General features: G+C 31.3%; 4 protein-coding genes across 17 annotated transcripts in view; 2 read left to right on the forward strand and 2 right to left on the reverse strand.

Annotated features, from left to right (window-relative positions):
- The first annotated feature begins 26438 nt into the window (after positions 1-26438).
- Positions 26439-100705, forward strand: LOC139486303 (leucine-rich repeat-containing protein 7-like). Of its 9 annotated transcripts, none has more exons than XM_071271140.1 (22): positions 26452-26600; positions 48156-48337; positions 49195-49312; positions 50674-50752; positions 64813-64902; positions 65625-65745; positions 66639-66713; positions 70303-70447; positions 76328-76400; positions 77521-77650; positions 80048-80233; positions 81552-81651; positions 83238-83347; positions 84406-84555; positions 86845-86958; positions 87744-87906; positions 88446-89578; positions 90405-91128; positions 92854-93023; positions 93940-94032; positions 97797-97871; positions 99997-100705. In XM_071271140.1, the coding sequence occupies exons 2-22, from the start codon at positions 48164-48166 to the stop codon at positions 100096-100098; spliced, it is 4125 nt and encodes a 1374-aa protein (XP_071127241.1). In that variant the 5' UTR covers positions 26452-26600; positions 48156-48163; the 3' UTR covers positions 100099-100705. The 9 variants fall into 9 exon arrangements, 8 of the variants coding, with proteins under 8 accessions (XP_071127260.1, XP_071127241.1, XP_071127277.1 ...); XM_071271129.1 differs by lacking the exon at positions 26452-26600 and adding an exon at positions 39470-39952; XM_071271159.1 differs by lacking the exon at positions 93940-94032 and having other exon boundaries at positions 26439-26600.
- A 15415-nt stretch (positions 100706-116120) lies between these two features.
- LOC139486333 (large ribosomal subunit protein mL64-like) lies at positions 116121-120906 on the reverse strand. The gene is made up of 2 exons (XM_071271205.1): positions 120383-120906; positions 116121-116447 (listed from the first exon to the last, which is right to left on the reverse strand). Exons 1-2 carry the CDS (start codon positions 120871-120873, stop codon positions 116156-116158), a joined length of 783 nt encoding a protein of 260 aa, XP_071127306.1. The 5' UTR covers positions 120874-120906; the 3' UTR covers positions 116121-116155.
- Positions 120907-122699: 1793 nt separating this feature from the next.
- LOC139486345 (nucleolar protein 58-like) lies at positions 122700-126606 on the forward strand. The gene is made up of 5 exons (XM_071271217.1): positions 122700-122919; positions 123202-123564; positions 123898-123950; positions 124730-125000; positions 126196-126606. Exons 1-5 carry the CDS (start codon positions 122751-122753, stop codon positions 126522-126524), a joined length of 1185 nt encoding a protein of 394 aa, XP_071127318.1. The 5' UTR covers positions 122700-122750; the 3' UTR covers positions 126525-126606.
- A 5365-nt stretch (positions 126607-131971) lies between these two features.
- The window catches only part of LOC139486354 (surface protein P113-like), a 20867-nt gene continuing 8659 nt past the window's right edge, over positions 131972-144179 (reverse strand). For all 6 annotated transcript variants that reach the window (XM_071271263.1, XM_071271231.1, XM_071271247.1 and 3 more), the window contains exons 3-4: positions 141378-141435; positions 131972-132920 (exon numbers count right to left, since the gene is read on the reverse strand). In XM_071271263.1, coding sequence (XP_071127364.1) covers positions 132279-132920; positions 141378-141435 — 700 coding nt within the window. In that variant the 3' untranslated portion in view covers positions 131972-132278. The remainder of the gene's footprint in view (positions 132921-141377; positions 141436-144179) is intronic.

Genomic DNA, 144179 nt, shown 5'->3' on the forward strand with positions numbered 1-144179 from the left:
AATCAGCCTAAATTTTTGTCTCTGATGAAAGTAGAACGTTCTCAAATCCGACAGAAAGTGTCTTTCTTATACAACACAGGGTACATATAACGTTATCGTTCTCATATGCATATGATATTTGTCACTGGACGTTAAACTCGTCAGCATCATCCAATTGGTTCTTTTCTTATATTACTAATCAAATGTTGTTTTTACAAATCATTCTAAAGAAGTAAACGGAAAATGAGCGAATGCAGCTACATTTGGTTATCTTAAGTTTTAATTCATTTTATTCCTTTTAGTTCCTTTCTACATAAATGCATGAGGAGAACTGCAGTTGTCCGCATGTAAACTTCTAGCATTTGTCACCAATATGAGTACATCGCAATCCGTTACTGTTTCAACACCCAGGGGTGTTTCATGTCTGTATTCTTAAACAGTTATTATTTTTTCTCTTTTTTTATTAATGCATCACTCACTACTGTCCTTATCTATTATTCTATTATCTGCGTCTCCATCCAGATTCTCGTGTATACCATGAGGGTCCGGATTGGGGGTGTTTTTTGTTTCTGTATTCTTTAAATTGTTGTGTCACTTTTCTCTACATTTTATTTATCTTACTCATTATTCTTTATCTATTCTTTATATTTTAGCATCCTAATATATTTTACTTAATGATGTTTAGTTACATGACGACGACGTTTCAATCTCTGATTTATATACATGTTACCAATGTGGATGACAAATTGGTATCATTCATGACAATTAAACAGAATCCACATGATATGTGTGGCCATTCTTGGGTGAAATTAACATCACTTAACTATTACACTTTGAAACCATTTTTATCAATTTTCAATTTACATTGTCTAAATTGTTCATTGTTCATGTGTTGTTTCTGTATATTTTATGTTTCATTGCTCGTGTGTTGTTTCCGTATATTTTAGCCGATCGTCTTGAGCCTACCCATTTGAAACGATAACACCCCATATAGCAATAAAATTATACTTTTATTGCCATTCATAACCCTTAACAGACCAATTAACAGACCGGGTTTTATACATCCGACCCATTAACAGACCAGGTTTTAAATAAAGATTGATTTATGTCACAAAAATACATATTTTCGTGCAGATTTTTCACACAATGATATCAATATGGTTAACAAACATAATGCCTGTCTTTTGTCGATGTTCAAAATATTGCATGCAAGTAAATTCAACCAACGTGTCATTTTGTGTAAATTTTGTGTGTAAAATGTGTATACATTTATTGATGAGTAACCCGGCTTTTCATTTTATAGATCGTACATCAAAGCAAGAAAAATAATAATTACACCACTTAATTCAGTACATTGAATTGTTTTGTTAGACATGAATAATTTTTCTGATAAAAATACATTTAAAAAGTTATACAATGAAACATGCTGAAATTTCAATGATTCTCTCGATAACACTTGATTAACAGACCCGATTAACAGACCAACCGCCGATATAGCCGCATACTCAATATAGATTAACCGACCAATCTCTCGCTTAGCCGAGTGTCGGCCGTGGTAGTGTAATCTGAATCTTCAACCTGCATCAATGACTCGTCTTCATTGGTTTGATTTTTCAGCATTTGTTGACCATTATCTTGTCTTATTACCGTAGTTACAATTTCTTTTTCGTTCATTTTCTGAAAATATTAATACTTTGAAATGCTTATATTTATTGAGGATCTTCGCTTTATAAATATAACTGTGCTTAAAAATTAGAAATAAAAATTATTAATACAAGATCACACATATTAAGGACAAGGGAAAAATCTGGGGAATGTATTGGAAGTTATCACATAGGGCCCTGCTAGTTTAGTTTAGTTTTAGTTTAAACATATTTATTTATAGTGGATTGGGAAACAAGTTTTGCAACTTATATTAATCACTTTCCACTTTGCGGGTGCTGCTTTGTAGCGGCATTAGCTTGCTGTTTTTCAAAATCTACAAGCCAGGTGTTTTTAACGTACAAGAGATATGGCTCTCTCTTAACACGGGTCAGCCATTTATCGTCCATGTATAAAAACAAGTAATTTGTGATTAAAAAGTCCAAAATCTGTCATAAAATGATGGATTCAAAATAACGGTAGATGAATGGTGATCAACTACACACAATGACAAACAATTATTCTCTAAGTACGAGTGTTTTCTTTCACACATTCTAGTATATGAGTTGTCAGTCTCACAAGGTGACGGCGGGACGACCAGCAAGCTGATTACTAAAGGCATTCTGCTCTTTTGTTCAATACTTTCAGTGTATCGCTCAGTATATTGCTAAAATTTCATTCAATGTAAAGGCATATTGCCAAAAAAAAATCCAGGCGTTATACAAAATGCATGAAAATAAACTGATAGTCAACGTACTCGTATGCATCTCATACAAAATGTCTGGATTTTAGGCATTTTAGAAAGTGTCTGAATATATCACAATGCATGTAAACTATATAAGGTTTGTTGTTCAATTTATGTGACATAGCGCTTTACATACTTTGTTATTACAATCTATTTTGTATACGTCCTTAGTATCTATAAAAGTTACCAATTTGATGGAGAAAAGGGGGATTTTTGTTTTATTATTTAGTTCAAAGGCGTCGGATTAGAATTTAATACTTTTCTTTGTAATAGTGATATTTACATTATTTTATTTTCCTTATTAAGAGCCCGAGTAAATTTACAAAGGGTTGTTGTTTTATCTAAGTAATTATGGGTTCATTCTCATTTATCCAACTTTTTAAAATTATATGTAGTTCAGGGGGAAAACAGCGGGATTTATGAGATGAAAGGTAAATAAGAACAAAGGTTTTTTTCAATTGGAGTTTGAGTTGAATGAAAGGTGAAAAATAAGAGACTGAAAATTATACCCGGATTAAATTTTCTGTAGTATTATTAAGCATAGCATGTTAAAATGTGCAGCTGACATTCATTTGTAATTATTTTTAAGTTTTTTAACCGTTTATTAAAATGTGAATTGGATAGAAAAATAGCTGCACTTTTATTCATGAAAAGATCTGTCAATGAGATGGAGCTTTTTTTGTGTAATAGATCATCTTCGTTCATTTTTTGTTTACTTCTGACCAAATAATCCAAATGTTGAATACGTTTAACTACACAAATACTGAACAGAATAAAATTAACACAACATATATAATATATATGGGCGTTTTTCAATGAAAACGTGATTTTCTGTCCCGTCCACTTTTAAAAAAATCCGATTGATCGTTACAAGTAATTTTTTGTGCAGTCAGTATGTTGAATTATATTTAACATTTTTAAGCAAAAAACATTCTATTTCTAGAGGGATTAATAAGATATTGATTCCTGGATAGTCCCAGAACACCAAAATGGCATGTCCCTAACCCAACTGTTCAACATTCATACTCTAAAATATGTCAAAAAGGTAGAAATAAATGTTTATTTTTACTAATACAACATATTTAAATAAACAGATTTTTACAAAAGAAGTGATGCTTTTATAACGGCAGTTAAATTGTTAGCCAAAAAATTGAGCACATCAAATGGACTAGAGTGATAAAGTATTATTGTTTATGTCCACTATGAAACGGGTCAAATCTCCTTCAGTGTCTGGTTTTAAAATTATGAAAATAATATCAGTGTACAGTTTAGTACGTGCTTTAACGAATAGAATCCTTCTTGTTACTATTGCAATATAGGAAATGGGGGGATAAAACATGTGAATATGTCCACAGTTAAACTGTGAGTACAACACTGTCACCTACAAAAGAGGGGCGAAAGATACCAAAGGGACAGTCAAACTCATAAATCTAAAACAAACTGACAACGTCATGGCTTAAAATGAAAAAAGACAAACAAACAACAGCACACACGACACAACATAGAAAACAAAAGAATAAACAACCCGAACCCCGCCAAAAAATTAGGGGTGATCTCAGGTGCTCCGGAAGGGTAAGCAGATCCTGCTCCACATGCGGCACCCGTCGTGTTGCTTATGTGATAACAAATCCGGTAAATAGTCTAATTCGGTAGGTCATATTCATGAAAGGGAAGGGGATTGTAGTTACGACGTAAGGAACATATCCGATATCATTTGTGAAACGGTTATTCCATAACGGTCAACCAACTCGTGATAGCGTCCGTAAAATTTACAAGGGGATGATTTCAACTTCACCATTTGGAACTCTTGGTTTAATAGCTTTCTTGTGAGCAGCAACCCTCTTTCAAGAAAATCATGATAGGAAATGCAAGCACGGGAATATCGTATCAATTGGGAGATATATACCCCGTATGCAGGTGGTGCTGGAATGTTGCTACTTACAAATGGAAAGTTTACAATTGGAAAGCTGAAATCATCTCTTTTGTCGTAAAGTTTTGTTATCAACCGACCCTCATTGTCAATTTCTAGATGTAACTCAAGATATGAGGCCGAGTATAGGAGAAAAACGTTTCGTATTGGACTCTACCACTAACATTCAGTTGTTATTTACCTCGTTTTTTTTCAATTTTATATAAAGTAAAACAAACTGGAATGTCTATAGGGGACATTAAAATACAATACGATGTGCGTTTAGAAAGAGTTTCGTAGAGGACAAACTATTAGATTACACAAATTTCAGAAGATATTTGAACACATTGACTTTTTAATCAAATGCAGGACACGCACGACAAATTAAGAGCACAGACACGAAACACGGAAAAATAAATAATGGGAAACACGAAGCACGCATATCAAGCCAAACACGAGAAAACGAGAAATAAAATTTCAAAACACGAAAATACGGGAAATTAAAAGGCCGAAACGTTTGATGTTCCCTCTATAATGGCACTAAAGAAATGTTAGAAGATACGCACATCATAAATTTTGTGTTAAATAGTAATGCATTATTTATTATTTAAATTCTACTAAATTTTATTTAAAAATGAATTGTAACAAGTTTACTATCGTCTATTATAGACGATAAATATTTTCTATGGAACGCCATCACTGCCTTATAATAAGAAAATACTATGACATGATGCAAATGTTGCTTACATGATGTGAATTCTTCTTTACATGATGTGAATTCTTCATTACATGATGTGAAAACTTCATTACATGATGTGAAAACTTCATTACATGATGTGAAAGTTTCATTACATGATGCGACACATTCTTTACGTTATGTTAAAAAATCATTATGTCGTAATTCTATTACATTGGGCGAAAAGATATACATCGTAATGTCAAATGGGTATTACGAGGTAAGAAACACATATGACGTTATGTGAAGACTTCATTATGTTAAAACATCGTTGTACGAACACGGGACCTCTCGGATGTTATTACGCATGACGTTTATAAAAAGTATAGGCATAAGGGCATCCGAAAGAAAAAGTAGGCATGGCGGATGTCGTTCAAATTTTAGAAAGAATAGGGAAGACCACCTTGGTTAGTTTGTTCAAACAACAGCGTATTGATTCGTTAGATACGTACAAACTGCTTTCAGATGAACGTTTGGTATATCAGCAACTGGGGAGAGAACTGCATTTCGAGGTTCCGTAAACAACTTTATTGATGAAACTCCACCTGCAGAGCCGATGGATATTGCTTCACGAAGGAGTATGGGTCCGTGTAACACTTATCAATTCAAAGTCTTAAAAAGTTTTGAAATTTTAGATTTTTGGAATTTTAATCAAAGTTTTATAACTATAATCATCATCTTCTGACGGAATATCTAATTCATTGTGTTCTCTGTCACCCATACTGATAGATATTTCTGAAAGCACATCTTGATCTCTGTTTCTAGAAACATGTGTAGACCCCCAACTTTTGATCCAAGTTTGGTTCCAGACTGACAAGTGGTGGTCTACGCTCCCCAAATGGGATGTTATCCACATTGTAACCATCATCAAAGCAGAACTTTCCCTACTCTGATCATTGTCAATAGAATAAGCAAATAACTGCAAAAGTCTATCCAACTTCATATTAAAGTTATTTTCAATTTTTGCTTGATTTACGTTTTTTTTACTTACTTTCTCCAAACTAGAAGTTCTAGCACTTCTAGACTTCTTCCAGAGTTTGTCACCGGCAGAATCGGCGGTCAAAATAGAAAACTCTGGTGCCTCTCTGCTGTCAGAATCATGACTGTCGTCATCGCCATCCATATTTACGAGTATGCTATAATTATCTGCTCTATTGTCTGGTTGTTGCCGCTTTGACACATTACCCATTTCCATTCTCAATTTTATAATGTTAATATATCAGGAAAGTATATTTAACTTATTAACATAAAATAGGGGTACAGCAGTCACAATTGTGTTTTTATCTTCATCACTATACAAATAAACCGATATGTAAACAAACATTTCCCATAGAACAAGAACACTTTTATAAGATGTATAAGTACAGAGCCACGTCATATGTAACAAAGTTACATAAACAGACATATAGCTTGATAAAGCATATTTGCAAGCATTTGACACGAATAACACAATGACGGGATCTATGAGAACAGAGCCACGTCAAATAGATACCACAAAAAACAGACTAAACAGTAAAGTAATATTCATAAGGACTAATAAAAGAATACTATAACACGTTATTAAGTTGATAAACAACGTTAGTATACCCAGTCAGATTCTATACTTCAAGATCCTCGTTTATTATTTGTAAAGTTGATTTGGAATATTTGTCAACAAGGTACGATGAACTTTTTGTTTAAAAGGACGAGACTTACTTTCCCATGCCCCTGGTTCAGCAACTTTCTGCTTAAACACTGGTACCGTTTTACGAAAGTGTATCTGAAATTACAGCCTTTGCCCTGTATATACCGGTATATTTTTTTATCACACCAATAACGTAGGAGTAGTGTTTGCCAGTTTCTTTCTGATCTTTCTGTATAAACTTATCGAGTGCAGTTTGTTTGTTTATAAGTTGGCACATTCTTTGAACGGATATCGCATTAATATTATTGTGGGAGAGCTCCAAAACCTCAAACTGTCATAAAACAATCATAAGCAAATATTTGTATAAAGTCTATATCATTTGCTATTAAATTTTAAAACATCAAAAGATACTGAAGGAATCCAAACCTAGCTATTTCTTTTGTTACTATGGAAAATAACTTCATTAAATCATTCTTTACATGGTCATCACAGTATTCGTTTATTGTTTCTGTAGTCACGGCCGACACTCGGCTAACCGGGAGATTGGTCGGTTAATCTATATTGAGTATGCGGCTATATGGGCGATTGGTCAGTTAATCGGGTTTGTAATACGTCTGTTAAGAGTAAAACGTATTAAATATACAGATTTTTGGCATATTATAAGAACCAAATAAAAAAAAAAAAAGTGTCTGACAAAATTATATCTATCATAGAACATTTTCCACCTGTAAAAATATTTCATAGTCTGCGCAGTTTTCAGTAAAGCCAAAAGGCAAGCAAGTAGTATTTATGCTTTTACGCATAGCATTTTTTCTAATAAAAGGCGAAGCAAAAAAATTTAGATATCATTTAAAGGACACAAAATAGTACTTTGGTTCTAAAAATGAATTGACATTAGTACATATTTCATAATTGTTAAATAACGTGAATAATACCATGTTTTAGTGAGAATTATGGGAATAAGTCTGTTAATGGGTTGGACAATTGAAATTGTGTCAGTTAAGAGTTATTTAGCCACGACAATAGTTTTGCTACCTTTATATTTTCCCATTGAAAAAGTTAAGAATGAGATGTTCTTGAGTAAAAAAAAATGACAATACGGTGCAACAGTATCCTTCTAGTAAAAGCATTTTTATTTTGACTTTCTTTGCATTTTATTGAAGGGTGTGTCGCTTCAATATAGCGTGATATAGCACAATATGGATTGGCCGCTGGAATATGCGTGAATTTATTATTAACGTTTTCAATCAGCCTAAATTTTTGTGTCTGATCAAAGTAGAACGTTCTCAAATCCGACAGAAAGTGTCTTTCTTATACAACACAGGGTACATATAACGTTATCGTTTTCATATGCATATGATATTTGTCACTGGACGTTAAACCCTAATTCGTCAGCATCATCCAATTGGTTCTTTTCTTCTATTACTTAATCAAATGTTGTTTACAAATCATTCTAAAGAAGTAAACGGAAAATGAGCGAATGTAGCTACATTTGGTTATCTTAACTTTTAATACATTTTATTCCTTTAAGTTCCTTTCTACATAAATGCATGAGGAGAACTGCAGTTGTCCGCATGTAAACTTCTAGCATTGGTCACCAATATGAGTACATCGCAATCCGTTACTGTTTCAACACTCAGGGGTGTTTCATGTCTGTATTCTTAAACGGTTATTATTTTTTCTCTTTTTTATTAATGCATCACTCGCTACTGTCCTTGTCTATTATTCTATATTCAGCGTCTCCATCCAGATTCCCGTGTATACCATGAGGGTCCGGATTGGGGGTGATTTTTGTTTCTGTATTCTTTAAATTGTTATGTCACTTTTCTCTACATTTTATTTATCTTACTCATTATTTTTTACCTATTCTTTATATTTTAGCATCCTAATGTATTTTACTTACTGATGTTTAGTAACATGACGATTTTTATACTGGTTGCCAATGTAGATGACAAATTGGTGTCATTCATGACAATTAAACAGAATCCACATGATATGTGTGGCCATTCTAGGGTGAAATTAACATCACTTAACTATATCAATTTTTGAAACCATTTTATCAATTTTCAATTTCCATTGTCTAAATTGTTCATTGTTCATGTGTTGTGCTGTATATTTTATGTTTCATTGCTCGTGTGTTGTTTCCGTATGTTTTAGCTGCTCGTCTTGAGTCTACCCATTTGAAACGATAACAACCCATATAGCAATAAAATTATACTTTTATTGCCATTCATAACTCTTAACAGACCAATTAAGAGACCGGGTCTATACATCCGAGCCATTAAAAGACCAGGTTTTAAATAAAGATTGATTCACGTCATCAAAATACAGATTTTCGTGTAGATTTTTCACACAATGATATCAATATGGTTAACAAATATGCTGCCTGTCTTTTGTCGATGGTCAAAATATTGCATGCAAGTAAATTCAACCAACGTGTCATTTTGTGTAAATTTTGTGTGTAAAATGTGTATACATTTATTGATGAGTAACCCGCCTTTTCATTTTATAGATCGTACATCGAAGCTAGAAAAATAATAATTACACCACTGTATTCAGTACATTGAATTGCTTTGTTAGACATGAATATTTTTATGATAAAAATACATTTAAAAAGTTATACAATGAAACATGCTGAACTTTCAATGATTTTCTCGATAACACCTGATTAACAGACTTTAGCCAACCCGATTAACAGACCAACCGCCGATATAGCCGCATACTCAATATAGATTAACCGACCAATATCTGGGTTAGCCGAGTGTCGGCCGTGGTAGTGTTATCTGCATCTTCAACCTGTAGCAATGACTCCTCTTCATTGGTTTGATTTTTCGGCGTTTTGTTGACCATTATCTTGTCTTATAACCGTAGTTACAATTTCTTTTTCGTTCACTTTTTGAAAATATTAATACTTTGAAATGCTTATATTTATTGAGAATCTTCGCTTTATAAATATAACTGTGCTTAAAAATTAGAAATAAAAATTGCTTCTGATGGTCTTTGCTGTATAAATATAAACCGTGCATAAAAAATTAGAAATGAAAATTATTAATACAAGATAAAACATATTAAGGACAAGAGAACTCTGAGGAATGTATTGGAAGTTATCACATAGGGTCCTGCTAGTTTAGTTTAGTTTTAGTTTAAACATATTTATTTATAGTGGATTGGGAAACAAGTTTTGCAACTTATATTAATCACTTTCCACCTTGCGGGTGCGAGTGCTGCCTTGTAGCGGCATTTAGATGCATGGTGATCAACTACACACAATGACAAGCAATTATTCCCTAAGTAAGAGTGTTTTCTTTCAAACATTCTAATATATGAGTTGTCATCCTCGCAAGGTGACGGCGGGACGACCAGCAAGCTGATTACTAAATTTAGGCATTCTGCTCTTTTGTCAATACTTTCAGTGTATCGCTCAGTTTTTTACTAAAATTTCATTCAATGTAAAGGCATATTGCCAAAAAAATCCAGGCGTTATACAAAAAGCATGAAAATAAACTGATAGTCAACGTACTAGCATGCATCTCATACAAAATGTCTAGATTTTAGGCATATTAGAAAGTGTCTGAATATATCACAATGCATGTAAACTAAATAAGGGTTTTTTTTCAATTTAGTAACATAGCGCTTTACATACTGTGTTATTACAATCTATTTTGTATACGTCCTTAGTATCTATAAAAGTTACCAATTTGATGGAGAAAAAAGGGATTTTTGTTTTATTAATTAGTTCAAAGGCGTCGGATTAGAACTTAATGCTTTTCTTTGTAATAGTGATATTTACATTATTGGATTTTCCTTATTAAGAGCCCGAGTAAATTTACAAAGGGTTGTTGTTTTATCTAAGTAATTATGGGTTCATTTTCATTTATCCAACTTTTTAAAATTATAGGTAGTTCAGGTAAAAAAAAAGTTGGATTAATGATATCAAAGGTAATTAAGAACAAAGTTTTTTTTCGATTGGAGTTTGGGTTGAATGAAAGGTGAAAAATAAAAATGAAAAATATACCCGGATTGAATTTTCTGTAGTATTATTTAGCATAGCATGTTAAAATGTGCAACTGCCATTCATTTGTAAGTATTTTAAAGTTTTTTAACCGTTTATTAAAATGTGAATTGGATAGAAAAATAGCTGCACTTTTATTCATCAATGAGATGGAGCTTTTTTGTGTAATAGATCATCTTCGTTCATTTATTGTTTAATTCTGACCAAATAATCCAAATGGGACAAAATATAAGTTGAATACGTTTAACTACACACAGACTGAACAAAATAAAATTAACACAACATATAATATATATGGGCGTTTTTCAATAAAAACGTGATTTTCTGTCCCGCCCACTTTTTAAAAAATAATGCGATTGATCGTTACAAGTCATTTTTTGTGCAGTCAGTACGTTGAATTATATTTAACATTTTTAAGCAAAAAACATTCTATTTCTAGAGGGATTAATAAGATATTGATTCCTGGATGGTTCCAGAACACCAAAATGGCATGTCCCTAACACAACTGTCCAACATTCATACTCTAAAATATGTCAAAAAGGTAGAAATAAATGTTATTTTTACTTAATACAACATATTTTAATAAACAGCTTTTTACAAAAGAAGTGATGCTTTTATAACGGCAGTTAAATTGTTGGCCAAAAATTTGAGCACGTCAAATGGACTAGAGTGATAAAGTATTATTGTTGATGTCCACTATGAAACGGGTCAAATCTCCTTCAGTATCTGGTTTCGTAGAGGACAAACTATTAGATTACACAAATTTCAGAAGGTATTTTAACACATTGACTCTTTAATCAAATGCAGGACATGCACGAGAAATTAGGAGCACAGACACGAAACACGGAAAAATAAATAATGGGAAACACGAAGCATGAATATCAAGCCAAACACGAGAAAACGAGAAATAAAATTTCAAAACATGAAAATACGGGAAATTAAAAGGCCGAGAACGTCTCACGAAAATAACCCTTTACCATCTTCAAAAATGGCACCAAAGAAATGTTAGTAGACACACATATCATAAATTTTGTTTTAAATAGTAATGCATTATTTTTTTTAATGAATTTTAACAAGTTTACTATCGTCTATTATATACGATAAATATTTTTCTATGGAACGCCATCACTGCCTTATAATAAGAAAATACTATGACATGATGCAAATGTTGCTTATATGATGTGAATTCTTCTTAACGTGATGTGAATTCTTTTTTACATGATGTGAATTCTTCATTACTTGATGTGAATTCTTCATTACTTGATGTGAATTCTTCTTTATATGATGTGAATTTTTCATTTCATGTGAATTCTTCATTACTTGATGTGAATTCTTCTTTATATGATGTGAATTCTTCATTTCATGATGTGAATTCTTCTTTACATGATGTGAATTCTTCTTGACATGATGTAAATTCTTCTTTACATGATGTGAAAACTTCATTACACGATGTGAAAACTTCATTACATGATGTGAAAACTTCATTACATTATGAGAAATTTTGAGAATATGAGGAATAGTATGCCACTGTCATACCAGTGAGAGGTTTAGCTAGCTTTAAAACCAGGTTTAATCCACCATTCTTATCTCCTTGATGGCAGACGGAATAAGTCTATTACGGTCTATCAATATAAAATTTGGGTTTCCCTCTATTACTTCTGCTATATTTTCAATGTCCATAGTGCTATCATGGTATTTTCTCATATTCGCCCTTTTCCTAAAATTGAAAACGTTAAAGAAGAAATATAAATGGACATTGCGACCGTTTATTTCACATATTGGTGTTGGTGGAGTCATTTGCAGTAATTTCTCTCATTCAAAACATAATGGTGACAGGATAAACCAGTTTTTTTATGTGCCAGTGGTGCAAGGTTTAAAACATGTCAACAGAAAGTCTGTATTTTTGCATTTATCTCGAATTTTATACGGTTTTAGTTGTAGGTCTGCATGATAAGCCCTGCCCATGGTAAAATTAGAGTACAGGTTGTCAAACTTAAAAGATGTTGTTTACCACGAGAGTGTATGGAACGCCATCACTGCCTTATAAGAAGAAACTACTATGACATGATGCAAATGTTGCTTACATGATGTGAATTCTCCTTTATATGATGTGAATTCTTCTTTACATGATGTGAATTCTTCTTTACATGATGTGAATCTACTCTACATGATGTGTATTCTTCATTACATGATGTGAATTCTTCTTTACATGATGTAAAATCTTCTTTACATGATGTGAAAACTTCATTACATGATGTGAAAACTTCATTACATGATGTGGTTTCCTCTTTACATGATGTGAAAACTTCATTACATGATGTGGTTTCCTCTTTACATGATGTGAAAACTTCATTACATGATGTGGTTTCCTCTTTACATGATGTGAAAACTTCATTACGTGACGTGGTAGTTTCGTTACCTAATCTGAAAGTGTTATTACATGATGCGAAAATTTCTTTACGTTATGTTAAAAAATCTTTATGTCGTTTTTCTATTACTTTATGCCAAAATACATATATCGTAATGTCAAATGGGTATTACGAGGTAAGAAACACACATGACGTTATGTGAACACGTTCATTATGTCAAAACATCTTTATAAGAACACGGGACCTCTCGGACGTTATTATTATTATTCAGACTCCTTAGATTTTTCCAAAGCTATAGGGTAAAATATTTTGCCCCATAACACCAATTTTTATTTTCATAAACATATTCAATAGCTAATTTTGAGATCCAATTAATTCCAATACAAATGCAAGGTAAAAGTCCAAGTCAGCCTTTTCCCGCATTTTTTTAAAACTGAAATATCTCAAACAGGAGCTCCATGACCTATCAATATTTTTTAGCTTATTTTGTTCCTAAGCTGATGCTCTTTCGACTAATAGTATCAATTTTAATTTCTTGATTTTTTAAATTTCAACTAAGTACATCCTTAAATGCATTTAAAGGGAACTGAATGTAAAATTTCTGTAAATTATGAGTGATGCATCATGCTATACATTTAGAGCTTATAAAAGCATGGCCGTGTCATATTTAAAATTTTCTTTTTTTAAGTATAAGTCTTTTTTTTATATATTTATATAAATTTAGGAACCTAATTCAAATGAATTTTATATGAAAATAGTACTTTTTAGAGGCAATGTTGGCAACCCCCTTCCAAAAAATATTCGAAAATACTTCTCCTATATCATGTATATCCAGAAGCTATACGGTACATGTACAATTGTCTCACTTACGTTACTTTGTTACATATCTCACTTTCAAATTAATTAATCAATTACTTTATCTAAACTTAAAAAAATAAATCCATAACAAATGTCTAAGAAGTGATACACAAACATAAAAAGTGTGGACAAAGACAAGTATGGGTAGTATCCAGCATTCTGAAAGCATTGCATGGCAATACATAGTCCCCTACCTGTTAAAATTCATTATTCTCAAACAGAAAATTTGAAATTGATGTGTAAATTGTAATATTAAAAGTAGATACTAAATATCAAATCAATATAACGGAAGTTAGACAAGCATGACTAAAACATGTGCAGAACATTGTGTGATTTTTCTAGGTCTAAGGATCATATGAATTTGCAAAATATCATCAAATCAAAACTAAATTTAAACTTGATTTGTAACTTGTAATGGTAAAACTATAAACCAAATTTCAAATCTAAATCTGTAAGTTAATGACAAAAAAATATTGGAAAATTTATTTTTTGCATTATTTTTCTAAGTACGAGGACCATAACTTTGCAAACACAATTCGCACTTGATCTGTAACTTGTCATGGTGTTACTAATAATTTTTATGTCAAATTTTAAGTCAAAATCTTTAAAAGTCAAAATGTGGAAACCAATAATCTGAGTGACTTTTCTAAGTCCAAGGGCCATAACTCTGCAAAAATCCTTAAACCGTAACAAAATTAGAACTTGATCTGTAACTTGTCATGGTTATATTATATACTAAATATCAAATCAATATCTCCAAGCATGGCCAACAACAGTGCCATATCTCTTGTACGTAAAATACATCCTTGTAGATTTCGAAAACTAGTAGGCTAATGCCGCTACAAGGCAGCACTCGCATTCGCAAAGTGGAAAGGGATTTATATAAGTTGCAAAACGTGTTGCCGAATTCACTATAAATAAATATGTTTAAAACTAAAAAATGCGAAAAGCTAATTTTCCGGACGAACGTTCTGACAGACGGACAAAGTGCAAACCTTAAGTCCCCTTCAACTTCGTTGGTAAGGGACTCATAAACGTTTAGTATATAATACTGAGGTTTCCTAAAATATAAACCTTATAATAGTGTAATAAATGTGCCTAGTTAATTCCCCTCACTTGATTAAATGTTTATTGTAAGTTTAATTTGATTTAAACTCCATAGTGAGATAAAAGTAAGGATTGGTAATTTAACTGTTTTAGTATTTAAATTTTGATGTTTCTGTAATATTTTATGAATATTAGTTTATTCAATTTGTCTTCAGTACCTTTAATGTAAAAGTTATCCGGTTTAATGACAATATAAGGATTTTAATTGTTTTTCCGTCGGAGTCGGCCTTGTACAGGCCTCCAAATACTCGCCGGACGGTATCAGTCCACTTGAGTTTAGAGTTAGTCACTACTTCGATGCAGTTCGCCAGAGTCTGACACATCTTCTTGGTGCAATTTTACTACTTAAAACACAACGCGAAGCCAATTTAAATTACTAAAGACTAACTCTGGGAACACTTTATTTTTTATTTTACATTTGAAATTACTCTATTTTTGAACTTCATTTAAGAAAGTTTTTTGACTCTCGTTTGTCCGCAATTATTGTACATTTGTGACTAAACATAGTTTCATTTGATTAATTGTCTGTTGTTCAGCCATAATCTGACATCAGGTGTCCCGATGGTCAAATAGGGACACAATTCTGGCAACTACACATCCCGGGAGTATCGTCACCGACCCACTCTGTTACAACAACACTACCATAAAAATACACCACCAAGAACGTTTCTATAAAGTTTTGACCCCTTGAATATATATCCTTAACAAGCCTATGGACTGTGCAACAAAACGTTTATAGTGAATATAGGGCACAGATTTGTATGGAACGCCATCACTGCCTTGTAAGAAGAAACTACTATGACATGATGCAAATGTGGCTTACATGATGTGAATTCTTCTTTATATGATGTGAATTATTCATTACATGATGTGAATTCTTCTTTACATGATGTGAACTCTTCTTTACATGATGTGAATTCTTCATTACATGATGTGACTTCTACTTTACATGATGTGACTTCTTCATTACATGATGTGACTTCTTCATTACATGATGTGAATTCTTCTTTACATGATGTGAACTCTTCATTACATGATGTGAATTCTTCATTACATGATGTGAACTCTTCATTACATGATGTGAAAACTTCATTACATTACATGATGTGAAAACTTTTTACATTATGTAACAAATTCATTACATGATGTGAAAACGTCTTTACGTGATGTGGTTGTTTCATTACATGATGCGAAACTTTCCTTGTGTGCTGTTAAAATAAAAACCCTTGTAAATGATGCGAATACTTTAGTGTATGATGTGAATATTGCAGTACGTGATGCTAGAACTGCATTACCTGATGTGAACGTCACCTTATAAGTATGCGTCATGTAAAATGTTTAATGAGACCATTTAAGGGTTCAAAACTTGATAGAAGCGTGCTTTGTGGTTTTTTTTATTATTAGGTTTGGCCGTTTTCGGTATTCTATGCTCCATAACTCCTTAACCCAAATCTGTGACTATATTCACTATAAACGTGTTGTTGGACAATCCATAGGCTTGTTCAGGATATATAGGATTTAATTGTAATTAGGCCATGCAAGGGTTCAAAACTTTATAGAATCGTTCTTGGTGGTGTATTTCTATGGTAGTGCTATTGTAACGGAGGGGGTCGGTGACGACACCTCTAGGGAAGTGTAGTTGCCAGTATTGTGTCCCTATTCGACCATCGGGACACCTGATATCAGATTATGGCTGAACAACAGACAATTAATCAAATGAAACTATGTTTAGTCACAAATGTACAATAATTGCGGACAAACGAGAGTCAAAAAACTTTCTTAAATGAAGTTCAAAAATAGAGTTATTTCAAATGTAAAATGAAAAATAAAGTGTTCCAAGAGTTAGTCTTTAGTAAAGTAAATTGGCTTCACGTTGTGTTTTAAGTAGTAAACTTGCACCAAGAAGAGGTGACTAACTCTACCGAAGTGGTGAATAACTCTGAACTCAAGTGGACAGTCCGGCGAGTATTTGGAGGCCTGTAAAAGGCCGACTCCGACTGAAAAAAACAATTAACATACTTATATTGTCATTAAACCGGATAACTTGAACAGAAAAGGTACTGATGACAAATTGAATAAATTAATATTTATAAAACATTACAGAAACATCAAAAGTTAAATACTAAAACAGCTAAATTAACAATCCTTACTTTTATCTCACTTTGGAGTTTAAATCAAATTAAACTTAAAATAAACATTTAATCAACAAATAATTAATCTATCCAAAAGTAAGGGGAATTAACTAGGGCCTAGTTATTATACTATTACAAGGTTTATATTTTAGGAAACCTCAGTAGTATATACTAAACTGTTATGAGTCCCTTACCAACGAAGTTGAAGGGGACTTTAGGTTTGCACTTTGTCCGTCTGTCAGAATGTCCTTCCGAAAAATTAGCTTTCCGTATTTTTTAGTTTTAAAAATATTTATTTATAGTGGATTGGAAAACACATTTTGCAACATGTATAAATCCCTTTCCACTTTGCGAATGCGAGTGCTGCCTTGTAGCGGCATTAGCCTACTCGTTTTCAAAATCTACAAGGATGTCTTTTACGTGCAAGAGATACGGCACTGTTGTTGGCCATGCTTGAAGATATTGATTTGAGATATTTAGTATATATATAATATAACCATGACAAGTTACAGATCATGTTCTTATTTTGTCCCGGTTGAGGATTTTTTATGGCCCTTGGACATAGAAAATTCACTCAGATAATTGGTTTCCACATTTTGTTTTTTAAAGATATTGTCTTAAAATTTGGCATAAAAATTATGAGTAAAACCATGACAAGTTACATATCAAGTGCGAATTGTGTTCCGGTCTGATGATTTTTTTGCAAAGTTATGGTCCTCGAACTTAAAAAAATCATACAAGAAATAAATTTTCCACTATTTTTTTGTCATTAACTTTTAGATTTAGATTTGAAATTTGGTTTATAGTTTTACCATTACAAGTTACAGATCAAGTTTAAATCTAGTTTTGATTTGATGATATTTTGCAAATTAATATGATCCTTAGACCTAGAAAAATCACACAATTAATCAATGTTCTGCACATGTTTTAGTCATGCATGTCTAACTACCGTTATATTGATTTGATATTTGGTATCTACTTTTAACATTACAAATTACACATCAATTTCAAAGTTTCTGTTTGAGAATAATGAATTTTAACTGGCAGGGGACTATGTATTGCCATGCAATACTACCCATGCTGGTCTTTGTCCACACTTTTTATGTTTGTGTATCACTTCTTAGTCATTTTTTATGGATTTATTTTTTTAAGTTTAGATAAATTAATAGATTAATTAATTTGAAAGTGAGATATGTAATAAAGCAATTGTACATGTACCGTACTTCTGGATATACATGATATAGAATTATTTTCGATTTTTTTTTTTTGAAAAGGGTTTGCCAACATTGCCTCTAAAAAGTACTATTTTCATATAAAATTCATTTGAATTAGGTTCCTAAACTTATATAAATATATATAAAAAAAAAATCATCGACTTATACTTAAAAAGAAAATTTTAAATATGACACGGCCTTGCTTATATAAGCTCTAAATGTATAGCATCACTCATTATTTACAGCAATTTTATATACAGCTCTCTTTAAATGCATTTAATGATGTACTTAGTTGAAATTTTAAAAAATCCAGAAATTAAAATTGATACTATTAGTCGAAAGAGCATCATCTAAGGAATAAAATAACCTAAAAAAAATATTGATAGGTCATGGAGCTTCTTTTTGAGATATTTCAGTTTTAAAAAATGGCGGGAAAAGGCTGACTTGAACTTTTACCTTACATTTGCATTGGTATTAATTGGATCTCAAAATTAGCCATTGAAGATTTTTATGAAAATGAAAATCGGTGTTATGGGGCAAAATATTTTACCCTATAGCTTTGGAAAAAATCTAAGGAGTCTGAAAATCTGACACATATTTCCAAAACCTCACTTAAGTACTTCTTTAAATACCACAGTAAGCCATTAATCATATTAATATATGATTTCCAATAGCATATTTAATAAAATATGTAGAACATACCATTACCCTAAATCAATATTCAGTTATCAAGCCACAATGAATTTTAATATAGAATTTCATAAAAAAAAAAGGAGGGTCATTTGATTTCTATATAAAATCTAGCAAAATTATGACCTATATTATTAGCTCATCCCATTTATCGTATACCCTTTTAAAGGAATTTAAGTTATAAACGCCATGCGTAATAACGTCCGAGAGGTCCCGTGTTCTTATAAAGATGTTTTGACATAATGAAGTGTTCACATAACGTCATATGTGTTTCTGACCTCGTAATACCCATTTGACATTACGATGTATATATTTTGGCATAATGTAATAGAAATACGACATAAAGATTTTTTAACATAACGTTAAGAAATTTTCGCATCTGACATGTAATAAAACTTTCAGATTAGGTAATGAAACAACCACATCACGTAATGAAGTTTTCACATCATGTAAACAGGAAACCACATCATGTAAACAGGAAACCACATCATGTAATGAAGTTTTCACATCATGTAATGAAGTTTTCACATCATGTAAAGATGAAACGACATCATGTAATGAAGTTTTCACATCATGTAAAGAAGAATTCACGTCATGTAATGAAGAATTCACATCATGTAAAGTAGAAACCCTTAAGTGGTCTCATTAAACAATTTACATGACGTATAATAATAAGGTGACGTTCACATCTGGCCTTGCGGTCATAAAACTTTGGAGCACGATTTTTGTATTCAGACTCAAGAATCAACCAATCAAAACGCTGGATTTTGTGTTTCGAGCATGATTTTTGTGCTCCGAGCACTGAGCAAAGTTTTATGACTTTAACCCCAGGTAATGCAGTTCTAGCATCACGTACTGCAATATTCACATCAGACACTAAAGTATTCGCATCATGTACAAGGGTTTTTATTTTAACAGCACATAAGGAAAGTTTCGCATCATGTAACGAAACAACAACATCACGTAAAGACGTTTTCACATCATGTAATGCAGATTTCACATAATGTAATGAAGTTTTCATATCATGTAATGTAATGAAGTTTTCACATCATTTAATGAAGAGTTTACATCATGTAATGAATAATTCACATCATGTAATGAAGAGTTCACATCATGTAAAGAAGAATTCACATCATGTAATGAAGAATTCACATCATGTAATGAAGAATTCACATCATGTAATGAAGAGTTCACATCATGTAAAGAAGAGTTCACACCATGTAAAGAAGAATTCACATCATGTAATGAAGAATTCACATCATATAAAGAAGAATTCACATCATGTAAGCAACATTTGCATCATGTCATAGTAGTTTCTTCTTATGAGGCAGTGATGGCGTTCCATATTGCACGTATCCAAAGAATCAATACGCTGTTGTTTGAACAAATCAACCAAGGCGGTCTTCCCTATTCTTTCCAAAATTTGAACGACATCTTCCATGCCTACTTTTTCTTTCAGATGCCCTTATGCCTTTACTTTTTATAAACGCCATGCGTAATAACGTCCGAGAGGTCCCGTTTTTTTGTAACGATGTTTTGACATAATGAAGTCTTCACATAACGTCATATGTGTTTCTTACCTCGTAATACCAATTTGACATTATGATGTATATCTTTTGGGCCAATGTAATAGAATTACGACATAATGATTTTTTAACAAAACGTAAAGAAAGTTTCGCCTCATGTAATGAAACTTTCACATCATGTAATGAAGTTTTCACATCATGTAATGAAGTTTTCACATCATGTAATGAAGTTTTCACATCATGTAAAGAAGAATTTACATCATGTAAAGAAGAATTCACATCATGTAAAGAAGAATTCACATCATGTAAAGAAGAATTCACATCATGTATTAAAAGAAGAATTCACATCATGTAATGAAGAATTGACATTATGATGTATATCTTTTGGGCCAATGTAATAGAATTACGACATAATGATTTTTTAACAAAACGTAAAGAAAGTTTCGCCTCATGTCATGAAACTTTCACATCATGTAATGAAGTTTTCACATAATGTAATGAAGTTTTCACATCATGTAATGAAGTTTTCACACCACGTAAAGAAGAATTTACATCATGTAAAGAAGAATTTACATCATGTAAAGAAGAATTCACATCATGTAAAGAAGAATTCACATCATGTATTAAAAGAAGAATTCACATCATGTAATGAAGAATTCACATCATGTAAAGAAGAATTCACATCATGTAATGAAGAATTCACATCATGTTAAGAAAAATTCACATCATGTAAAGAAGAATTCACATCATGTAAGCAACATTTGCATCATGTCATAGTATTTTCTTATTAAAAGGCAGTGATGGCGTTCCATAGTGCAAGCTGCTTTCAGATGACGATCTGAAAGAGCTTGGTATATCAACAATTGGGGAGAGAACTGCATTTCGAGATGCTGTAAACAACTTTATTGATGAAACTCCACCTGCAGAGCCGATGGATATTGCTTCACGAAGGAGTATGGGTTTGTTATAAACAATTACACATTTAAATAATGATTGTATTCAGACCCGTAGCCAGTAATTTCCAAAAGGGGGGAGAGAGGTTCTTTAGTCATAGTTCAAGCAGATACTCAACTTTAACAGTTACAATTCAAAAATCAAAAAGAACATCGACTTTAACAGTGCTTATTGTCCTTATTTGTTTTCAAAGGAGGGGAGGTTTGGTTATACGAACCCCTCCAGCCTGGCGTAGTGCCCTGGCTACGTGTATGGAATTTCACACATTTTAAAACATATTACAGTCATTTTCATTTCTTAAGTTTACTACTGGGCTGAAGTACGTTCACTATTCACTTTTCACTATTCACTTTTTATTAATCACTATACAATGTTCAAAATTCATGAAAAGTGAATATTGTTTTTTTCACTTTTCACAATTCAAGTTCACCAAATTGAATAACTTGGATATCTATTTATTCCGCTTTGTGTATTAACTATCAAATTCTATCAGCATACAAATAGCGTATATAGATATAGGAAGATGAGGTATGAGTGCCAATGAGACAACTCTCCAACCAAATACATTCTATTTTACCTAAAATTGCATATATTTGAATAACTATCAATTGAGAGTCCAACACAGATCTACACAATACATATTATGTATATGTTGGTGGTGGTTGCTGACTTAAATTCCTTTAAATGGGTATACATGTACGATAAATGGGATGTGCCAAAAATATAGGTCATAATTTTGCTAGATTTAATATAGAAATCAAATTACCTTTCTTTTTTTTTTTTATGAAATTCTATATTAATAAAATTAACGATACCATTTTTTTTTGCACCAGATGCGCATTTCGACAATACATGTCTCTTCAGTGATGCTCGTGGCCAAAATATTTGAAATCCAAAGCTTATATAAAAGATGAAGAGCTATAATCCAAAAGGTCCAAAAAGTATAGCCAAATCCGTGAAAGGAATCAGAGCTTTGCATGAGGGAGATACATTCCTTAATTTATAATAATTTCTATCATTCAAGTTGTAACAGCAAATTTTTATAACACAAAAAATCCGTATTTTTATGACAGTACCGAAGTACTGGCTACTGGGCTGGTGATACCCTCGGGGACTAATAGTCCACCAGCAGAGGCATTGACCCAGTGGTAGTAATAAAATTAACGGTACTAATTTTTTTGCACCAGATGCGCATTTCGACAATTCATGTCTCTTCAGTGATGCATTGTGGTTTGAGATAACTATATTGATTTAGGGTAATGATATGTTCTACATACTTTTTTTTTTATAAATATGCTATTGGAAATTATATGGTAATGGCTTATTGTGGTATTTAAATGCATTTAAAGGGGAGTTGTATATTAAATTTTGTAAACTATGAGTGATGCTATACATTTAGAGCTTATATAAGCATGGCCGTGTCATATTTAGACTGGTCATCCGTCGGACTTATCTACTACTAAAGTAGGATAGTTTACCTAACCCTAACAATATATTTACACGGTCATTCACCCAGTTATAAAACTCAAGCTATTAAACATTGGGCTGGGTACAAATTTTTATAATATAATTAAGAGTACAATGAGGGCCCTCATGGGATTTTTGATTATGTGATTACTTGGTCGTTTTTTTAATGATTATTTGATTATTAAGCCAAATATTTCATGATTATTTGATTACCTAGGACTGTATTTTTAGTTTATGATTATTTGATTACTAAAGATAAGCAAATATTTAATGATTATGTGATTATATTGGCAAAAAAATAGTGATTATGTGATTACTAGGACCCCCCCCCCCCCCATGAGGGGCCTCTACAATGTATGTATGCCCAGAGTAAATCGTGTATTCGATTAAAGAATAGAGTAACAGACCTTTTTCCAACTAAGGTGGGAGTGAAACAGGGAGATAAGTTTAGTCCAAATTTGTTTAAAGTTTTCACAAATGATCTCCCTGATTATCTAGAAAAGTCACCCGATCCAGTCTTTGTTAACTCCAAGCCAGTTCATTGTTTATTATATGCTGACGATATTGTCATTTTTTCTTCCTCGGAAAAGGGGCTTCAGTGTAAACTTGATCAATTAAATAAGTATTGTAAAGATTGGTGTATGAAAATTAATCTAAAAAAAACTAAGGTGATGATATTCAACAAAGCAGGCAGGCATATAAAACATATTTTTTATTTTGATGACATGTTGATAGATTGTGTTCAACATTGTAAATATTTAGGTATAACATTTAGTGCATCAGGATCTTTTTCCCTTGCTCAGAAGGAATTGTACAATAAGGCATTAAAAGCATACTACAACCTACGAAAGGACTTTTTGTCACTGAATCCAAACATTAACCAGGTGCTCCGCAGGGCGCAGCTTTATACGACCCCAATAGTTGAACCCTGAACAGTTGGGGCAAATTTGGTCACAATATTCAAGCTTGATTCTGTCTGAATTTGAATTGTGATCAAATTTTTGACATAATACAGGTTTTTGTCACAAAATTAATGTGGTCAAAGATCTAACAAATCTATTGCACAATACTGTGCAATTGAAGATTTTCAAAATTCGAAATTTGAAAAATTTTGGAAAAAAAGGAAGCCCTTCAAAAAATGGTAAACAAAAAATCCCCCCTCCAACTTTTTGAAACCCCATTGGAGCAATAACCCTTAAACTCAATCCCATGCTTTCCATTGCAGGATTGACAGTCTAGCCTTTGCAAGCAACTTTAGATTCAAAATTTTAATTAAAAAGTTTTTGTATCAGCACTATGAAATACAGTGGAGAAACCAAATGCACAATTGTGCTGATTGGAGCTTTGTAGCTAAAGCACTTTTAAGACTCATTTTGGTCTTGAAAGATATCTTACTATAGTGTTGTTTAAACAAATCAACCAATGCGGTCTTTCCTATTCTTTCCAAAATTTGAACGACATCTTCCATGCCTACTTTTTCTTTCAGATGCCCTTATGCCTTTACTTTTTATAAACGCCATGCTAATGACGTCCGAGAGGTCCCGTTTTCTTGTAACGATGTTTTGACATAATGAAGTCTTCACATAACGTCATATGTGTTTCTTACCTCGTAATACCAATTTGACATTATGATGTATATCTTTTGGGCCAATGTAATAGAATAACGACGTAATGATTTTTTAACAAAACGTAAAGAAAGTTTCGCCTCATGTAATGAAACTTTCACATCATGTAATGAAGTTTTCACATCATGTAATGAAGTTTTCAAATCATGTAATGAAGTTTTCACATCATGTAAAGAAGAATTTACATCATGTAAAGAAGAGTTCACATCACGTAAAGAAGAATTCACATCATGTAAAGAAGAATTCACATCATGTAATGAGGAATTCACATCATGTATAGAAGAATTCACATCATGTAATGAAGAATTCACATCATGTAAAGAAAAATTCACATCATGTAATGAAGAATTCACACCATGTAAGCAACATTTGCATTATGTCATAGTATTTTCTTATTAAAAGGCAGTGATGGCGTTCAATACCGGATCTTAAAAATATATTTTTATCTTTTATCTTTACAGTCACAAGTTTATTTAACGGCTTAACTCCATAATAATATCCCTTTTATAACGGATTAACTATTATTTCTCAATTAACTAGATAGAGCATCAATTTGGATAAAGATAAGCTAAAGATATTGATAGGTCATGGACCTCCTTTTCGAGATATTTGAGATTTAAAATATGGCGGGAAAAGGCTGACTCGGACTTTTACCTTATATTTGCATTGGTATTATTTAAGTCTCAAAACAAAAGAAAGAAAATCAAGAATCTTGTAAAATTTTGGTAAATGGCCTGTCATGAGTACATGAAAAGATAAATGGGTGCTATGGGGCAAAATATTTTACATTGTATTGTATGGAAAAATACCAAGGAGTACGAACATTTGACACAAATTCCATTAAACAATCCTCTAAAACTGAAAAACCTTGAGTATATATGTTTTTGCTCAAGAATCAACTTGAGATAGTTTTCAAAACATCAGACAACCCCAAGGGTGACTGGGGTATAGAAATATGGTCACTAGGTCTTCTCCCGACCGGCAGTAAAACGCTTGCTGAAGTGGGGCGTCCGTTTGGCTGTGCGGGATGTATCAAACTCGCAGTCACGTCCATCAGAAGGGGACGTTAAATCCGATGCCTCGTGTAAAGAGAGTGCCACGCTCTTTGCACGTTAAGAACCCTTACAACAACTCTTTTAGGGGTCCGTAGGTGGCCTGTTGCAAGGCAAAATTTCTGTCCCTATCCAATATGATACCTCATTTTCCAGTGGCAGTCCAAATTTCCCCGACCATCATCCTAGATGGCCTCTATTACAACAACCTACCTATTGTATTTATTGTGAACTTGTTCACGTCCTGAATATGCATGAAATATTTGCCACTGGACGTTAAGCAACCAACAATCAATCAATCAATCAAAACATCAGACACATACAGGTTTACAAGAGGAATTTTTTTTATCTTTCACGACCAATCAACCTGTTTGAAAAGGTCCCCTCTCTTGAGCTGCTCCTCTCCAGGAACATATATATATTAACAGTTAGATCTAGGCGGATCCAGGGGCCTGGGGGGCCCGGCCCCCCCTTTCGTGGGAAAAATTTGGTTGATTATATAGGGAATCACTGAAGCATGACTGGAGCGGCCCCTCCCCCCCTTTAAGGTCAGTCAGCGGTCCCCCCTTAGGAAAAGTTCTGGGTCCGCCACTGTCCCCCACTAAGAAAATAATAAAGGACATATAAATTTCTCTAAAAATTATAGAAAAATTCGTCATTTGTAAACTGAGACTAAATTCTAAGCTGTCCGGTTGCAGTTTATGAAACTAAGAGAAAAAAATCTAAATTAATAACCAGTCGAATTTTGACGAATGTGTATTCCAACATTTACGGTAAGAAGTTTCCTTTGATACTGGCCTCGTTATCAGTTAGCGTAATCACGTGATATGCTAAAATGGCGATACACATGGTTTACAATGTAGACAAAAACAAAGTAACTGAAAACTAATTTAGTGTTAAATATATAGGATTTTAACAACAAACATTTTCTTTTTGGAGTTTAAACGAAATGATACTGAGGTAAGTACAGTCATCACTTGGTCACAGTACTTTTTACCTGTTCATTACCTGTATCCGTGTTACAACGGTAAATATGCAATAAGCGGTAAATGCAATATTCACGTAATCCGTAATTTTAGACATGAAGTCTTTGAACATTCAATTTAACGTTAAAATGGATATTTATTAAAATGTCCAATTATTATCAATTCTGATAGCTAATCATAGTCAAAATGTGTATTTATGAAATTATGGTGTTTTTACAGGAGAAAATATTTTAAATATAAAAGATTTTTAAAATCTAATTTTTATTTTTATTGTTTGCCAATAATAATAAAAAAAATGAAGTGTTAAAAACACATAACCTGATCAGTAAATTTTGGCCAGCATGAACCATTTCTTTTCCAAGTTTGGCACATAAATTGAAAGGCTACATTTTACATGTTTATAGTGTACATTTATTAAAGATATATAATAGAAATAATTTAGTGTCATTTACATGAAAAGAAATGATGAAGATTTGTCTTACAGTAAACTTTAAAAAAAAAATACATAGTCAGGGATTAGAGTTTAAGTACCTTTAAAAGTACATTGTGTGTATCAATTTAGTAGCTGTTTTCCAAGTTTTAAGTCAGGTTCTTTTGTGAGTCTTCAAAAGCCTTTGACACACATGATTATAAAATTTATCAAATAAAATTTATCAATACTGGTTTCTTTTCTATGAGCTGATGTGTGTAAATGTTTGATACCAGTTTATTGGGCTAGTGTCTCCCTACATGATGTATTATATCTTTTATATAAGTTGTAATGGATTTTACCTGAATATTTTAATCCTGGCAGATATTAAATCGTAATATAAAATGCAGAACCATGCAAGGATATAGAAGTTTGTGACGAAATTTATGATTTTGTTATCAATGAGTCTTTTCAAGGGAAATTGATTTTCCTCAATTCTGACAATGTCATACATTTCATATAAAAAGCAATAAAAAAAGTTGTACATGTCTAAAGATGAAAATTATTTTATAAAAAGGAAATAATTACTATTGAATTTTCCATTTACCACTATAACTCCATGTAGTTTTCACAACATCATAAATATTGTTAAATGCTAAACACCTATATATCTTTATTCTGTCAAACCTTTGCAGTTACAATGGTATACAGGCACTACATGACATCAATAATACAGACATAAATACATGAATACACAAAGCAAAATATGTACACTATTTACAATTATACTGATAGTATTTAGCCAGGAGGGCACACATGTGAATTTATAAATCTAATGAAAGTACACAGCTTTCTCAATTTAGATTTTATATTTAAATTCATAATTTTTTTAAACATAATTATATTTGGACGATTTAAATATTTTTTATCAATACATTCTTTTCTTTTTATTGACATCTCTGTGCACATCATAATATAATGATACTCATCTCCAAGATCTTTAGAGTTACATAAGTTACAATTTCGTCTATCTCTCTGAATATTTGTCCATCTCCCTATCTCAATGGGTAATTTATGGTTGATGGTTCTAAATTTGCATAAAGTATAAATATCACGAAATTCTAAAATATCAAAATAGTTCTCAAACCCAAAAGTATCCTTAAAAATTCGATAATTTAATGTCTTCGAACATGCTTGCACATTTGAAAACCATGTTTGTTGAAACTGATCTTGGAGTGATGTTCTGATTGTATTCTTTAGCCAAATGTCACTAATACATGTTTGAGATAACCACACAAAAGATAATCCTGTTTCATTAAAAATAGATTCAACATGGTTTAACCATTTAAACTTTACATCATTTTCATTTGATAGTTTAAACAGTAGTTTATAAATGGTCGCTGATAATTTAGTCGGTTTACCACATACTAATTTCAGCCAAAATGATACCATACGGACTTTAATATCTAAATTAATGGGATATCGTCCAAGTTCACCATATATTACGCAATTTGGGGTAGAAGACTTTAGGTGCAGAAGAAGCTTACAGAATTTTAATTGAACTCTCTCCAAAATGTCGTTATTACCAAACCCCCAAATTTCACAACCGTACAGTAAGACCGGTTTTACTAATTTGTCAAATAAATCTAATTGACAACTAATAGATAACCCATGTTTTCTCCCCTTTTTGATTACCTCATACATTGCCTTTGTAGCTTTTTCTGCTAAATGTTTTCTACAGTGTTTAAATGTCCCATTTCGTGAAAAATATATCCCAAGATAGTTAAATTCTTGAACGATATCTATAACAGAGTTATCATATGTAAAACTGAGATTTTTGGGTTGTCTCCCATTACTAAAAATTACAATTTTTGTTTTTTCTACATTAACTTTCATTTTCCAGACATCACAATATGAGTGGAATTTATCTAGCAATAATTGAAGATTTTTGGCCGATTCCGCCATTAACACAGTATCATCTGCATAGAGGATTGCGAACAGTTTAACATAAATATCTAATTTTTCCTCAAGTGCATCTTCAATAGTATTCAAACCAATCAGGTTCTCGTTGATAAAAAAGTTTTCCAAATCATTTAAGAAAAGTGAGAACAGAAAAGGAGATAAGTTTTCCCCTTGTCGTAGGCCAATATTGCATGAAAAATAATCTGATATATTGCCATTATAAGATAAACATGACTTAATATTATCATACATCTTATGAATTATGTTATACATATGACCATTTATGTTATTCAATAACATCTTATACCATAAAGCGTCTCTTCTGACTGTGTCAAACGCTTTTTCAAAATCTACAAATGCACAAAACATTTTTTTCTTTTTTAATTTCAAAATTTCAAAGAAAGAGTGCAGTATAAATATGCAATCGACTGTTGAATAGCCACTTCTAAATCCAAACTGGTTTTCATTTATTAATAAAAATTCATCGGAAAAATTTGATAATCTATAACATAAAATCGAAGTGAATAATTTCCCAACACAACTGACAATTGTGATTGGTCTATAGTTTTTTGGATCAAATTTGTTTCCCTTATTCTTATAAAATGGTTTGATCGTGCCAATTACCCAAGATTCTGGTATAATTCCAGTTCTGAAAACTAAATTAAACAATTCAACATATACATCAATTAAAAAATCACTAGATGATTTAATATATTCATTTATAATCATATCGTCGCCACAGGCTTTATTACTTTTCAGTTTCTTAATACAATTCATAATCTCGTCCTTTGTAATTGGACCATTAAGTGTACCATTTAAATCATCTAAAGCATCTGGGTCTACATTTGGTAAATCAATAGGATCGGGGGTGCCTGAATTAAGATCTCTGAAAAAATTAAGTAAATTATCAAAATTAATTTCAGGTTGTTTCGTGTGTTCCCGCTTATTCAAAATATTCCAATACTCTTTTGAATTTTGAGATCTGAGGTTTTTTAATCTTTTAGCCATATCACGTCTATGAGTTTTTATGGCTTTGTCCATCACTTTTTTATATTTCCTCTCAGAATCTTTTACTTCGTTGTATAATAAAAGCGAAGGTGAAAATTTGAGCCTGCGCTTAAGCTTTCTGAAGTTTTGCCTCGCAAATTTGCAGTCATAATTAAACCATGGCTTGTCTCCCTTCTTTTTAGGGGCTCGCTTTTTTGGTTTATCAGTTCGTGTTCCAAACGTTGTCTTAGCAGACTCTAAAACAACTAATCCAATCTCATTTACAAATGCGTTGACATTGTTATCATCAACTTTTTCTAAATTCACACTTTTCAAATTACGTAACAACCTGTCTAATCTATCAACATTTATATTAGCTCTAAATTCAGGTACCATTTTATGATCCCATTTATTAATCTTTTCTCTAGACTGAACATTAGGACTGTCCTGTTCATTACAATCTGTGACCAATGAGTTGCTTTCTAAGCGTAAATACAATGGACAATGAACATCTGAATACAAGTGTGAAAATTCTAGTACATCAAAATCAATAAGTTTTTCTAAAATGTTAACATTACTCAAACAATAGTCTACAACACTAGCATTTCTGCAGGTAAATTTCCCAGTTTTATCATTTCCAAGTCTACCATTCATAATGAATAAGTTGTTACATTTACATAAGTCAAGCAGATTATTACCGTAACGTGTTTTCCCTTTATCCATACTAATACGATCTCTGGGTATATTATACAATTCTAAGTTACATACATCATTTATAGATACACACTCCAAATCAATACTAATATCTTTATCATCAATAAATACATAATCTTTCTCATTTGAGGTACGTGCGTTAAAATCACCAATAATAAAAATATGTTCAAATGTTGTAGAAAGTTCCAAGTATTCACTTTCAATTTCATTGAATGCATCAGGGGAGGAGTATGATGTATATTCTGGTGGGATATATACTACTCCAAAAATTATATCCTCATTATTTAAAAATTTGGAAATTTTACACCATAGAACAAATTTACTATTTGTTTCAATCACTTCTATAGAGTTATTCAGATTTTCTCTATACCCGATTACAATGCCACCTGATTTAACTCTTGATATTTTACGTCTATTTTTGAATTTTAATGTGTAACCAGATAAAAGAATATCATCCATATCGTCAGTTTTTGATTCAACAAAGCAAACAACATCATGTTTTCGGATTAAACTTTCAAATTCTGGATATTGTAGTCTATGTTTTAGGCCACAGCAGTTAACATATAAAAGATCTATAGCTTTTTTGTCTGTAATACTATTTTTTGACAAATAGGCAGATTCACCTGATAAAGACGCACTTATGTCTTCATTATTACTAGTAATATTTTCATCAACATCAATATCTACATGAACGTTTAAATTTTCAAAAATACAATTAATCTGTTCAAATGTTTCATCATTACACAAAGTTTCATTACAATTACTATTTACATTATTTTCAGCAATGTTTACATATTTATTATCATGTTTATCAATTAGTGTCGGACTGTCAATATGTTGCGCTCCTCGGCAATCCTAGTAATGAGCTTTCGGAGTTGAACCTGTGCGGGATCGTTTCTTGGGGTTGCTATCAGATGAGGGGGTTGATTTTGTTCGTTCAATATGCGGTGATGGGGCGTCACTTTGACGCTGTGGTGTGGCATCACTTTGGCGTAGCGGCGAAGATCCATTTTGGCGTGTCGGTAGGCTGCCATCTTGGTATGGGATATCTGCAACCTCGGCATCGTCAGGAATTTGATAAAGCTCATTGTCTATAAAGAGGCGGTCTCGAACGAGTGTTGCAATTTTCCTGTTTCGCTTTGCCTCTTTCATTATAGGATACAGCTTTCGTCTCCTGTCCTCTATTTCTTTGGGGAATTGTTGCTTAATGCCGTATCTTGTGTTCCGTAGCCTGTAAGCATTATCTAAAACGTACTGTAGGTCACAATGATATAGGAAACGTGCTACTATGGGTCTTCCGCCACCTTGATATCGTCCAAACCTGTGAACGTTTCCAAACTCTATTTTATAGTCAATGCCTAGTTCGTTGTTAAGAAAACAACGGAGAAGTTCTTCGGTGTTTTCATCTCTGACGTTACAAAGCCCGGTAAAAACCAGATTGTTCTTCATGGAGCGGCACTGAAGGTCGAGCACTTTTTCCTTCATGTTTTCAAGCTCTGTTTGGCAGTTGCATTCTTGCCGCTGGTCACTTAATTCTGATAAATTTTTGAATAGTTTATTTATACAGGCTTTTGTTTGTTCGAGTTCCTTTGAGTTTTTCTCGGTGACGATTTTGTTTCTGTCGCATCGAGCTTTTACATCGTCAAATAGGTTCCCTATCCCTTGGACATTGGTTTCAAGTTCCGTAACTGTTGTTTGACATGTTTTTAGTCCCTGCTCGTTAGTTATAACCTAAAGAAAATTAATGAAGGCATTTACAAAGTATAATTTGAAAATTTAAATTGGAATTAGATATTGATTTTAAGCATTTAAATGTCCTTGGCAAAAAGTTGTTCAATGAATGTGATTATGGTGACCATCTCTGGTCCAGGAAATGATGCACAAACATATTTTTTTAGTTAAACAATCTTCAAGATGTGCAAAGATTTCTCTATTCGGTTGGCATCTACATGCATACCCCTGTGAGATGATAATGAATAATTCATGAATATGCATGAACATTTCATGAACTGTTCATGAACAGATTTCATGAACAGTTCATCATATCTTCATGAACATTTGATGAGCAATTCATGAACTGAAAATCGACAGTAATGTTCATGAACTTTAATGTTCATGAACAATTCATGAACAAGAAAGGTTCATGAGCATTTAAATGTTCATGAACAACAATGATCATGAACCCTTTCTTGTTCATGAATTGTTCATGAACTTTGTTCATAAATTGTTCATGAACATTGAAGTTCATGAACACTTAAATGTTCATGAACCTTTCTTGTTCATGAATTGTTCCAGTAGATTCCCCTGGAATTATCACTGGTAAATCCACAAACTGATTAACTAATATAAAAATTATGTGTGATATATAAACTTCTCTTCCTTTCTGTAATTCAAAACTTGCTGTCTCTGTATTTCCAACAATAATTGCTGAATAAAGGTATTAAAATGGAGTCTGCATAAAATCTGTTTCATATCATTGCTGGCAGCTCATATTTAATCCCCTAAAAGTACAAAAATATCCACAAAGAATCAATTGTTCAAGAGGTAATGATTGTATGAAGCAATACATTCAATAGAAACAGCATTATGCATCTTAAATTGCATTGGAAGTTTAAGTTGAACTCAAATTTAGTACCCCCCCCCTCTTTAACCCATGAAGATGAAACTGGCGACTTAAATTATTATTAACGTTTCACCAAGTTAATTTACGATGAATATTATTCACACAATTTAATTTCTACATATCAGATTATCATATATACCCATGTACCATTTACATGTCAGATTACGATATGTCTGTTATGAATGTGACAACAATATATCAATTTATCATTCTTCATTAATTTATTGTCTGCCTAAACTTTCTGATGTTTTGCTCAGATTAAAATCCTAAATGTTTTATATTGCCTCAACAAATTGTATTTCATAATCATTATATGTTAAATCAAATACTTATCTGAAAACATCTGCGTTTGGATTCTCCATTTTTGTTATCCAGCGTAATCATATTACGTCATATTTGCAAGTGCGTTTAAGTCAAGGTGTCAATCTCGTCCCATATAATATCGGCCCGAAGTTGATTCGTCCCTGTTATGGTATTTCAGTGAACTTCTCAAAATCGGTCGACCGTTGGACTACGGAAACAGCCGATTTGCGGGGTTTACCGGTTTGTAGAAATTTAAAATCACAAGAGTTACTTCCCCTTAATATGGGTGTTTGAGAATGTTTTGAAAATGTATTTCACTTTCATTAAAATATACGTTTTCCTTTAAAAATTTTAGTTTTGTATATAATATCTATCTTAAAATACAGCTACAACTTCTATTTCATCTTATTTTATTTTTTTATTTTGCAGGAATAAAAAAATAAAAACACCATACATTTATGATATTTCACGAATAATTAGGTAAAATGTTCTACTCTAAACAGTCGTTACCTATGATACTCATTTATACGTGTGATGTAAGTTATAAATGTTACACCTAGTGATTCATCAAAACTTCATGAACATTCATAAATACTTTTAATGAACATTTCATGAATTTTTATGAGCAGCTAGTGATTCATCAAAACTTCATGAACATTCATAAAATACTTTTAATGAACAGTTCATGAATGAAATTCATGAACCTTCATTTATGAATTATTTATGAATTTTCATGTACCATTCATGAACATTCACGAACCATTCATGATAGTTCATGAAGTCATGAATTTCTTCTCGCCGGGGTAAAATTGAGAATGGAAATGGGGAATGTGTCAAAGAGACAACAACCCGACCAAATAAAAAACAACAGCAGAGGGTCACCAACAGGTCTTCAATGTAGCGAGAAATTCCCGCTGTCGGAGGCGTCCTTCAGCTGGCCCCTAAACAAATATATACTATTCCAGTGATAATGAACGCCATACTAATTTCCAAATTGTACACAAGAAACTAAAATTAAAATAATACAATCTACATGCATGCAAATTTTATAATTGATAGTTTCTAGACTCAAACTCCTAGTTTGTTAACCCTTTCACCGATTGCTGCCCAGACAGAAGCTACTCTGAGACGATGGCTTCCCTGTCTACTATTACTCAAGTGGGAGATCTTCATAATAAATGTCAATAAAAACTTGTTTGTAGTTATTTGTGTATTTATTTCATTCACTAACACCATGTTCACAGTTTTGTTCATGTTTTGATAATTTTTTCCTCATAAAATATTCGAATTTTCAAATTTTTGGCATTATCTTCAAGAAATTCTCAAAATTCTGCTCTTAGACCCCAAATCGTAATTTTTTAACCCAAAACGGCAAAATTTTGAAAAATTTTATGAGGCTGTACAAATTCCTCACACTGAACGATGTCCATTCCAAGTGTTTTGCACATAAAACGACATTTTATGTAAAAAAGTATACTAGTTTCGGTTTAATTCTTCCATATTCTTTAAAAAAAATTGTTCCCTCATTTCAAATTCTCGTAAATTTCGTAAATTACGTCTGATTTTGACACGGTTTTCAACAAACGGAAGCACCATGTTTACACTTTCATCCGGGTATTCATCAAAGAAAGATAACTCATGTTTGCACTGTTTTGAGCGGGAAATATAAAAGAGGTATTCCGATCCCGGTAAAACGGGACTCATCGTCAGCTGTCTGAAATGTGAATCCTGGTAAACCGGGACTCATCGGCGAAAGGGTTAAGGAAAATTATTGAACTGTTCCAAAATAATAATGCAATGGGTACATCTGTTGTCATGACTATGAATTTTGAATAAAGGAATATTACAACATAGATTGAGCCAAAAGATATACATGTATAATGTATCTAATGTATTTTCTGTCTTTTTAAAAAAAAACAGTATTTGTGTGTTTAGTACATGTATAAGTGTAGAATGACAAACCTAACTCCCAATAAACAAATTAATTTACTTATTGTTAAGTCTTTTTTGTCCTTGTCGCTGTTAAAAACATCTTTCGATTTTTGTACATGTATGTAGAATTGAGAAAATAACATCATGAACATTATTAAAGTTAGAAACCAAATATATTGATTTACTGTTAAGTATTTTTTAGAATAGACTTTGTAATCTAAATTGTGTTATACAATGTACATGTTAATTATAGGTCCCTATATTAATTTGTGCCATACTGAATGAAACAGTTATCTTTTAAAAAAATACAAGTCAAAGTTAATCTATTTCCTCATAATATATGTACTTTTTTGTTGAAAAACCGAATTAACCTACTATTCTAGTTCTTTTGTCGTTAACAAAATGAACAGTCTGAGTGTTTATCCTAAAATTGATTTCATTTGTAAGATCCAGAATGTTTTTTAACACATGATATAAATCATTTTTGAACGACCACATCAGATATTGAAAGATTTGTTATTTACACAAGTTTCTGTTGTGCGCTTTTAAACAGATCTTTATAACAGTGTTATAATGTAAGTTCTAAATAAATATTTGTTTTTTTGTGTGTATAATAAAAACAGTCATGTACAATGAACTTTTTTCATGTTCTGAGCACTCTTTACTGATATAGTTCTTTGGCCCTGAATTCGACAGTCATTTTATAACTGCAGTATATTTTGCAGTACTCTTTTTAAATTAAATCATGAAGGGACATAATTTGTTAATCTTGCCCCCTGCAGATTGTGTTTAAGTATAGTGAATGAATGACATTCTTTTACCAACACATTTTATGTTTTTTGGATGTGTACATTTTGTATTTCACTACTTTTATGATGATTTAAATACAAAGTTGTTTTGCACCTATTCTGACGTTAGAATATTCTAAAGAGAGGTATAAATGTCATATTATAGACATGTGTGGGTGCATATTGTAGTTTTTAGTTTGATCTTCATATTCAAGGACTAATATTTTGCTAATGTAATACAGGTCTACATGTGTTAAATTTTTATTTTCAAATGTGCATATTTTCCTTGATTATATCATGTATAATATATTTGTTTTATGCCCCAACCCTAGATTGTTTAAGGGGGCATTTAGTTCTACCCTTGTCTGTTTGTATATCCATCTGTTAGTGTCAGGAATTGCATCCCAAAATTTGTGTTTCTGTTCTCTAAAGTAAGTTTGCCATAACCAAATGTTATGAAACTTATACACAATGCTTATAACCATTAAAACAAGAATAGTGGGGTTTGGCTGTGTGTTTAAATTCTTACTACATGTATATCTTTGAAAATCAAGTGGAACATACATTTAAAGCTTTCAACTAAATCTCCTGATCTTTAAAAGCAGAACCAGATAATCTGCATTCTTTTTCTGATTTCCTACTCACCATGACATGATCTGACATGCTAGGAGAAGGGTAAACAGTAACCCAGTTAAAGAATATATAACCCGGGGAAATTAGAACACACGAATATGTACAAAGTTGTCAACTGATATATACATGTACATGTAATCAGGAGATTTGATATGATTGCTAATAAGCTGACTACAATGTACATGTATCCAACAAAGATCTGCTAATTTGAGACAACAACCCAAGAACACAAATAATCAAAAGACGTCAAGATGACCAATCTACATAGTCTTGAAAAATGATAAGAAGAGACAGTTGCTCATTCATGTAATTAACGCAGGTCAGTTTGTCTAGCATGTCCAGTCAGTGACCAGCTGCGTCTAAATTACAAGCCTTTTCAACTTTAAGTCCGAAATTATTTATCCACATTTAAGTCCTGAATTCAGTTTTTAAGAGCTACTTGACCCGTTGTTATTGTAAATATTTCTTCAATTGATCGAAGAAAAAGAAAAGGTTTATCTCTTGGAAGTGTTTAAATGTTGACATTTTGACATGTTCAAGTATTGACAGCGCCCCATGTGGGGTCTATTAATAAAACACAGTGGACATTGTTAAAACAACACGCTTGTACCAGGACCACTAAATACCAGTAATAATCTGTCACCTGAAAAAGTGTGGTAGATATATATATATTGAAGAAGATAAAATTATAGAACCTCCATTTTAAAAATTTGATATAAGGTACTAATCGTTGAATTTTGATTAAATATTATTGTTTGACATATTTGAAAGGGAAGGATATTATTTAATAAAGCATTTGCAATACTTTGCAAGATACATGTAGATGTACATTCATGAAATTTATTTGGACCATGAATAATTACATTTGTAATCCATAAAAACAATAACTAAGTTTGTATCAAAATTATCAGACATTACAACTGACTTAACCTACCACCAAAACCCTACTCTGTTACAGTGACTTGACTGTTAGTGTTGCTCTCCACCAATTGCAACTCATTCTAAATTTTGACCAAATTGCAATTTGTATTATTAAACCAAATTGTTCAACTCGGGTCACAATTTTGAACAAATTGTTTAGCATGTTCAGCCAAAATGTGAAAGTGAAAGGTGATAAAATAAAACATACTTACAATTCTAAATGAATTTTGTCCACTTTAATGTTGTTGTGACAAAATCAGTCAACAGTTTGTATAGGTATATTATCGCAATTACCATGCTAAGGGTGAACTGTTGTTATTTTGAATTGCTATAAAAATGTCCAAACTTATAAGCTTTCATATAGTTTCTTTTGAATAGTATTCTATATTCATAAGAATCAGAAATTATTTTAAATAAAACATCATACATTCAGTAAAATATGTGTGAAATAACAATATGCCATGGGGAGATAACCTAAAATATTATTCATTTGAATGAAGACTTTTTGAAAGAAAAAATGATAATCTCCCTATGGAAACTTCCTGACAAACATATTGCAATTCCACACATATTTTACTGAATATTAAATGTTTTAATTCACATAAAGTCTGATTCTTATGAATATAGAATACTTTTAGAAAGAAAACTATATGAAAGCTTAGTTTGGACATTTTTATAGCAATTCAAAATAACAACAGTTCACCTATAGCATTGTAATGACTATAATATACATTTGTACCTATAACTGATCAACTGATTATGTCACACCATCATTAAAGTGGAGTTAAAGGCTAATAGGATCGTAAGTATGTTTTATTTTATCACCTTGCACTTTCACTACTTGACTGTGGTTTTCAGCAGCAGTTAGTTCAAATTTCTGACCAGTTTGATTTTATAAAACAAATTGCAATTTGGTAAGAATTTTTAATATTTCAATTGGTGGAGAGCAACACTAACAGTCAAGTTGCAGTAAAAAAAAGAAAAAAACAGTCTTTATCATGTTTATCTAACCAAAAAGTTGTGAAAGTCATTAAAACTAAAAAAAAAATTGTATTTATCATTTTATGATCATTTTGTGATAAAAAAATCATAGAATTGAGAATTCAACAGTAAGTCTATGAAAATTGTTATCCTAGTAGTTCAAGCTTCATTATGAGCATGCATCAAACATGGTTAACAACCATAAAATGAGGCTAAAATGAACAAAAATGTAAATAAAAAACTCGTAGGGTGAAAGTTAATCTGAAATTGTATCAGATAATAAATGAATAAGCAAAAAAAAGAAGGTTTTTACAATGCTACTGATACTTTAATTCTAAATCTCCAAAAAGTTTTGAATTGTCCAATGTTGAGATTAATATCTTTACAATGAATTAGTACATGCTTTTAAATTCAACAATTGTAAACCATCAATCAAGGGTTTGAAGCTTTGTTATTAAAAAACCAAAGCTCACTCATGGGTTTCAAATTTAGTTCAATTTAATGGGGTATACTATATATGTTTACGGTAGGTCGTACCTGTCAACTCAACCATTTTGTGTAAACAGTCCGCCCCAATAAACCCATCCGTTATTTCTTATTGACGGTCTTTGTTGGTAATAGCTCAAATATTACGTTGATAAACATCAATAATGCCGGACGGACAAAAACATGGAGATTAAAGTGACGATTAAATAATTTGTTTTGTAAAAAGCGCGCAGGAGATCAGGCTTGTTAGGTCAATAAATTTTGGATCTTTAACTTGGTTCGTGGACAGAGGATTAAGATATCAGCTAGCCTATGAATCTTTTAAGAGATAATACATGTTTTGTCGGATTTAAGAGCCCAGCGTGTAACAGGTTCTTATGAGATTTTGTGAATAAATCTATATACTTCAATTTAAAACTGTTGATACGACTTGACTTGTCCATAGTCGTAAGGTGAATTTCATATGAGAAAGTTTTTTAATAAAAGTCTTTATAGACATTGTAACATGAATCTTTCATTTGGATTATGGATTTTAGTGCATTATACATGAAAGGATATTAAAATGGGACGGAAAAGATCAGTTGCAGGTATAAATATATAGTTATATAAGATCTAAAGTTACTTTTGTACATAACACCTGAATAACATTGTTGATAAGTGTGCAATTGTTGACAAAAAAAAGTAGGTTACATTTGCATGAAGATCCACTGAATAATGTTTTCAAAATGAGCATATGATATTCTTTAAAAGGTAAACATTATTAATAATCTCTATTTTTCCTTTCTAAAACTGAAAAAAAGCTTGAAAATGCCTACATTTAATGAACAGGCACTTTTAAATTATTAATCTGAATTCTAAAAAAAATTGCATTATAAATTGACAGTTTGAACATTTTCCTTATTATATTTTTCTGTTAATCATGAAAGAATCTAGACATTTTGAAATAAACTGAAACTGAACTTTGATGAATTATACATGACTTCCAGCCATCATTACCCTATTTTAGGGTGCATGTTAACAATAAACTGTGCTGTTTACCTTTAAGACTATATACAGTTATGTCAGTACATGTATAGGTGTTGTAAAATTAGCCTCTTATGCAAATTTTGGTATGGTAAACAGTTTGATGTGTAATGTCTACTGAGATACCCATAAATTAAGTCAGTTTAAAGTGGTTGAATCAAGCCATGGTCATCTTGGTTATAATACATTATGAATGATCTCTTAAATAATAGCCTATACATGTAGACAATGTATTCAATGGAGTGTTATTGGAGCTACATGTATTTCCATGTACTAACATGATTAAAAGGCACCATACTGTCAAATAAAATTATTAGATAAGGAAAATAACATTAACCTTTTTTAAATTGTAAACATTTAATCTTTAAGTTATAAATGTTATGTAAACACTTAAGGTGAAACTTGTAAGTTTAATTGTTGAAAATGTTTTGGATTGATAAAAAGAATTCTTGATCCAAAATATTGGGACAATTGATCATGCTTTTGGACAGAATTCAAAAAGACATCTTTTTTTAGAAGTTTTTGTCTTTTTTTTGTAAAATTGTCAAAGAGTTTAAATTTTATACTGTCAGAATAAATGTGACAACATGACCAATTAAAAATTTTGAAAAAATCATTGATATCAATAAATATATAATAAACATGAAATTTAATAAAACATCTATCATGTCTATGTAAATTTTGAATGTCCCATAACTATGTTTGGTGTGATTGTTTTAAACTACCCAACACGACCAGGGCGGACAAGGGATATTTTATCACGGTTAGTGGTCCTCAGATACCAATAGATAGTTGTGTTATTTCTTATCATATTGAGTGAGGAAAGCAAATATATTATGACAAATATTCATCATGTTTTAATATTCAACTTTTCAATTAATATGTCTGAAATGTGATAAATCTCAAATCGTTGGACATTCTTTATTGAATTAAGTCCAGGGTTTGCTATGTAAAACTTCATTATTTAATAAACTTACCAATCGTTTTACAGATTAGTAGCTTTGACCTGAAATCATGTTTGAGATTTCTGCAGCATAGGTTAATTTTACTTCTAGTATTCAAAAATCACCAAGGATGGGGACTTATAAATGTATCTTCATCATGTAGTCATGTATACAGGAATTTCAAATTTTGGGAACTACATAAAATACATAGGGCAAAATATTCATAAACCCTCAAGGAAAAATACTGGTTTCTAAGACATATTTTTATCTCAATTTTAACTAACATAAAAGTACAGCAATTCCTTAGATTTTTAAAGTAGCCTTGTACTTTTTCATTGCAAATTGATTTATGATGGAACATTACAAAAACATTTAAATTGGAGGAATTGAAAGGAAAATAATTATAGGCCTCAAATTGGGCATTATGAATGTGATTTTTGTATGGTGTCAGGTTACTGTCTGAGGTAATTTGGATGAGCAAGTTTGTGTGACTAAATTATGTTGTAATATACAGATGTATATGGGTTATTTACACAAACTAAATGTAAAGGCTCTTTTAACATCCTTCAATTTTTTTTGTTCGCTTGTCTTTGTGAGGTCTTGGCAACTGGAAATACACTGAAAACATAAGATGATTTAAGAGGAAAATCTCGGTAATCAATATAATAAAATATGTAAAGTCAGATTATAAGTCTGATTTGGATCATTTGACTTTGATTGAAATAGTAGAAAATTTAAAATGTTAAACAAAAGGATGATTGTGTATTGCCATCTGGATGTTTATTTATTCAAACTTGAATTGACAAAAAGCATGTTATGTTTTTCACTATCCTTGAGTAAATATATAAGTTTTCCCTTTTTATGCATAAAGGACTAGGGTGCTTATTGACAAACATAAATCTTGAAATTATAATTTTCAAATTTTCCATTTGGAACAATTTTATAGCTAAAAACTTTTTTTATGTTTTTCAAATCAGCTGAATTTTCAATTACATTTGAAATAATCTTGGATGCTCTAATGGTTAAACCAGGCGCGGATCCAGAGGGGGGGTTCCGGGGGTTGGAACCCCCCCCCCCTTTTTTTTGGACGATCAATGCATTTGAATGGCGACATGTAATTGGAACCCCCCTTTTTAAAATGGCTGGATCCGCCCCTGTTAAACTCTAGAATTGCCATAATAAGACTAAATATAAAGTTGCTCATTTAATTAGGTTAAGAATTGACTTAAAACATGACAATCACTTGATAACTTTATAAAGAATAAGTTAAAGCAATCATCCCAATGGCATCCATGATTAAATTTAAGTCTATCCAAAATCTAACTATTGTTTTTCCATGATCTAATTTTCGTGGTCAGCTCTAGTTAAGTTTAAAGTCAGCTAGGACACAAAATCATGCATAGCTTTTGCATATTGTAACTTTTTGTTGCATTGATTTTCAGTTCTAAACATTTAAGCACAAGCATTACAGTGCCTGTTCATGCTGTGAACAGCCATGTTTTAATAATGAAAATGAGATGAAATGAATGCAAGTGTAACTTGCATTCTAGAATTATGTGAAATTGATTTCAGATGTCAACTCAATGTGAAATCTGGTCTTTCATGTATATTCTACAGAGATTTGACATTTAACATCAAAACTTGCAATATACTAAATCTGGTTTAAAAGTAACCAACTGGAATCTCAGTGGTTGTCTTATGTCAAATTCTAATGTTCATACTGAACTTGACATTGATCTGATTAGCTATCATATGGCTACATTAAATTTATTGTATACATATCCTAATGTTCATACTGAACTTAACCTTGTTAACATTGACCCGATTAGCTATCATATGGCTGAAATTATTGTCTACAATGATATATACACTTCTCAAACAATGTGGTTCCTACATGTATGTTATGCAATCAATGATAAATCAATCACAGTGTGATGCAGACGTTGGGTGATTGTAATTGTAATCATTAATCAGGTGTAATTGATTACAATTTATCACATGAAACAGCTAGGTTGTTTTCTGAATTCAATTGGTTTTGTCTATTGATTGATCATGAATTTGGCTGCTAGTTTTCTTGTTTGAAATGATTGGTATTTGTCATTTCAGCGCCTTTTGTACTTACTATAAGCCTTAAGCTTTAAAGGTAAAAGTTTTGCTTATTGCTGAAGGTCGTTCAGTGACCTATGTTTGCCGTGTTACCTTCTACACGATCATCTCTTTTAACAAGTTGTCTCATTGGCATTCATACCACATCTTTATTTTTGAAAATTGCTACTTATTAAGTCACAGGTCCTAATGATTTCTTCTAAGTGTAATAATCTTTTAAAATATTTATACTAAACATTGCTAAATACCGATAGATCTAGCCAATATAAAAATATAATAGGACTTGTATTATTGGATGGCCCAGGATTTTATCTGTAAATTCTGAATGATTAGAACTTATATAGCATTGAAGGGTTTCAATAACCACAGATTTTATCTCAGTAATAAATTTGATGTTGGAATTAATTTGTCATTCCACACTGTGTTGGTATTATATAAAATATTGGACAATGTTGGACATGTGCCTGCTTCTGTATTGAATTAAATATGCTGATATCAGGACTACAATGTATATACCTTGTTATGAACAGTTTATAAGTCTTTGTAAAGTTTTGTAAGTGGACAATTAAGGTTAAGTATTTTCAAATGTAAATAAGCTGATATTATGAAAAGGGCTTTCAGAAATATCCAAATTGCCAATTTTAGAAGAGAAGGATTTTTAATTGTTTGTTTAATGTCTGCTGGCAAATAAGAAGCCATTTAAGGCATATTTATCATTGTTAACAAATGAATAAAAAACATATTCTTGAAGGGTTATGTAGAAATATCAAAATTCTTCACAAGGAAATGTACTATACAAAAACCTACTCCTCAGAACATTTTTGAACTTGTCCCTACTGGTTGTGCTATTGTGACTTTTTTAGGAGATTTCAGGACAAGCCGGACAATTCCAATTTATGGTATTTCCTCATCCATGGCTTCTAGTCATGCCAAATAGTAAAACCTTTGGGGTTCCCTTCTGCTTATAACAAATATTTAGAGAATTTAATATTGTTTCAAATATTTTATCTTGATGACCTGCTACAGAAAATTTCTTGAATAAGATTTTAAGAAATCTGATTTACTGAAAGAATTTTTTAGTTCAAGAATAGTTGTAGATTGCACTTTAGTTCAGTGAAATAGATAAATACAAAAAATAAAAAGTTGCAGATCTAGAACATTTAACTCCCAATAAAGGATCATTCAGAATACAAAATCTGTTCATAAAAAACTTTTAGAATCAGTCACATTGTAAGAACAAATTTATTGAATAACGATTTAAGTATCGTTTTATTTAGACCAAGTATGAATTCTTTTGGCTTTATATTTAACTCTACTCATTTACATTAGTGCAAACATTTTAAGGTACTGGATCATGTATTTGTGAAAAACTTATAAACTTTACTTGAGTGCCGCACAAGAGCTGATTTAAGAGACACTTAATTGTAATACCCATAATTTGGCTACGTCTTGAGAACAAGAGCATACTTTTGAGTTTCATTATCATGCTATGTTTTTAATTGATGATTATGACCTCTGATTAATGCTGGTAGAGAATGTTTGGGTATTCAGACTTCTCACACATGAATAAGTAGACTTAATACATTTCAATAGATGCCACCAATCGTAATGGAACAAAGAACTCTGTCATATGTTGACATTACAAGAAAGACTTTAACTGTCAATAAACTAATGATTCCATAATTAAATTTTTGTTCAAGTTCATTAAGTTCTAATATAAGAAAATATGACGATAAGACTACTCAAGGATGGGGGACAGACCTACGGCTTTGTTCGGCTATCATTTTCGATCAATTATTTGAGTTACGGGAACAATAAATTCAGGTCAGCGTAAGTTACGGGAACAATAAATTCAGGTCAGCGTATTAACTCTTGATTTCAACTTAAAGTTTTGTGTGTGACAATCTTTTACAACTTTATGTCTAATTCAAGTGAATTTTGATTTTCCATCCTACATATATATTTGCTTTTATATACACCTGTCTTAAAAGAAGTTATGTATATATAGAGATTTTAATGGGATTATAAACTAATCCAATATAAAGTAATTGGATTTCAGTCAAAAATTGATTTTAAAGAAGGAGATTAAAAACTTTTTAATTTTGATGTCTTGTTTTGTATGATTAAAAAACTGTTTGTGAAATAATTATTTGATACAGACTTAAAGTGCAGATGTACATGTCTGTTGTCTGTCTTATGCTGTTTTTATGTCAATAAGTGGTACTCATCACAATCAGACACTTAAGTGTCTTGTGTTTTAGACAGACAGATACCTATATCTCTAGATTTGCATACCCAGAGCCATTTTAAAAGTACATGTAAATATATATTTACTTAGTATACATAGCTAAAAGGGACAACCGTGAAGTTTTAGTTGATTTTAAAAAGTACATGTATGTTTCTCATTGATGGAGATTATGGGTGTGCCAGTCTGAAATATCTGTCTGTATTTTCCATAGATTGAATACATGTACAGTGTATGAAAGCTGATTAAATGTTATGGGTTTTTCTCAATGTTGAAGGCACTGTATAGTTGCCTATAATTGAATACGGATAGTTGTTTCATGGGCAATCATACCATGGTTGTGTGGTTCCAGTTACATCTGAAAAAAGTTATGGTAGGTAGGTAAGGATTTTTTTTATTTTATGTTTTTTTTTTACATTGAGTCTATGTGAGCACAGTGCTTAATGAAAAATGACAATAAAATCAATAGGGTAGGCTAATTTCAAAACAAAAAGTAGGGAAGGTAGGGTCACTGGAACCACACTTATCTTGTCACATATATTTTTATTTGGCCTTAATTGATAATGACAGGGTAATAAAACAAAGTTCTATAGCTTCTAATCGCCAGTAATTACCACTTGTTTTACAGTGATATCACATCATCGATGTGTTGTCAAGTGTGTTGGTTGTTTTTAGATCTACTAGCACTGAAGCAATGTTAGTCACTCTGGAACTGACTTTTCAATTCATGCTCAGTGATACATATATTGACATATCATTTATAAATGTTATAGTCTTGAAACATTTAGTATTTTAAGTCAGAATATAATTCATAATTAATACAAAAAAGATATCCTCATGTCAAGACTATATGTTGTGAACATCTGGAAATACTGAAGCCACTAATATATGTGATTATAAATGCCACAAATTTATGTCATAAAATTGAAAATGGAAATGGGGAATGTGTCAAAGAGACAACAACCCGACCATAGAGCAGACGACAGCAGAAGGTCCTCATGTATGTAAATATCAGGGATTGAATTATTTATAATGCCACAACTATATGTGAATATCTTGGGTTACATTAATATGCCATAAATGTATTGCAGATCTAGGATTATAAAGATACCTCAAATGCATGTGAATATCTGGGATTATATATATGTCACAATTGTATAATATAGAATGATATGTTTAATACACTATAATTATAAAGTCAAATTTTGTTATTTTGGGAAATATATCATCTTTCACTGCATGACATTCACTTTTATAATGACATTGTTGATAAATATATTTACAATTTATTAATTGATTTGAAAAAAAAACCACAACTTCAGTATAATTTGTTTCATATGAATGGTATTTCTCTGTCCAGTACACATGGTACAGTTATGATAGTTTCAATATATGAAAAGGTACATTTGTTCATGAACATACATTTTTTGGTCAAAGTAATGCTGTGACCTCTGAGGTTGTTTAGATTCAAAATTTTGTTAAAAAATTCTGTGTTAATTTTCAAAATTATGTTAAAATTTCATGATCTCCATATAATGATTTAAAATATTTCTGTTTTATCATACCTGATAACTTTCACGATTTAGGCGTGAACTACTATTTATTTATAAATTAGTCAAAAGGACTAATTTTTATCTACAGTTCAAGACATGTTTTAGGGTTTGGTTTTAATTTTCTCAAGGCTATGTGATCTGAATTTGTCCTTATCCTAATGGTGGATTAGTATCTGAAAGTAGATTTTGGTTTGATATTTTAATCTGTAACATTAATTAAAAGTTTCAAAGATCTTTAACTTTAATTAACTTGGATTTAAACTCATAAATTTTTGCGGTCAATTTCATACTTGTTACAAGAATGATTGAATAAATCAGACCATGGGAGGATCATGGAGGATTAGAGATTATTTTCATGAGAACATAAATTTACACAGAGTAATGTTTCGGCTAGTTATTGGACTGTATTGAAAAACATCATGCGTGTAACAAGGGTATTAACTATTGAAGAAGAAAATGTCATGTGATTTGATACATATAATGCATGTGATATATATATACGATATTTTCATGGACTATGAATTAAGAAAATTTTCCCATCAATTGATTATCAATGATTATCGATAAGGTTAAAGTAAAAATGGTTATTGAACATTTTGTTTTTGTCTTAACATCAAGATGCTTATTAGTAACAATAATGATCTATACATATATATATATATTGATGGACTTTTGCAGTATTGAAAATTAAGATTTTGGGACCTTTTACAGCTAAATAACTGTTGAGAGTGAGCCAACAAGGCTCTATGTAGAAGGCTGTACTTTGACCTATTGAATTGTTAACTTGTACAATGTATACATTTTGACTTGGATGTAGAATTGTCTCATTAATAGCGCTCATACATCATTATATTTATATTAAAGAACAATGGTATGAGCATTTTGTTTATATATAAAGATTGAAATTTATTTTTTTCAGGAAGGAAAATGGCAGGTTTCGTAAAAAAGTGTCCATGCCTAAAGCCTCAGATTGAGGAAGATATTAGAGAATTAGATTATCGTCACTTTAGTTTAACTGATGTCCCTGCAGAAGTTTTTAATGTTGAGCGAACCTTAGAAGATCTATATTTAGATTCCAATCAGATACGAGATCTTCCAAGGGTAAGTTTTATACTCAGGTCTGACTGCCTTTGAATTACTGATTCAATGTGTATTGATAATCAATAGAACATGTTTGTTTACATCATGTCATGAATATAAAAATTAGTGGAAACAAACCCATAGCATGTTAGCTATAGGTTTTTGTGCAGGACACTCAGATGAAAATGTGACTCTTGTTGTTGATTTTCACAGTGGATACTGTTGAAATTTTGGGGAATGTATGCACTTGTGGGGTGCAGATAACTTGGGTTCTGCAGTCCTTGACCTTCTAATTTCAAAGATGAACCTTTTATATGTGGAATCCAAATGTCCCTGACCTTCCACAAGTTTCACTTATGAGAGTATTTTTTTAACACACCTGTGAAAGAGGTCTTTTGATTTGTAAATTAAAAAAGTCCTTGACCTTTTACCTTTAGCATGTCTAGAATCAATTTTGAACCCTGAAATAATATATTTATTTTAAAAGGATTTCATACAGGTACAATGTCATGAATGAAGTAGTATATCTGAGTTTTCACAATTTTTACACTGCAATCAGTTTTTTTCATTGATTCTCTAAGGACTTATTACAGCGATTTTATTCTGTGTCACCAATTGAATGTTTTGTAGAACTAACTATATGATATCCTATTGATTTTCAAGTTACACAAGTTTTTTAGTTTATAGAAACCTTGTTTGGAAATTTTCACAATTGAAGCAAGTTCTATCGACTTTGAATCTCAGACGTCCCTTTCATAAAAAAAGAAATGAAATGTTTTGAAATTGCAAATTAAGGATTATTATTTTTTGTAGACTTTTATGTATTTAAAATGGAAGAAGCTGCTTAAATTAAATTTAAAATATATGTATATTTACAGGAACTATTTTATTGTCATGGGATTAGAAAGTTAAGCATCAGTGATAATGAGATTACAAAGATACCTCCTGCCATTGCCAGTCTTGTTAACCTTGAAGAACTTGACCTTAGTAAAAATGGTAGGTAAAAGAAAATCATGTGACCAAAAAGTAATAAGAAAATAAAGGTCCATGCATGAAAATTAAGGCATATTTGTAGTTGGGCATGAGCTGTTATAGGTTATAGGTGTTTAAGACTCACTCAGTGACTAATATAAAAATATGGTAAGAAGATGTGGTATGATTGCCATTGAGACAACTCTCTATCTCAAACCAAATTATGTAGAAGTTAATAACAATAGGTCACTGTACAGCCTTTAACAATGAGCAAAACCCACAATGCATAGAAAGCTATAAAAGACCCTACAATGAAAAATGTAAAACGGTTCAAATCAGAAAACTAACAAGCTGATTTATGTATAAAAAATACAGGAAAAAACCAAATATGATATACAGCAACAAACAGCGACCACTGAATTACAAATTTCAAACTTTATATTTGATGCAATTTGTCATACTTTTACACTCACGTTTTACATATTTTGGATTAAGTTGATCTTAAATCTCTGTTAGAAGGTCCTTTCAAAAGATAACATCAAACCAGAAAATATATTGTAATATAAATACTGTTGGTCTGTTTATAAGTTAAAAGGGTCTATTTTAGTGGTTCACACTCTGATCAAAGTAAAAAAATATAAAGATTAAGTGGTCTGTTATGTTATTTATATGTAGATTTACTAAAAGTGTTTGCTTCAAAGATTATGAAAACACATTATGCTCTTATAAGAGATTAGTAAATTTGGTTCTGTTAACCTTTGTATTTTATAAATAATGATTGCTGTATAATTTTTCTGTTAATTCTATATCTTTCTCAAAATTCTCAGCCAATTATATAATTTGGGATGTTCTAATACTTGTCATAAAATTGAGAATTGAAATGGGGAATGTGTCAAAGAGACAACAACCCAACCAAATAAAAAACAACAGCAGAGGGTCACCAACAGGTCTTCAATGTAGCGAGAAATTCCCGCACCAGGAGGCGTCCTTTAGCTGGCCCCTAAACAAATATATACTAGTTCAGTGATAATGAACACCATACTAAACTCCAAATTGTACACAAGAAACTAAAAGTTAAAATAATACAAGACTAATAAAGGCCAGAGGCTCCTGACTTGGGACAGGTGCAAAAATGCATCTATAGCCAGCTCTAAAAAGCTCTATGTACATTTAGGGGGAAAGAAGGGCAAAAGATACCAGAGGGACATTCAAACTCATAAATCGAAATAAACTGAAAAGGCCATGGCTGGAAAAGACAAAGACAAATAATAGTACACAAAACTCAACATAGAAAAATGGAGAATTAGCAACACAAATGAGTGGAAAGAAATTATAATTCAATGTCATTTTGTCCCTTATACATAATATGCTATTATATTTTACAGGGATTATTGATATGCCAGAGAATATCAAATGTTGTAAATACCTCAGAAATGTGGATGCCAGTGTTAACCCCCTCGGAAAGTAAGTGTTTCACAAACAAAATACTTATCTTTTCTTCAGTGTAACATGAAGATAGGTAACTATAGTTAACAGTGATACCTTAGGCTAAGGTGTTAGTCTTCTCAATTTGTTTCCATTGTTTCATAGTGAGGCTGTCATTATCATGTATACATAGGCAGCTATCCTTATTGTATAGTTAGTTGACAGTTAGGTCAGAAGATTTGTATAGTTAGTTGACAGCTGTGTCATCAGATAGGTGGTCTAATGAAAAGACTAGTTAAATTTCACTTTCTATTTACTATGCAAAGTTTGCAGTAATATTAAAAATTCTCTATTGTTGATTAATTACTTTGAAAAATATGTCAAATCAAATAAAATTTTATAGTTTGTGTCTAGATATATTTTTAATTTATGTAGGTGTACAGTTTGAAATTTCAGTCTTGTTTTTTTCGGTAAAAAATGAGAAAACTGAATGACGTTTATAAACTGTCAGGATGTTTAAAACAGAATTTTTCTATAAAATAGGAAGAAAGTGCACAGGGGGTCTTTTCCTATATAAAGTTATACACAGACGTGCTGCTGGTATGGGTCATAAATTTTCATCTATTGCTCAGATGTCTGTAAAAACCGTATGGATCTATTTACCTATAATAGTATGAATGATCTCCCATGTGGTTAATGTCTGAATATGATGTCATGATAGCTTGAAAATATATTCAAATGAGTTGTGATTTTGCTATGACATATATGAATGATTATAGATTCTCGTAAATCAATATATAAATATGGGATTTTTTTTTAAAACACCAGCTGGACTTCTGTACCTAAATTTGTACTTTTAGACCCCTTCCCCACCCCCTTTGAGATAGTTGGAGCCTATGTTTTTCATTTCTTAATGCTGTACATGTATCAAATTTTGAAGGACAAGTTTATGTGTTACAGTTATTGTACACAAAGAAAAGTTGTTATTCGATCCAAAATGTAAACAGAAAATATAAGGGTGGAATCAGAAAAAATGAAGCAAAAGTGTGACATGGGGGGTCCAATTTCAAACTTAATATTTTGTATTTCTTTTTGTCTTGCCCTATTACCAATACTTTAAATTTTATAATTCCAAAGTTTCAGGCCGAACGAAACAGACACATTGAATAATCTTAAATTTTAATAGCATACATCTCAAAAATATTTAACAGAAACCATACTACTTAAAAACAAGTTTGGTAATAAAACAGTCAAGAAAACATTGCTCAGACCTTTTTCAAATGAAAGTCAATATAAAAAGGAAAATTTTAAAACCAAAATTTCCATCTTTTCTGCTAAATCATATAATAACAATCAAATTGAATAGCTTAATTTGAAAAAAATAATAGTAACTAGTGATTGAAGTTTTTGCCAATAAAAAGAATCTTAATATATTTCAGTTACAATAGTAAACTTTGAAAGCCCTGAGATTTTGTGATCATTTGCAAAAAACAAAATGTCATTTCATTGTACCGTTTTAATGTAATTGTATGTAGAAAAAGCCTTCTATTTTCAGTATTTTGTCACACTCCTTACATATTTTATAAAGATTGAAAAATGCTTTAAACTTTCACAAAAAAATCACTAAACACATTGCTATATCATTGATTTCAATTTCTGATATCTTTACCCATAGAACAGGACTTTCTTTTTAGGACCATTTAAAAAAAACACAAAGAGAGGCACCCCAAAATGTCAGGAGTGTGACAACTGTCTTTAAACATCTACCAAAGAATACAAAGGACTTAAATGTTTTATTTTTTTTATTTTTCAGAAGTGGCTATTCCAAAGAGAAGAAAAAAAAATCATTACCACTGTGATATGTTTATATCATAGATGTGGGAGTGCATTATATATGTCAGGAGTGTGACGCTTTTTTAAGGCATTTTCTGTCAATTCATAATTTCACAAGAACAAGTTCCACAAGTTTCTTTGTGTAAGAAATGTTAAAACCAAGTAATATTCATATCATTTACCTCTTAAATGTGTTATTTATCATGATTGTTTTGGCACAATCAGTTTTAATTAGTCATTTTTCTATTTTTTGTGCACAGTAATGCAAATTTATCAAAGGAAATAAGTGTGTACAACTATAAAATCATATAGGAAAGTGAGGAAATGAATTTTGTACAAAATAGAACAATTATTTTGATTTAAAATGGTATATTTAAAGATGTTTCAAGGATTAACCATTCAGATGTAATTCGTCACACTCCTGACATGAACTTAACAATTTAAGAAAAATATGAAAATTAGCTTTATTTTTAGGACAGATAATTGAAAGACAGCTAGTAAAATGAAGAAACTTTTGGTAAACCTTCCATTCCTTAAAACATCTACCAGATTTGCTGAAATAAGCAGGGCAAAATTTTCTAGAAGAAATGATTCAAAGAAAGAGACTTCGAATGAGAGAACTCGCCAATACTGGCTGAATCTGAAATTAAAAATTGATCAGCGGAAGTTGGACCATCTTAAAATAAAAACCTATAAAACCAAGCTAACAAAAAAAAAGCTTAAAGAAAGAAGAACTTCAAATTCCAAATTTTATAAACAATATAAAGAAAAACAAAGGCAGTGGCAGAGAAACAGTAGAAAAAAAGGAAGAAAGATAAAAAAGAAGATGGGTTGAATAAGGACTTAGAATCGACAAAAACAGCTCAAAAATTAAAATGAGAACAGATCTGTGACTGTGTCAGATTCCAGATCTACAGTGAGAAAACCTGCACAACAAACAAGAAAACAATTACAAACAAAACAAAAATGCTTATAAATGATCCCTTCTAGAAGGCCCTTCTGGGTGTAGCATTTTTTATGATGTGTTTCAAAGAACTCGTCCAAGCATTTGGGTTTTGTGGCAGTTGTTTTCTTGTGTGTTGTGCAGGTTTTCTCACTGTAGATCTGGAATCTGACACAGTTACAGATCTGTTCTCATTTGAATTTTTGAGCTGTTTTTGTTCGATTCTAAGTCCTTATTCAACCCAACTTCTTTTTTTATCTTTCTTCCTTTTTTTCTACTGTTTTTTCTGCTACTGCCTTTGTTTTTCTTTATATTGTTTATCAAATTTGGAATTCAAAGTTCTTCTTTCTTTAAGCCTTTTTTTGTTAGCATGGTTTTGTAGTTTTTTATTTTGTTTAAGATTGTCCAACTTCCTCTGATAATTTTTTAATTTTATATTCAGCCAATATTTGCGGGTTTTCTCTTTCCAAGTCTCTTTCTTTGAATCATTTCTTCCAGATAATTTTGCCTGGCTCATGTCAGCAAGTCTAGTGGATGTTTTAAGGAATGGAAGATTTACCAAAAGTTTCTAAATTACTAGCTGTCTTTCAACTATCTGTCCTAAAAATAAAGCTAATTTTCATATTTTTCTTAAATTGTTAAGTTCATGTCAGGAGTGTGACGAATTACATCTGAATGGTTAATCCTTGAAACATCTTTAAATATACCTTTTAAATTCAAAATGATTGTTCTATTTTGTACAAAATTCATTTCCTCACTTTCCTATATGATTTTATAGTTGTACACACTTATTTCCTTTGATAAATTTGCATTACTGTGCACAAAAAATAGAAAAATGACTAATTAAAACTTATTGTGTCAAAACAATCATGATAAATAACACATTTAAGAGGTAAATGATAGGAATATAACTTTGTTTTAACATTTCTAACACAAAGAAACCTGTTGAACTTGTCCTTGTGAAATTATGAATTAACAGAAAATGCCTTAAAAAAAGCGTCACACTCCTGACATATATAATGCACTCCCACATCTATGATATAAACATATCACAGTTGTAATAAATTTTTTTCTTCTCTTTGGAATAGCCACTACTGAAAAATAAAGAAGAAGAACATATTTAAGTCCTATGTATTCTTTGGTACATGTTTAAAGACAGTTGTCACACTCCTGACATTTTTGGGTGCTTGTATAGAAGTTAATCCAATATGTGAATTATGCACCTCAGGATGTCTGTATAGCCTTTTATGGATAGCTTATACATGTATACAATAAATACTTACCAGTTTTACACACAAATACTCCTTTAAAATACAACCATAACACTTTAATTTAGAAATTATCAAATTTTGCCAATATTAATTTTTGGTACATACCTTTTCACAATGTATATTTATTTACATAATATTTGTGCAATGATAACACCAATCTATAATCTACAAAACCTAGTATTGAAGAATGATTATAAACCATCTTCATATACATGCATTCATCATAATAATTTTTACTCAACATGTAAATTATTAAAAAAAAATCCTGTCACACAAAAAGCGTCACACTCCTGACAAATTTGACATGTTTTTTTAATAAAACTTTTGGCTGGTACAAGATATCTAAATGAAATTTGGCTGCAAGTTAGCTGGTATTGAACTTGTTGGTTTGACATTTAATTTACTTTCCTAAATATAATGGGGGAAACAATATGCCCCAATATGTTAAAATCTTCATTTTTTCTGATTCCACCCATAATAGAATTCTACCTTAATCTAAATCAAAATATTGAATTTAAAAGTGAAAACTAGGTAGGGTTAGGTAACAAAAGTCAAAATATTTAAACAGCCTACATCAGACTGATATATATTCATAAGTTTATTCAGTTTTTCGTACAAACATTTTATAAAACTTTCTATTGATAGTGTACTGAATCTTTTCAATTAATTCTCTGATGTACATTAAACTTAAGAGTACTAGTATAAATAACATTATGTTCCATTAAAGTGTAAATGAGTTTTCTGAATGGAGTTGCGTTCTACAATTAATTTGCACGCACGAATTACTTTATCGGTCTTTTCAATCACAAATAAATGTGCAGTAATTCGGTCTTTCATTATCTTTGCAATTAATTATTCGACATAAACCCAGGGTTATAATACCAGCTGACTTGTAAACTCGTTCTTTTTGTAAAGACCTTAAAGCGGAGAAACATGTCTGAATTATTTATTACCCAAGAATTATCAAGTTGCGTAAAATACAAAATACCTTACAAAAAGAAATCTTTCACGTTTATTATTTATGATTTATAGGTAGAATACGATAGCGAAGTATAAAATTTCCACTCTTTTAGATTTATACATTTGGTATCTTTTGTTAGCCATTTTATCATTTAAAGCAGTTTAACATAATGCACAATTTTCTAGTCTCTGAATATGCAAATTATCACTATCCTGTCTTATGTAATAAGGTTTATAAGCTTAATAGAATGATTTGCAAATTGAGGTTTCTAACATGACTTCGCATTTCATATATGTCATCAGTATTTAAGATAAAAGATTAACGATTTTTCCGTGAATGAATTTACTTAAATGATATAACATGATAATTTGAAGCTATGTGCTAATGGATATGTTAACTTTTTAATTTTCTTGTTGTCAAATGGCATGTACCTGTGAAAGATTTCTTTAAAAGATAGAAGGTGTATTTAACTTCAATTTTTTTTTGTCAAGGATTGTCAGTTCTCCTGCCAAAGATCTGTGGTTCTTTCTGGTTACTTCTCATGGTCCTCCACCAATTAAACAAGGAGTCATGCTATAGTCGATAGAACTGAAGGTGGTGTTAAACACTAAACAATCAATCAGTTGTAAATTTCTGAATAAACAATACTCTATCTGATGTAATAAATTTCAGCATCAAAATCCTATTCAACATTGCCTCTGTGTAAGGGTTCTATTTGAAATGTCATGGGTCTTGACAGGCCTATAACAAAGTATATTAAAGTTTGTAAAACAAAGCATTAAAATAAAGTTGAATGAAAGAAAAAGAAAGAGAAATTAATACATTTATGTATGAGGTACTTATTTTCATTTAAAATACGAAAGAAAGTTTGGATGTCAATATATTGGTTTTGTAAGTGTCTATATATGGTTCCCTAATTCATAAACTTTATTTCATATGATATAATTACAAATTATTTATGAAAGTATAATTACATAACTCTTCATAAATTGGAATTACGTATTTAAATATTCAATAATGTTGATCGTTAATTGTTTAATAGTTATTTAAAGCAGTGGCAGGAATCACATGATCATATTATAACTGTGGATTCATTTATTTTTGTGAGTATCAATTTTCGTGGATTGCTAAAAACTTGCATATTTGTGGATATTTGATTTCATGATTTTGACGATCTCTGTATACAAAGCCTATGAAAATTTTGTATTCGTTGAACATTTAATTTCGTGGTTCATCTGTACCCATGAAAACCATGAAAAATGGTATCCAACGAATAATAATGAATCCACAGTATACAAAATTATATTATACATTAAGTCACAAAAGAGACGGGATTATATGTAGAATATGTAACATAGAAATATATAAAAGGAGATGCGTCACCTTCACTTGGATGGAGAGTTGTCTCATTGGCACCACATCTTCTTACATTGATGAGACAGCAAAACAACAACTTAAAATCTGGAAAGACATCTTAGAGGGCTTGTTAAGATTTTGGAAGTCATAAGTTACTATACCAAACATGTCAAATGTTTAATTAACAAGTGCTTAACATGTTTTAAATAATCATATGGTAATATTGTTCATCAAACTGAGTTCTGGGTAAAAACACAAAACATAAAGATCTGAATTTCAATTGATGCCAGAATGGCTAGCTCTTTATAAATTTTATATTGAACCCTAGCTGGATTATTGAGTTAACATAAGATGTCAGTCACAATATATATCACAGATTTGAGACAATTCTCAAGACTGTGTGAAAAATTTAAAGATATTTAAAAAAGAAAGAATTTTTGTTTTTCATGTATAAAAGTACAAAGATTGGTACTTATTTAGGTCGGTGTATCTAATTTGGGATTTCACTTGAAATCCTTTCTTACTTGTTGAGGTTGAGAACCTATTGAACAATATTGACATTGTGTATAACTCATTAAAATCCCCACAAAAAATAAACAACATTCTTATACTTTGGAATCATGACACATAGAAATGACCAGTGTAATGAAATTGTTCTTTTTATGTAAATATTGACACGATATTCTACGTCTTTTTGTCCCCGGTTAGAAGCTTACATCTCTTTAGTTTATAATATAGTAGGGCATTATATAGAGACTGACAGATTTGGACAATGGGAACTTTAAAAACTTATTTAACTTGGTAAATTGAAGAGAATTTAACTCTAACTGTTTATTTTAAATGGATAAAGAGACTTTAATAGGTAATTTACGGGGACATTTTCCACTTCGTTTCATAAGTTATGTTTCAATAATAACAGTATTATCTTTACTTCAGTGAAGTTTTGTTTACTAGAAAACTGTGTCAAACATAGAATTATCAAAAACAAACTATCAAAAAATGAGAAGCACAAACTTGTCTGATTTGATTCTTTATACCTAACAAGTCATGGACTTAGTCAGTTAGTCATACATTTTCTTTCGTCTTTTAATATCAACTGTCCATCAACTTAAATGAGTTTGTGTGGGGAGTCATTAAGGGGTTAGAGAAGAGAATAATGGAAAAATATGTATACTTATTGGCACACAAAAATTAGAGAATAGAGAAAATTTTGGCAAAAAAAAGAAGAAAATAAGTTGCTAGAATATAACATGCATTAGGAATTAAGAGTGCTAAGCCAAACAAGTGAGGCCATAAAAAAGAATAGGTTTGTTTGCCCAAACCCTACCTACCCGGAAAAAAGCTGCCTACTCAAATTCTTTTTTTTGTGTTGATTTGAAGAAGTTTTTTTTTAATCAGATAGGCATGAAGACTAATAAACACCTGATACTTCAATTTCTTTTTTTGAAGAAAAAAAAAGAAAATGCCTACCTACCTATACCCACTGCCTCAACCTTTGGGTAGGGTTTGGGCAAACCAAAATATTTTTAATTGTGGCGTGAAAATTAGAGAACTATGACAGAAATAAAGAACCCTATTCTCTTCTCTGTTTTAAAATTCTGTACATGTCTTTTCTGGTTTTATATTGCTGGGTTGCTGTCACATCAATGTATAACCCCTAAAATTCTCACTAGTATCAATCTTTTGTATGAAGTTTTCAAAATGTACCCAGATCTTGGATAAACGCCATTTGAAGTATCCAAGATACACTCACTGTCATCAAGCTTTTTAAATAACTATAATAATATAATTACATACAAATACAGAAAAATAAGCTAAGGTTATCAAAACCAAACTTGAAAGGATTTTCTAGAAAATTTAAGGTGAAATTAAATATTGAAGTAAAATAAATAAAACCTTTGATAAGTAGTCTTGAGGTGCATTTAAAGTTTTCTGTTACAACCAAATTGTAATATTAACAAGGATATAATTATCTATTGCAAGTTTTTACCTGTGTTGATATTTCATTGTGAAATACCTTAGAAAGCGGACATCTTTTGTTTTGGGAGGAAATTGAATTTTAACCTGAATAGAATGTGCTTGTATTACCAATTTTAAATGATAGATGTTCGATCAATCTATCCTTCAGTAAACTACATAAATCTTCTTTCTTTATTATCTCAGACACCCTGCAAAGCCGCTCTCTCATACGAATTTAGCTGTCAAAAGTTTGGATTTGTGTCAATTTAAAAATTATGATTTATTTCAGGTGAAATGAAAGTTCATATATTGAGACACAAAACGGTACAAGTTTAACTGTATCATGATTTCCAAGTGTTGTCTCATGTTTCTTGTCTTCCTGATAAATATCTTTGGCCGTCAGCCATGTGGACTCACAGGTCTACATTTTTGCCCTGTTCCATATTAATTTTGCTGGTCACTATGAGTGTATTGCACAAACACGAAACCTTTGAGTGTAACTGCCATTCAAGGTCGTATGGTGACGTACAGTTGGCAATTTCTACTACGTCATTTGGTCTCTGGTGGAAAGTAGTGTCATTGGCACTCATACTTCATCTTCTAAGGTTTATATTACAAGCAAATGGGAATTCATTACTAAATTTTACCAAATGGTATAATCTCTAAGCTTATATATGTTGATAAATGTTCTTATTTTCGCTTAAATAAATGGAGTCACCTTGCTTGATTTTTGTCTTCTGATGAAGTAACATCTACCTGTAGTCATAGCTTGGGGATTCTTTTAGATTTGACATTCGAAGGTTGCAAGGCATGTCTTTATTGGACAATGTCATATGGTAGTTTTCAGAATAAAATAATGATTAATAATTGCTTACTGAATAAAGCCAAGTTTTACCCTAGTTTCACAGTCCACTGAACATAGTGTGAGTGGGCGTGCAATGTGGACACATGCTTCCCTACTAAAAATAATCAGTGGAATTCCACTGAAATCCCACATAAATCTCACTTGGGAATTCCACTGGTTCCCACTGGAATTCCACTGGACAATTTTGTCGGGATTTTTAGAAGATTCCAGTGGAATCTCAGTGGAATCTCAGTGATATTTTTTAAAATCCCACTTGGATTCCAGTGGAATCTCAGTGATATTTTTTCAAAAATCCCACTTGGATTCCAGTGGAATCTCAGTGATATTTTTAAAATCCCAGTGGGATCCCAATGAAATTTCAATAATTCCAGTGGGATCCACAATCATGATAATTGAGTACATATGTACTAATTAAGTTTTAAAAGATAATACTTTTTGCTTTTTTGGAAAAGATGTCTCTATATATATTAAATTATTACAGTCATACTACAGATCTCCAATTTTGCGAAAACTAGCTACTATTGAATAATATTTTATTGAAGAGATTGTCTTAAAGATATATTAGTCATGTGTCATACTGTGACAATCCAATAGTAATTATGTATATGCAAAAAATGCATGGTCTTATAGTTATTTTCTTGATCCTACATGGTCACAATTTATTTGAAGGAAATTGATAGTTTCATAATTTTCAAAAAGGTTGAAATACTTATTCATAATTTAATAGTACTTACCAGAAGATTTAATCCAAAAAATATGAAAACATCAATTTTCACAAATCCAATAGTCATGTCATCAGAAAAATACATCTTCACTTTTTAATTTTAATAGAATATAACTTTGGCTCTTTTAAATTTTAGTCCACAACTCTACATCCATGGTAAAATTCATATTTTGGTCAAGATAAATAAGACATCTTTTCTTGTAATGGCTGCAAGTTCAAATTTTGAATCTGACCAGTGTTGGGGTTGTATCTATAGGGAGTTGTTTGATTTCTTGCAATGTTTTCCTAAGCATACTATTAATTACCTTAATCTTAAATATCTGATATATATAATAACAAATAACTGATATTTACCAACTTTTATCTATTATTTTTATATTTTGAACTGTAGAAATTTAAGAGAAATATACAAAGACATGTGGTCTCCTTCATTGGGCCCCATTGAGTGTGTACATATCATTTCCTGTCCATTTCACAGAGGCAAATTGAAAACAGATTGGCACATAACATTTCTATTACTAATTGATAAGAAAGAGACTGCTTGGAAATAATATTTGTGTATAATCATGATATAATACTTAACTAAATATAGAGATAGACGTAATAATTAATTGTACTTGAAAATAAATAAATTTTAATTACCTGAGTGCAACTCCTTTGTTGAAAAATTCAAAATTAAATTGTCTTAAATACTGTTAGTGAAATAAGTATATATATTCTAGTCACTTTATACATGTTTAAATGTACATGTATATAAATAGCAACACATAACATTTTTCAGGTCCATCATCATTTAATTATCAGCTAAATTCATTGAAATTTTTTATAATGAAAATTCGACAAGTCAAACATCCCACTGGAATTATATGTTTATAAAAAACACATGTCCAAATTCCAGTGGGATAATTAGGAATGACCAAGTACAAATTTCCACTGGAAAATATAGAAATAATCCAGTGGAAATGCCACTGAGATATCATCGGGATAAACTTCCCATTGGGCTTCCACTGACACTCCAAAACATTCCAGTGGGATTCCACCGGATTTTTTTCCCCCACTGGGATTCAAGTGAATCCCAATGGTATCCCACTGGAATCCCAAGTACATTTTCAGTAGGGTTGTTCTTATGGTCATGTACCAACAAAAATTAGTTACCATAATATTGAATAAAACCACAGTATAATATTCAAGTTCTATACAATGATTCTTTGACAGAATGTTATACGAGGGTGGTAAAGGGTTATTTTCGTGTAACGTGATCGCAGTTTTTTATTTCACGTTCAACATGTTTTTACTTTTTTATTTGACGTTCAGTCGTGCAAGACGGAAGCCTCGTTCAACGTGTTCTGCTTATTTAATTTTACGTGCATCATGATTTTCAAAGTCTTATTTTGCGTGCTTGTTTTTTTCAAAAAAATTCAAACACTCGGCAGGGATCGTCAAGAAAAACTTTTTTAAAAGCTGTAAACCAATTATATCATAAATGTGTATACTAAATCAGGAATATCAAGTAAAACAAAGAGTTAATATATACAAGAAGACAGTGACTTGTCAGTCACAGAAGGTTCACTTAAAAGTATTTATTTTTCGTGCAACGTTCATTACAGAAACTATTTCAAGTTCAACGTGAAATTATGTCTTATTTCACGTTTTTTTCGTGCTAGCACCCCCCCCCTTTACCACCCTCTTATACCAGTAAAGAGAGTACAACTTAAGATTAAAAATACAAACCATGTGCCATAGATGGTAATGCCCCTTTTTTGAATCGAAAAAGATATTATATTGGGCATTACATTTGCATATGAATAAGTCCTGGTACTATATATCAATGAATATTTTTTAAGTTCAGACAAACCTAAATTTTGAAGGTACTGAAATCGATTGAGATTTAATATTATGGGTTATGTGTTTTTTATTCATGTGCATTATAGTTAGGCATGGAGTTAAGAAAGGTCAGGTATTTGGATAATTGAGTTGTAAACAAAAATCAAATAACTTCCTTCACTTGAAAAAAATAGTAAGTAAATAAAAATTGACACTCCATTAATCTTCTCTCTACAGGAGATATCTTAATGTAAAAATAATGAAAAAAATACGGACAAATTATGATGCGGAAATGATTTATTCGTGAAAGTATGAGTTCGTCAATGGTTTCCTATAGTCATGTTCCATAAATTTAAGTAATTAATTTAGTTACGGCATTACATAGGAAATTTGTAAAACAAACCTTGAAAGAGCTTGAACTTATTATAATTAATACGTTATACAAATTAATATTTTTCCGCTTCGATGGATATCAATTGGTGTATTGAAGCAGGTCTATCTCTGACAAGTCATCTACACTTTATTTTGACTCTCTGTTTTTCTTTTCTTATACAAAAGCAAGCTAGCCGACACCTCCGTTAAATATTTGACGTGTTGTTATTTAAATTGTCAACAGGGGGTTAATGAAATTAGCGAAACCTTAAAGATTCTTTAATGATTAGGGTATTAGGTTTTCTTTTGGTTTATAGGTCTAACAATACCAGTGATCATGTAGCGTTAAAACGAGATATCCTTTGAACTTGGAACGTTATACAAGAAAGTGTTATATGTAATTGAAAATCACAGCGTAAACCAAGAATAAGTTTTAAATGATTTGAAATCGTCAAGGACAAATTTTAGTTTGTATGCCAAGTTTTTATTTTCTGTATTTGAAATGTGGTGCAGCTTCAATGTAAAAGATTTAATCTTTCTGATGGATTTTAGACTGCACAGTTTTACATTTCAATCAATATATTTAGTTTATAACATGTCATTTGTATTAAATTTGTTTAAAAAAAAATTGCTAAAGGCAAGAATATTTTTTTATAGCTATTTCTATAAGTGTATAGAAATGAGCACTATTTAAGGACTTTATATTTTAATGGTCCCGTTGAAATTTGTATAAAATGGTTTGACAGCCCATCAAAATGGATTTGTTATTATTTATAAATCCGGTTTTACTTTGAAAACAGATTGAAAAGTTGAACTTGGTGTCACACAGATCTTAAAATGAAAAGTAAACAGTATAAAATCATTTATTTTTTTGTACAGAAAACATAAAAGAGTCCATTACTAGTAGTCGAGTGTATACACGATTGAAGTTGAACCAAATTTAGTTCAATCTACTTGTTGAGAAACGAAGAGAGTTCTTTTATTACGTAACGCTTGAAAAAAAAAATTTGTCATTCTTGACATGCACATTTTTATGTTTCCAGTATTTTCATATATTAAAATTTACAATTTCCATTCATTTTGCAATTTGGTAAATTGTGTAGAACTCTGGTCTTCTTGTTATGTGACAATTCGCTCTATTTGTTCATGATTGAGAAATATTTTTTCGACAATGTTATCAAATGAACCTTGCAGATCAAAATCAGCCGTAGTAGAAAGAGAAAAAAGTAGGGAAAAGTTCCCGATTTTTAATATCCCTGTGCATGATAGATCAAATATTTTTTGAAACTCAAAGTGTATGCAGTTCTTATTTAGAATTTGAATTTTGGTAAAAATTGAAAATTGCATTCAATAATCTTTTTAAAAATAAGTCATCAAATTTGAATTTAGAATGCATATAACTTTTCTTTGTTTAATTCTTTAATGGTTTATATACAGACTATGACCTATTTCTTTCCTGATTGTACATAATATAAATTTTTGATTCCATACATGACAGAACCATATTCTACATGTTCTAAATAGACAATACTGTTCATCTGTTGTTTGTTATTAATTCATCTGTATAAATTGGTTGGTTTCAGACGCAATTATCAGATTTTGAAAATGGAGGGGAGCAACAAGGCAAAAGAAGGGGTCAAGACTTTTTGAAAGTCTGCATTAACCATATATGTAACTCCATAATTAAAGGAGACCCCATCCCTTTCCGTCCTCCCCTGTAGTTTGTCTCTAGGTTTTAATGGAAAAAAAGGGATATTGTGCACTAATTCATTACTCAAAAATCTTTCATTTACTTCACTAAACTGAATGTGCTACCTAAGACTTCATGGCTGTTTATCTTTTTAGAAAGTTTTTGTTAGAACTTATCTTATGTGCCACTTACTCACATCTCACTCAAATAAAAAAAAAAATCCCAACAAAATAACTAATATATATACTGTGTTAATTGACTGATTTCGTATTGTAATTTCTTTGAACTTTTCTTTTTGTAGATTGCCAGAAGGTTTTACTCAGCTACTAAACTTGACCCAACTTTTCCTGAATGACACTTTTCTGGATTATCTCCCTGGAAACTTTGGCAGGTAAGCTTGTTATAATGACTTAACTTTGAAGAAATACTTTGAAGAAAATAATAACAGCTTCTTAAAAGTTACTGCAGGATTTGTGTACGTGGTGTATTTACAAAAGCTTTTAAGGACAATTTATCATAAAGTAGTAAGTTCAAAGTGATCAGTTTCTTTGGTAATTATTTATAAATGAAATCTTTTGAAACAAAAAAGAATACATAATTGAATAAACATGTGACATGTCATTCAAAAATTTTAGTTTTTACAGTTTACAGGAGTATAAAGTATGTTCAAGTAGACAGACATCCTTTTATATCTGGAAAACAATTCTTGTGTCAATGACAACTTGAAGAATTTGTAAAAAAAAAGTAATTTACAAAAATACAGAAACGCCATAATCATGATGATATTTAAATAATTTGAAAAGAGAGCTCCATAAAAATTGATAAATTTGAAGTAAGACTTTATCAATCAATTAATAGAATGCAAAAAAAACTGTCATATTTTTGGTACAGGCATTTTTCTAAGATAATGGTTGGTTAAACCTGGTTTTATAGCTAGCTGCACCACCCACTTGTATGATAGTTGTTTATAGTACCTTTATTTATAGTTTCAACATATTTTATCCTCCAATAAAATACTTATCTAAATAGACATGTACAAAAATAATTTTTGAACATTATTATTTACTTAATTTCAAATTTCTTCTTCAATTTTTCAATGTCTTATTTTCACAGATTATCCAAGTTGAAGATTTTAGAACTGAGAGAAAATCATTTGAAGACATTACCAAAATCTTTCTCCAGACTTACAGAGTTAGAAAGATTGGATGTTGGTCACAATGAATTCACAGAACTGGTATGATCTGAATAACTTTAGTATTATTTTGTCTGCTTATGCCTATAATAGATTGTAGTCAAAATCAGAAGTCTACAATTTGTTTTAAAGATCATTGATAGATTCAATGTTGAAAAAGAGGAGAACTATACCTGAGGGACTTTAAAACTCATAAGTTGAAGATAAACTAGATGAAAAAGAAAAAAGAAAAAAAAACAACATGCAATCAACAGTACACAAAACCCAACATAGAAAACTAAAGACTAAGCAACATGAACCCCCCAACAAAAGTTTTTTGTCGATGGTTTTATGTTTTTCTAAAGAAATGTCGTCATGTAAACTGTTAACCTCAATTACCAACAGATCCAAATATATTGAGGGGATGTTTTAGAAATCTTGTTCTACAATATTTTTTGATGTCAGAATTCAATATGACCTTCTTTGACTTTAAATTTAGTCTTCCTCCTCTGATCTTGCCATTGGGATGTAAATTGGTAGAAATGCGCTTTCAAACAGATAAGATCAGCTCGCTCATTATCACTCGTTTTATGTTCTTCTTTCTATGTGATAACCCACATTATGGATGTTGTTTAAAAATAAAGCTGAAAATGTGTTAAAAAAACCAAATAGAACAAAAAAAAAACCTAGAAAATTCAAGAAACAGTACACACAAAAATCTACTAGTTCTGAAAGCTCAATTTTAAATGTGTGAAAAAAAATGAATAACACATTTGAACTGATGACAATTTCCTGTAAATATTGATCAAAATGCAAAACACTATTTGCTTATGTAAACATCGAAAACTCACTTATGAAAAGAAATCACAACCATTTATCGATTTTTAGATTCAGATCATAATGAACTTTTATAAGTGAATTATATAATCTTTAATCTTTTTTTTTTTATTTTGTAGCCTGATGTACTGGGAAATTTAACCAATCTTTTAGAGCTATGGTGTGACCATAATCAGATAACACAGATTACACCAGTATGTATAAGAATAATTAAATTGGTTTTACTTACTTACTAACAGTATATAAAAGTTGAATTTGAGTTTAAGGATGATTTTACAGCTGCGTGTTAGCTTGAAGATTGGGAAAAAAAAAGTTTTTTCATTGATAAATTCAGTTTCCTGTTGTCATCAGGGTTGTCATGAATATGAATTCTTATACAGGTGGAATAGTTCTGTACAAATCAATATATTCTTCTATGGAAATAGTAGAAGTTTTTAAGAATATGGTATTTGAATCATAAGTTTGTACAAATTTCTAATTTTGTTTGTAAAATCAGTCTTCACATAAGAACCTGCATGAACACAGATCCTTTCCAACTTTCCAATAAAGTTAGTAATTTAGTTGGCCGCAACATGGCCAAGTTAGCACAGCAATAAATTCATTCATAGATGTTGAGTACAAAAACAACTCTTTGTGAGGATTTTACACAGTTAATACCACAAGAGATTGTTGGAGATTTTCTATGAAATATCTTATTGTTTCCTCAATAGAAATTGAAAGACAAGGTTGTAATTCAGATTATTGTCACCCCCTTTAGACAGATTATTGTCACCCCCCCTTTAGACAAGTAATCTTGGTATTTTACTTTTTCACTTGATCAGCACCAACAAGAATGATTCTTTAACTGAACAACCTGGTATGTTTTACATAGTTATAATCTATAAGTTTCAGATATGAAAATCATAAAGGGATTAAATGTATTGATAGATATAAGCTGGATATGTAATTCGTATATAAAGTCATTCAAAAATGGAGGAAGTACATTTCAGTGCATGTATCAATATTAACGGGGGTTTCAAAAAGATATTGCTTTGACATGTTTGAAGGATTTTAAATTTTGAATTTTAAAATGCAATTATTTAGACACTATGCAAAATGTGTATTGTCTTGGATGCTAAATTTTATGGTTGAAGTTAAAATCAGTACCCCAGGAATAATGATTTCCTACAATTTTATAAAAGACTAAGTGCAAACAAAAATGAAAAACATAAGTCTTGCGTGATCAGAAAGCAGGCAAGCATTCTGCACATTTCCTTTACACATGTTACAAGCAATGTAAATTCTGGAATTTTTTTAATTTTTTTTTTATAAATGTGAATAAAACAAGAAAGAAAATATTGTAATAATAAGAACTGGCATATCATATACTATGAATGAGAGTTCTTACTATTGCAATACTCACATGGTCAGCCTATTCACATTAATAGATACCTCCCATTTTCCATTCTCAATTTTATCTCAATAATTTTTGAATAGTTTACAAATTAAAAGGATTAAACATATTTTGTGAGAAATTTTGTTAATGTGTGAAATTTGGAAAAAATGTGTTTAATCCTAAAATAAATCTACAGTTATCGAGAGTGGTAGTACTTTCAATAAACACTCTATGATTTATAAGGTGTTAAAATCTACGAAAAATTGCCTCATTTCACGAAATAATTAAGTGTTTTTATGATAAATAGCTTAGATTATTTGCTGTGATCAAGACTGAAAAAAAACATTAAGATTTGATAACTAGTTAGGTCAAAGACAGTGGTATTTTAATGATCTTAGAACCTGTTACATTTTATGAATTTATACCCTATTTAGGATTTTTTATAACCAAATAAAATTTATATTATTGTAACAAAATGACAGTTTTGTGGTGTGGCTGTTATTTATTTAAAATGCTTAAAGATTTTATAAACATATTCGCAGTTCATAAATCCTTTATTTGTATTATCCATGCTTAGATAAGTGTATAGATTTATAGATTTGTATAAGTCCATTTGTGAAAGTTAAATGAGTACAAAATGATAGTCAAAATCAAATAGTACGGTACTATCAAAGCATGGGGGGAGGGACTTTTTGAAGTAATATCAATTTATGTTCTTCTTTAAATTTACCTCTTAAGTAAGTTTATAGTGTACATATTTTTTCTTTAATATCCGGGAATATTTTGAGAGGTGTAATAATCAATTTCGTAACCACACATCAATAAAGATTATATCATTTTTCTTGATTCATACTTTAAAAAAAGTGTTAAGAAATTCACTTAAAAGAAATTTTAAATTGAAATGAAGGTATACAAATGTATTATACCTACACATATTGATTCATGACAGTAAGTTTGATTTTTGTGGCTTTTCAAAAGCACTCTACTATCCTAACATACTTCCATCCTGACTGTGTTAAAAATTTGCTACTGGACTTTAAGCAAAGAAGAAAAATTATCTATCAAGCAGAGTGAGACAACATTCCAGTAAATATTGATTGATGTTTGTTTAACATCACCTCATCACAAAGACTAGACTTTTTTCTTAATTGACTAGGATTGCTAGTTTTACTATCAAATGTTGTGGTTTTTCTCAAGTACTTTGCCCTTCTCCGCCAATAAAAACTGGCACCCATGATATAACCAAAAGTGCTGAAATTGAGAAGGAACACTTGTAATCATTCAAAAGAATATATTGAGAAAGTTAAAATGGCAGGAAATGTTCAGTCATCTGTCCTTAAGTTGAACTTGCAAGATAGTTACACATTGCAACAAATATTATTTATTTGGGAAATAAAAGAATTTTATTGAAATAATAAGATATTGATACTGATTTGTACACTTTGTATCGCTGTGGGAAAACATTTTGTATATTTATGTTAGATTTTAAATTCAAAATAAACAAAAATTTATGTATGTCAAAAAGGCTTCATTTTGGCGATATAAAATATTTTTATTGAAATATTTAGATATTGATACTGTTTAATACACTTTAATTCACAGTGTGAAGACATCTGATATACTATTGTTAGTTTTTAAATGGAAAATGTCTACACCAGGGCCCACTGATATGTACGAACCCGTATAAAATAAAGAAATATAATTTAATTTTACTGATGTTTATTAGAAATTGCAAAATCTTAGGCTGTAAAGATTTGTTAAATTAAGCAATAAAAGCAATACAAAGATGCATGGTTTTATTGTTGACAGTTTATGAAAGACATCAAAGAAGGTCGTTATCCAGTTCATAAATTTTTTATTTCCTTTATTTTTTTAATGTCAAGCATTAAATTTTGGTATGAAATAAAGAATGACCTTAAAATTGATTTTTAAACGTGTGTAAAAATAACATTAAATTGATAGAATATGGTGTCAGGTTTCTTGTTATAGATATCACACTTGCTGTTTGATGACATTTAAGGTTTTTAAAGCAAAATGGATACTAGTTGATTTTTTTAAGTGTTATATATAGAATGTCAATGCAGAAAAGGATTTAGCAAGTGTAAAGACAGTAATTAAAGTATCATTTTCTGTCTACATTAAAGATCATTAAATTGTGCATTGCAATTTTAGATACTTGATCAAGATATCCCACAATGCAAATTAAAAATGGCATTTAATATGCTTATAATTAAGATGGATCACATGTTATTGTAATGAATTGTTCACCGAGTGTATTGCACATTTTTTAAGATCATAATTATAAATGCAGAAACATTTGCAAGATCAATTGTTACTATGCTAAATGAAATCATGGTATGGCAAATGCCTAATATAGAATCTTATATATTTATTTTGTTTGACTTTAGACTCTTGGGAATTTGAAGCAGTTGATGTTTCTTGATGCATCAAAGAATAAACTTCAATCCTTGCCTACAGAAATAGAAGGCTGCACATCATTGGCTGACCTACATATGACAACCAATCAGCTACAGTCTCTCCCAGACTCTATAGGTAAGGCAACTAGCACAAGATAGATATTTTACTCTTCCTGAAACTAAAAGAAACTGAAATTAAAAGAAAATTAAACATGATAATAAGATGTTGTATAATTTCCACCAGAGACCAAATGACATAGAAGTTTACTGCTATAGGTCACATGCAGTATGACCTTCAACAATGAGCAAAGCCCATACCATAGTCACATTTAAAAGGCTTTGAAATGTATATATATATGTGTTAATGTCAATGTCAATGTTAATAAATCATGTAATAACTAAGGTGTTGTACAGGTGTGCAAATATTTGTTTTGGAGTGCAAATTCTTTAACTAAATCTTATAAAAAGTGAAAGAAAAAAAGCCTACATAAATATTATATTTAAAGGTTATCCAAGGTTACTTTTTGTGTAATCTAGACATTTCTTGTAAGTGGGAGGATAATCTCTTAGTCTGGAATAATGGAAAGAGAAACAAGACTTGGTATTTTGTTTATATTTGGTTTACTACTATCAGAGGGGAAAATCAAAAAGCATAAACCACCAACTAAAACATTATGAAAACACACTTTGAATCACATTTCAAAGGCAATTCACTTATCTTTAATTTAGATTTAAAATCCCCGTTAATGTGTGATTTCGTAGCCCCGAGCCGAAACTTTTTGAGCTAAAGTACAAAATCATAAATAATACCAAACCAGGTGAGAAAGCTTTTAACACTTCTTTTGTAAATGGAGTGATATGTCAAAACAATCAAGAAACTTGAAAGCTTAAAATTTTATGTCTGACCACTGAAATGAAGGCGGACAAGATAAATGTCTGCCGTTTCAAAGGACCAACGTAGAAAATTACACATTAAATGTTCTTTGACGAAATGGATTGATTGAAATCAAATCAACATCATTGTTGGGAATTTTTATATTTGAGAATGGGTTTAGAATTATATTGATTTTTGAGTTCCGTGACACTTATAGAGATTGTAGAAAAATATTTAATTTACAACTATAACATCTGAATTGGGTGTTTGATTGCCCTATTAGAATTGAAAAATTGCTGAAGTTTTTTAAACAAATTGAATAAATTATCAATAGGATTGCTGTAATTAGACAAGGCCAATTATTGGAGAATGACCTGTTTGTTCGTACATTATTTACTCGATGACAAAAATTTCTGATCAATTTCAGTTTAGGAATGGTACTTTTAACATTTAAGTGTTCTTTAACTGGATATTTATATAACTAATTTAGGTTATCAATTTGAAATATTTTTGAACACTGATATGAACACCTTGGTTGGAATACAATGAATTGATTTTGGCAAGCGTTCAATAAAACAATAGGATGTTAATCAAATAACTAGAGATAAATCGGTAATGTTTTGTAGTTTATATTGTCTATTTTGACCAAAGTCACGTTAAATACATATTGAGTTCAACCTTAAAATATTTTAAATTTATGATTATGTTAAATTGATTTACACCTGAATTTTGAAAGGTTTATCAACTTTATTTTAACATATGTGTTAAAAAATAACAAATGTTTTAGTTAGCAAGTAAGAATCTTGAAAAAAAATGTTAAGGAAGCTCCAATATTTATTTAAATAAATATATAGTGAATTGTCAATTAATTTCAATGTAAATTTGTCTGTATCTTAAGAGTTGAGCTATGTCATGTATGTCAATGTACATACTGCAAATAAAGTAAAAGACTAGTAATGTATTAAACTCAAATATAATCACATATATACTAATAGAATTTTTGGAATGACAACTAATGAAAATAACATTGAACATAAAGAATGTAAACACTTAGTACTAAAAGTATGTTTAAAAAGTTATTAATTAAAAGTAAATGTACGAAAATAGACCAATCAACTTGGAAATGATGTTATTTTGGGTAAAATGCCATCTCATTAGGCAGTATGAGGGTTTGTATAGGGTTTTCAGATTCGAGAAAAAAGGTCAAAATGTTCATAAAGAAAAGATATAAATAGGCAAAAAAATTAGAGAATAAGGAATAATGGGGTTCTGAAATATGAAGAATAGACAAATATAAAATGGTCTATAAAGTTAAGAAATAAGGGAATGAATTACCCCATCTATGCTCATGGGAAGAGTTTGTCTTTACAAGAAAAGCAGTGAAAGTCTTTGAATAACGAGTTGAAAAAATTAACACCCTGGTGAGAAAAAAACATGTAATCTGCCAAGTCACATTAATATCATACATGGCTGCAAGTTTTCATCAGGTCTTCGAACTTACCGATATATTTATATTTGTATTTAAAATGTTGAATATTCTATTAAAAGTAAACAAGAAATGAATTCTTATAATTACGCTATTAATTTTTATAGTGATTCTGTCCTTGAAACCGATATTCAAATACTAATTTACGATTTTGTGGAATGAGATTTTAAATGTGTTTAAATATGTTAATGATTCTAAACCATGTGTGTTTTGATAATTATAAAATGCATCTACCCGATTCAGGTGATATCACATGAAAAGATTTTCGCCCCACGTTTAAATAATGGCAACGGGGAGTGATCATGACTCATTATCAAATTGTTATAACACATATTTGGATAAATATATTGACAAAGTTTAAACTAATGATTTCAACAAATTACGGCTAATGATTTCGAGAAATTTTTAACTAATGATTTTGACAAACTTTTAACCTATGATTTTGAAAAAAAATCAAAATTTTAACTGAGGATTTTGACAAACTTTAAACTTATGATTTGACAAAATTTACTAATGAATTTGATAAACTTTTAACTAATGATTTTGACAAACTTTTGGCTAATAATTTTGACAAACTTCAAACTAATTATTTGACCAATTTTTAACTAATGATTTTTTTTTTGACAAACTTTACTAATGATTTGACCAAACTTTTAACTAATGATTTGAACAAACTTTTAACTACTAATTTGAACAAACTTTGATAATTTTTCTCAGTATAAGGGATAAATAGATGAGGGGTTGTGAAGAGATTATTTTTTAAGAATGCACGAGGTAAGGGTTGTAGGGGCAGATGATGAGTGTTACTGAAAATTATTGACTGATCAAAACAGTTTGTCCCTATATATCTCATTGTGTTGTTCCTACATTACCTATATGTACTAAATCTTTTTGAAAAGTTTTTTTCTATCTCTACATATGTTTATTTTGGAATATTAAGTTTAATCAAATACAGGTCAGAACGTTTTTTCATACATGCATAGGAATATTTTTTGTATCACTTAAAATTAAGAAATCAGTCAAGGTAGTTGAATTACAAAAAGATTTAATTGAAAATTATGGATGAATTTTTGACAGTCATTTACATATGCAAAAGTCCCGCAGATTAACCTGTCAAAATTTGATGGATTGTCAGATTAAAATATCTACAGATTTGAATTAATATAAAGCCATTACTAAGTAAAAATGCAGAGCCGAAAGAATTGTATAAAGCGGTATTTATTTTGAATGCAGAGGTTTTTCTTGTAATTGAAAGCTGTCTTTATGATTTGAATAGAAGTAGTTGTGGAATCAACTTTATTGCAAATTTGAAATATCTTAATAGGTGAACGGGAGAAAATTAGAACAAGACAACTGAATTCGAACAAAACCATTGAATTTTCAAGTTTTTTTTTTGGTTTGTCTAAAATCGGTCTGTCTATTCGTTTGTTTGTCTGTCCATCAGGTTAAAAAATAAATTAAGTAGTTATAATTTAAACCAAAAATTTGTGGTCATGTCAACTTTTAATTTAGCACTTATGTTTATCATGTTCATTATGATGTGATCTTTTTAAAGATATACCAAATTAGGGGTTTGGCACAGATCTTGAGGTTCAATGAACATGTAAATTTATAAGCTTAAGTGTGTCCTATGGACACAAAATAGCTTTTGGTTTGTCTTCACATGATATGAATGGCTTGTAATGCTGATTGGTACTTTATCAATAGGTTGTAAACAAAGATCGATTTATGCTCTAACTTAAGCAAACTTAACTTCATTGTTCTCTATACATGCTCTAGTATATATGCTGTTACAATTTTAATGAGGATACTGACCAAATGTGTGAAAACTTGGAGAAAACAAAGATGTTTTCATTCAAAGAAAGTTTAAAATGGAACTGTCGGGCTATCACCCATTGCTGGCCTTCGGCTGTTGTCTGTTCTATGGTCAGATTGTTGTCTCTTTGACTCGTTTCCCATTTCCATTCTCAATTTTATTTGAAGGTTTTCAAATCTTTAATTCCAAATCCCATGAGAACGTTCTTGATTTTTTCTACTTTTTATTTAGTACTTCACTTCAAGAATAAGAGGCCTATGTATTAGATGATGTTATCTTATTGTCAATACTTGCCTTGCTAACACTAGCTAACAAACACTTCTGTTATGTAGTGTAAATAATTTTCAATTCTTTTAAATAATCTGGCTTTATTTTTCCAATAATAAAATTATTAAATAAATAAATTATGAAATGGGTTAGTTTACAGTAAAAGGTTTATCCACAAACTATGAATAAAAAGAGGATTCATATTTATTTATTTATAAAACTGTTATCATACAATTTTCTTTCGTTTCAAAAGGCTAATTTGAAAAGATTTTGTGGTAACTACGATTTAAAATTCAGTGCATAGCATGTTCAAATAAAATCAGGGTAATCGAAACACCTCCATGTGTGTAAAACTTTACCTGTGATTATTGACACATACCTAATATGTTTTATTGTCAATATTGATAAAAAGTCAGTACCGTAATTCTTCTGGTAAATTTTCAAAAATTTAAATACTCATATCAATTGACAACGGAAAAAAAGAAAAGATGATGAGGAAGGGTTGTCATGGCCCGTGCAGAGGGTGGGGAAGGGAAGGGAAGGGAAGGTGACAAAAGGTTTCAGAAATTTAAGAAGGATAAGAAAGACAGATTAATGTCCAAAACAAAAAAAATGGACATATAATGAATTATGTACAGATGAAGATAACGACAAGTTTTTTTTTAATGTTTTTTTTTATTGCTTTAAATATATGGTGAAAAATGATAAAAGTGTCAAAAAAGTACTGACAGTTATATATCTTTAAAATAACAACAGATTGAAGTTTTTAGAAAAAAAAAAAAAAAAAAAACTTTATAGTTAGAGCATTTGTAATTTAAGGATAGGTCAACTGATTACATCATAGGGAATGTAGTAATAGAATTATTATGTAAATTAGTGACTGTATAAAGGAATTTTGTTTTAAGAAACTATCAGGGCGCAATTACTTATATAATACACAATACTCGACCAATAACACTTTTATAGCCCCCCATCACCGATAATCTTAAGCCATTTGTTCAATAGTCATATCATTTAACAGGGAAGGATCAATTGAACCCCCCATGGCTTGGGATAATACATTGTAACGTCATTTTGAATGTTAGAGTATCATAGATTACCCCGGCAGATTGTCAAACGTAATCCGATATTAAATACAGACATTTCTCTTTAATTTCTGCAATGATGACAGTGTACAGTAAGAATAGAATTGTTAGTTGTTAAGATTAAAGAATTTGCATATTATGTCAGTATTCACGATAATTTGACTTTAATGACATTATAATGCGTCATTTTATACGATTTAATGTTAGGTTATACATTACTATACACAAGTTCCTTGCAGTGTCTGCACTCATGTCTGTTATTAGCTATCTACACGTTGTAAGACGATGCCGGACTGGAGCGAAACACTTGTTGAATAGCACGAACGCATTTGTAATACTAATATTCAATGTTTCGGCAGATTCCTTTTTGTGGTTTTCGTTAGATTACACATTAAGCATATTGTTGAAGAAAATATTTCCGTATGAATTACTCTGCATTATTTATCTATAAAAATGGTAATTTAATCATAATCATTAATATTTTACAGGTAATTTAGAGAACCTGACGACATTGAAAGTAGATGACAATCGCTTGGTATCACTCCCCACAACTATAGGAGGGTAAATTATCCTTTTAATTTATTTTATGGTTGGCAAAAGGTTATCAGTATAAGAAGAAAAATATGTGGATAGTTTTGTTGGGTGTAGTTTTATTTTGAAACTTGAGCACTTCAACATTTTTAAGTGCCTGTACCTTTAATAGATGGAACTTGATTTTTTCCTCTATCTGTATAGTAACCCAGGTTGTATGGTTAAATACCTACAGTTCGGGTGTACAAACAACACTGATAAAAAAGTTTACAATGTATAGATATATATTTTTCAGTTTATTCTCACACATCCAGCAGTCATGCTAGGAATATTTATTGAATATGTTGAAATTAGAAATTTGAAGAAAAAACAGACTTATATATTGTTCAACCTAAATATATTTTCGCTTAGAATTACATGAAACTTATTCTGCCAAAAGCTTGGATGGCAACATTTTTCAGTTACATATTATTAGGTCAGATAATCTTGTCCAAAAAGTCATAAAAAAAAAAACAGGCTGAAAATAGCCAGAAGCATGTTTCAGACTACACAAGACTGGTCAATTAAACTTGAACCAAAATATTTGGAAGGCAAGAAAAATTCCATAGATGAGGGGAGATAGGAGGGGTCTTGATCCCGAAATCCTGGACTTGAACAAACGAAATCCAGAGGTCCCGAATTTAAATAAAGCAAATCCTGACATCCCGAAATCCGAAAAAAAAAGAATTCCGGGATCCCGAAAGGGTCAATACCGAAATCCCGAGCTTAAAAACACCTGATCCCGGAGTCCTGATAAAGGTCCTATCCCCCCTCATAGATGAATAGCAAACAAAATAGAAGAAAATTGCTAAAGTGTTATGCCAAACTGGCTATAGCCATCTATGCTAGGCCTAGAGCTTACCAGAAACTGCTAAAGTGTTATGCCAAACGGGCTATAGCCATCTATGCTAAGCCTAGAGCTTACCAGAAACTGGTAAAACATGTTGTAAATTTTGTTGATTTGAGCATAGCAAATTCACCCCTATACAATGTATCTAGTGTAAAAGTCATTGCCTTCTGGTTTTTGGATGTTTGTTTTTTCCTGTCTTATTGTCTTTTCCCTTTATTTATAAACTATTATCTGTTATATTCAATATTGGTTTATTTATAGGTTGTCGTCATTATCAGAACTAAATGTCAGTACCAATGAGTTAGAAGATCTACCAGCCAGTTTAGGGTTACTACGTAATATTAGAACACTATATGCTGATGAGAACTATCTGAAATTTGTACCATCAGAGGTAAGACAATCGAGATTACAGCTGATTTCAATGAGTGTGTGGCTAAAGATGATAAATTTAGTAAGCCTGCTTGCTAGCTGAACCATGAAGTCATTGTTAGGTTAGGTAAACTACCCTCCTTTCGAAGAAGCCTGAATCCTACGGACCAATTGATTTACCTAACCTAATAATGACATTACGGTTCAGCTAGCAAGCAAGCTAACCAAGATATTACTTTTAGCTACACTGTCAATGAAATCAGCTGTAAATGTATCACTAGTACAGGGGTAACAGCTACTGGAAATTTGAAACAAAAATTTAATTCAATTCATGCAAAATATTAAGTTACACGAAAGCATGCTGCATTGTTCTTCAGTTTCATTAGAATATTTGAAAATGATACAAGAAAATCAGGTTTGTAGCCAGGGGGTTTCAAGGGATTTGTACAGATCCCCCTTTGAAAACAAATAAGCACTATTGAAGTTGACATTATTTTTGAACTGTGACTATTAAAGTTGAGATTTAGTTTGTCGCAAGTCAATGTTACCCCTCTTGAAAATTTCTAGCTACAGGCCTGAAATTTAAAAATGAAAGACCTTAGGCAAAAACAACTTGAAATAAAATGTGTTGTTTTGCTGATTTGCCGATTGCGAGAAAGAAAAATGGATGTCTTTTAAATGACTATCAGACTCACATACATTAAATAAAAGATGCACAAATTAACTTTTAATTGGTTTTGATTCATTAATGAACTAGGCATTGGTGTGTTCACTATATACATAGACAAATATATTTGCTGATATAACATGTCTTAGGTTTCTTTGAAAAAAATCTCATTTGATATTCTTAAGCCTTTTTTTGGCAACAGGAAGACCAAAATGTTTTTTTTTTATATCTTCTAATAAATACTATCTAGGTAAGTTGTAACCAGACATGTGATATAAGCCTTTTTCTATTGTTAAAAAGCCTAATGTTGACCTCAACCTTGAACAGTCTATCAATTTTTTGTGTTGTTGAATTGAGTTTTATCTCACTAATCTCTTTTGTATCCTGTAAAAGATCTCAAGAAATCATTCAATTTAATATTTACAAGTTAACTAGGTACTGATTCGTAAAGAAACTAGGCTAGACATAGTTTTTTCTCTAAACAGTTCAAAGTATGTTTGATATTCATGACATGTATGTCAAAACACAGCTAAAGACTTGTAATCACTTGTCGTGTACACATCATTGAAAATGTGAACAGTTTATTGTTTACTTCAATGAAGATCTCTTGAGAAATTAGTCAAGATAAAAGTTACAAAATAAGTCATCTCAGGGTAAATGCACTGTTGCAACCTAACATGGTTAATGATATGTGCATTTAAATTATTTTTATTGGGAACGTTTGATAAACATGTAAATTTACGAATGATTGAGTGATCAGAATCAAAATTAAAGATTTTATGGTTCCAATACAATCATATATTAAGTGCGGTAGACATTGAATAAAAAGTTTAAAAACTTAAAAGAAGAGCCTCTTTTTGGCTTAATAGGTATTTTATGGATTATGCATGAACACATCTAACGTGCATGAAGTAATTTGTTGAAATTTCATACCTTATTAATTACTTAATAATAATTTAGTTGCAACTTCCTTGAAGAAGTAAAAAAATATTCCGGTTTGTGGAACCCCAGTAAGAAAAAAATGAAAGATATTAGGTAATTTGTAAAAATATGCATTTACTGTGATCATAGGTATAATGAAGTAATAAAAGGTGTTTGGTAATTATGTTTTGGTATTTTAATGATGATTTGCGTAATGCACAAATTCTTTAATATGCATTTAATAATCCACGCGGTTCTCTGATCTTATCCTCGTGTCTGACATACTATAAAGATGTAAAAAGAAATAAGATTTGAAATAACCCATGTGTCTGACATACCATACTATTATAAAGATTTAAAAAGAAATAAAGTATAAACCAGTACAACAGAGCTCAAAATGACTAATTTACTAATGGTAAAGTACTTTCCTTTAAAGACAAATTAAGATTTAATATAAAAATAAGTAGATGATCATGTTGTATGATTGTCTACGAGACAACTATCCACCAAATTTCAAATGATGTTGGTGTAAGTAATTAAAGGCAACCGCTAGGCCTTCAACAATGAGAAAACCCCATACTATATAGTTAGCTATTAGATCATTACAGTGTCATTAAAATAATAGTGGTATTCTGTTTCACAAGACAACTTCTACTACTGCAAAGAAAAGAATTAACTCTAAATGTTTAACTGCAGCTGAATTTTTAAAGAAGACATCATCTACACTTTTAGCAATCTGATTTTCAATCTGGAATCTAATGGTTAGAATTCGACAATATTTTAAAAATTCATTTGTTTATAAATATTGATCTTATTTATGATATATTTCAGCTGGGCAGTTGTAATGGTATCACAGTCCTGTCTCTGAGGGGCAACAAATTAGAATACATTCCAGATGAAATAGGTCGTATTCCACGGTTACGAGTTCTGAACCTGAGTGACAACAGATTAAAATGTCTACCATTTACTTTCGTCAAATTAAAGGAATTACAAGCACTATGGCTGTCAGAAAACCAGGTAAATGTCACAAATCAACTTTTGAACAGATATCATTTGTCACCGAGGCTTTCATGTTTTATTTATTTTGAAAATTGGCCATCCTAATTTTATTCCTAATAATTTTCTGAAAAAAGCAATAATTTTCGTAGAAGATTGATTTCATTTTATTTCGTACCAAACGTTTTTCCCCGTTTTCGTTGTAATTCTGGAATTTCTATTTTTCTGCTAGAGCATGAATAAGCAAAATATTTAATTACATGTATATTGCACTTGGAAATCTCCTGCATGGTAAGGCTGATTAGGTCTTACAACTTTTTAGGGAATTGTAATTGAAATGTTACAAAATTATGCATTCATTGTCCTGAGTTACTTGAAAAACTGGACCATTGGTTCACAGATGCTCTGTCGATGAAATATTTTAATCTTATTGAACTAAAAGTAGTGAGATTCCTGACCATTTTCGTTGTGTCATCTTTATGTAATGGCATAATTTATTTTCATTTCCTTATATAAATCATTTGATGCGTTAGTCTTTAAAAAAGTAGTTGTTATCACTGGTCATGTAATAAAAGTTCTCACATTTGTGTTGTGTCTAAAAACTAGTTTGAGTCAGGTTTTGACCGAGTTTTATTCAAATTTGAATTTGAATTGAAATTTATTACATAACACTTTTTAAAGAAAGATACCTAAAGAACATTAAATGTGCATATTAAGACCATTAATATCCAATTAAAACATATAGAAATGTATTTTATATGTAAAAGGTGTTTATTTTTAAGTAAATGGAATCATATCAGTTGAATCTGAAAGTTTATATAATTTAGGTTTTTGATAACATGGTTACGCTAAAATTAAATTATCATATAAATATAAGCTAAGGAAATAAATGTCATTATAAAGTATGTAGAAAAAAAACCCACTAAAATAACTGAAATTTATTAAAATCTGTTTGAGGAATATGGTTTTTTTTTTTCAATCTTCATAAATGAAAAAATTTGACCTATACATACCCATTTGGATACTACTGCAAATGAAGAGTATTAATTCTAGTAGAGAATAATTTTTTTATTCATTTTGAATAATTAATGTACAGCTAGAGTACTAATTTGCTATGGTCATTGCAAAATAAATATGTGGGGAAGGGGAAAGAAGGTAGGGAACTTTCATTTCATCCTCCTAAGCATTGAAATTTAATTGACGATTACTTTGAAATGTTCATGGGATCTTTCTAAAATAATCAACACCCTTCAAATTTTGATACTCTAGTCTTTCGACCTCCCATATAATCAATTCTGGAAATTAACAGTCCTTACAAAAATATGTTATTACATTTCAGACACGTCCACTGGTTCCCTTACAGTCAGACCATGATCCAGACACAGGGAGGAAGATACTTACCTGTTACCTTTTACCTCAGGAACCAAACACTGATAATGGTAATGTTTTATTAGATATCTCAGGTTATCAGATCAGATGCTCTCATTGGCTTACATTTTCAAGTGGAGTGAAAATTGCAATTAAAATTTTAATATTATGTACTAAAATATGAAATATAAAAAAAAAGATACAGTTGGTTAATCAAAACTGTTAAATAGAAGAGAACAAACAAGACTCTGGCCAAATTAAAAGTATGAAAAAGACACAATATATAAATAAGTAGATGTGATATGATTGACATGAAACTACTCTCCAGCATAGACCAAAGGATTTAGAAAATTAGCAACTATAAGTCACTATATGGCCTTCAACATTGAGCAAAATTAGCACATGCTTAAAAGTTCCAATTAGTCCATTCAAACACTACACAAATTACTACAGATTTAGCAGCACAAATCTACAACCAATATACTGGGGATAACTTTATGTGCCTTGAAGGATCAGATATTCCAACTGTTTGCTACATTTACAGCAGTGAAAAAGGTCTGTTATTTTCACAAATGGACACATATTTCCTGTGTAGGCACTTCAGGGAAGTTCAAATCAGTCTAGATACCTTACATTTGCTATTAGATGGCCTACTTTTGTGCTTACATAATTTTTATTGATAACTCAATGGACATGATGGAGACATTATGAAAAGTAACACACTTTTATATAAACTGGAATAAGAATATAAATAAACATTTATTAATCTGTATTGCTTGAACGAAAATGCTGAGATATAGGAGATATATGATTTATATTTTGACTAATTTTTAGTTACAGGAACTATTTGGTAATTAAATTTATTTGGTTTTTGTGGGTTATAGTGTATAGTATATTTTCATTTTTTTAAGATTTCTTTAAAAAATCACTAAATGACAGATTTTTTTACTGTCTTGGTTTTTAAGGAATTTAAATTATCAGATCTAAAAAATCAATAAGATGTATTACAATGTAGTACTATATGTAGAGGGAAAAAAATATTAAACAGTTTTCACTAATTTGATTCAAGGCGATAGTTATGGATTCTTTAAATTTGGTAATAGTTTACTAATTTGTCAACAGTTTTGGTTGAATAACAGAGTTGCTAGATATTTCAAAGCTTGACGAAATTTAGAAGACGTTCACTTTATAGTGGGTCTCATTGGGGTCTAAGCGTGACGCGGGATTGCCGATTTTTGTAAGCGTGACACGTGAAAGTCAAATTATTGTGGCGTGAAAACGGGAAATGAGGTCTTGCGGAACCCGGGAAATGACAAAAAAATGAGAATTGCTTACGTACATAGAGTAAGCGGGATACGGGAATCTGACAAAACAGTAAGCGGGATCCGGGATCGGAACCCCCCAATGAGACCCCCTTTATAGTTGTCAAGTGAGATGAAAATTTCTACAAAGTAAGACAAAGGTGTTGCTTTTATTTACTCTAGCAAGTTTAAACTCAAACTTATCCGTCTCAAAAAGAGCATGATTAAACAAACATGTTCAAATCCTAAATTTGCATTTTAAAATTTGCTATTGGACATTAAACAACCGTCTATCTTCATCTATTTGGCTTGGTTAATATTTTAGTAAAAACATTTTGTGATGATTTATTTAATAGGTGGTGACCATGGTGGAGATACTGATAGTTTTCATCCATCTATGTGGGATGAGGAACGTGAAAGACGACAACAGATACATTTTGAATTCAATGATGATGTGGGCGATCAGGTATTTTTTTGTTCTGTCATATGGATAGGAAAAAGATAGATTACATGACAGTGTATTTAAAAAATTTGAGGAGGCTTTGTCATCTGTCTTGAAAGACCACTCTCTTTTGGCAAATGAATTGGAACTCATATATATGTATAGAAAATAGACCTTTGCAAGACAGTTTTCATTTGAAGCAATGATGGTCTTTCAGGTTCCACTGTAAGACCAAAATGAATAAAAGATATCAAGACAAAAAAAAAGGATTAATATACATATATCAATGCACTTTCTCTACTAATAGTTCCTGCTAATTACACTTATTAGATATATAGGGGTTATATATATGCATATTTGCAGCTTAAGTATTGTTTATCTTTTATAGCAGTAGTTTATGTGTATAGATATATTTTTTATACTTATAAATCCTTACAAATGCATCATTCATAAAATAATAAATTTGTCATGCTTTTTTGCAAAGCATTTTGGGCTTGAAGCATGACTATTTCTGCATTGACTACGGGTTGCTGCATGTGTATTTTAAAAGACATTTTGTAACATGGCATATGAATGAATCATGTTGATCCAGTACTGTGAATTCATTTTTATTTGTTGGATGACAATTTTCCTGGGTATAGTGTAAACCACAAATTTCATGTTTAATACAGTTTTCTGTAGCCTTGAATGCAGATTGTTAAAACCCTAAATATCAAATATCCAAGAGGTGCAATGTTTCTTAAATCCACCAAAATTGCTATCCAAGAAAACAAATGAATTCACAGTAATTGTTTTGTTCTACTACTAACAGAATGTTTGTTGTTTCTTTTATATTTGACATCAGTTTGAATGAAAATAATGAAAAAGGCAAATCAGTATTCTTTAAAATTTTTGCTTTTTGGGTTTTTTTTTCTGCATTAGCATAAATGCCTTTTTGAAATAAAGATTATTTTATTAAAATTAGTAGATTTTAGTCAGAAAGTAATGAAATATTGAAAGATCTATGTCAGTGTATGAAGAGACAGCAAACATATTTTTGTCCTAAGTCATGTTTTGTTTGTTAACACACTGGGTTATTGTAGGGTAAACTAATAAGACATCCGACCCCATACCCTAAAGAATTGAGAGAAAAAAATAGACATGCTCAAAATTTTGCAATGAGGAAAAGGATGGTGGGAGGCTCAGTAACATGGAGTGATGGAGCGGAAAACAAAGCATTTTCTGATGGAGAGGTAAAAATGAGTGACTCTAACAGACAGTATTTTTAAGTTTTACCAAGAAAGGATGTAATTGATAGGAAGTTGAAAATCTTTTTCTTTTTATTCAAATGATGCACCATTTATTGTTCTGTTTATTTTTTATTGTAAAACCATAAATACTCATAAATCTTATCATATTGTTATTTTTCACTGGTGTTTATTTTACAATATAACAAAAAGTTATTAACTTTTTCAAAAACTTGCATGGATTTGATGTCTTTTTCCTTGGAATTTCAAAAATTAGTATACCTTAAAGTTAAACATATATATTATTATACATTCAGGGTAAAAAATTAAAATTCAAAGGGCTAAAACTGAAGGGAATTCAAAGCAGTTTCAACATTTTTCAATTGTTGATAAATCAAATCTGAATTTTTTTAATCTTGGATTTTTTCATCCTTAAACATTTAAGGTGGCTCGACTACGGGACTATTCGACTGCGCATGATTTCACGCATGAATTACAAAAGTATTTGTCGTAAATTCAATATATTTTTTTTAAATATTTTGATTGATTAGAAATGTTAAATTATTGCAGTTATGTGATTGATAGAATATTTTCGTTATTATTCGTATTTGTTAAATGGTCAAAATGACATTTCACCCATTTTCACCATTTTCCTGCCAAAATTTGGGTTTTTAAGGCAAAAAAATTTTTTCCTTATCGGTGACCTATGTTTTTTATTTGTTCATTCTTTGAAGCTATATTTCAGCTTTTTATATTCCAGTTTTGGACCAAGTTTCATAGAACGTTTTTTTTATATTTCGATAAAAATATGTCAACACCTCTATTATTTCATTGGAAAATGGTCCCTTTTACATACTTCTTTAAAAGTAAAATTTTAAGCTTAAATGGTTCGTGACCCCAATTTTTTTTCAACCAATTTGATTCACTTTCTGTAAAGAATAAAATAACAAAAAATACGGCACTTCTGATAGAAACTTTGAATAGGCCCGATCTACCTTAAAAGTAATATACTGATAGGTTTATATTTAAGCTTGGTGGAAGTGCACTAACTGCATGTCATATTATACTTTTGCACCATTTAAATTTGAATAACCTGGCTGTAGATCATATTTCATTGTAACTACAGTTTATTAATGCACTTTTTATTAGATATTTAGTTTGCTTGGGATGACCATAGAAAACATTTTTATTGTTGCATGTATATTTGAATTTTTAGAGATTAAGAAAAATTTTCATGTATGAAACAATCAACTGAAGAGATTTCAACAGAACTTACATTTGGAAAAAAAGAAGCTATCAAAAACAAACACAACCCTTCCAAATAAATAAAGTAGCAACATACAAAAAGTAAATATGGTACATGCAGAATCATTAACGGATTGAGAGAGAGAAAGAGAGAGAAAAAAAAGACAAAGAGAAATGTTGGTGGTCAAAAAATGTCTGAGATGCAAACCCAATTATTGTAAATAGATATAAGGAGATGTGGTTTGAGTGCCAATGAGACAACTCTCCTTCCAACTCCTAATTTGTAAAAGTAAACCAGTATAGGTCAGAGTACACCTTGGAGCCTTGGCTCACACAGAGCATCAAGCTATAAGAGCCCCAAGTTATTCCTTCTGTTGTGAGGGATTTTTAGATGGTGCCATTTTAGATTATAACATGCTTGCTTTACTTCAGGAAGGATAGATCTTTTGTAAAATTATCACTAAAAGAGGAAGTATTTGTACGAAGCTACAAATAAAATGAAATAATGAACTTTTTATCAATCTCAAATTATTTGAGACAGTTTCATACCTGCCAACTGTCACTATTTGCGGGGGATTTCCCCCATGGAGGCTCCAAAATTGAAATTTTGAAAGAGCAATTTAGTCCACAATTTTAAACAAAACAATCAATTTTACAATGACTATAGGCTTATAAAAGTAAGAAGAAGCCAAAAAACAACATTAAAAAGTATCTGAAGGCCCCTTGAAGGTTTTTTAGGACTATGACAGCCATCTTGCACGCAAAACCTCCATGGGCATTTTGAAAAGTTGGCAGGTATTCAGTTTTGCTCACAAGAGTTTTAAATTTCTTCACTCACCTGGCTTAGCAATGTAGAAAAGCACTCACTTATTTGAGATAGGTTAATGAATGGCATATCTTAAAGATATGAAGCATGACCACACAAAATATAATTACCGTAGTACTACACTTTTTATAAATGAATAACCTACAAAAATTAAAGCTTCAAATTTTTACAGTTTGCATTTGTAATATAAGATAAAAAGAAAATATTTGTAATCTCTATTTTAGGTGTCACCAACAGGAGGAGCTGACCTCAATGATGTACATGTCAGAGAAGCTAGAATCACCAAACCATCATCTCCTTCATTACATGAGACACATAGATTATACCGTTATGACAAAGTAAGGAACAATAGCTATAGCTTCTACTTCACATCTTGTTTTGACCCCAGATAATATATTTCAATTTGGCAAAACTATCTGGTTATATATCAATAATATTTCACCTTATTTGGTCGCCTTGTATAGAAGTTAGAACAGCTTGATAAATCATTTCTAAGATTATTGTAACTTACATCTTACACTTTAAGGACTTTGAATTAGTCTGAATTTGTCTTTAGCTCCAATTTTTAGGGAAATTTAAAAAATATGATGATAATTGAAAATGATTTTTCTAAATGTTTTGAAACATGCTTTTTGTTGGTTAGTACAATTAATGTACTAAAATTTAATATGCTAATATAGAAAAATCATCATGAAACTTGAATTAGGGCTTTTCCAGAATTTAAACCAATACAGGGTATATAAGTACTTTTTTAGACCCTAACTAATTGTTCAAAATAAAGAAACTGACTACAATTTATTAATTCAAGTTAATTTAACCAACCTATAGATGTGTTTAAATCTTTTAACAGAACTCATATTTTTTTAGACAACAATTTAAATGAAATTGTGTGCATTTGGCCTTGGAATCGAGTCTATTTTGTTCTTACATTAAATTTGTGTGCATTCAGCACTCTCTGTGATAGAAGACTGTGACACCAGCCATTATAGATTAAAAAACAAATACATACAAATTGTCAAATAGAAAGTTCTGAATTTTAAGATTTTGTAAATTCATCTGTTTGAAAAAAATGTATTTGAAATACAATAAAATGAAAATATAATTATTTTATATTTTTTTTAAGGAAAAGCTTGCCAAAGATAAAGCTAGAATGCACCACAGAGGGAATTCAGCAGAACAGGAATTGACACTTGACTTGTCACAGGTCAGATTAACTAAAGAGAGGACAAAGCGTCATAGTGGGGAGATAACTCCTGATTGTAAGCCTCCACAAGTTCCCATGAAAGGTATGTTTTCTTCAGTAGATATGTCAAATTAATACATGAGGCAATAATGAATTTATGAATAAGATGTGGACATTTCGGCTGTGTAAAATGGTTCAAATGTGAATTCAAAAATATTTCTTCATGTACATAGAGAGAGGTTTGTCATGTTTGTAGTGTCATGAGTTTAGACTCCATATAAACCCCTTTTGATTTGAATTTCCAAGCATTTTAAAGAGTTTTAAATGCTTGGAAATAATCATCTACAATTACAAAATTTGTTTAAAAGCCAATGGGGGAGGGGGGGAGTCTTTTGAAAACGTTGTCTTCTAATATGGCCTATGACTTAAAACAATCAAGAGAAAAAATTATTGAATTCATGAAATAAAAATTGATTTGAATGATCATAACATAGAATTCATTAAAAAAAAAACAACTAGAAACCATTACTTCATCAAGTGTTAAACAAAATTTTAAACATTTAAATTATTTTAAAGTGAACAATTGTAATATATCTGCAGAATTTTTTAGCATAGTTTATAAACACAACTCTATTATTTTAGTTCTAGGTAAAGGCAAGAAGATGAATGGAGCAGATGAGGATGATGGGGGATTTTCTGGACGAGAAAACTCTCGTCCTAATTCAGCGTATGGATCAAATCCAAATGTTTCAACACAAAATCAGGATTATTCAAGGGGAGGAAAACCCCAGCAGTCTCCAGGATTTGCATATGCATCTCCTAATGAACTTGCCAAGTCATTTTCTCAGTATGGATATGCTCCAGTGAATCAATCACAAAATAGAAAACATCGAAGTCATCGAGATTACGATTCTGATACGGGTTATAGGAGTGAGTCTGGTGTAACGAGATACAGCAGGCAGCAAATGTTAGCACAGTATGGCGGTAATAGTGATATAACAGTAACTCCTTGTAAACCAAGGCGTAAAGATGGATATTCTAGTGATGTTGAAGGATATTCTCAACGGACACAAAATACTGCCTACAGGGTGCAACAGCAGCCTTTACGTAGTCAGTCTAAATCAAATAGTCTTCCTTATAATTTAAATAGTAATCCTCAAAATATGAATAGACCTAATCAAGCTGATCTTGGGCATATGAAAACACAGCTTGAAAGTGCTAGTCGGACACCACTCGGTGATAATAGTGTGAATCGGACGCCTCATGTTGAAAATGTGAATCAATCTTTACATGGAGAAATTCTGAATAGGGCTTCACATGCTGAAAACGTGAATCAGTCTCCTTATGGAGAAAATTTCAATCGGACACCTCAAGGTGAAAATGTGAATCGGTCTCCTTATGGAGAAAATTTCAATCGGACACCTCAAGGTGAAAATGTGAATAGGACTCCACAATTGTCTCATAATCGACGTGTAGTTGTACGAAATGACGATCTGTATTCACAACAGTTGCAACACAATAGTCAAAAAGCTGTTGAAAACAAAAATTTATCAACTCTGTCATATCAGCCCCCATCGCCAAGTCAATTTCATCATAGTAAAATTATAGACCAAAGTACTCCTGTCTCATCTGACCCTCCATCAGGATTCACATTTAATACCTCAAGGTCAAGGTCAAATAGTGCTAGTGGAAGTAATAATGACGATAATGAGGCTTCTGATTGGAGGAAAGATATGTATAATGATAATGTGCTGTCTCAGAATTATCAGAGAAGGGTTAGTACAGTTACTGCCTTTGGTTTGTATTTAGGAATTTAAGATCATGTTTTATGTTTGTTACTTGGGTCCATGTTCAAATGGCATTTTATATAGAAATAAGAATATGTAGTATGGTTGCTAATTGGACAGCTTTTCCAAAAGAGACTAAATGACGTAGATGTTAAAACATCGAAAAAATTGATACACATGACAATACATGGTATTTATTGAACATATGAGTATTTGCTATTCCTTATCAGGTTCTATTTTATTTTTAATGCTTTTCTTGCATGCTTTCGTAATAGAAGTTTGAAGCCAGCTAGCCAACCAAACCTTTAAACTACAATCATTAGGATAATAGCTGTATGACTTTGACCATAAGATATGTTATGCTATCTTTAATTACAACATACTTAACTATACCATATGAAAAAGAAGATGTGGTATGATTGCCAATGAGACAACTATCCACAAAAGACTAAATTGAAACTGACATTAACAACTATAGGTCACCGTACGGCCTACAACAATGAGCAAAGCCCATACCACATAGTCAGCATGTATACCAACAATGACCAAGATCATGAAGATAGGGAGTTTTCTACAGATGCTAGATATAATATTGTCTTTATGTAATATCATGCCTTGAAAGGGCATGCAACAATAGACATTGTCAAAGTAGCCAACTGTTTAGGGTTGCAAGCTAATCAGGCTGCTTGAAGTCATCAATTTTCAATTTTAATAAGCTTTTAAGAAATAGATTAACCTAAATATTGTTAATCATAAGTTCTTATATATATGTCTTTATTCATGATATTAATTGTACTCTCCAATTTTACTTTAGACACAACAGAATAGTTCTCCTACTGATAGACCACCACCCTACAAACCTGCCCCTCCCTATCTGCAGGGGGCAGGAGCAGTTAGAAAGTTACCTCCCACTCCAAGTAGGACTTCTCCATTTGGTGGTGTATATAATTATGACAAAAGGCCTAGTAATTCTCCGATTATGTATCAACGAATCAATGAAGTCCCAAATACTGAAATCTGTGATAGACAAAATGAACATCGGACCCAAGGTTACCATGGTAACCAACATCAATCAAATAATCGTCAAAATGACATTTCTTATGGAAATAATGTGTATAGTGCTAGTTATATCACAAATGAAAATTTACGGACTCCAGAAATGTCAAAACGGAGCATGACTCCATTATCTCAAACCAACCCTGAGAGGTCAAGGACACCAGGGTCAGTTGCAGGTGATGAGAGGCGAAATTCTAGGGACTCGCCGAGAGAATCAGGTTATGGGAGCCGTGAACAAAGTAGTCATCGGAATTCTCCAAACGATAGCAATCATTCACATAAACATTATTATGACCCCTATAATTCAGGGTCATCTTTTGAACCTGGTGATAGTCGTAACCCTGTGATGTCAACATATGATGATGTTGAGATGTACAAGTCCGATGATCCTCTTTCTCAGGTGTCACAAGTCTCAAGTTCTACCGATAGTGGCTATCATCAGTTACACTTAGATCAAACTGATTCTCCATCTAAATACTCAGGTAAAAACATATTCTGGAAAAAAATAACTTTCTGAACAATAGTATTTAATTCTTAAAGGAAATGTGCTAATTTCTTTATCCCTGTAACAGCAATTTTTCTACACCCTGATTATGATGCACTATTTTAAGCATTATTTACAATCTTAACAAAAATGTTATAGAACTGCTTTTACTTTGATCTTAATGATAAATTATATAAAAAATGCTTTTAAATTAAAACCATTTAAAGTCATTTTAATTCACAGAAGTTTACCTGAGAATGAATTTGAATTGGCGTAACAAGATTATTTTTTTAGATAACAATGATTAGACTTCAGACAATCATTGACAATCTCATACTCCTGATAATTTACATAGATTAAATATTTCTTGCATTTACATTTTACTTTCCAGGTGTTTTTATGCCAGTTCATTCAGAAACATCAAATACATCTTGTATGTTAATTGAACACCCTTTGCCTATTAAGCCTGTATACTTCTGAAAATTTGAGCCATTTTCGTTTGTTATACATGTTACATGTGCATAAGGTCTTGTATACATTTCACACATTTTTTTTTTTAGAATTAGTCATATGAAAATACTTCAATGTTCTCAGATGACTCCTATTTGGAAGAAATATGCAGGAAGTCTGATTTAATTGATTATTAAATGTATTATGATTTTTTCAAACAGTGGGACAAGGGAGATAATTTGAAAACAACCTAAGTTAGTTCAGAATGGAAATCATTTGTTTATGATCATTTGGTTAACTTCATTTCTTTTGTCATGGGTGTGTATTAAGGTGGTACCTAACACTACAGGGAGATAACTCTGTAAAGTCAGCTAAACGTTTTAATTATGTTGTGTTGTAAAGGGTACATAAAGTTTCTCAATGATCAAAATTGGTATTTGTCAAACTGCTATATAACCAGTGTAATTTTTCTGATAAAATGGTTGGTTAAAATTTTTTGATATTTTAATATTTTTGTTAGATGGTCAAAGTAAATACATGTACTTAGACAAGATTTTATGAAAATTAAAAGAGCCAAATTGAATTTAGTTAAAGTGTTGGGTACCACCTTAAAGGGATTATTCCAGGTAAAATGTGGATGTTCATATACAACAAAATACCTCTTAAAGGTAAACAGAAAGACCATGTGATATGCATATTAATCTCTATTGAAAATTGTTGTTAAATAGATACATAAATAAGATAAACACCGTCCGTTATGCCCTTAATAAAAATTGATATCTGAGAACCCTAAAGTATAATATGAACTTTGCAATAGAAATGGTATGAATGCATGATGACCATACAGTCAAAAAATATGCAAAACCTGTGTATTTATTATGATTATAGTGTATATACGATGTATTTGTCTTTCACATATATCGCTTAACTCGCATGTCTTGAGGTATCTACTGTATTAAAAATATGAATGAAATGCAAGTCTTCTCCGAAAGAATGATCATACAATGTAATTTATACATTTCTGCATTTCAATACAATTAAATTGAGTTTGACGCTTGCAAGACATGATCTTTGTGCATGTGCTTCCATTAATTGAGAATGCTTTGGGTGTGCTATATATGTTGAGATGTACTCCTACTCAATAATAGGCACAAAAAGGTACTTGTTTGAACATTTATCATATTTCTGCATCTAATAAGTTATCATTGTGTTATTGAATGAAAAGATCATGTTCATGGGATAAAAGTTATGCATGTTCTATTGTGTTATGCAGGGTATGGCATGCCACCCCCATCTAGAGCACCACCTGATCCATCCTCATACACTTATTCAACTCCAAACGCAAAAGATTTCCCATCAAGAGAGGCAACACCAGATCATTCATCATCAGCCTCATCCTCATCTGTACCAGTGTATACACAGAATTCAAAGAAATATGATAAGGTTAGTGTTGAATACATGTATGAATTAGTCTTAAATTTTTATTTTACAACTAAGCTTCATTAGGCAGGTAATTTTGTAGGCAATTTTTAAAGCTTTATATTTTTATAGGTTATTGGGCAGTCAAAATTATCTACATTTTTGCCAGTGGTCTTTGTCTCAAATGCTTTTAAATTTTATTTGTAAAATGAATTTGTAGTGAATAGTTGTAGCACAAGGAAGTTTTTTGGAAATTCAATTTTTTGTTTTGTTCAACTCTTTTTTCATCTCTGGTAGCAATTAAATATATAGAGGTAGTTTTGGTTGAGAATAGTTTAAAACTTCCCCAAAAAAGTTTATTTCCAAATGATGCCATCACTTGAAATTCAAAAGTTGATGAAACATCTACAAAAACATTGCCACAAATGATATGTCTTGTGTGAAGTAACCTTTGTCGTGTGAAGCATATGATGGTACATTAACCTAAACAATTGCCTCAAATAATACGTCTTGTGTGAAGTATAGTATTTATATGTTATCATCTCATTTTGTATCATTTTCACAACTGCTTTTAAAATCCACTAACTTAAGTGTGTCTCCTTTATAATAGTCTGAAAAATAAAAGTCTCATAACAGCTTTATATTGCAGAACCCTTATGCTAATGCCACAAATGGGGGATAATGGTATCGTACAAATGAAAAATGAATGCATCAATTTTATGGTTAATGGAGAAACAAAAATACAATTCAAATTCTTGAAAATATTTTAACATGAGGATTTGTTTGGTTTTGGACGTTAAACAAATGTTTAAAGAGCCCCACAAAATTATTGGGGAGGAGGGTAAAATTTCCTGTCCCATTCAAGTGTCCATTTCTATTTATGGTTAATTTATTTAATTTCGTTCGGTTCAATAAAATAAACGACAATATATATTTACAGTTCCATGTTGCAATAACAAAGAATCCCGGGTTAGGTTTTAGCATCGCAGGTGGCATTGGTTCCCAAGGGAACCCTTACAGACCAGATGACAATGTGAGTGTCTCCTAACCTTTAACCTTTTCACTTTGTGGACTAATATCTGCTAATATATCACGATGGTGGGTATCATCCTACATCTGGTCATGTTTTGTAACTTTTATCATGTTTGTATCAGTGTTATTTTTGTTTTTTAATTTAATTCCCGAGAAGGGATGGGGTACTTTAAAATCCTGGATAAATCAGGGTGTGCATTTTTGTATCCATCATTGATAATGTGTATATTTGTTGTTTTATTATCTTTATCAATATTTATTGGACTTGAAATTAATACATAAAATAAAAGTAACAAATTTTAAATTTCATGTATCTGAAGTTTTTTTTCTGGATTTACCTTCATCAGAATGTTCAATGCTTATTTTTGTTAAAGCAATAACCTATCTATAAGACACTTACTGTTGAATACTAAAATTCATGAAAAATAAAGATTTTGATTCATAACTAATAGACCTGTCTGGTTTTGAGCATTGATTCTGAACTTTGCATATGCACACCCTGAGAAAAATCACTTTAATTAACTCCCATACAAACATGTATTTTAAATTTTCCAGTTTCATCAACTGTAGTTCAATGTAGTAATAATATCACCTTAGACTTCTAGATTTATATAATAGTCAATTTTTGCAATTTCCTATTTTCAGTGCAGAGTTATTTCCCATTTTTGGTTTGCAATTAGTTTAGACATTTATTTTTGAAGAAGATATTTCTTACAAGTATATAGCAATTTCTTAACTTTTGGAAGTTGTTTATGTTTCCATTTTATTTTATTTTAAAATCATTTCCTGTTGACAATAATCATGATAATCATGATAATCAAATTCAATCAAAATCATGCAAATGGGAGATAACCTCTGAATTATGAAATTTGGAAGTAAACTAAAAATAATATAGAAACAGATCCTTTGAAAGTGATTTGTAAAATATAACTCATTAGCAGGTAGATGATAGATGAGAGTTTGATATGAGTGTATCATTTTTAGGGTGTACAATATGTAATTTGTTCATTTAATTTTTTAATTTTTTTTTACTTGTATGTATTTAAAAAAAAATGTCTATTTCAACTCCAATAGAGTGCATGCTTCAGTTGGATTAATTATATGGCATCATATTTAATTGCTTCTTTTCATGTATTTTATCTGTTTGTAATATTTGTATCATTTCTGATCAAGAGTGCTAAAATCTCAGACAGTATTGAGTAAAATTCTGTTTCTGGTGTGGATAAGGAATCTGACCTGCAATTTGTGCAGTCTTATTTTTGTGTGATCAGAGCTATAAAAAAAGGTAAACAACATTAGCATAACTGCATAACAGGGAAATCTGGGACATTTCAGGTAGAGATTGTCAGTTTCAGATCAAGATTGTCAAAGTCGGAGAAAACTGAAAATCTCACCCAAACTAGTTTGTCCCAAAAGGGAATTATTTATTCTGAGATTAAAATGGCATAGCTTGAATGTTTTTCTTTAGTTGGCAGCAGTATTCTCAAAAGAATTTTTATTTTAGTATATCTCCTTAGATTTACATTTCTAAATGGAGTTGTTCATACTACACTCATATATCATGTTTATCCAACTATAGCTAGTCCAAAGATCTCCCTAATGCTTATTTAGTTTACAGCAATTTTCTTTCACAGACACATAAGTTAATGAGCGAGTAATGTTATTCAATTATGAACATGCGTCTCCCAATTTGAACTATTTTAAGTATTGTAATGAAATACATCCTAATGCTTACAATCCATCTCCAGTTAAAGACCATGAACATAAGTAAATAAGCATATAAGTAAAGTACTAAATGGGTGTGTCTCCATATCTTATCAAATTAGATCAATTTTGAATTCCATTTAAAATCTTTAAAAAAATAAACTGCTCTATTATTAAAAGTAATATGATTTACAAAACAAATTTTAGTCAATTTATATTTTGATTTTTTTTTAAAGTTTTAAGTTAATATTTATGATTCCAAATTAATTGCAGAAAATCATGACAAAAAAATATTGATAAGTCATCTACAATAACAAACATACAGTTGTCACTTTTAATAGTATCAACAATTTTTGTCTCGCCTTCTATTGTTGAAGATGTGAGACATAGGCGTTCGGTATGCAACTGAGCCGTCAACAATTGTTAAAAGATTATGTAACATAGACCAGACATCTTTCTGAGTCTTCAGTTTGTAAAAACGTTCTTTTATCAAATACTTATAAAAGTAGTTGTAGGGTATACATCAATAAAACATCAAGACAACAAACAGTCCATCACTTGCTCTCATTCACCCTTTAAGGTGGTACCCAACACTTCCACTAAAATTAATTTGACTAATTTAATTTTCATAAAATTTTGTCAAAGTATTTACTTTGACCATTTAACAAAAATATAAAATAATCAAAAATTTTGAACCAACCCTTTTGTCAGAAAAAGTACACTGCTTATATAGCAGTTTGACAGACACCAATTTTGATCATTGAGAAGCTTAATATTCCATTTACAACACAATGTAATTAAAACGTTTAGCTGACTTTACAGAGTTATCTCCCTGTAGTGTTAGGTACCACCTTAAATGTAGAAAAGGTGATATCAGTTTTACAGTGTCTTGTTATTTTTCTGGCAGTACTGCATATGTGCATGATTACGTAAAATTTAGACCTGATACTGATGCTCAGGCTAATGCAATAGAGCTTAAGTGGGTGATGTTTGAAACCAATCTCAAAATGTGTTACACCATTATAAATCAGGTCAGGGCTCTTGTTAAAAATCTTTACTCAGTACTCTTGAGTACAAAATAAGTGCTCGAAACACAAAATCCAGTATTTTGATTGGTTGATTCTTGAGTCTGAGAAATTTTTATGACCGCAAGGCCAGGTCTATTCTAAGCATACTTTAAAAGCTTTCTATGAATAGACAAGCTCCTGGATTCTTTGACATTGCTGACTGAGTCACTGCATATTTTATAATGAACTTATTTAATTACTAATCATAATGTTTAGACTTAAAGTCACAATTACAATAGAAATATATAATTCTGAACTAAAAATTTAGATAATTGTATAATTAGATATACTAATTCGAATGTGAGATGAGATGCAAAGTAAAAATCTTGTCGCATGTAAAGGATATTTAGTAAACACTCTTGATGATGCAGAAAGATCGTAAGGGAATTTTATATTAGATACACACAACAATTCACGATGACAGAAATGATTAATTAAATTCAAGGGTTAATTAAATGCTTCAAAATGTATGCCTAATTTTATAAAGTCAGATCAGGAAATATGATAACAGTAAATATTCTTCGTAGATTATTACCACTTATTTACTGATATACTATTTAAGTAGAACAGGGTCTCTTCAAAAATTATTTGAATGCATCAAATTTACAATTGCAGAGTCATAATTCACAAATGTAAATGTTCCAGACCGTATGAGTATTTGGACCGTACGCATATGGTCGGACCGTACACGTACAGTCTGACTAATATTAAGAAGTTGGTCAATTTTATTAGATACAAATGTATATAACAGATCAACATAACTTATAGTATAAAAAGTTCAACAGTAATTGAAATAAAAACTTAATGTTTTAATGCATTTATCAAAACATGTGAATTTTAAAAAAATATGACGGTCTTTGTAGAAGCCATTGTCACCTTGGCCTAGAGTAATAAAAAAGAACTCACAGATAAACAATTAAACAAATATGTAATTTCAATTGTTCGCTTATTCATTACAAATGAAATATTTATATATAATATTTTTGTATTACAGGGTATATTTATAACCAAAGTCTCGTCAGATGGTCCTGCCACCATGTCACTCAGACCAGGAGATAAATTATTAGAGGTAAAAAAAATTATCAGTCTGTTTTTTGAAAGAATATCTTAATAATGATCTTAACCATTCACATTACCTACAATATTGTAATTACAAATGCTGGCTATTACTTTCAAAAGTGTGCAAAAAAGTTGTTTAAAAGATAAGTTGTACAAAATTTGGTAGACATTATTTTAGCAATATTACATATGAAACACCACAATGGATGATGTCAATGTCTTTTGAAAATGGAAAATTTTTGATTACCTTTTGCACATTTTGGAAAAAATAGTGGAAATAATGGATAGTTAGTAGAAATAACAGTATGTATAATTGTGTGTTTTAGTATAGATTTTTTTTTATAAGAACAGGGGATGTGGTTCTACAAGTAATCACAGATCATTAATGTTAAAACTCTGAAAATATTATTACTACTAGTCTAGTGGGATAGAAATACTGTGAAGATATGTGACTGAATGAAAAAAAAACTTATAATAATTAAGAATACAAAAACATGAACCATAATCAGAAACAAGAAAATATAGTTATTTCTTTTGTATGCTTATTCTGCTTTGCAGAATTATAAATTTGTTGTAAAATCAAATTTAAAAAAAGTCTGATAATTTAGCTACCATAATTCCTCTATGATTTAATTTGCAGCATGGGGAACAGCACCCTCATTTTGACACTCATTTCTTTTACCCTATCACTGAGGATGAGAGTAAGAAACGCTCACATAGTAACATCTTTAGTTTCATCGTAATTCTTACTAATGTACCATCATCACGATTCTAACAGTGGACAGTTGATTTAAAATGAATGGTCATTCGTGATTGATTTTTGGGGTTTGCAAATAATTTTTGCTGGTTAAAGGATTCTCTTTACCAGGCACTTATGTTCCTTATCCTTTATTTTTGTTCAGATAGGGAAATATTATAATCAATTGAAATATTAAATTAAAGGGAGATAATTTATATATATATATTCCTTGTTTGACCATTACAAAAGTCAAAATGTCAGTAAGATGAATAATTTTCATTATTTTTAGGGTTTTTATTAAATGGAGAATATAATTTTTAAAGAAATTTCTATTACTTCAAGGATTTGTTTGAATTTTAACAACATCTGTGTTCGTCTTTAAATTTAAAATTAACATTTATTTGTTTCTCTAGCATGACTAGTAATTGAAAAAAATAATAAAATGATTGAAATTTTGTTTTGTATTTTGGGGTTTGGAAGGGAAAGGTGGTAGGAACTTTAAAAGATACATTTTATACTGCAAGAATTGCTGTCTGCCATTCCTGGACATGATTGCTTGTTTGTGATTGCTGAAATGTTTGATTTTTTTGTTGAGCTTATACTCATTCATACGTTTTTAAAATTATACTAATCATAAATGTCTATTATTTTTTTCCTAGCTGTGTATATAGCATTTTGTATACACTTTGTGATATTTTGAAGTTTTCTTTTTGAGTATGAATTAAGAAATTCAAACTGAATTCTGTAGATGAAATAATTTTCAGCATACAAACAAACTTGGTAAATTTAAACATGAATATTTTAACTCCAGTGTGCACAGCACATATTTTGGGGAATACCTTTATTATTTATAGGGTATGCTCAAGACAAAAAGTTTTGAAACCCAAAATCATAAAAAGTTAAGACATCAGATCCAATATTATTCTTACAGGACATTGAATAAGTTTTTTTTAAACTTTTATGTATGGTTTCTTCAGAAAAGGATTCATTTGTTGTCATGTTGTTATTTTAAATGACGGAAGTGAACAACTAAAGTTTTTTAAAACTAACAAAATTTGTTATTCTTGTTGAATTACAATTCATAAGGAGGTTTATTAATTTAAGATATAAAAGGGGTTTTTTTTCAAACTAAATTGCAGAGAACTATATAATTCAGATATATATATGTCCTCTTGTACACCTATGTGTCTGAGGTTTATCAATAAAGTATGGTCTATTGTCTATATTCAAACTAAATTGCAGAGAACTATAATTCAGAAAAAAAATTAATATGTAAGAAACCATAATTAATCTTCAAAGAGAAAATGTTCTGGTGTTGAAATTATTAGTATAAATTGACAAAGATCAAAACCTTTTCATTTCAACAGTTGAAAATTGATTTTTCTCTCTTTTGCAGGTGAATGGGCAAGATTTTAATAATGTTCAACATGATGACGCTGTGGGAGTGATGAAAAACAGTAAAACTGTCTCACTTTACGTGGAAAGAGAGTTTTTATGACAACCGTTTCCAGGAGAGTATTTGTGACAACAGTTGCTATGACAGCTGATTCAAAGAAAAGAGAGTTTTGGGATTATAGACTTGGTCATTGAAGACAGAGATTTTCCTTGAGAACAGTATTTGTACTAGGAGGAAAGAGTTGATGTGAAGTAAACACTATTCTTAACTACTTTAAACAAAGAGAATGCAGTTGGTCTGTTGTCAAATCAACCGTATTAAGACTAAAGTAAAAATGTTGTTGAGTTTGACAAAAAATGCTATCAGATCACTTGTTGTGACATGGCATGGAACTATATGGCCAGTCTAAGGACAATAGTTTTTAGGGTGTAGTAATATGTTGAATAGTTTTTGTTTTATTTAAAATATTGGCAGCATATAACATTTTTACGTTTGTTTACCAATTTTATTATATGATTGTTAAATTGGGGGTGTGGATTACACTTGCAAAGACAAAAAATTTATTTCATTTTATAATATCAGATGGTATAACTTAGGTTTATATAGGTGGAATATTTTTATGTCAAGTTTGGAGGAATTGATTTCATAGAATAAAAGTTCTCTTTATAATTTGAAAATTGGTGTATTTATCAAATAAAAAAGAAGAAAATCTGTCATAACCCTGATGGGGTATGAGAAATAAAAAGTTTTAAAGTTTTTTTCTTAAATGAAGAAAAGGAAAATTTACTAAAAGATATGAATGGCTAATTCAGCAGTTTTGCACAAAGTGTTGTGAATTTTTTTATGAATTGTGCCTGGGAATTTTAAAAGAGTTCTACTCTTATTTTTGCTACTTTTATGTGATTTAAATTGGTGCAGAAGAACAAATGAAACACAAAGTTCACCGCTGTGATTACATATTTATGTATTAGGAAAAGGCAAAATTTGTTGAAAAGAAATCCAGTTTAATTTCTTCTTACTTAGAAGAAAATTCAGCAACTTAATACAATGATCTGATGTTTTTGATATAAATTGATCTTAGGGAAAATGTTTTAATTTTTCTATGCATAAATTGTTGAATCTCTGCTGATATGAAGCCGTCCAAAATGCAAAGGTTGTTTTAGATGTTATGATCGTGGTATTCTATGCATAATATATTTTTGTAAAATGTTTATTGTCGTTTCTTTTTATCAGAATACACAGTGAATATGCAGTGTAAAGGGTAGAGTTGTATGGCAAATTTAATGAAAATTTGAATTTTACAATATATTTTTCTTTCAACTATAGCAACTAATAATTCATGTTTTTTTTTTTGGTTTTTCGTCTTTTCAACAACAATTTGGTAGCCATAGAAACCCATGGTTTTAGAATCTGGAGTTTCTGGGTAATAATTTCAAAAGAGTATACCAAAACAAGTTCTCATTGATCAAGAATATCTAATATTATGAATTCAAACAATTCTTTTGAAAATACTATTTAACATTATTTTACACAGTATCCATGCTATCTGTGCATTCAAATTGTATTTATAACACTAACATTTTTGATTTACAACCACTGACGAGGGAGGGTAGGAGGTGTCCTGATCCCAAAATCCCAGGCTTAAAAACATGAAATCCCGAGGTCTCGAATTTAAATAAATTGAAATCCCAAATCCAGAAATTCGAAAAAAAGAATTCCTGGATCCCAAATGGGTCAATCCCGCAATCCTGAGCTTATAAACTCTTGATCCCGGAGTCCCGATAAAGGTCTTATCCCCCCTCACTGACTGTATAAAATCTTGTTTGTATTTTGAATATTATTTTTTTATAGAACTTTATTTATGACATAAATAAATTTTGTATTCTGAGACAACTTTATGGTATTTCTGTATTTATGAAATAGCAAAGGCTAAATTTAACTTCTCTGGATCTATAATAGCACAGGCATTAAAACTGTGGGGTACAAAGGTTAAATGCATATCCTATTAACTTGTCATGTAAATCACCTCAATTTTTCATTATATTCAAAGAAAATTACATCTCAGAATACGCTCCTAGTAAAATATTCAGAAATTTGCAGTATCTTTATTAGATATATATGTTCATGCTAATAAAAATTCATTTATTCTCCTACATTTTGTATGAATATTCATTTATTCTCATACATTTTGTATGAATAGTCAGAGAAACTTTACCTGTCTTGATTTTTTTGTTCTTTTGATTGTTGCATGTTACGTTTTGTAAGAAGAAAAAGAAATCCTTTATACAAATAATCAGCAGCAAAAATCTGAAAGTCAATTTCAAATAAAAAAAATTAAATTTTGAAATCTTTTTATATATTTACATTTTTTTTTAATCCAGCTTTTTACTCTCTTACTATTGTACAGGTATACATTCCAGGTGTTTGAAAGTTAGGCTGTTTTTTTTTAATGCATTTAATTCATTTTCTACTTGCCAATCTACCTGATAAATAAAATATGTGCATTTGAATGTCATAAATAATTTGCATTTATACATTTTCAATTTTATGGGGATTTGAAATCTTTAACATTACCTTTTTCTATTGATCTTTAAAATTTATTTTTATTTTGCGTTGAATTTTGTGAAATTGCTGGCAATTATAATTTTAAGACAAAACTATTTATCTTTTAATCATTTTTATGTGTTTTTAAAATCTACCAAAAAATTTACAATGAAATCCTAACTTTATAATAGTTATTTAAAATTATTATATCTAATTCTTTTTATTTCAGTTTGTATTGTATTTTTATATGCTTATTTATATATCATTCACGATTTTTTTTTATAATAATGGATTGTATTTAAATTTCCAAGTTTCTTATAGAAATGAGGAAGCCATTATAAATCAATGATTTTTATCTAATTTACATGGTAGACAGTTCAGTTTCATTCCATTTATGAAACAAAAATTAAGCTAATGAATTGGTTTATGGAATCCTTCAAATTTTGTTCAGTTTGCTAATGTTTATTCAAAAATAGGAAAAACATAATTGAAACCACTGCATGCAATATGTTTAGAAACGTTTTTATTTAATTCCTGACATCAAATTAAGAACATTCTTCTATAGAATTGTTGTCTTCATTTTAATCCATTATTTTTTTTTGCTGATTTAATTATTTTGTTCATAACTAATTTATATTTGTTGTAAAAAATATTGTTAAAAATATTCATCTGTCATCCATTTGTAAATCCATCATTTCATTGATCAAAATACGGCAAATGAAGTTGTTATGTAAATTGAAAATAAAAAAACTTGAAGACATAGGCTTGCTTTTAATAGTTTCTTAAAAAAGATGTAGGATTGAGAGGGGAAAAAAGCTCTCCATCAAAGACCAAATGACACAGAGGTTAACAACTATAGGTCACTAAACAACCTTCAACAATGAGCAAAACCCATACTGCATAGTGAGCTATTTTGTTAAGTATAAAATTATAAATGAAAAACTTGCATGCTATACAGCAGCAAACGACAACTACTGAACATCATTCTCCAGACTTTGAACTGAAACATACATAATATGGGAGCCCAAACCCTCCTTATAACCTGGGACAGTTTTATAAGAGTGACACCAGAAACTATGGAAAAAACCCAGCTGAGAAAAGAGGGACGAAAGATACCAAAGGGACAGTCAAACTCATAAATCTAAAACAAACTGACAACGCCATGGCTAAAAATGAAAAAGACAAACAAACAACAGCACACATGACACAACATAGAAAACTAAAGAATAAACAACACGAACCGCACCAAAAAACTAGGGGTGATCTCAGGTGCTCTGGAAGGGTAAGCAGATCCTGCTCCACATGTGGCACCCGTCGTGTTGCTTATGTGATAACAAATCCGGTTAATAGTCTAATTCGGTAGGTCACATTCATGAAGGGAAGGGGATTGTAGTTACGACGTAAGGAACATATCCGATATCATTTGTGAAATGGTTATTCCATAACTGTCAACCAACTCGTGATGGCGTCCGTAAAATTTACGAAGGGATGATTTCAACTTCACCATTTGGAACTCTTGGTTTAATAGCTTCCTTGTGAGCAGCAACCCTCTATCAAGAAAATCATGATAGGAAATGCAAGCACAGGAATATCGTATCAATTTTAGAGATATAGACCCTGTATGCAGGTGCTGCTGGAATGTTGCTACTTAGAAATGGAAAGTTCACAATTGGAAAGCTGAAATCATCTCTTTTGTTGAAATTTTGTTTTCAACCAACCCTCATTGTCAATTTCTAGATGTAAATCAAGATATGAGGACGATTTAACTGTGTCTGTAGTATCCTTTATCTCTATCTTGATGGGATAGATGCGTTCCACATAGTCACCAAATTTTGAATTATTTAGTGAAAGAACATCATCTATATAGCGGAAAGTAGAGTTAAAGGATATTGTAGCTAACTTCTTATCTTTCTTCCTAAAAAGTTCCTGCTTGAATTCAGCCTCATAATAATTGGAATGCCAACAGTCTGTTGAAAAACACGTCCTCCGAATGTACCAAATATGTTGTTAATCAAGAAATCAAGCATCTTGATAATATCAGTTTCAGAGATTTTTTTGTTTGAATCAGAGTGATCCTTTACAAAGTAGGATTTATCCCTCCCTAAGAGAAATACTTGTATCTACGTTGGCCATTCTTTTTTTATGAAGCAAAGCAATACCAACTCTTTCAATTTGTCTCTTAGTTTGGAATGTGGAATACTTGTGTAAAGAGTAGAAAAGTCAAATGTTTTAATACTGTTACAAGATGAAAGAGAGTTAGATTGTATGTACTCTAAAAGATCTTTGGAATTTTTAAGTATCCACATCTGATTCACGCCCCCTCTAGAGTAGGCAGTTTCACAATAACTTTGAAGCCCGTCCTTGATTTCTGATAAAATAGATGTTAATAATTTAGAAAGAGGTTTCGTGGACCACTTGGAAGACCCAGCAATATACCGTTGTTTGTAAGGACATTTATGTAGTTTAGGTATCCAATACATGGATGGAAGATCCATTCTTCATCTTTGGTTGAAAGTCCAAAGGAACACAGAACAGACCTATGATTATCCCGGATTTCCTCTTTGGTAAGTGTCGTGAGGATATATGTTGAGTTTCCATGCAAGAGAATTGTCAATACCTAATTCGTTTATCAAGCAGTTAATGTAATGAGTTTTACACACAAAAACGATGTTGTTTGGGGCTTTATCTGCGGGGACAACAACATATTTGTCATGGAGGTAGGATAGGTGTTTTGCAACATTTGGGTCTTTAAAGATCGACGTAGCATGGGCATTGATAGACCCTTTCAGTTTCTTAATTCTGATTTGTATCAAGGACCTCACTGCCTTAATCCATTCGGAAAGAGTGTCTACGTCTTCCTTCTCGCGCTTAGCCCATTGCCTGGCATAATCCTCAACTGAATCCATCAAAATTTTAAAGTTGTATTTCCAATTGTTGAAAAGCGCTTAACTCGTCATATTGATGCAACGCATAAAAAACTAACAAGAACACAAAAGACAAAAAGTACATAACTGAGAGTACTCTCAGTTATTGAAAGGAAGTTCAAGGTCGATAGCAACTAATAAAATAAAATCAAGTTTCTAAGACTAAAAAAACAATCATAACACATCCAATATCTAATGGATTTAGTGGAAAAACATCATTAACTGTAAAAAAAAAAACAAAAAAAAAACAACTTATGTAATGCAAAAATAGGTATCTATAGATGACAAAATTAATGAGTAATAGCTCATTTATTTAAAAAAAGATGTAACAATATCTTTTAAGAATTGTAGTGATTGCTTTATAAACAAAATAAAAGTATTTTGAAATAGGCAAAATGCACCATCTGGCAAAATCCTTATCTATAGTAATCAAGATGGATACAAGGGTATGCTGTGGATACCTGAAAAAAATATTTGACATAATTTATTGTCTGTTACAGTTTAATTTTGTCGAGCCTGTGACTTTTCTTGCAAAAAGCTTGACATAGGGAAAGTGATCCGGCGTCTATGGCAGCAGCATTAGCTAACTTTTCTAAAGCTTTATATTTTACAAGGTGGAAGACCTGGATGCTTCAAACTTTGTATATAGATGCCTCATGGACTGATTGTAAGTGGTTTATGTCTAGCCGGCATGTGTCATATGACCTTGCCCTCATTTTCATGGTTCAGTGGTCAAAGTTCAGTTTTCAAGTTTTGGCTTTTTTGTCGAACCTGCGACTTTAGAATGATTGTAAGGTGTACATGACTAGCTGGCAGGTGTCAACTGACCCTGACCTCATTTTCATGGTTCAGTGGACAAAGTTTTTTTTAGTTTTGGTCTGTTTTTCTTGAACTATAAGCAATAGGTTAACTGTTTGTTGTATGGAAGAATTATTAGCTGTACTTGTCTGCCTGGCATTATTCATCTGAACTTGACCTCATTTCAGTATTGTGCAATAGCAAGAAATTATCAATTGCACAGTATTGCGCAATAGCAAGAAATCTTCAATTGCACAGTATTGTGCAATGGCAAGTATTTTCAATTGCACAGTATTGCGCAATAGCAAGAATGTTTAATTGCACAATATTGTGCAATAGCAAGAAATTTTCAATTGGAGTTATCTTTCTTTGTCCAGAATAGTAGTTGAATCAACTTAAATCATTGTTTTATACAATATACAATGTATATTCACTTTTACTACCAACTGATAAATTAAAACAATCTTTACCATTCAGTGATAACAAGCACTTTTTTACATTTTAATATTTTATGATGTATTTAAATGAGTAGTTATTGCTAGGGGCCATTAGAAATTTGAATTGAGATCAGTTTTGGAATAAGGGAAAGGGGGATGTGAGAAAAAAAATTGGGGGGTGGGGGGTGGGGTGTCAATTTTTCTCATTTCAGATTTCATAACTAAAAGAAAATTTCTTCAATTTTTTTTGAGAGGATTAATATTCAACAGCATAGTGAATTGCTCAAAGGCAAAACAAAAATTTTAAGTTCATTAGACCACATTCATTCTGTGTCAGAAACCTATTTAATCACAGTCCCAATTTAGAGCTGAATCCAGCTTGAATGTTGTGTCCATACTTGCCCCAACCGTTCAGGGTTCAACCTCTGCGGTCGTATAAAGCTGCGCCATGCGGAGCATCTGGTTATCTAATAAACTCTTGTTTCTAATACTATATGCAATAATTCAACTATATTTGGTGTATGGAAATATTTTATGATGAACATGTTAGTCGCAGGTTTTATTTGACATTGACCTCAATTTCATGGTTCATTGCTCAGTGTTAAGTTTTTGTGTTTTGGTCTGTTTTTCTCAAACTTTGAGCAATAGATCAACTATATTAGTTGTATGAAAGAATTGTTAGCTGTATATGTCTGCCTGGCATGGTTCATCTGACCTTGACCTCATTTTCATTGGTCAATGTTTAGTTTGCTTGTTAAAGTCTGTTTCAAAGAAACTATAAGCAATAGGTCAACGATATTTAGTTATTGAATGATTGTAAGGTGAACATGCATTTCTTGTTTGGTTTATATGACCTTTTCCTCATTTTCATGTCAGCTGTAACATGTTAAGTTGATGTGATAGTTGTAATAAAGCTTTATTTTAGGACTCAACATAATATCAATGATCAAATTGTCGATATTTTTTTCAGATCAAGTAACGCACTCTTCCTGTACCGATTTTTATTGTCTTCCTTTAACTAGAAAAGTAGACTGAAAAATCTGTTTCAAATAAATTCAATATTGAGCATAGGTATCAACATATGGGACACAGGGTTTACCGGTAGAAGGGAAACCTGAGTTTAAACTCACTATACTTATCATTGTGACTTTCTGCAGGAATCATATTTTGATCATTTTAAATTATTATTTCGAGCAGGTTTTGCTGGTAGAGGTTTGACAATTTCTGTTTAATTTAGTCACAACTTGTATAGAAACAGAACGCGTTTAGTGCTTGTCATATTGTATTGACGGCTGATATCCTGTATATGGGTGACGGTTCCGTTGTGTAGCTGTCTTATTTGCGAATATCGTGCATATCCTTTTATTTATATCCAAAGTTATTCTCACTAAGCCATCTTTATGAATATCATGAAATCTAAAAGTAAGATTTTTGATCTTATAAAATGTACTGAATTACAGCTGCATAGGGTACGCCAACATTTATTCGATCAAATGAACAATCTACAGGATACCCTTTTCTCAGCTGGAACATTTTACAATTTTACATAAAGCTATATGGTTTCAATCTTTTTAGTAATAAATTAATAATGATAATAAAAATAACTAAAAATTACTTGGTTTAGGTGTCGTAGTAGGCGAACATCTGCACTTAAAACTCCAGTGACGCCTTAAAAATTTTTAAATTTTAAAAATTTAAACAGTGTCAAGTGGCCACGGTAATCACAGATGAATTTTGGTCTACATGAAGTACATGGTAAACCACATTGCACCATTCCATTCATTACATTGACAATCAAAAGAGCTGAACGTAAACATGGTATACGCAAATTCATCTCTAAAATGACAAAAATCAATAGTATTGTGATGAGTTTAAATCAAATACTAAAATACTGAAAATAGAATGAGGACAAATTAATATCAAAGACATCTTCGCTAGCCAAGGGTCGGATCCCTCACCTGCAATATTACATTTCTATGTTCAGAGACATCTATATGCAATAAACTTTATTTGACCCAAACCCTTTGAGTAATAATCAAAGCTGACATGAAAATTAATTTGTGTATTTAGCTTCGGAAAAAATGAGTGATCCGGGAACTGCAAAACCTGGATCAAAGCCTTTCTTTTACATATATATCATATAAAGTTTTCAAGGTTTTTTAAACATAATAAGGGAGCTCGCGACAAAGTGACGGAGGAGGGACGCCGGGACGGACGCGCAGACCAGAAAACACAATATCACATCTCTCGTTTATAGCGAGGCGTTAACAAGTCAACATGATATACAGAAGAACACATTTGATAAGAATATTGAATTTCAAACAAGAGTTGCACACACTGAAATGTCTCGCCTTCTTTACTAATCATTGATATTATGTTGATACTCCTAAATATAAAGCTTTATTACGACTGTCACATAAACTTAACATGAACCATGATAATGAGGTCAAGGTCAGTTGAACCATATGCCAGGCAGACATGTACAGCTAACAATGCTTCCATACAACAAATATAGTTGACCTATTGCTTATAGTTTAAGAAAATAGACCAAAACACAAAAGCTTAACACTGAGCAATGAACCGTGAAAACCAGGTCAAGGTCAAATAAAACCTGCACGACTGACATATAGATCATAAAATATTTCCATACACCAAATATAGTTGACCTATGACATATAGTATTAGATAAAATTGAAGACCAAAACTCAAAAACTTAACTTTGACCACTGAACCATGAAAATGAGGTCAAGGTCAGATGACATCTACCCGCTAGACATGTACACCTTACAATCATTCCATACAAAAAATATAGTAAACCTATTGCATAAAGTATGAGAAAAACAGACCAAAACACAAAAACTTAACTATAACCACTGAACCATGAAAATGAGGTCAAGGTCATATGAACATGAATATTAGGTCAAGGTCAGATGACACCTGCCAGTTGGACATGTACACCTTACAGTCCTTCCATACACCGAATATACTAGACCTATTGCTTATAGTATCTGAGATATGGACTTGACCACCAAAACTTAACCTTGTTCACTGATCCATGAAATGAGGTCGAGGTCAAGTGAAAACTGTCTGACGGACATGAGGACCTTGCAAGGTACGCACATACTAAATATAGTTATCCTATTACTTGCAGTAAGAGAGAATTTAACATTACAAAAAATCTGAACTTTTTTTCAAGTGGTCACTGAACCATGAAAATGAGGTCAAGGACAATGGACATGTACCTGACGGAAACTTCGTAACATGAGGCATCTATATACAAAATATGAAGCATCCAGGTCTTCCACCTTCTAAAATATATAGCTTTTAAGAAGTGAGCTAACACCGTCGCCGCCGCCGCCGGATCACTATCCCTATGTCGAGCTTTCTGCAACAAAAGTTGCAGGCTCGACAAAAAATCATGCCATTTACTCTTATAAATCTAAACTTTTAAAAACAATAGGACTTGAATGGGTCTTTTAAACATGTATGGTTTTTTTTCAATTTGCGTGAAAAACATCTAAACCTAGAAATGTAAATATGACTCCGTGACAAGAAACAGCTTTGACTTATATAAATCAAATTACAGTAGAAAATTTCATTTTTACAGAACCTGAATATTACTTTTTTGACGTATAATTTTAATTATCGATTATTGATTAAAATGTAAATTAAATTATGTACTTAAATTACTGTCATCTATATATATCTGCAATATATCTGGTATATATATTGTAGCAATTTAGTTGCGTATTGGATATTTTTTGTTACTAAATCTGGCGTTATCGAGGATTCAACTCCGGGAGACAAACCACTAATCTATGCACCAATAAGATATAGCTATAACCAAGGATTTTTTATTGTAAGAATATACAAATCCTTGCTATAACTAAGGGACGACCGACATCAAAAGTTCAATGTAGGATAAAAAAAAACTCAATTCATATAGTAATTTCTAACTGACCCCCGTCCTCTTCGCAACTTAATTCGGGAAAAAATGATTGACCAATATGGGCATATGTTAACAAGAAACAATGAATTGTATATTTTTTCCATTGAAAGTACCTGTAAAACTGACTTAATCACAAACACATGAAGATCAGTGAACCATGATAATGAGGTCCTTGCAGTTCAGATCGAGCAATAGTCACCAGGTCACGCAGACATACACTATACAATAATCATATACACCAAGTTAATTTGACTTACTTATAGTAGATCCAAGAAAATGACTTAGAAAAGAGCTTTTGTCGAAACGGCTCTTTTCAGGGCCAAATAGACCTTCCAAAAAGAATCTTAAATGTTGTAAAATTCAAACTGTATACCCCTCTATTTTGATAAAACAGAACCACCTATTATTTCGTACACATAATGAATGGAGGAGATACTATAAAAAGAAGATGTGGTATGATTGCCAATGAGACAACTATCCACAAAAGACCAAAATGACACAGACATTAACAACTATAGGTCACCGTACGGCCTTCAACAATGAGCAAAGCCCATACCGCAAAGTCAGCTATAAAAGGCCCCGATAAGACAATGTAAAACAATTCAAACGAGAAAACTAACGGCCTTTTTTATGTAAAAAAAAATGAACGAAAAACAAATATATTACACATAAACAAACGACAACCACTGAATTACAGGCTCCTGACTTGGGGACAGGCACATACATAAATAATGTGGCGGGGTTAAACATGTTAGCGGGATCCCAACCCTCCCCCAAACCTGGGACAGTGGTGTAACTGTACAACATAAGAACGAACTATAAAATCAGTCTTGTTGGTATTGTATAAAGGAGAGGGAAATCAGTCAATCACTCTGAAATAAATATCTCGCGTAATCCAACAAGAACATGTTTGTAGACCAGAGTGTTATCAATCAAAACCACCAACAAACACATTTTATCACTGTTGAGTGTACATTTGTATACTATAGGTTTCATGATCTTTGTTCTCATCTAAACATAATTTGATTGATGGCTGTTTGTTTGAGGTCAAAGTTTAATTATTTCATGATGTGCAAAGACGATCTTACATTAAAAGGGATAACAGGGATCAACAATAAACCTACCCAGTACAATATACCACATTAACAAACAGCACTGATGTCTCTGAAAAATAATGGACATACAAAGAGAAAGAAAAAAACTAGATGTGTCAAAGCTACACGAATTGCCCCGTCTCAAAAAGTTGAAAAATCTGCAATTTCAATAACACATGTGGACACACACATGATTTTACTCTCACTTATAAAAAATCAGCTGAAAATCTGGAGGCGTATAGAAAAAAGTCCGTATAACTGTGATTTTCAAAAATTTATAAAAGTCCAAAGCCTGAAATTACAGCAAAAATCAGCCGAGTGAAACGAAACTTAAACTTGATCTGTAACTCATCATGGTTGACTCACATACCAAAAATCAGCCCAATATCTGAAAGCATTTAGAAAAAAAGTCCATATAACTGTGATTTTCAACAATTTATCAAAGTCCATAGCCCGTTATTTCGACAAAAATTAGCGCAGCAGAACGAAACTTAATCTTGATCTGTAACTCATCATGGTTGACTCACATACCAAAAAATCTGCCCAATATCTGAAGGCGTTTAGAAAAAAACTCTGTATAATGGTTTGTTGCAGAATGACGGAATGTCGGAATTACGGAATGACGGACAAGGGTAAAACTATATGGGACCGACAACTTCGTTGCGGGGCCATAAAAACAACCACCATTTCAAACAGCAACAGGTGGTACATACACAAATGGGGATAACCAGTTTTATGTGCATAATTATATCTCTCTAATCTCCATGTCGTAGAATTAATATACACAATAAACAAGACTTCAAACACAGTCTTTACTTAAAATTGAATTTATGTTGAGTCTTCTTGTAATACGAACGATTTATTGCACTTGTTTACCTCAACTATTGTATTTGTATTTATTTTGTTCATTTCTCTGTCAACTTGTATTTAGTTTTTAGAGAAAAAAGTATCTATCTATCTACTGCAAGTATTACATAAACTATACATTAATTTATCAATGAACCATAGGTATGAGTTTGATATATGAATTCCCTACAAACACAGACCTATAAAGGTAAAAAAAACAATCCACACACAAACTATAATTGTTGACCTATTGCTTAAAGTATCTGTTAAATGGACAAAACCATGAAAATGAGATCAAGGTCATACAAATCCTACCAGACAGATATAAACACTTTACCATTGTTCCATACACCAAATATAGTTGACCTTTTGCTAATAAAATCTGATAATCTGGCAAAACCACGAAAAATTTCCTTGACCAATGAACCATGAAAATGAGGTTGAGGTCATATGAAACCTGTCAGAGACACATGTACACCTTTCAATCATTTCACATACCAAAGTTATTGACCACTTGCTATCAAAGAATAAATAAAGATTGTGTCCATGGAACACAGATGATGCACCTTCTTGCATATTATAATGTTACAAAGTAACATAACTCAATAACAGTAAAAATGACACTACCCAAATTCGTACTTGAGTTTTGTGGTGATAAGCATATATTTGTGTATAAGTTTATAACATTTGGTAAGGACAAACTAAAGTTAGACAACAGAAATGGAAATTCAGTAATTTTTCCATTTGTATTAAAAGTGACAAAACTCTAGAAAGGTAATGTGATGCCACCCAAATTCAAACTTGATCTGGGTTTTGTAGTAATAATCCCCCCCCCACTCAATAATCATTGTATATTCATAACATTTGCTTGAGGACATACTGATGGGATGTATGGGTGGACCTACAGACAGACAATGGTAAAACTTAATGCTGCCATCTCTACAGCCTGGGCATAAAAAAGACAAAAACACAAGACCTTAACGTTGTCTAATGAACTATGAAATTGTGGTCAAGGTCAGATGAAACCTGCTAATCAAACATGTAAACCTTACAATCAACCAATACACCAAACTTTGTTGACAGATTGCTTATAGTATCTTATATATGACCACATAACTCTTATTTTGATCACTGATCCATGAAATGAGGTTGGCGTCAGGTGAATCCTACCTGACAGACATATTATTTCTCAAATATAGTTATTCTTATAAGTGAAAATTTCAATGACCAAATTTTTTTTTAGAGCATAGTCAACCATAAAAATAAAGTCCAGACAGAAACTTTGTAACATAAGTTATCTGCATACAAGGTATGTAGCATCCAGGACTTCTACCTTCTGAAATATAAAACTTCAAACATAAGTTTATGTTGTCAAAGCTGCCCGATTGTTATCTCTTTAGCTTGTCAGTGGCGGATCCATGTTTTTATTTACGATCAATGCATTTACATAGAGACATATGATATAGTTGGATATCTTCCATTATCGTGGGTTGGGAACCCCACTTTTAACAATGTCTGGCCTCCTGCATTCTATGGGGTAAACACTGCAAAGAGCAACAACCATTAGAACATGTTGAATGACCACTTTTAAACTTGAAAAAAGAAAATGAAAAACCCAGAATTTTAGTTTGGAAAGCATCATAATGTTCTTGCTGCTGCAGGAAACTAGCCAATGGTGCTACAGCTGGATACTGTTGCCAAAGAAAAACTAAAAGAACCAATTATTCCAAACTCGGAAATCATGAAGTCTATCTATAAATAAGTACTTACAGCCATACTTTGACCTATAATAATAATTGTTTACTTTTTATATATTATAACTTGGATGGAGAGTTGTCTAATTGGCACTCATACCACATGTATATATATATTTATGATAAAAGGGATGATTTTTCATTTCCTATCGTTAATTTTCCGTTTTTAGATGGTGACGTTCCCTTGTCACCATCTTACGGTGTTTATATATCTCAACTTGTACGATTCGCTCGTGTATGTAACAATGTTTTAGATTTTAACGAGAGAAATTTATGTATTACTGAAAAATTATTACACCAGGGTTTTCGATATCACAAACTAGTCAAAACATTTACTAAATTTTATCATCGGTATAAAGACATTATTCGTAAATATAGCTCAACATGCAGACTTTTAATACGTTCAGGTATTTCACATCCAATTTTTTATGGTAATATTCTTTATAAAGCACAAAGGTGTCAGTATTCACCTCAGAAACTTACAAAACCTTTGAATAGACTTATTAAGAAGGGATATAATTACGATACTGTTGTCAAGTCATTAAAGATTGCATATTTTGGCGTTAATATTGAGTCACTGATAAGGTCTTTGCATCGGAACTAAAGACATTTATTCTAAAAACAGTTGTTGGCATGACACGGGTTATGTTCTTCTCATATATGTTATGATGGTATGATACTAAACCCCTAACGGGAAGGATTGTGCCTGATGTTCATATGATGAAATCATAATCTTTCAGTCAGTTTAGTTGAAGTCTGGAGCTGGCATGTCAGTTAACTGCTAGTAGTCTGTTGTTATTTATGTATTATTGTCATTTTGTTTATTTTCTTTGGTTACATCTTCTGACATCAGACTGGGATTTCTCTTGAACTGAATTTTAATGTGCGTATTGTTATGCGTTTACTTTACTACATTGGTTAGAGGTATAGGGGGAGGGTTGAGATCTCATAAACATGTTTAACCCCGCCGCATTTTTGCGCCTGTCCCAAGTCAGGAGCCTCTGGCCTTTGTTAGTCTTGTATTATTTTAATTTTAGTTTCTTGTGTACAATTTGGAAATTAGTATGGCGTTCATTATCACTGGACTAGTATATATTTGTTTAGGGGCCAGCTGAAGGACGCCTCCGGGTGCGGGAATTTCTCGCTACATTGAAGACCTGTTGGTGACCCTCTGCTGTTGTTTTTTATTTGGGCGGGTTGTTGTCTCTTTGACACATTCCCCATTTCCATTCTCAATTTTATACCACATCTTCTAAATATTTACTGTAAATTTAGAAATTATTGTGTGCACTTATTATTGCGATTTTGTCATTCTAGATTAAAATGCGATTTCAATTTTTCCAATATTGAGAAAAATATTGTTCAGTTCATATAAAAAATTTCAAAATACGAGTTTAAATCATTACTCATTACAATTAACACATGTACACTGCTGCATTTTTTGCATTTATTAAATCATCACAATAATTTCTGAATTTACAATACACATACATGTACCGGTAAGTACAAACTAAACAATACTTTAGGTCAATAAGATAGAGCCTTCAAAGTAAGTATGGCAAGATAAATGGTCAAAATTCTGACCACCCGTGGGAAAGGAGTATTTGTTGGGTTTTTGAAGAAGTTTAACTGTTTCTTTTACATAGATCCTGTGACCTGTCAATGGGAACCAAATTAATTGATGTGCTTGTTACTACATGGAAACGTTCTGCAGAGTGCACAACAGTACTTACTGTTCTAACTGGTAATGAATGTTTATATCTAATATTGAATCACTGTTGAAATCTATAATTTTAATAGGAATGAAAATACATCAAGATTTAGCAGCTTCCTGTTGTATTTGAGGACTAGAACGTTTATTTCTTGATGCCTGCTTTAGTGCCTTTTTAGCCACTTTTTCTTCATTTCTTTTCATTTCCATGAATTTGATAAACTCTGGACTTCTAGGTTTAACAGCATAGCCGTAATATTCTTCAGCAAGTTCCATCATTTCTTTTCTCCTTGTCTCAGCTTCTTCTTCTTTTTCTAATTCTTTCAGCTGTCTGGCATTGAAATCTTTTATCAAAGTGTCCATCTTAGCCATACCTTTTTCTACTTTTGTTAATCTGTAATGATTAAATATGGTCATGATGGTAGTCTTGTAAATGTTGTAATCGATAGTACTTATTTACATAAAAATTGTCATATCACTTTATCAATAAGTGCAGTATTTCAATAAGAAATAATGGCAATGCTAAATTAGAGCAACAATACACACACTCAAATTTAAATGTCTTATAATATAAAAAAGAAAATGTAGTAACATTGCCAATGAGACAACCCTCCACTAGAGACCTACTGACACTGAAATAAACAACTAAAGGTCATCATACAACCTTCAACAATGAGCAAAGCCCATGCTGCATAGTCAGTTACATTGTATATGTATTAAATGTTTTTATGGTTTTGTTTGTTAAATGTATTTTGTGTATGTTTATATTATTTGTCACAAACTTATTGTTCCAGTTTATGACAATAAATGTTTGAATTTGAAAAAAAATAAAGGCGCCAAAATAACAAATTTAAAACGATTCAATATTGAGAAAATGTGCCTGCTCTACTATGCATGTTTACTGATTATGAATCATAATATGATTATAACTTTGTTTAAAATCTAAGAGAAAAAGGTTTTAAAACCTGGAACTAATAGATTAAGGCTGGGTCAGGTCATGTACAACATTAATTAATTTTACATTTGATTTATTCACGGTATGTCAAGTACATGTCATCAGGAGCATAGAAATAAAAAAAAAAATAGCAGCAGATGTGCCAAAGTAGCCTTTTAGGCTGTATAGGCAAATTAATTAATTGAGTTAAGCCTTGAAGCCTTCCAATTGATATTTGATCGTGCGTTTTTCTATGTTGGTGTGTTATACATGTACTAATTATGTTTCAGAAAAAGGGAGAAAGTTTAATTGGTACCATTAACAATGATTAAAACGTTTAATCCCACTGTAAATGTTTGTACCTGTCCTAAGCATGCTTAGTCAGGAATCTGAAGTACAGAAGTTGTCGTTTGTTTAAGTTATTTATACGTGTTTCTCGTTTCTCTATTTTTTTTATAGATTAGACCGTTGGTTTTCCTGTTTAAATGTTTTTTTTTCCTTGTTGAAGGCCGTACATTGACCTATAATGGTTTACTTATATAAATTGTTATTTAGATGGAGAGTTGTCTCATTGGCACTCACACCACATCTTCCTATATCTATAAGGCAGCAACCATTTAATTTTCGGGGGGGGGGGGGGGCTATGGATTTTTTTTGGGGAAAAAAGTTTGTTTCCAGTTTTTGGAGAGAAAAATAATTTGTTTTTGATTCGGAGAAAAAAAAATGTTTGTTTTCCCCTCAGCTGCCACTATATGTAATGCTAAAATTGAAAGAAAAAAATTGTTTTCAACAAGTCGCGAAAAAAATAGATTGTTTTTTGACGCAGGCGAAAAAAAAAGTTTGTCCAGAAAAAAAATCCATAGCCCCCCCAGGCCGTTTTAGCGTCGCGGTACCGCGACGCTATATTTTTTCACCGTGATGCTATAATAATTCCCGCGACGCTATAATTATTTTGAAGATGCTATTTTACTTGTCCTCAATTTTGAACTTTCATCTATTATCGATTATGATCATAAAAATTATATCACCTTTAATTGTAATCCCTTTAAGTCGGACACTTACTAAAGGCAATTAAGAGATTAAATAGCTAGTTGTTAATTGCCCTCAGGTTGATAACTGTTTGGATGCGATTCGTTTTGTATTACGAAATTTCAAAGATTGAAACGATTTTTATTTTTTTTAAAAAGGTCGTGTTTTTGTGCAACTCTCTCTTTCTCTTCTGGTAATACGAGAGCGAGAATTTTGGTTTAGAGCTAAAATAAGTTTAATACTTCTTTAAAAAGTTATCATAATTGGCTTAAGTTTATGTTTAATCCATTTAATGCATTAAAAGCGTCTTATTCATTCACAATCTCTTGTCAAACAATGTTTATTCTCGGACTCATTTTCGTAAATTTTTCTACAGCCGCCATTGCACATTTTTGTGTAAACTACGGATCGGAACCGGACCAGATATGACAAAAATCCGCATTTTCACGATAATGACAACAGATGGACAGTAGACAGAAAAATTAAACCAAGAGAGAAAACTACGCATTAACAGACTATTTGTTAGATAACTTTGTTCAAAATACATATGACTGATGTAAAGATAAGAAACAACTGGGACTAATTCATTGAGTGGCATGAAACAAGGAATTTCATAAACATGATATAAAAAAAAAGTTTTTAAATTGATTTTTTTTTTGCTTCTTTTTCTACTTAATCTTTACTTCATATAATATTAAAAGTAGTTAATTTTGTGTACTAGATAATTTAGTTTTGTATATATACAGGTTGCACTCATTCATTCATTTGACTTATTGTTGGGTATTAAACTGAAACCACATATTTATTTTTATTTGGCACAAGAGGTGTAACTATAAATGAATAAAGAAGACATAAACTGAAACAACTGTTTTTGTGGTTATAGTTTAATTGTATTCTCAGTTATGAATTGACCAATATAAACTAAAACATATAAAGGAAATAGAGCATCAACGCGACGCGACAAACGACATTAAAAAAAATACAGTTAATTTTTTTTACGCAAAATGTGATGCTATCCAAAATTTCTGGGGAGAACACTGCCCCCCAGAAAATAAAATGGTTGCTGCCTTAGACCACTCGGCTACCAAGGCCCCTCATATTTATATAGCAATAAGGACAGAAGTTAATACTTTTAGTCGAACACTGCACTTGTACAAAAATCAATCTAATTAAAAATCCATGTTTCATCACTCCCGTTTTCTGATATATATACGATGTACATGTATCTTGTGAGAGTGACATATCAGAAAACAGGAGCAATGAAAGATCGGTTTTTAGTTAGATTGTACAAAAATTCGTAAGGGTTCCACGGAACCCAGTGCATCGCCTACATGTACTTTTACTGTTAATCGCAGACTCAACAAAAATGAGGAAAAACATCAATAAAAATTTCCCTCTCGATACTGTCTTTTGCTTGAAAGAAGCTTCCAAGTTTGGTAAAAAATCCAGGATAGTTTATTAAATCTAATAAATTTTTTATAAACTTTAACTGCAGACTGTATGTAATGTTAACTGGAAGAAAAACTAAGTTCATTTATAAGTAAAATACAGAAAAAGTGATTTTTTTTTTTCTCACAAAATTTACTTCTGAATAATATCTTATGATCAGAAACAAGCTTTTGTCTAAGTTTGGTAGAAATCCAGGATAGTTTAAGAACATTATAAAAATTTTAAAAACTTAAACCACAGAGTGAATGTTTTGTTTCTGGCAAAAAAATAAAGTCCATTTATAAGTAAAATACGGAAAAGTGGAAATTTATTTTTACAAAATTTTCTTCTTGACACTATCTTATGATCATAAACAAGCTTCTGTCCAAGTTTGGTACAAATCAAGGATAGTTTATGAAAGTTATTAAAATTTTAAAAACATTAACCACAGAGTGAATGTAATGTTTCCTCGCAGAAAAACTAAGTCCATTTATAAACTTGTAAAATACGGAAAAAATGGAATTTTATTTTCACAAAATTTACTTCTGGATACTTTCTTATGATCATAAACAAGCTTCTGTCTAAGTTTGGTAGAAATTCAGTATAGTTTTAGAAAGTTATTAAAATTTCAAAAACTTTAACCACAGAGTGAATATTTGTGGACGCCGTCAACGACGACGCCAATGGAATGTAGGATTGCTAAGTCTCGCTTTTTCGACTAAAGTCGAAGGCTCAACAAAAATGTACCTAGTCAAAATAATTATGACGTCTTGAAAGGCTATTATATTTTTTTCTTTGACGCCTTACAACTTGCAGGAAAGTGCCAAAGCAAAAATAAATCACAAATAGCTTTCCTAAACGTCATAATTATTTGGACTAAAATGTACCCCGTCAGTTCATTGCAGTTATGTGTCTCATGACATGAAATTAATGCTTACACATTCATATTGAATTCAGCTTCCTTCCTCTTTTCTTCTTTAAGATCTGCTAACAGCTGTTGAAATGATGGTTCAAAGAACTTATCATCCTCTTTGATCTCTTCAAGTTCCTCTTTTGAAGGCCAGCAAACTCCTTGGTCAATGTCAATAGCACTTCCATACTTAGCATAAAGCTTTCTCAGAAATATTTTCCTCTTAGTGTTATCTTTAAAAGTCATTTCTTCAAGTCTTTCTCTATCTGGTAATTTTCCATGTTCCTTGTCTTGAAGGTGTTGAGGCAAATTAGAAAAATTTCTCAACCTTTCTATCACCCACTCTTTTTCTTCGAATGTTTCTAATTCTTCTGGGAGTGTTTGTGGTTCTTGTGCCTCCTTAGTACTAGCATGTCGGCAATATTGTTTGTTCCTATATATTTTCTGCAGTAAGCGAGTGCTATTATTCTTTGCCAAGAAAGAAGTTAGCAAACTGATTTTCACCATGGAGGCTGCCATTTTTAATAAGGGAGACAATCCAATTTTGTATGAAAGATGTAAAGTTAAAAGCGCGCGGAATTTAAATCACAAAAATAAGTAATAAAAGTCGTTGTATGCTTGTTTATTGATAAACTTATCTATTTTGAACTTTAAAGATATTATAATATGACTTTATATCTACGCTTTATCTATGTCCGAGCTTTTACACCGAAATTTACAAAAAATAAAACTGACATGACAGAATGATAAATACATGTAAGACTCATGTAATGAACCAAGGATATCATATCCTTGATGTAACATATATATCGTGTACAAGTTACGATTTTAATTGAAACTTGTGCACGTTATAAATTGTACAATGCAAAAAAAACAAATCATAGCTGGACTGTGCGAAAGTACCTCGTAAATGTTATAACATGTACGAAATATTGCATAAAAATGTATTTAACTTGTACAATATTTGAAAATAAAGATGTGTTTCTATTATAAATCAATAATATTTTCACCTGTTTTATTGCACGGTGCATTCATGTTAGTGTGTTTTATCCTTTTTGGTGCAGTAACTGACGAGATGAATAGCACGGTTTTTATAATACCGCACATCTGAGACTACTATATAAGGTTATATAGTAGTCTCAGCGCACATGTAGTCAACATACACAATATAGATATATATATATATATATATATATATATATAGGACTATGTGGTATGTGTGTCAATGAGACAACTTTCCATCCAAGTCACAATTTATAAAAATAAACCATTATAGGTCAAGGTACGGGCTTCAACACGGCGCCTTGGCTCACACCGATCAACAAGATATAAAGGGCCCCCTAAAAATTTACTAGTGATCACTAGTGTAAAACCATTCAAACGGGAAAACCTAATGTCTAATCTATATAAAAACGAGAAGTTACTTTAGAGGTCCCAACCCATATGGAGCTATACTAAACTATCCCTAACTCCAAACCTAACCCTAACCCATACCTGAATCTAACACTAGCCCTTACCCTAAAACCTAACCCTAACCTAGAACTTCCCCTAACCTAACCCCAACCATGAATGAACCCTAACTCTAAAGTATAGGGACCCTTAAAGTAAAAGAAGGCAAAACATTTACACATTTTTTGTCCAGCAGATGCGGGTACAAAATTTATACAATAACGAACGGACAAACAAACCTATAGACGGAATCCTTTATCACTCTTAAAGGTGACGTATAATAAATTGTGTACTTTTAATTCAGAAATGAAATGAAAATGAAAATTGATCATCATTATACCACACAAAAGGAATCTGAGAAGGTCCGAGAAAACTTTGCGCTTGTGAGAAACCATTTTACTTCGAAAAGAGGGGGATAGTGAAAAAGGTATTCTTACATGTATTTCCAAATTAATGGAACAAATATTCTGTTCAATCACAATCAGAGGACAAAAAAATATCTGGATCCAGATTTTCCCCATACCTTATAGTGTTAAATTTTGAGCAAATAATTTGATTGATAGCGTTTAAAAAACAAATAAAATGTTCTGACTCAAACAAAAAGCAATACTTCCGCCCCTTTTAAAGTATATTGGTTGCTCCCTGTAGTGACTATACCGTTCATCGACGTCATAAACATCTCTTCTGACAACGTTATCGTCGATGTATCGTCGATAAATTGCACAAGGATACATTTTTAGACGTCTAAATTGATCTCGTGCAGCATTTCTGAAGAAATTAGACTTCGCAAGCGAAGTGCGGTAAGTTACTTTAAAGTATTTTTCTAAAGTTCTTTGTTTTGTTGTTCAAATTTTTAAAGGGGGTAAAGGGAAAGGGTTAAAACGGATTTCATAATGCTTTTTTTTTTAATTTGCAGTTGACTCAACAATCAACAGGACAACTTCAGTATGGAGTGGACAGCAGAAAAAGAAGAAACAGTACATAAAGTAGTAGCTGGGTTCAGTGAAGCAATCATTTGTGTTGCGACATTTGAATTCACATACGATCAGTGGGCAAATGTAGAAGGAGACATAAGAGCAGCTGAGGATAGGGAATCTGCCCTGATAAAGGAGTTAGGTATGTCAGTAATCTCCCTCCCATGTCATTGCTTACACTTCTGAATTTAATACAAAATCAAAATTGTCTCTTTTAATCATTTCGAACTACTTATATTTCTCGTAACCGTAGACCAAATCCTGTCAAAATCGTATTTATACGAGTTGTTAATTTTCCTGATACTTTTCTTGAGTTGTCAGGTTGTTGTCTAATTAAAATGTACCTAATATCGCCTTAATATATGTCTCTGGCAGCACTAAATGTACAAGAACATTAAAATTTTACTCGTGTTGGTCTTTTTAGACAAATTAAAAGAACATGGCACAACCGAAAAAGAAGATTTAGAAAGGGAAGAATATGGGTTGAAAGTTCAAGACGACACCGGTAATATATCTGACGAATTGAAAGACTTGGACGAGGCATTAAACGTGGCAGAACAGCAGATGGCATCTATAAGATCAGAAAGTCAAGGTGCACCTATGAGTGCAGCAGAGCAACAAGAGGCATTAATTAAAGCAGAACATCAAGAGGAATCTTTGAGTGCACCAGAACATCAAGAGGAATCTTTGAGTGCACCAGAACAGCTAGAGGCATCTGCGAGTGCAGCAGAACAAGAGGAATCTATGAGTGTAGAAGAACAAAAAGAGGCATGCATGAAATTAACAGGTTATGACATAATTTCTTAATTCCATTGCCACTTGTTTTATTTTAATAGTTTTAATTCTGATTTGTTTTACACTTTAACTTCATAAACAGTTCTACCTTAATATGTCCGTGGTTTTTTTTACTCTTACCTGAATAGAAGCATATTTTCTGTTAGTATATTTTAAAAAAATTGTTAAGCCGTTTTCGGTGTTTTCGTTAGAGAGTGAAAATCCTTATCATCATTGGCTGGGTCTGTAAATCTTATGTTATAAAACTTGTCAGGTTTTTTTTGTAGGTTTAAAAAAAAATGAAAATGACAATATATTTATATTCATGAGGGTATTTTATTTTTAGATGTTTTAGGACCAACAGAAAAATCGCCAAAGAATGCCGGATATCTTTTCCAGGTACAATACAATATTTAAGAAATAAGTCCTGGGGGTTTGAGCTATTCTGATCTGTCCACGGTTTTGCACTTTTTACTTAATATTTTACCACGAGCGACAGTGATGTTCTCTATTGTTTGTATTGATTTGTGTCTTTTACTTCTTCGGGCCACAAGGTTTACTGGGGAATAGAAATATGGCCGCTTATTGTTCTTCCGACCGGCAGTAAAAACGCTTGCCAAAGTGGGGCTTCCGTTTGGCTGTGAGGGATGTATCAAGTACACAGCCACATCCGATCAGAATGGGGACGCTAAATCCGATGCCTTGTGTAAAAAAAAGTGACATGCTCTCTGCACGTTAAGAACCCTAGCAACAACAACAACTGGTTGAGGGTCCGTAGATGGCCTGTTACACGTCAAAATTTATGTCCCTATCCAAATACCCTCTATTCCAATGGCAATCCAAATTTCCCCGACCATCATTCCGGATGGCCTTTTTACAAGACCTACCTAGTATTGTATTTATTGTCAACTCGTTCTCGTCCAGAACATGCATGACATATTTGCCACTGGACGATAAGCAACCATCAATCAATCAATTTATTTCTTCGGCGTAGTCAGAATGCATAGTTGGTGGGATCCTGTATACTGTCCAATATGTTTAGTATAATTCCTGTTTTGCTTTTAATGTTTGATGAGATATATAGATATTTTCCCTAAAACACAATACATGTGAAAGTGTAACAACTTGTACAACTATATTATAACAATTATATATACATGTTTGTGATATTTTTATAGGATATTGTCCAGAATTCTAAACAAAATGGAGCTATTAGCAAACAATCAAAAAAGGACAAAAAGAGGATAAAAAGAAATATTAAGAAAGACGAGAAATTAAGAGAAAAAATTGCTAAAAAAGAGGAAAAAGTTGTACAGTTGCACTTAAAGTTGGTAGATCAAATTATGAAAAGGTACAACAAGGACGTCAAAGTACAACGAAAAATAGAAGAACAGAGGAGAAAGAAGATTGTCAAGATTGAGATAAAAGCTCAAAAGATGTTGGAGAAAGGTATTCATTTTATTAAAATGTACACTTCCAGGTTTTTTTTCCCTTAAACGATTCTATATATGGACGCCTTTGACAGGACGAGTAGTATTTTCAAATGTCAGGACATGCTGATGATATTTAGAAAAAAAACCAGTACAAACTAGAATTTTTTTATTATTTTTAATTCAACCAACATGTTTTACATGTGTAAATACTAAATATAATCATATAAAATCACACCTTTGCATGTTTCAATCTTATTAAAATAAGTTCGCATCACTTGCTCCTCGATTTTTTATGTGTCGCCGTGTGTATAAAAAATCGAGGAGCAAGTGAGGCGAACTTATTTTAATAAGATTGTGCAAGTTTCTAAAGCGGTTATTGAATTAAAAATTGGTATGATGTATATTTTTTTTCTATTGCACACTAATAAATTTTAAAAAGTACAACAAAAGCACATTAAATTGTTAAAAGTTCAGTTCCTTGTCCAGTTGGGACAACATCCCTAATGCGCCTCGAAATGGGGAACTCAAAAGTCACGTGTAAAGAAAAAATCTCTGTGTAGTGATATTGGACATGTTTCTATTTTTAACAAATGACTGAACTTAATTATTTGTGGTGATTAGGAAAGTAGAGGAACATAGAATAAATGTGTAAAAACTATGGAGCTATTGAATGTGTTCAAAGTATTAAATTTTCAAAGAACTTATTGTGTTAAAAAGGGGATATTTTACCACAAGGAGCCGCATCACAAAAGGATGTTCGGGGTTTGCTAATTTACGGAAAAAGTAATCTCACTTCGTACCCCGAAAATTTAACCACATATGTGAAAATGTCACAGCTTCGAAACGAGCTATCATACATATCCAAGTTTACGATATGGACTGAGCTACAGGAAAAAACGTTACCATTACCGCCTATGTAAAAACAATTAAAGATATTGAGCCAGTTTCATTTTTAGTGCAATTTATATTGTACTGTTTCATGTTCTTTGAATAGCAGCTTTTTCTTTATCAAACATGACTTTATGTATAGTAAAACAGGATTAAATAGCTGATACCAAGTTAATACTGAACTAAATTTTGAATGCAAAAATTAAAAAAAACATTTTTGTTTATTGGTCTTTATAATCAATAAGTGGTCTCATTTAATACTTTTCCTAGTTTAATATTATGATTTAAAAATGCATGATATATACTAACACTTGTGTTTACAGAAATGAAAAGGATAAAGAAAGTAGATGCAAAAGATGAAAAGAAGAAAAAGACCCCCATTATGGTTGAAAAGGACAAAAAACATGATACAAAGAAAGAGACAGAGAATAATAAGGATCAGGAGATGAAAGAGGCACGCAATAAAGATGGTGTAAAGGCTATGAAGAAAAACAAAACAAAGAAAAACAAAGATGAAAAGAAGAAAGAGTCCCAAACCATGGAAAACATTGATAATGGCAGAAAGAAAAACTCAATTTCAGCAAACATTCAGGCAATTTTTCGAATCTTTTCTTGCAAAAAACGTCAGGAAAAAGATAAAGCTGTAGTTTGATAAATCGTTTTTTGTATTATACCAAAATTTCTATATTTTTATCACTGTTTTATTCGTATTATATTAAATTTTCTATATTTTTGTTATTTTTGTTTTTCATATTTTTTTTTCTGATTGAGACGTTAAAATGTAATTATGCATTTATATAAAGGGTCGACACGAATGGACCTGCCTAAAGAAAGATGTAATGACATAGAAGTTTTATCTTTTATTAATTAACTAGGATTTTAAGTTTTGCTACTGAAGGTCGACGGTTCTCCGACTTCCTCCACAAATTACCACAACAACTCCGCTTATAAATACAGGTACATAACAGGAAAACAGTAAAAGTGACGCCAAAAAAAAACCAAACATGATCTGTGTTTGGTGGTAATATGCATTGTGTATAATATTTTTACATCTTGATTGAGGCAAAGTAAAATTATAATGCTGAAAAAAGGCAAATTCAGCTTTGTTTCCAAATACAAGAACATAACAAGAGAAAAGTAAAAGTGACGTCACCCAAACTCGGCCTTCATATGTGTTTTTTTGTGAGAAAATATGTACATGCTTCACAATATTTAGTTGAGACAAACTGATGAAAACCAATTTCGGGACGTACGGACGGACGTACAGACGGACGCACACACGGACACAGGTAAAACGAAACGGACTCGTCGTCTAGCGACATTTGTTTTAAAAAGTGCGCTGTGGTGTATCACGGCTAATTAGACAACTTTCCAGACAAATTCAAATAATGTCGATGTATAAGCAAGTATAGCCGCCGTACGGCCTTCCACAATGAGCAAAATCCACACTGTATATAGACAATAATAAAAGATTCTAACAAAATGCGAAACAATGTAAATGAGAAAAAAAACTGCCCATTTTATAACAAGAAGATAAACGCAAAACAATTTTGCAATTTGATTTTCTAAAAGATGATGTCAGAAAGAAGTAAAGAATCTAGTAGTCTTTAAATATGTAGCAATAAATAATGCAAAACGGCGGAAAGTTTCAAAAATATAAAGTTTGGTCACAAATAATCTTTTTGTATTCAGATTTTTTTTTCAATCCTAAAATATCATACGTTTTGTGTACTATTGTTTGTCTGTTGGTCTTTTTATTTTTGTCATGGCGTTAGTTGTTTATACTCGACTTATCATTAGTTTAAATTTAATGATGTCCTTTTGGTATCTTTTGTCTCACTTTTATACTAAACCAATAGACAAAACATTCATATAAAATACAGATGTTGAAAAATAGTTCAAAGCCTGCTACCACTAATAAATAAATTATAGCAGACTAAATATGAATCAGCACAAATCCAATGGATTCAACAAAGAGATGTAATTCTATACAACAGTGATCGACCCCTTGTATTCCTTAATCTTGTTTATATCAGCATTGTACAATGTATATGCTATTCTTTGACTGTTTATGAGAAGCAACACACGTTTGTACAAGGTTGGCAAGCAATCATGAATGTCATGAATAAAATACTTATACTTCAGTAATATAAAGCTCTACTTGCGTTTCAAAAATTGAAACAAATGTACAATCGATCGATACAATATTGATACTTTTTGCTAGATGATTTTTTTTTCCAAGCACCGCATCTCATATTTATGCAATGATTTAATGTGAGTTTGGTTTATTTCGTTCTCTACTATGCGACCCTACCTTGTGGGAACTAAATAAATTTAAACGACGATTAACAGTAGCCAAACTGGAAACAAATTTGTTGGCCATTTTGTCAAGGCGCTAGGCAAATTTTAAATTGAGTTGCGATTAAAGTTTCAGAAGCTTGAGGTTGAAATCCATTTTTGGAGCATTGCTTATATGTAAAAGCAAGGAGATGGGGTATGACTGCAAAGGAGACAGCTTTTCACCAGATACCATATGTACGGTGTATATTTTGATTTTCTTTTATATCTATCTTAATTATGTTATTCATTTATAGTGGTTTTATCATCTTTTATTAGATTACTGATTTTCATTGTTCCATCTAATGACTGCCAGTATTTTTTTTCAAATTGTAGGTCTACAGAATTATATAGAATAAGAAGCAGTGGTATGCTAGCCAATGAGAAAACTATCCACAAAGGACGAAAACGTGCTTGTTTAGATCCACATTTTATAGGACACATTCGGGGAAAAGAGGACAGAACTGTGGGTTCGCCAATTGGTCGAATTGGGTTGACCTTCGTCATCTGTCACTGAAAACAGATCTTCCATAACGATCAACCAAATTGTGATGTCACTCGTCCATTTTTATCCCCGAGAATATATAATCTGGACAAAAATAGGATTGAAATATTTCCCCCAACATAGTTGTGGACATACATGAGTATTCAAAAATGAAAGTAAGTCTACGCAAATTCTCGCAAAGATGAAAATAAAGATTTCGTTTGAAGAAAATCGTTTTCTCCCTCTCCGACCTCCTGCATATGAAATGATTGTTACTCAAAGATAAATGTACCGTTTATAAATTTATCATGGCTTTTTAACAAGAACCCAGAGATGGATACAAACTTAACCGGTATATGAATCTTATGCTACCTATACATGTATATGCAAGTGTTTTAACGGCACATGTCAATTGTAAAGTCCTTGTTCGGAGATCGATCTCAAGATCTTGTGCACTCACCACTAGCCCGCTTCTAGCAGACCACCAGAACGAAAGAAATATTAGAGATACAATTAAAAGATGGGAAACTGTATACTACTAAATACTGAAAATCGAAAAAAAAAATACACTTAAATGACCTATTGTATCAAATAATTTTAATGTATATGTCGTGTACACGTTGCGATTTTGTACAGGTTATAACATGTACAAAAATATTGTACATGTTATAACTTGTATAATGCAAAAATACAAGTTATAACATGTACAAAAGTACCTCATACATGTTATAACCTGTACAAAATATTGCTTAAAAATGGTTTTAACTTGTACAAAATCGAAAAATAAGGATATTTTTCTATTATCGCAACAGATGATATTGACCTCAATAACATTTTCATAACTTTTGTATTATTCCTTCATGTAAGTGTGTTTTTTCCTTTTTTGATACAGTTAATGTCCAGGGGTCGGTATTACGAAGCATTCCTAAGACCTGTCATAAGATATATCTTAGGACATATCTTTATTTGATGAATTATGATTGTGAGTGTCCACGTTGAAGGCAACAGTAAAATACTTTCTTTCTAGTTGACACTAAAAGACATAAGAGGATAGCCAGGATAGATGTGTCTACAAATAAAATTGGGAATTGAAATGGGGTATGTGTCTAGAAGACAACAACCTGCCCATGGAGCAGACAACATCCAAAGGCCACAAATACATGCTTTCAAAGTAGAGGATATATATTTAAAACATCAAAATGACATTCGCCTCATGCAATGATCTTATAGTTTATAAACAAAAATTGAGTTATAAATTTACATAAGTCATGCTGAAGGCCAAAAATGTTGAAGAGTAGATCCAAAGATATTGATAATGAAGCGTGGTCCAATGAATACTATTTCAGCTCTCTCTTGCTTTTACTGAGTAAGCATATAAGACATTGTTTTACCCTTATGAAATTTAAAATGTTGTTGCAGCATTGCCGCAGCGTTGCGGCTTTAAAGCTGCAACATAATCAGGTTGCCAGAGGATTGTTGCCGGAGTAGTGCCGGATGATGCTGCTAGCGGCATTGTTCTGGCATCATTGCGACACTAATTCCTTTCAAAATTAATGAGCACCACAAAATAGCCAGAAAATTTGATGATGTCATTTCCTGCGTTTTCAGCTATTCCCTGTACTAGTGTGTTAGAAATCTACCATGTTGCTTGTGATTATAATTGATATTGAAGAATTTGGTGTCCTAGCTGTTTTGTTTTTGAAGATTTGAAGACTTGTAAGTAAACTCATATCAAGTAATTGCATGTATAGAAAAGATCAATCTTGCATTGTGTATTTCAATAACATGGCCTCATCTGAGTTCACTATACATGTATCGGTGAAGTTTGTGTTGTTTTTTGTTTTTTGTTTTTGCAGCAGTTTAATTGCATATATATATATATACTTGTAGTTTGGTAAATAACACAATATTATTTGCTAAACTTAGGGCACATTAAAAATTTTCATTTTTTTTTATGCAGATACATTTATTTTTATATGTGCCTGTGCATACAAATTTATAATGCATGAATGCATGTCATATATATGCATTGACATCTTGTTTTTGCCGGCACAATACATTTTATACAAAACACGGCCTATTCGCATGTTTTGTCACTAAAATGATGCAAGAATATAGCCGTATTAGCGCCGCAACAGCGCCACAATTATAATACCAGAAATCTAATTTGCATACGAATTACGCTATAGCCGCATCAGTGCCGCAACATGATGCCAGAGTATTGCCGCAATGGTGCTAGAATATAGCCGCAATTATGGTGCCAGAAAACTAATTTGCATACGAAATATGCTATCGCTGCATCGAAGCCGCAACAGTTTGCAGCAACAAAGCCGCAGCATAGCCATACTGCTGCCGCAACTATGTGCCAGAGGGCTTATATTTCCATAAGGGTATAGTCTTTGCATGCTATAAAAACGAGAGGGAGGAGTATTTCCCAAAATTATTAGGATTCATTCTTAAATTTTTTGGAGCCATGGTGTAGTGGTTAGTGCATCGGACTACTAACACAAAGGTTCCTGGTTCGATTCCCGTCTGGGGTGACAATTTCAGGAACTGAATTTTCGGCTCTCCCTTGACACCATTTGTGAGTATGGTCTCGAGAAAACGATGATAGTCCGTGGGAAGGGGACGTTAAATGGCTGACCCGTGTTAAGAAAGAGCCATATCTCTTGCACGTTAAAGACACCCTTGTAGATTTCGAAAAAGAGCAGGCTAGTGCCGCTACAAGGCAGCACTCGCACCCGCAAAGTAGAAAAGGATTAATATAAGTTGTAAAACTTGTTTCCCAATCCACTATAAATAAATATGTTTAAACTAAATTTTTTGGAAGAATTTAGTTACTAGTATCTAATGTAATTGTCATTGAGGAATGCAAGCTTTTAGTAAATAGTTTCACACTTGTTTAAGCCATGATGGACTGCATAAAACATACAATTACATGAAAACACATTTTGCCAACATAAGTCATGAAACATATATTTCGGAAACTTTGTGATCATTGTCCTCTACAGAAAAAGACATGTCCTGGCCTACAAATGTATTTATTGTTGTTCTTTATGCATTGGTGAATTTAAATGTAATTTTTACTTCATGAAGATTTATTTTAAATTTTGTACAAGTTAAAACCATTTTTAAGCAATATTTTGTACAGGTTATAACATGTATGAGGTACTTTTGTACATGTTATAACTTGTATTTTTGCATTATACAAGTTATAACATGTACAATATTTTTGTACATGTTATAACCTGTACGAAATCGCAACTTGTACACGACATATATATACTTAAAACTAATACATAAGTTGAATGAGTAAACACATTGCAAACCGGATTTGTTTGAACATATCACTTTCGGAACTATTGTATAAAATAATTGTTTTACATCTATATACTTATAAAGATATACTTATGACTAATCTATAGTAAGTCTGATGCATAGTAAATAAATTGCTCAACCGGATTCTTTTGTCTGATACAGAACACCTATATTATGCCAATGATAAACAACCATGCAGTGATGTGTGACACGAATTAACACTGCTGAAATAATCTCTCATAAATCACATGTATTTTTATGTCTGACTTAAAATTTTGTGTTTTCTTCACTTAAACTTGTATCCGAGTCATTATCATTTTGTTCACTTTTCGAAGATTGTTCCTCTGTTTCTCCAATACTAATAGATTCTTCTATCGTCGCGTCTTTTTCAATGTAAACATCATTTTGTTCACTTTTCAAAGATTGTTCTTCGGTTTCTGCTATACTATTAGTTTCCTCTATCGGTGATTCTTTTTCAATGTCATCGTCATTGATGTCGTGGTCATTTTTAACACTTTTTGAATTTATTGACGAACTATCTGAAACTTGGTTATTTTCTGAACTTGCCCCTGATCCATTATCCTTAACTTTATCAATATCATTATAATGTTTCACTACACTTTCTTTAACTTCAACACTTTCAGCTCTATTACGATCATGATGTTCATCATCACTCATATATAACTCGTCTTTTTCGCATATACTTTCTAAGTTTTGATTACTGATATTATTATCTGCTGTAGTAGATGGTACCACACTATTTATACCACCATTTTCCTCTTTATGGTTATCAGACAGATCTATCGTCACGAAACCATCTTGTTTGTCGGGTAATTCAGCAAACACGTTCTTATTACATTCTTCTGAATCTGAATATCTTGGAGATTTTATCACATCTCCTGTTACCACCTAAAAAATAAAACACATACAAAATTATTTTCACCCGATACCTATTATAACGGTCAGCATAGTAGTATTGAACTGCTCTATGACGTCAAATGGTTGCATTAGAAATATTCATATAATTATGTAGTTTTTTGGGGGGGGGGGGGGGGGGGGGGGTAACAGGTGTTTTTGAAATAATTTCTTTGACTCTCTATTTCTTGAAAAAATAAGGGTTTGTTTCTGATAACTGACCTAAATTTTGTTTTGTTTTGTTAAAATCTTAGTATTCTCAAATTATATTTCGGATTAAAGAAAGAGTATCAACACTTGCATGTGTATATCGACGTTCGTAAGTTTTATGTAATGTGGATCGTTTGCAACAAGTCAGATCTCTGGAGCCTTTTTTATTTATTAATAAGTCAATATCACTGTAGGTGTATCTTTGACGCTCTTTCAAACCATATGATTATGAATAAATATCTAGAAATGTGGTATGATTGCCCGGCAAGGATACATGTATCAATATCGACCACATGCCATAACTATAGCTCACCATACGTCATGCACCGAAAATCCTAACCGTATAGTAAACTACAGAAGGTACAGACATGATAAAATGTTAAACAATAAAAAAAAAATTAAAAAAAAAACCACAACGGTTTTTTTTTCTGTTCCGAACTTTTGTCAAACCAAAAAGACGTAAAATTCAAAATTCGGGCTGCATTATTTTAATAAATACCTTGTCAAAGCTATGTTTTTACTACGTTTGAAAAATAGTGTATGTACAGTTCAATGTTCTTAACTTCCCGACAGACATGATACAGTAGCCTTATATGTTCTGTTGCATGCCGGTATAATAAATGTGTCTACTTTCACAACAGATGTAATTTGTATATATATGTCTAGTATTTATACCCTGTAGCAACTGTAGGTATATACTGGTATATACTCGTCTAATAGGTGTATCAATTCGTCATCTAATACGATTTTATAATTAAATATAACAACGCAAAATAAATAGAAAATTGCGACCCCTTCACTTGTTGAAGGCCGTATGGTAACCTTTATATTATTGTGACCAGGTGGAATAAGGCTCAGATAAATCGAATTGCAGAAAGTTCAGATATTTTAATAAATATAATATAGAAGGCAACGACAGATCTGAAATATACAGATAATGACAAATAAATACAACTTTACATATAAATGCATATGAATATATCATTTTGTAGCAAATAATGAATATTATGTTTAATTACACAATTGCAAATAAATAATAATGAAAAACACAGTTAAATGACAACTCTGAATGTAAACAATTTGTTAATCAATGCTAATGAAAACTGTTCACTAAAGTAAGTTGACCATATTACTATATAAAATACTATATAACATTGAAAGTTAATTACAGGTATTAAAATAAGAAAATATAAAGTTTGAAATACAATTAGCAAAGTAAATGAAACTAAATAAAATATTTAAGTCAAAAACATTTAACCATAAACTAATTTGAAAAACCCTTAAATGTAAATACCTTATAATGCTGGCTACGGCTCTTGATGTTGTTTCTGGTGTTACTTATTCTGCATTGACAATATAGTTAAAAAGTACAATATATATAGTCAATAGGTGAACTGGTAAACTAGATAGAACCAGATTAAACAACTATTAAGTAAGGTAGTTTGTCCAATAGCCAGTGGTGAGTAAATATCAAAGAGCCCAAATAGAGTATTTTGGATTCAATGAACCATATAATACAAAATGTGTTCAATATAGTAAGATCATTATTGTATAGGGTAAAATAGATATAAACTAAGTACAAAGTTGGGAATAATATCAAATAGATAATATGTATATAAATGAACTTGTCCACATACTCCCCAGCTAAGTATTAATCGTCTCGATAATGCAAATATTTATATCCACATACTCCCTTAACTATCATAATAAGTAACCCAAAAAATAAGTCACAAAAATAGGACACAAAAATTAGAGACAAAAATAAGACACACAAAAAAAAGCATAACTATGTACAACAAATGTCCTGAATAAATTTACTTAGAAAAAATAGAATTTGGAAGTCTATTTGGATTTGTATGTTTCCCTGCAGTTGCCCTAGTTGTTCGTCTTGGTATAAACATATCATCTGAACTGTCTGATTCACTGCTGTTATCATCCACAGATTGTTGTATATTGCATTTAATGACATCACGACGATTCAAAGTTCTTGAAACACCAGCGCCATCATTAGGTTCTACAGAGACGGTGTTTTCTGACAAACGCACTACACGATAAACAGTAGAGCTCCAAGTGTCTTGTATCTTATTTCTTCCATGTACACCACGGTTTCTAATATACACCTTGTCACTGACACAAATTTCAGGATTGAAACGTTGTTCATCATGTTTATTCTTGCGGTATTCAGCACGATCTTTTGTCTGCTCCCCAGCTTTTTCGTAAGCATATCGTAAACGATTCTGATGCGCAATAATCCATTCATCTAACGATTGATCAGTTTCATCAGTCTGATTTGTTCCAAGTAAAAAGTCAATTGGCAATTTAGGACTACGACCATACAATAAATAATAAGGACTATAACCTGTTGTTGAGTTCTGTGACACATTGTATGAAAAGACAAGTTCCGGTAAATACTTTGGCCAATGTTTCTTCTTATCTGGCGAAAGTGATTTCAGAAGATTGTGTAGTGTTCTATTAAAGCGTTCACATTGTGCGTTTCCTTCAGGATGATAAGGTGTAGTTCGAGATCTACTAATTTGGTACAGTTTACAAAGCTGATAGATAACATCAGATTCAAAGTTCCGACCTTGATCGGAGTGTAGACGCTCTGGTACTCCATATACACAAAACCATTCAGTCAACAATACATTAGCAACAGTGTCTGCTTTCTGATCTTTCGTAGGTACTGCACGAGTAAACTTTGTAAAAATATCCGTCATAACTAATACATTTTCTTTTCCGTGTGCTGGTTCAAGAACAGTAAAATCAATTGCAAGTATTTGTAACGGCCTGCTAGCTATCAAATGGCCCATTGCTGGTCTTATGGCAGGTTGTGGCATCTTTGAAACAATGCAACGTTCACATGATTTACAGTAATCCTTGATATGCCTAAACATTCCCGGCCAATAACACCTGATTCTAATACTACAGAAAGTGCGCTCAATTCCTTGATGCCCTAATTTATCATGACAGTTCTTCAAAACTTTGTCCCGTAACACGGCTGGTAAAATTAATTGTTTCAATTGTCCCTGATTTGGATCAATGATTACCCTATAAACTAAACCATCTACAACTTCAATACGGTCCCACTGACGTAATAATGTTACTAACGGTCTATCAAATTTCCGTTGCTCCGATCTCAATGGTTTACGTTTAGTGTTCCATATTTCAATAAATTTACCGACCACTGTATCCCGTTCTTGTAAATCTTTAACTTCCTGTCTTTCTAAAGTAGGTAATGTAACGAATGCTTCCTCTGTATAAACTGATTTCCTTGACACAGACTGTATATATGATGCTAAGTCATTTGGTACAACAGTTCCTGCAGCAAATGTTTGAAGTAGATTTTTAACATCCTCAGATTTTGAAAGTTCAATTTTATCGTGCATACGTGATAACGCGTCGGCATTGTTATTATGTTTGGCTTGTCTATATTTTACCTCAAAATTAAAAACGGCTAATTTTGACAACCATCTCTGCTCATGTGCACTAAGTTTCGATGTTTGTAAATAACACAATGGATTATTGTCTGTAAACACTGTAAATTTTGATCCAAGTAAATAATCTCTAAATTTTTCTGTAATTGCCCAAGTTAAAGCTAGGAGTTCTAATTTTCTGGAACTATAATTATCCATATTGCGCTCATTTGGCCTTAAAGCACGACTGGCATACGCAACAACACGCAATTTTCCATCGATATATTGTGATAAAACAGCACCTAATCCTTGCATACTTGCATCAGTTTCTAAAATAAACGGTTCATCAAACTTTGCATAACTCAAAATTGGAGCAGTAACTAAGTGTTCTTTCAGAGTATCGAAAGCAGTCTGACAATCAGTAGTCCATTCCTTACCAAATAATTTTCGTGGATGAGGTGTAAATTTTTGAGCCAATTTGTGTAAAGGTCCTGCAATTTTACTAAATCCCTGTGTAAATCGACGGTAATATCCTGCTAAACCCAAGAAAGACTTTAACTTCTTAACGGTTGTAGGGATTTCAAAATCTTGAACTGCACTGATTTTATCTGGATCTGTATGAATTCCTTCATCTGAAACGACGTGACCCAAATAGCGAACTTCTCGTTTAAAAAAATGACATTTCGAAGGCTTCAGTTTCAAACCATGTTCTCTTAATCTTTTGAATACAACTTCTAAACGTTTCAAGTGTTCTTCAATATTGGCAGAGTAAACAATAATATCATCTAGAAAGACTAACAAAATGTTAAAAATCTCATCTCGAAAACATTGTTGCATCAAACGTTGAAATGTTGCAGGTGCATTGCATAATCCGAACGGCATTCGTAGATATTCGTAAAGTCCAAACGGTGTTGTAAAAGCAGTTTTCTCTATATCATCTTCATGCATCGCCACGACATTGTAACCACTAGTTAAATCCATTGTTGAAAACAATTTAGCTCCACTCAAAGCATCGAAGGATTCCTCAACACGAGGTAATGGATAAGCATCTTTGTAAGACTTCTGGTTCATTTTTCTAAAGTCCACGCACATGCGCAGAGAATTGTCTTTCTTTCTCACTAGAACAATAGGTGAAGCGTATGGACTTGTGCTTTCACGAATAATCTTGTTTTCAACTAGCTTCTGTATATGTTGCTTGACCTCTTCATACTGATTAGGCGGAATTCGTCTATACGGTTGAACAATCGGTTCATCATCTACTGTGCGAATTTTATGTTTTACTGTCTTTGTATATCCAACATCAGTATCACTTTTCGAAAAAATGTCACTATAGTTATAAAATAATGTTTTTATTTGATCTCTCTGATTGCTTGTTGTTGACAAATGGCTAATATCTACAGGCATTTCAAAATCTTCTATCTTTGACAAATTCAAATCAGTTTCTGCACAATAAGCAATATCATGAATATAAATTTCCTCTGTATGACCAGTTCGTATAAATTCAACATGTCCTTTATCATGGTTCTCTACATCACCTGTCAATAAAATACCAACTCTAGTTCTTGGAGCAAGCCATATATCATCATCTCCAATATTAGCAACTCTAAAAGTTAATCGTCCATTTCGAACAGTAACAAACGTATGTACAACAATAAAAGTAGAAGGCAAGTGTCCACTAGTGTGTAAAGGTTCAACAACAGCATCATACAATCTCGGTAAATTCGGCCCAGTTCCATTTAAAATAATCACAGAATTTGCAGGAATACGAACTGGTGAATTAGAACAAAGTTTAACAAATCCAATAGTATATAATGACAAATAAATACAACTTTACATATAAATGCATATGAATATATCATTTTGTAGCAAATAATGAATATTATGTTTAATTACACAATTGCAAATAAATAATAATGAAAAACACAGTTAAATGACAACTCTGAATGTAAACAATTTGTTAATCAATGCTAATGAAAACTGTTCACTAAAGTAAGTTGACCATATTACTATATAAAATACTATATAACATTGAAAGTTAATTACAGGTATTAAAATAAGAAAATATAAAGTTTGAAATACAATTAGCAAAGTAAATGAAACTAAATAAAATATTTAAGTCAAAAACATTTAACCATAAACTAATTTGAAAAACCCTTAAATGTAAATACCTTATAATGCTGGCTACGGCTCTTGATGTTGTTTCTGGTGTTACTTATTCTGCATTGACAATATAGTTAAAAAGTACAATATATATAGTCAATAGGTGAACTGGTAAACTAGATAGAACCAGATTAAACAACTATTAAGTAAGGTAGTTTGTCCAATAGCCAGTGGTGAGTAAATATCAAAGAGCCCAAATAGAGTATTTTGGATTCAATGAACCATATAATACAAAATGTGTTCAATATAGTAAGATCATTATTGTATAGGGTAAAATAGATATAAACTAAGTACAAAGTTGGGAATAATATCAAATAGATAATATGTATATAAATGAACTTGTCCACATTATAGTTTTCTACATCTGCGTCATTTAGTCTGGTAGATACTTGTTTCATTACACATTGCAATCACACCTCATCTTCTTATTTTCATATTGACTTGAGAAAAGGATTTAACATTTTTATAAAATTGAGAATGGAAATGGGGAATGTGTCAAAGAGACAACAACCCGACCAAATAAAAAACAACAGCAGAGGGTCACCAACAGGTCTTCAATGTAGCGAGAAATTCCCGCACACGGAGGCGTCCTTCAGCTGGCCCCTAAACAAATATATACTAGTCCAGTGATAATGAACGCCATACTAATTTCCAAATTGTACACAAGAAACTAAAATTAAAATAATACAAGACTAACAAAGGCCAGAGGCTCCTGACTTGGGACAGGCGCAAAAATGCGGCGGGGTTAAACATGTTTTAATAAGTTAAACCGAGAACGGCGCACTGTTTAGACGAATGAAGACCGGAAGCAACATTCAACAGTCCAGAAAACAGTGTACACAGAAAACTCAAGAGAGGACTTCAACTTATATTTAAAACCCTCATTGCAATAATACTCTGTTAACATCAAATAACTTTCAACTCATACTAAACGAATCAAAAGAAAGGAAATGTCGTTATAACTGGGTGATACATGAATATGCTAGGGTAATTTTGCTTCAGAAGAACGAGTAGTCTGATTGTCTCAGTTAAGTTCTCATTCAAGTGAAGCCTCACTGCCAATGTCTCTGTGACAGTCAGGGAACTGTGCTTGTGGAAAATTTTATTCTAGGACCAAAAGATAGATGCAATCATCATACTAACCAAACTTATAATAATTTAGTGAAGGGACATCACCAATAGAGCGGACAGGACATTTTATTGTAATGTCAACGTCTTATCATCCTTCTTGAGATTGAAAACTGTTTCATACAAATAAAGGAACAACTTGATAAGAACAGGCGCTCATTACAATTGGTCCAAAATGGAAATGTATATTGCTGACTGATAAACATGTTCATAGAACAAAACTAAACATGTTGTCAATCAGACATTGAATCGTCTTGGTATTGTTATCTCTAGAAACAAACTAATTGTTGGTGGTATAAGCCAGAATAAGAAAACGTGTTTAAGTTTGATGTGATTTTGATATTGACTCGGAGTAAACTTAAATTTTAGTTTTGAAATATTATAGCCAAAATATAAAAAAAAAACATAAAACAATACAAAAATACTTATGAAGCAAGTAGGTTCAATAAATGTCTTTGAATTAGAAGCTAAACTATCATTAACCCAAATTAATTTTGGAATTTGGACTAATTGTTATGCGGCACACGAAAAGAAAAAGCGAATTAATTATTCCACATCTCAGTTTCAGCCATAACTGACTATTATTTATGGATGATTATTTTGTCAGATTCTGATCATAAACCATTACAAACTAATTATGTATTTAATACAACCTTCATATGAAATAGCTTTCACCTTATTTTATGACATACTATTGTCGTTAATTACAAAGGAAGAATTTAATAAAAAATTGTTTTAGGTATGATTTATAGAAATATGATTTTTCACTGAGTTCTATTTTGAATAAAGACGAACCTTGAAAAGGCTACATACAGTTATATTATTTTTTAACACGTGCAATTCATGCAAGAAGGTAGAATTTTATGGTAACTCTTGTTATTCAATAAAAAGATTAAGACGTCTGTTTTATCTAGAAATAATTACATTAGATAAAATTGAGAAAGGAAATGGGGAATGTGTCTAAGCGACAACAACCCGACCATAGAGCAGACAACAGCCGAAGGCCACCAATGGGTCTTCAATGTAGCGAGAATTCCCGCACCCGTAGGTGTATGTTTCATTATAATACGTTATTCTGATTGGGTAATTGCACATCACGTGTTATTCCTTAAGCAATTGCATTACTCAATAAAACTTATCATTCACGATAACACGAGGTCCCACAATAAAGTGCACAGGTGAATTGAATAAAAAAATAAAAAAATCGTGTTTTCATTATTCTAGCTAAAAAATGTAATCATAAGTATTGAATGCTTCTTTTTGTAACTTCATAGGAATGTAAAAGCGTTGACCGTGCATAATTTTTAGTGCTTCATACGAAATGTACTTCGGTCAACGCTTTTACACCCCATTAAAGTTACAAAAAGAAGCATTAAAAAATGTATTGCACCCAAATACATAAATAAATACATCCCATGTAGTACATGTAATCCGGAATTTTGGATATAATTTAAAAGGGGGACGAAAGATACCAAAGGGACAGTCAAACTCATAAATCTAAAATAAACTGACAACGCCATGGCTAAAAATGAAAACTTACCGGATTATCATTAAAACTGACTTTCCCTCTTTCTTTCCTCCTCTTTTTAAAACTTCTCCTACAAGTAAAGATACGCTTACTATTATTTACAAAGTACAAATTTATCAATCGTTTGATGAATAAAAAGGGGGATAAGAAAAACTTGATTATATGTAATCAACTTGCAACATGCTAATGTGCCTAGTCCCAAATCAAAAACAACGCCAACAGTGATTTTAATTTGTTATACTTTGGATTCAATAATATTCGTTTGATATTTTCTATATGCTTTCTTTGCACATTTAGGAATAACCACGAAATCAAATATCATAATGCTTGACATTGTATTGACACTTGCTTATTGTTGAAGACATATGTGGACCTCTAGATTTCTAATGGTTTCTTTTTGTTTTTTCGGTTGCTGTCTTATTGATTTTAAATTGACTCATATCTAATATTCTATCTTATAAATGTTGTTTTGACTCTTTTTGTTGTATTTATTTCAAGAGTCTCCCATATCTGAATTAGTTAGGCTAGCACATTGTACAATCCTCCTCTCCGCGAGCAGTGCGCCATGATCCTATGATAATCTCTGTGTAAAATATCCCTAAGGCCTCGTTATCAAGAGGGGAACAGTATAGATATGTTTGTGTACCCTTTTCTATAACTAAGGTCAGTGTTCTGTATATGTCTCTCTCTTTCAAAAGATGAAGAATTATAGGTTATAGGATACGAAAAGAGAGAAGAACAACATTGGTGAGTCATTGAGTGAAAAATCATTCTTTATCATCTAGTCAAAACCTTTTATTTAATTATTTGTTGTTAAAATATACTCTTGCTTCAAATCTTAAAATAGCATTAGAATATTTGGTTTATATCCCTTTTTCAGCTTTTGCTCAAAGTGGTTTATGTATCGGATTTCTCAAAAAAATTGTCATGGGCATATAAAAGATAAAAGAACAAAGAGATACTAAAACACAGATAATAGGATGAAAACTGACCCCTATTTCAACCATCAGATGTCCCCATAAAGGAATAAATACGTAGAGACAAAATAAAATAGGAATGAAAACGTTAAGACTAAATAAGGTCCTGGCAATCTTTTTATCTTTATTTTTAAACGCTGTCTGATTAAGACAATGACTTTCTCAATAAGACGAGGTCGTCTAAAGATCGTACTAACCATTTGGGTATCACAAAAGCACTCATTAAAAAAACTGAAGTATTATAAAAACCCATCCCTAATTCGCCGTTAGTTCACAAAAATTTAAGTGTGACAAATATTTTTGAACGAGCATAGCCCTCCTAAAAAGCCAACTCAAAGTAGTCCCTCATGCAGCCCTAAAGACTTTTTTGGTAAAGGATCTGCAGATTTTAGGGATTTACCAGGTCTAGTACACATAGTTTTTCAGTTTTATTAACATTTGGATAAAAATATGATTATCTTTAGTAATAATATTAATACATTTACACGTATAATGAAAATAACTGTACCAATTTTATTGCACCAGTACATATGCGCATTTCAACAATAAATATCTCTTCAGTGATACTCGAAGACAAATTTTGTTGAAAGTCCAAATAATATTACAAACATGGTAGAAATAGTTTATGACTAACTCTTAAGTTTACTTTATTGCACTGTCTACTAGAATTTTTCGGTTTACCTTGTTTGAGCAGAGAAGCCAATTCAAAGTTATGTAATGTCTGCTGCTTTGGTACTGGCAATATTTAATGTAAAAAATATATAAAATTAAAAATAATTAGATATTAGAAGATGGGGTATGCGTGCCAAAGAGACAACTCTCCATCCAAATCAGAATTTGGAAAGGTAAACCCTTATAGGTCATAAACACGAATCCTTGTATCACAACAAGCTATAAAGGGTCCTTAAATTACTCATAAAACCAGTTAAACAGGGAAACCAACGGTCTAATCTATACAAAAAACGAGAAACGAGAAACACTTATGACCCACATCAATAAACGACAACCACTGAACATCAGTTTCCTGACTTAGGACAGGCAAACAAATGCAGCGGGTTTAAACGTTTTTATATGTACCAACCTTCACCCTTACCTAAACAAAAGTGTAACATCAAGGCATAGAAAGACTCGCTATAAAATATAATTTGAAATGGCTGAACTCAATTAAAAGACAAATTAACAAAAACAATTGAACAAACACTGAACGAATAAGTTTGATCTAGGACACAATGCAAATACAAGATCAATAAAATAAGGACAAGATGTTAAACGATATCAGAAAGACAACCATAACCTTGGACACTTAAAATGCCACCAAATTAAATAATTTACATATAAAAGACGGAGGCATAATAAGAGCCATTATTTGATGCTTGACATCGCAAAAATAGTAAACGTATTCATAGCTGTCAAATTTATGTTAATTTCATTGATAAAAGAACAGATTTACATAAACTGAAGAGATGAGTACAGAAAAGTGCCTATTGGTATCAATATGATAATGATAATGATATTAACAGGCCTAAATCTAAACGTTTTACCTGAACTGACCATTTCACACAAAGATTTTGGTCAAAATATATATGAGCTCATTGTTACAGCTTTACCAAAAAAATAAATATTTAACACTCATGTACATCTTAATTAGTAAAAAACAGTTTATCGGAAAATACTTTTTGAGTGAAGCGGTTGCTCATCCTCAAATATCAAATATCAATGACAGCCAATATCTCAAATTGAGGCTATTTTGACAGTTTTTAATCTGCCTTGTTGCATTAGCATCATTTCTTGTAAATATGTATACATCGAATTTATTAATTAACCCATAAAAGGAGGA

Source organism: Mytilus edulis, chromosome 1, assembly GCF_963676685.1.
Source record: "Mytilus edulis chromosome 1, xbMytEdul2.2, whole genome shotgun sequence".
NCBI classification, from domain to species: domain Eukaryota; kingdom Metazoa; phylum Mollusca; class Bivalvia; order Mytilida; family Mytilidae; genus Mytilus; species Mytilus edulis.

Excerpts from the sequence above, each read along its gene's own strand:
- LOC139486303 (XM_071271129.1), top strand. The coding sequence starts at position 39,928 with ATGGGACGGAAAAGATCAGTTGCAG. Across the intron at positions 77,651-80,047 it reads TGAAATTTGTACCATCAGAG|CTGGGCAGTTGTAATGGTAT; the intron begins GTAAGACAATCG and ends GATATATTTCAG. Across the intron at positions 97,872-99,996 it reads CAGGAGATAAATTATTAGAG|GTGAATGGGCAAGATTTTAA; the intron begins GTAAAAAAAATT and ends TCTCTTTTGCAG.
- LOC139486333 (XM_071271205.1), bottom strand. The coding sequence starts at position 120,873 with ATGGCAGCCTCCATGGTGAAAATCAGTTTGCTAACTTCTTTCTTGGCA. Across the intron at positions 116,448-120,382 it reads GCTGAATTCAATATGAATGT|ATTAACAAAAGTAGAAAAAG; the intron begins GTAAGCATTAAT and ends TAATCATTACAG.
- LOC139486345 (XM_071271217.1), top strand. The coding sequence starts at position 122,751 with ATGGAGTGGACAGCAGAAAAAGAAGAAACAGTACATAAAGTAGTAGCT. Across the intron at positions 123,951-124,729 it reads ATGCCGGATATCTTTTCCAG|GATATTGTCCAGAATTCTAA; the intron begins GTACAATACAAT and ends ATATTTTTATAG. Across the intron at positions 125,001-126,195 it reads TCAAAAGATGTTGGAGAAAG|AAATGAAAAGGATAAAGAAA; the intron begins GTATTCATTTTA and ends TTGTGTTTACAG.